The 128,311-nt window shown below is 40.3% G+C and overlaps 2 protein-coding genes across 9 annotated transcripts; both read left to right on the forward strand.

Moving 5' to 3' along the window:
* Nucleotides 1-1,897: 1,897 nt before the first annotated feature.
* On the forward strand, nt 1,898-50,647 carry HGFAC (HGF activator). 4 transcript variants are annotated; one of them, XM_066996526.1, is made up of 16 exons: nt 1,898-2,724; nt 3,326-3,434; nt 3,555-4,043; nt 5,054-5,185; nt 11,448-11,544; nt 17,414-17,487; nt 22,931-23,044; nt 24,091-24,222; nt 25,600-25,710; nt 37,121-37,295; nt 39,628-39,713; nt 40,651-40,891; nt 43,450-43,589; nt 45,742-45,882; nt 46,937-47,085; nt 48,983-50,647. In XM_066996526.1, the coding sequence occupies exons 3-16, from the start codon at nt 4,034-4,036 to the stop codon at nt 49,151-49,153; spliced, it is 1,773 nt and encodes a 590-aa protein (XP_066852627.1). In that variant the 5' UTR covers nt 1,898-2,724; nt 3,326-3,434; nt 3,555-4,033; the 3' UTR covers nt 49,154-50,647. The 4 variants fall into 4 exon arrangements, with proteins under 4 accessions (XP_066852627.1, XP_066852626.1, XP_013034465.1 ...); XM_013179011.3 differs by lacking the exons at nt 1,898-2,724; nt 3,326-3,434; nt 3,555-4,043; nt 5,054-5,185 and adding exons at nt 7,770-8,122; nt 9,579-9,633; XM_066996525.1 differs by lacking the exons at nt 1,898-2,724; nt 3,326-3,434; nt 3,555-4,043 and having other exon boundaries at nt 4,909-5,185.
* A 2,079-nt stretch (nt 50,648-52,726) lies between these two features.
* DOK7 (docking protein 7) lies at nt 52,727-118,531 on the forward strand. Of its 5 annotated transcripts, none has more exons than XM_048045916.2 (12): nt 52,731-53,010; nt 53,145-53,190; nt 55,771-56,016; nt 59,942-60,142; nt 68,829-68,948; nt 76,442-76,549; nt 79,113-79,987; nt 103,009-103,051; nt 110,184-110,249; nt 111,374-111,445; nt 115,717-115,869; nt 117,300-118,531. In XM_048045916.2, exons 1-12 carry the CDS (start codon nt 52,957-52,959, stop codon nt 117,434-117,436), a joined length of 2,121 nt encoding a protein of 706 aa, XP_047901873.1. In that variant the 5' UTR covers nt 52,731-52,956; the 3' UTR covers nt 117,437-118,531. The 5 variants fall into 5 exon arrangements, with proteins under 5 accessions (XP_047901887.1, XP_066852624.1, XP_047901873.1 ...); XM_048045920.2 differs by having other exon boundaries at nt 52,735-53,010; nt 55,786-56,016; XM_048045930.2 differs by lacking the exon at nt 76,442-76,549 and having other exon boundaries at nt 52,727-53,010.
* The last annotated feature ends 9,780 nt before the right edge of the window (nt 118,532-128,311 follow it).

Genomic DNA, 128,311 nt, shown 5'->3' on the forward strand with positions numbered 1-128,311 from the left:
ACCCCAATCTCCTCCTTGTATGCTTGTCCCTGCCTTTTTTGGGGGAGTGCAGAAAAAGGGTCCTTTAGGCTTTTTCAGGGACAGAATCCCTATTGCTTTGGTCACAAAACAAACAGCGAGAGTGGCCAGTAGGAGATGATGAGGGGGAAACATGAAAACAAAGAAAGTTAATGTACCTTCAGGGCTTTCTGCAATGTGAAGCCCTGGGGCATCTTCTGCCTCTGCTGACCTCTTGAGGGCTGGTGGACCTCAACAGGATTTTCTACCACCAGTGTAGATGGGTTTGAACCCACAGGCATTTGGCCTCAGCCACTCCCTCTGGCAATGAGCAACTATGCTGCAGTCTCCAAAAGAAGGAGTCTGGGGACAGGTGATGGCAGAGGGAGGTCATACAGTGGAAGGAGAGGCCATGAGTAGGGGGGCTTTTAGTGGTCAGTGAGAGGGGAGCCCTGGCTGAGGGGCAACCATGTCCCTCCCCACCTTTCCATTATGTTACTAGCTCTCCGAAATGCACTGGGATCTATGGCACTGAGAGACACGGGTCGTGTTTCCATGTAGGTACAAGAGCTCAGGTGGGGAGAAAGGCGATGTGAGGAGGAGGCAGGAAGAGAAAAGGAGAAAAGGGGCATTCATGACAGATGGGGAAAGAGATGGCAATTTGTCACTGAAATCATCATTAGAAATACCTTCTGAGGACATCCCCTTAGAGGTTTGCCACAAGATTTGTAATGTAAAAACCCCAGGGAAAACCCAGGCAAACACTATGCTAAATTAGCAGGTTGAAAATACAGATTAATAAATCCAAAGCGAGCATCCTTATGGTGACACTGCAGTATCCATGCTGGCCCTAGGCAGCTGCCACAGTGACACTGAATGATGGGTGTGCTCCCTGTGCGTGGCTTTAGCAGAGGACACCTCGTTGCGTGGCCTTGCCTGGTCACTGTACTCAAAAGGCACAGTCAGAGGCTCTCCAAAGGATGTTGCCTGGCACTCCAATCCTTGCAACGCTTGGCGCGTGAGCTACCTGCAAAGCACAAAGTGAATGCTTAATAAGGCGTCTGGTTTCCATACATATATATATGGAAAAAATATGGAAAATATATACGGATGTATGTGTGTAGGTTTCCATACAGGCTATTATTAGGGCTGCAATCAGAATAAGTAAAGTGCTCTTGTTGACCTCTGCTCCCCATCCTGCCATAGGCAATAACCCTGATGCTGAGGCAAGCTGCAGAGCTTGCCTCCTTCCTGTGGGGCTGTCCCTTCACCCCTCAGTGCTCTCTCCAGCCTCGAGAGTGAAGATTTCAGCTGCCTTCAGCTGCAGAAGTGGAGCCACCTTCCCTCACACATGCCTGACTTATAGACCATTTTAAAGTACGCCATGGGGGCGTCTAATATGCTAATGAAGAAAGTGGGTGGAAGAGCAGGAATTTGAGCACAGCTAAAAATGTACATGCCTAACAATTGCAAATCAGCCTGTGCTGAAGTTACCTAAATGGGTTGGCATCAGTGGAAGGTGGGTGCCTCTACACCTCTTCTTGTCAGTTTGCTGTGAGTACATGGCTAAAAAAAAATCATACGCCTCTCTATATGGACCTGCTGTTTCAGCCAGGGTTATCAGTAAAGGTTTATATCAAAAAGTCCCTACTTTCCACTCTTACTCAAACAGTAGGAGGAACAGTGTCTTCATGCAAACACATCCCAGACTGGTTGCAGGCATAGTATTTCAGATATGCTGTGGCATCTGGCTGCATTAACAGATCCAAGTATCATCTTGAAATGGACTTCTAAAATATTGGTTAGTTTTTGCAACTGGATTCACGTCTGAGTTGTGTCAATGAAGGTTCTGCATATTGTGGCTTGTAGTAAAGTCTTAAATCACTCACAGATTTGTGTGATTAAGTGTATAAAATTCCAGCCTGGTTTCCTTTTTGAAGCTCAAGCTCAGCTACTTTTATATGACTTGATTTTTCAGATCAGAACTAATGTTTTTTGGATGTATGAAAGAAACATTCATAAGTACAGCTGCAAGTAAAGGCAGGGCTCTCGTAATACATAGCTGCAGTTGCAGTGGCTGAAATGTGATTTCACAGAGTAGAAAGCTTGAGGCCATTACAAAATCAGTAAACAGAAAGGCGGCCAGTTGAAAAGAGAAAAATCACAAGCAGGATATTGTCTGATACCACATCCTACCAATGCAAAGCCAGGTGTTCCAAAGGGAAAAATAGTGAAACAGAAGGTGGTGCTCACAGGATTGCGTTTACATACTGCTTAGTAGCACCCAGGGGTGCTCGCTGCCGCTGGGAAGGCTGTGGCCTGCTGGGTGCTACGTGAGGGTTGTATGCCTGCTCCTGATGTGAGCAGGCGATGAGCTGGCCAAGTTGGGCTGGGGAAGGGAGACAAGCACAGCAACCATGTGGCTGGGGAGGGACTGCACTGCTGGTGGAAAGCAAGACCAAAGAGGTGATTTCTGAGGGATACCAATGAGATAAAGGGCTGGAAGGGGCAGGTAAGCAGCAGGATGTGGGGCTTGGTGAAGTGTGACATTTAACAAAAACACGCCAAGGATGGTGAGATGCAAGGCAGAGGACCACAGGGAGATAATCCCAGAGTCCAGGGACAGATGTGTCTCCGTGGGGAGTCATGACGGCAGCACAAAGGTCTGCAGAGCCTCCAAAGGAGAGACTCAAGCCCTGCACAAGGCGACGGTGAGAGGAAGACCAGGTAACACATGTACAGAAGATGTTTGCTCTACCTGCTGGGTGCTGGGGAGGTGGTGGAGGCTGCTGGGGAGGTCACAGTCTGGAATGGGAGATCCACAGCCAGTGTGTTGGGGTGGGGAATGAGGGTGGTGAGGGACTGACATGAAAAATAAACACGATAGATCTGAGAACAGATTCAGTCCCTGGAGAGAAAAGGGAAAACGGTGCAGAGAACCCCAGAGCTGTGAGCTCATGGGTGAGGGAAGCCAGGAGAGGCGCTGGAGGAGCGTGGGAGGTGAGAGGGCTGAGGAGGAGTAAACATTTGGGTGAAGGCGTATCTTTCAATCCCAGCAGGATCTGCTACAGTGCAGCAGCTCCAAATCCGTGTTTGCTGGATCCCAGATGCCCAAAAAACAGACTTTTGCAGCTTCACTTTTACCAGCTTTGCTGCTGCTTGTAGAGGGGGGGATAGTTTGGGAAGGGATTGGTTTGCTCTCTTACAGTGTGCCTGAGGTTATGAATGGCTGCAAATATTAACAGCAAAGCCTGCTGCAGGAGAGGATGAAACAGGAAAAGCCAAAATCATGTAGATTCAACATTCCCCCTTCCTTCCCCTCCCACAGATTCCTGAAGCTCCCAGGGAGAGGAGAGGAGACGTGACACCTAGGGGTGTTTGTGGTTGCAGTTTGCCCATGTGGAAAGCGGTGCCTTTCAGGTGCTATGCTGTTTAAGGTCCGTATGAATAGCTCATCAGTCTGGGGCACTTTCCAGCTTGGTTTGAGCCAAAGCTTTTTTTTTTTTTTTTTTTTTTTTTTTTTTTCTGAAGTAAGCAAACAAACAAAATGATTTCAGCTTTCTTGCATTGCACGTGGCCTCAGCGAAGGAGAGCAATGGCTTTTCTCTGGGCTCCACTCCAGAACAGAGAAGAGGAGGTGGAGGCTCACTTCTTGCCCAGCAGTGAAGACCCTGGTTTTGGATGTCAGCGATCAGGTTGAGGTTACTCTGTTTCTTGAGACAGCTTTGACCTGTGTCCCCTGCACCAGGATTCCCATCTTGTCTTACTTTAAAATCTTTAGAAAATCACTAGCCTTGGAACCTAGGAGCATTAACCTCTGTTTTGGTGATTAGGATAGTCATTAAGAAGGACAGCCACATTTTGGTAAATACTCCCAAAAGCAGGTGATGGGAATGATCTCAAGCCACAGAGATAAAGGTAATCCTGTCCAGCAGTGACAGCAAGGTTGTAAAAACAGAGCACACCGATGAACCTTCAGCCGTGGGACATTCCTCCCCCAGTCAGCTCAGTACCTGATACACAGGTGTGAATGTAAATGGATGCAGGTATGTTTGAACTTGTCTTCTCCATTTACGTCTAGCGAACTCCTTGATGAAAAAAATTGCAATTTTATTATTTAATGCTGGTGCCTGACTCAATTTAGTTTTTGTTAGTATCGAGTGATTAAGGACGGTTGTTAACATTGCTTCATTATTACTAAGTAGTTCAGAGTCTGGGCTCAGTCTGGGCTTTTACTAATTATTGCTAAATGTGAAGAAATAAAAGCCATTGCGATGTGGGAAGTGAGGAAAAGACAAATGTATGAGGCAGCATAATCAGTATGTGATATACCCCCTGCAGCAAGCATTTCTGTCTCTTTCTGCTCATTTATTGTGTGTTTATTTGCCTTTTCATTTTCCCATGATGATGTTAATATAAAGGGAAAATGACTGCCGAAACTGAGGGATTTTAGCCTTTGATACAGAAGAATTACAGCCTGCAAACATGATAAAGACTTCCCAGTCTTTCTTTGAAACCTTTCATTGACTTCAGCAGTAGCAGAAGCTGGCTCTAAATGCATTTGGATTATGTGTGCTCCACAGGAAATGTTCAATATTATGTGCAGTGAATTTAAGAATCAGGACATGCCTTTCTTTAAAAGGAAAATGGAATTTTCTTAGAAAACAAGAACCAGACTCTAGCTGCAGTTTCACTGGTGGAACGAGCTGCAATACAGGCCCCATGCTTTGAAGCTGCCAAATAACATTGCTCCAACACCAGGTCTTTCCTCTATTTCCTATTTTCAGATTTCCTCTATTTGTAACATAATTTATTCCTCTATTTATAACATAAATATTCCTCTATAACATAAACACTGATGATATATATATATATATATATATATATATTCTCAGTGTTTTATGGAGCCTCAACTGAAACAGGTACTAAAAGAATTCTGAAATTTAACATTAGGGACTTTATCCTGAGAGTGGCAGGGACTGTTTCCACATCACTGCTTCTCTTGTTGATGTTATGATATCTTCTCTGTCCACACACAACTGTTTTCTCCCTTTAGGGAAAGTTTCCTGCAGTATGCTGGAAATGATGAGTCACAGACGAAGCGGTTTGAGAAGGCAGAGGAGAGCAGCTCGGCGGGCTGGTCTGCCTGACCCGTGGGTCGTCGTGTGGTGCTCTGCCTCCGTCTCTGGTTAGTCGAGTCCCGAGGTCACGCTGCAATTCCTGTAAACTGCCTGAGCACCCGGGATTGCGGCACCGATGTACATGAGTAAATAAAATAGGCTGCACTTGCTGGAGAGTCCTAAGTTCTGTGCTGCTGATTTTGTACCCATTTCTGTTATTTTCATGCTGGAAGCCCTGTGCAGCTGGATTCTCTAAAGGAGAGAGTTAAAGAGTTAGGCATGAACGTGTGCTGGGAAGGGCTGTCCTCCCTCCTTGGTGCCTTTGGGGTCCTTCCCAGCTCGCCCAGCACTGTGTAAAGGATTATGGATGTTAACACATCTGAACTCTCTTTCCCCAGATCTGTTCCCAAAGTGTGTTCCCTGTATGCATGCTTCTTGGGCTGCTCATGACCGAAAACTTCAGGTGGAAAGACACAAATATCTGCAGCCTCCAATGTTCTTCATTCTCATGAAGTCTCAAGTTCCCAATGCCCTCTGAGGTTTCTAAGAATTCAATACCAAAATTGAATCTCCAGTTTTCTGAGTAGCTCCTTGCCAATTAAATATTTCTTCCTCTTAAAAAGTGCTTTTTACAGATTCTAGAAAAAGCCTGACAAAGGCAGGCAGACTTTCTCCTGGATATAAATAAGCCATAGGGTCACTAATCACTTAACATTATTTAAAAAAAAAAATCTCAAATTTTGCTTTATCTCTGTAGCAGTAAGATCTGCTCAGACACCTCTCTGCTGAACCAATGCAGGCAGTGTTCCTGTAGTAGTTAGGGCTTTTTGGTGGTTCATATCTGTCTGAACCCTGAAATCACTGTTGGGTGATTCAGAGCTCAGAGGTGATTCCCATTACGTGGTGGTGCTCCTTGGGCGGCTCCTGGAAGCAGCCATGGCAACTGCTTGCTTTGATGTCTTCTTTTGCCTTCTGCCTGCAACATCCCTGGTGTTGCTTCTTTCTTTCCCTTGTATTAAGGAACCAGTTTCAGCCAAAGGCTTAGAGTTGTGACTCCCCAGAAAGACGTTCTACAACTCTTGGTTGTAGTTCAGTGCCAAGAGACAGCAACCAGGAGCAGACACACTGAAGGGGGACAAATCATTTCTTTTTCTACTTTCTTCCTTTTAGATATATGAAAAAGCTTTCCTACAACCTGTCTTGGTCACCACTGAAATGTTTTTAGTTCCAGAAGTGGATGGTTTTTATTCTGGAAATGGGTGGAAGGAGATTTTTAGTGTTAAAGAAGCATCTTCCTCCTTCTCTTGCTGTCCAGTCCTCACTCTCTTCTCTTTCTACAGAGCTTTTGGGGACTTTGGATGGAACACCAACCAATGGCTCCCCTCTACCCCCTTCGCCCCCTCCACAATTTAGGAGCCTAGATGCTAAGAGATGTCTGCGAGTCATTGGATAGGAATTACTAGACTGAAATCTAATGACCTAAGTCAAGAATGAGGGTAGGAAGTGGAAACCTGTGTTCCAGCTTTGCTAGGTGTCTACAGACAGACCAGAGTGTCTCTACCTCTTATTTCCTATTTGTAAAAAGAAGAAAAATTAGACAGATATGTTCTGTGAGTCCATTCTGAAGCTTTTTTAAATTTCAAATCTTCAGCCAACAAACAGTGCATAATGGCATAATCTTTTTCTGCTTGTTTGCTCTTTGCCGGATTTTGAAGGAGACAGTCTCAAATTTATGTGGTTCCTGCTGTTTGAAGCCTTACTGACAGTAGGAAAGTTTTGTCTATAATTCTATATCTGCATAATTGTACTAACAAGAGCTATTACTGTGATGACAGACACAGCAGCATGATAGCACATCCAGTGGAAATTCCCTCCAACATGATAAACCGTCATAGAAAAATCGTGCCTCTCAGTCCCAGGGCCTTAATGCCATTGTCGTGTTGGGGTAAAACAAAAAATCATGCCCCTTCCATAGCTGAGCTGGTGAAACTTCAAAGGGCAGAAGAAAACTTAAGCAAGGGCTATGTTATTCCTTCTGCTGCTGTGGCTCTGTGGATTTAGGGTGTGAAGAGGTGCGGTCCCTGATTGACAGCAGATGGCTGGCAAGAGCCTGGAGCACAGGCACAGTTATACCAGCCAAACCTGTGGATTTTGGTTGTGGGGCAAGGTGGGGCTGGAACAGCCTCTGCTGGTGAAATCTCAGTTTTAGCAATACTCTGCATCCCCATTAGAAGAGCTTCTGTGCAGCTATTGTGGCCGAGCACTTGCTGGACAGATGGTTTTGCTCAGGTGGCTGCAGAAGGGAGATTTTTGGTACACCGACTGTTTTGTCAGTGCTGTGTGTTCTCTCCCCTTTTAGTTTTCCCAGTCTGTTGCTCTGCAGGGCTGTTGTTGTAAGTCACAGCTGGGCAGGTAACCATCTGTTAATGAGTAATTCCTCTGTCTGATACTGGCATTGATCTGTTCCATATTTTGCAATGCAATGTCATTTCCTGAGTGGGCTTGTTGGGAGCTCCCTGTTATTGCTATACCATGCTTTTAATTAGCTCGTGAAGGGAAGATGAGAAGTGACTGGGTGCTAAATGATTTCTGTTACAGGCAACATTGGATCAGCTGTTCTGGAGGTGCCTTTAGCCACTTAATGAGCCCAGGGGAGGGAAGGGAGGACACTGCTGTCTATCAGAGAGGGACAGGCACTTTGTAACCTCTTTGCTCCCTGTGGTTTAGGCAGAGTATCTCACTCCATGGCATTCCCATCTACCCACAAAGACATTAATGATTAACGATAAGAGCTCTGCTTACTTAGAAAACTAAAATACCCTAAAGTCAAGTAAATCACAGTGCCTTGCGAAAGCTCCTTGCTGATTCACCCTCCTGCTCCAGCCCAGCCCTGGAAGCTTCCTTCTGCCAGGCAAAACCTTCGTGAGAGGAGAGCGAAGATGAAAGCCTGTGCTGCTTTCGCTCTTGTCTTGGCCCTGGCTCTGAGTGGTGACTGTTTGAGGATGGTAAGTGTGATTCCTCTGCTTTGGAGTGGCTGATCTCCTACGTGCTGCCTGGCAGGATGATGTTGCCCAGGGGCTGAATGAGTGATGCCGCTGGCCAGACGGAAGGGAAGAGTGCTTCGAGTGAAACACAAAACGGGTTTGTTAGATCAGGGCTCGCAGCAATGCTGACTAACCAGGGGCCTGTAGGATAGCTCGTCCCTATACATTTAAAGCAATTGTTCATGTGCATGCTTGCTAGGGGGAAGAGCGAGGGGGAGCAGGGACTACCAAAGTTGTAATACTTTGAAAATGCATCTCAGAAGTGTGTTGATGGAAGCAGCTACCTGCAATAGCATGGAAAGAGAGTGCTACCCCACCAGGCTTTGCTGCTGGCTGGTAACAACCTGATGGCAACCATCTCCTCCTATTACTGTTTTTGTGACGTACCCATCAGTGTTTTAAACATGTTTTGTGTCCTCTTTGGGGGATGTCTGCAGGGCAGCTGTGGCACTGCATGGCCGTGCCAGGTTGGCTTTGCCAGTTTGCTTGAACCCCGCTGTGGCCTGGCATCCACCATGGCCTAGTTGCTCAGCTGATAGCCCTCATCCACACTTGTGTGTGTCACGGTTAGTCTTTTATCACCACAAGTATTTCCATAGACATTGTAGGTCGGAGCAGAGAGGGACATTCACGGTGCCTAGGACAAAGATCAGCCTTTGCTGAAGCCACCAGGGACTTCCCAGTGCAGACAGAATTAGTGCAGAGGGCAAGTGCAAAAATTGTTTCTTCCCCAGGACTGTTCAAGCCTACCTATATATCTTAGCAACAGCTTGGCTTTACTGCTTACTTACTACATTTTCTGCACAGCTCTATGTTCGTGATGTGCTGCTTCCTTGACTGCTTTCATTATATTTTTATCTTTCTATGGTTCAACTGTCAGCACCTTTGATGGCAGCAGCATTTTAGGTCTATTACCCTTCTTATTATTTCCTGTGGCTTCAAATCAGCTCAGCCTAGTGTTCTTTGCTTGCTGATTGGCGAACCCAGATAAAGCAGAGGTTGCTTTTTTAGCTAATGTCCCGGGGGATACAGCTAAACGGAAGGAAAAGTCAGAATTTTGACTTTTCAAAAAAAAAAAAAAAAATTATTTGTAGCTGTGAGCTGGCCCCAAAATGCATATATGTGTTCTGCAGGGAAACAGGGCATGTGTCTCTTGGCAGTAGAAAGATAAAATGGAGCAGGGCTTCAGCCTTCTGTGTTTTCCTGGCTTAACAGAGACCTTTCACTAGCCAGTGTTCACCTATCCTGGTTCATCAGGTTGTGCCCCAGCTAAAATCAGGTGCAAATAATGAGATCTTTGCAGAAGAACTGAGAGAAACACAGTTTGAGGGCACCTTGGAAAGCATGTTTATCTGTACAGGATGGTTCCCAGAGTGAATTTCTCTCTCCAATCCACATTCTCTTTTTCTCTTTGTAGCACTACAAATCTGGGGCAGGAAGAGGCTCAAAACATGAGTTCGCTCACCCACAAGGTACTAAGTCAAATCCAATAGGTTTCCTGACAGTAAGAATGATCTGTCTGTCTGCATCCATGCTGTGCAAGCCGGTAGTAAGCCTGTCTTTGTTTCAACATGAATAAGGATTATGGAATGGTTATGATAATATTAATGTCTGCATAGAGGTGAATTTGGGATTAGCTCAGGCATCTCAGATAATTTCCCTTCAGGTGGGGATTAATGCGAAGGTGCTGATGGGATTTTCATTTTTTTGAGCTGGTGTGACTTATGTTTTCTCACAACACGGTCAGGCTGTAGATGTGCAACTCCCTTTATTTTAATCAGAGCTGTGTCTGCCCTGCACTTTAAAGTACATGAGCTCTTTGTATGTATGGGTTCAATTTCTGCCACAGTCCTTGATCTCTGTGTGAGAGGAGGGTTTGAGTACCATGCAATTTGCTGCACTGCCTTTATTTAGATGTCACCTTAAAAATCAGATGTCCTGGCTGTGTGCAGGCATTGCAGACTTCCAGTTTTAAAGCTTTTATTGCCCTGTGCTTTTGCCATTATGGATTATATGAATTGGACCATTAGTGGTGCCTTTATAGCTTAGAACAGTCTTTAGCAACCTATGGGATGAAATATGTCTTCTGGATGGATGTGTTTTCACAACTGTCCTTGCTACATGTAACGGGAACTATCAGGCAGCTAAGGTAAATATCTGAACATTTACCCAATTCGTTCAGATAATGAAAACCAAGTTTCAAAAAGTGATAGCAAAGGGTCTTGTGGAAGCTATTTTGCAGTGGCAATGCAGAAGTGTTGGGGTGACTGTAATTCCAGTTGGCCAGAAAGGGCTAGGACCACAAGGCTGGGTTACTTTATTCCATAGTGCTAACAACTGGCCTCAGCAGCTCTTTGAGATGATATGTCAGGGCTTGAAAGGGTTAACAGATACTGCAAGAGTGTGCAGGAGCTCCAGCCGTGACTGCAGGGTAAGCTCAGGACGTGGAGCGATTGCACGTCGTCACCAAGAAATGGAAACATGCCGTGCTGCAGGCTTGGTTGTACGCCCCATTTCTCACCTACAACAGCGGTTGGCTTCCCATTCATGCTCCTGGTTCTCAGAATGGATTGCTTTTAGTTTAATGGTTAAATAAGCTCTGACAGTTTTCCATTGTCTTTTATTATCTTCAGTCTCTTTCATTCTCAACACTCATCTTGAAGGATTTTTTTTCTGTTAGACTCCCACCACCCATCCTTACAAAACTATCGCTGACTTGGCAAACGTAAAACTTGCCCTTTTCAGACACCAGTCCCACTGATTTATCTCCATTTATCCCAAAGGGATACAGAATTATCCATCACCCCCTAACCTTTCCCCACAACCTTTAAAACCTTCTTTCCCCTGGCTGTTTCTATTTCAGTTTGTACTGCCTGGTGCCTTAATTGTTTTAAACAGATGTTACAAAGTGAAAGGTAGCCTGAAAGGATACTACTTCAGAAATCAATTTAATGTGCTATTACAATACTCCGTAATTAGAAATGAAAATTGCGATTAATGAATATAATTGGCATTTGCTGTACCAGAAATTGTAATGTATTTTGAGCTTGAAATGATCTGCGATCTTTACCACACAGCCCATTGCTCTCTGTTGACTTAGTCATTATGTAGGATTTTTGGCCTCTTCTTATGCACTGGAAGTTGCAAAGACACAGAATCCAAAGCGCAGCTGAAAAACCTAAAGTCACCTATCTTTACAATTTCATATAATAACATACAATATGTATATATACACCTGTGGGCTGGTGTTCAAGTGCATGACGAGGTTTTTATTCTTGTATTGCAGTGTTTACAGAGGATGGAAATTTATGCAAATTTCCTTTCCGGTATGGCGGAAGGCTTTACCACTCTTGTTTATCAAATATATTTTCCCGAAAGAAATGGTAAGTTAACATTGTTCACAAATGAAGACAATGTTCAAATGAAAGTGTCATGCTTTTAGTATTTTAATCTTGTTTTTGTAATAATTAACATGGGGTCGTTCTTGTGCCCACTGAGGGCAATGCTGTTCCTCTGCTGATACTCATGGTCCTTGGATCAATATTTGTGCACAAAGGGGGGGGTGAACCCAGTTTTGGGGTCCCCAGGGCCACATAAATTTCAGCAATTGCAGAAATGTTATTTTCCTTGGCCTTCAGATTGGAATTGTAATTATATCAGTGGGGAGAGCTGGTACAGAACAAGCCAGCATGAGGAACTACCAGGTAGCAACCCTCTGCTGAAGGCAAAGGGAGAGATATGACCACCTGTAAGAAGTGACACTCTGTTAAGGAATTGGTTGATTTTTGTGGGCTGTACTTGTAGTGCAGCAGGGACAAGCTGATTTTTGAAGCTGATTTTTGAGGGAAGTTGGCTTTTTCCCCATATCTCTAATTTCTATTCTGATTGGCACCAGGCTCCTTTTGCATGGTGCATTATTCCTGAGTAGACATTTATTCTACTAGTATGTTTAAGACCAGGTCTCCTAATTTTGAGCAAAGGTTGTACTTTCACACGTGGAAGTTGTTAGTATTCGTTATTCATGTAGTGTTAAGGGCAGTCAGGTGGGAACCCTACTGCAACAAGCACTGAATAAACAAGACTAACTTGCAGACAAACCTGTCTAATGAGTGTATTAACAGAGACCAAAGGCAACAAAGCAGAGAGTATATGGGCACCACTAACGTAAGAAAATATGCACAGATGACCTATGTGAAAGGCACATACATACACATTTTCAGGATGAAGATGCTTTGCAGAGCGTGTATTGCTGGCCCATGTGGGACAGAACTTGCAGGTTTTATGTTGCACTAATTTTTTTTTAGGATCTTTATTGTCTTTCTGATGGCACATCTGTTTCAAGTGCAAGGGCTGGTGTAATACAAACAACACAACATGTGTTGCAAATGGACACAGAGCTTCAGGTTAGGAGAGCATATCTGATTGTCCTCAGCATCCAAAGATACAATCCAGACAAGAAACACCTCAAGGATTCAAGAACGTCATCACTAAAGGAAGGGAACTGGAATAATTATCTAGTGTGAAACCTGTCCTTGGTGGACTGCAGCCACAATGAGCTTGACCTTTGGACCCACTTAATCTCACACAATGTTTAAGATGAGTCTTGTTAATACGTGACACTCTGTGTATTTGTTTTTAGCCAGTTAGGCTACAGAAATGGAAAACCTGTGAATGTATGGGATCCAAGGTTAAAGCATACTTTAGAGCTGACCTTGGACACTTTGCAGTTGTACTTCCTATTTTTTTAAAAGCCATTTACAAGCGGGTAGATGAGGAGGGCAGCTGGAGCTGTTTGGTTTTGACAGGCCATTTAACCCCATGGCTGACCTTCTGGCTAGTGTTTACTCTTCTTTCATAAGATAAAAGCAACGCAGCGTGTGACTTTGGGCACACAGATGCCAGGAACAGAGCCCTGAGGAACAGTTGGGAAATGTGCTCTGTGCATGTTTGTGTGCGTTGGCACCAGCCCACGCAGGGCTGATGGTGAAGGACTGGTCCCAGGGGACAGACAGGCGAGGGCAAGGCTCAGCTCCTTCCTGCTCCTGTCTGCCCATGAGCTGCAAGCAAGGATGGAGATGGTGGGAGGCTGGGAGCCACCTGCCTCTTGGGAATGAGACCAGACTGGGAGAAATTGCTCCTTTTTAGATATTTTGCTTAGTCTGCAAGGGTTCTCTGTAATAATTGGCTTTCTGTGCTTGATCAAGCCCAAGAGAGTGCTAGAGTATGCACTTAATGAGTACATGTTCATACTCCTCAGGTCAAACCTTAAGGCATGACTCAAGGCCAGACTTTATGCCATGAGCCAAAGCCTGCTTCCATTGGCTTTAGTTTTGTTACGTGCATTCTTACACTACCTATGGCACAGGTATCGTGTGCTAACCCATCATATTAGGTTTAATAAAAAGACAGTCCTGCTTCAGAAAGCATTTAAGATCAGTGTCTATCTCAACACAATGCAGAATATCTCACTTATGAAAGCTGAGATGTTGATTAAAAGGACTGAACGTGGTAAGAAGATCAGACATGACCTTGATGATTTCTAGCATTAAACATTTCAAAATAAGTCGGAGTTCTGACTGCAGAAACCTCTCCCTACTTAACTCTGAGTGCAACAAACAATGTTGTATCTTTATAAATATTTATCGAAAACACAGGAAAGGAGACAAAATAATTGCAGTATTCAAATAACAAACTTCCTTTAACAGCATCCTGTATTGCATTCCCCTTTAATTATAATCTGTTTTCACAGATAAATTCCTATTTAGCATTCTCTTACCAGGTACTAAAGATGTCATGTAAATTTGCCTTTTGTGTTAGAGGAAAAAAAAACTAGCTGGAACTGGTGGTGAAGCTCATTCCCACCTCCAGAAACAAAGCAGTGTAGGGATGGACAAAATGGGGGTGAAAGTCCCAGGGACATTTGTGAGAGCAAATGCAGTGGCTGGTCTGAACTGTGACTGAGCCAACCCTGAGGCTGCAGGGCTGCTGCCAGCACCCTGTCCCTTCCGCCAGTGGTGGGATGAGCTCCCCTGAGATCCTGCTCAAGCCCTCTAAAGGGGGCTTTTTGGCCAGCTGGCAGAAGGCAAAAGGTAGTGAATTTCAAGCTGGAAAGTTTATGGCAGTTGATGAAAGGAGAAGGACATCCTGGGTGAGCCAGGAGACACCAGGCATCAGGCTTTTGTTTCTGCTGGTGCTGGTGGTGGTTGCTTTGGTGGTTCTTGGCAAAGTCAGGCCACCTCTCATGGCCAGGGCAATGCCTAAGGAGGCCAGAGGGAACCTCCATGCCTCAAACATGGTGATAGCACCAGGCATGACCACGGAGCTCTTTCCTTGCACCTATCTGGCTCTAGCTCAGTGCTTTGTATGGTCTCCAAAAGGTTTTATTATTAAGGCTCCCAAAATGCTCCCAATGGGTAAAATAGCCCTTCTTCCATTTGTTCTACCTGTCAGTTAGGCCACATCTGTGATCCACCATTTTGTCTGCCCATTCCTGATTGCATTCCCATGTTGTTTATCGCACATAGGTTAAAGTGTTGGTTTAATCAACCCCTAGCAGTGTTGTGCTACTACTGATTCTGGTGTAGTTCAATATCTGTGTATTTAAGTTTTCACTTTTTCATTGACAATTTTATGTGACAGGCTGATGTAAAGACATTTATTATCCCATAAATTTTGAGAGTGGGCATAAGTAAAACCAGCACAAAGAAATAATAAGCTGATATTGGCTGGTCTGCCTGCTGGAGGCAACAGCCTGTGAAAAACCAAAATGTTATCACATTTTTGGAAAGCCTCCCAGTGAATAACAGATATTAAAAAGGGAAAGGAGGGAGAATAGTGAGGTAGCTTTGAGGATGTGCCTAGCTCCCAAACAGTAAGAGAAACACGGTATAATATGTAAAGCTTATACAAATGTGCAAGAAGCCTGGCACTGAGGAGGCAGCCCGGCTGCCCAGGGCAGGATCAATGTCTTCGTAGTCATTGTGAGGTGATAGGGAATGAGGGACAGGTTATGAAGAGCTTTAGGTGGGAGGATCAGTGGGTTGCAGGAAGCCAGTGGAAGAAGCAATGGCAGGACCTCTTACGACAAAAAACCTTTAGGAAGAAAAAAATGGAGTTCTCTATTTGCTTCTAACTTGGCACCTACTGGACAGAGTCCAGAGAGTATTACTTTTTGTATAATTTTTCCCCCTAATGACAGGAATTTGCTCAAATTCATTATGACAAATACTCAGTTCTACTTTTAGATGTATACAGAACCTTTTTCATTTGCCTCCCCCATGCTGCTAGTGTAACACCACTCTGCTAAATCAATAATTATGTCAGTCAGAAAACTCTCCTTCCCCGTCATTACTGGCACAAATGAAATGTTAAGTCTGAGGCCATTTTGCCAACAGTAACACAAGTAGCACACTGCTGAGAAGCACTTAACTCGCTGTGATCTTCATGTGCTGTAGACCATCCTTTAAAAGAGTACGATGATCCACTTGCCACCAAAAGAGCACAGGGAAATTTCCATTAACTCCCAGCAGAATTGCATGGACCTTAATGCCTGTGAGAAAGCAGTATCTTTAAGAACGTGTTATTTTGCATTAGAATACTAAGCACCTTTCTTTTTATGTACCTTATATGATTAAGGTCAACTAACTTAACATACATGGCCTATTCAGTCGCTCTATAGGAACCAAAGCATTTTAAATACCACATAGCATCTAGTAGAAGCGAGGTAGGGCAGTTAAAAAAGCAGATGTGCTCTACAATAAAATTTTGACCTAGCTTGTGGGGTCCTAGGGTGGAAAGATAATTTAATACCACAACTGTTCAATGTATGATGAAAATACAAATAATAAAGCCAGATTATTTGACATGTTAAATAAAGCAAACTTCTATTTCTTCCAATGCCCTGTAGCTACACATTTCCCTATGTGGTGACAGACGGTACAACTAATATTTATTACAGAACCATAGAACCATTTGATCGTTTAGATTGGAAAAGACCTTCAAGTTCATTAAGTCCAACCATTAACCTGACCTACCGAGCCCTATCACTAAACCATGTCCCTAAACTGTGTCCCTTACTGCCATGTCCAGTTAAGAAAGATATTTTGGTGGATGGAATATTGGGATAGGATGTGGACCTCTGGGGTTCAGCCTCGGTTCAGTCACGCACTCCCTGCATGACCTTGGGGAAACCTGTAAGTCTACCTCTGCAAGAGGGGAATATGAACTTAATGCTCGTGGGAGTGCTATGAGTCTTGGAGGCAACAGACAGATAAGGGCAAGAAGAGTGCACAGACTATGTGACCATCAAAGTCTGGATGGATGGTGCCTTGGTAGGGTTCTCACAGGCAGTGTGGGGTGCAGGATTCAACGTGCTGCTCTGCAGAAAGCAGAGGGTTTATCCGTGCCTTTGGAAACCACCCATACGTCAGTTATTTCCTCATTTTGTCAGGCAAGCTAAAAATTAGAAATACTTTAAAGGAACTGAGTGCAAAATATCTTTGCTGCTGCAAGCCAAGAGAAAGTCCCTCTGCGGACAGTCTCCTGCCTCCACAGTTTATTAAAGGTAACTGGCAGGCATCAGAAATGGGTTGGGTCCTGTTTGGCTAGTTCTGTAATGAATAAAGGAGACACAATTTATTGGCTTTGGTTTTGGTTTTTATTTCTGTCTTTTGTTTTCTAATCTTAGAAATGGAAAGCAGATTCTTTTTTTTTCCTTTTCTGGAGGATTCATTGGGGATCTCAGGTTCTGCTTCCACATCTCAGTCTGTATTTAGTTTGAGACAGATGGGGCAGAGCATCTTTAACAACAACAACAAAAAGGCATATATTTTCCTCTGGTGTTGAGAGAGTTTGAATGAAACAGATGCTGACTAGGAAAAAAGTATGAATTTACTTATCGCCAAAGAGCAAAGGCCATGTAGTTTCAATGTAAAAATGTATTCTCGGTCTTTCTGGACTGAGAGCAAAAAGAAGGTGCCTGGCTATAATGAAGCAATGTTTTGAGGGGCACAGTGGTCTGTAGTAGCCCTAAGCCTGTGAACCCTCATAAGCATCTTCTTCTCTGCAAGATCTTTATTTAAAGCCAAAATTCCCAATATTCTGTGCACAGATTGCTCCAACAACAGCCAGGGTGAAACAACTTCCCATGCTTGCCCTTCATTCTCTGTGATTGTGAGGGGTCCTCTTGCTTCATCTGGTGCAACATCCACGCTGTTTGAAGCTGCTCTAAGCTGCATCTCTAATTCTTTCCAGGTGTTCAACAACACATAACTACGACCGCGACAGGAAGTGGGGGTACTGTAAGTTGTTGTCCAAAGAGCAGCCAGGTAAGGCAAGCTATTGCCTAGTCACACCATGTACCTGCATCCTACTTTTCCACCTGCAGTAAGAGGGGACAGTGCCTTCTGTGAAGCTTTTATTTGGTGTACACAGAACAAGCCTTCACACTAACCATTTCTGGGGTCTCTCTGTGACTCTGCATAACCATAACTGTGAATTCATAGCCATTGAATATTCATAACCATGAGGCTGTGAATATCACAGAGTCTTTAATTCACTGTTGACTAACCCGAAGCCATGGAGAGAAATTATGGCAGAGCCAATATGGAAATCTGAGCTCCTGCTGAGCACAGAGGTGATCATCTTCTCCCTCATGCTTTGGAGGTGCCTTTTAGTTTCCCCCTCATCTAATCAGCTACATTTTCTGTCTCTTTGAGCATTAATTTTTAGAAGGTACAGAAACATTTCACGCTGTGTACAACACACAGCCATGACTTTACAGCTGTCCTGCCTCAAGATCTCAGAGTAAGGAGTAGGCCTTCAAAACCAGGCTTCCTTGGGTTATGGGCTGCTTCAGAGAATACAAGAGGACGGATGCTTCATTGCAGGAGAACTGAGGGAGAAGGAAAGGGTTATTTAGCCAAGCAGTGCTACCTCTTCATGTGGATCACCCCACTCAAGTGCTATGATTACCTCATTGTGAAAGTCTGCCTAAAACGAGAAGCCAAGATCTGTGGTAAACTCTCCTTTCTATCTAAGTCACTCCTAATTGACACAGTGGGTGAAATCACCACGTCCCAAGCATTCCTGTGAGGAACGTGCATCCATGTCCTCAGCGTTACCTCAATGGCTGGCCCCTGCATGGCTGTCTCCCCAACTTCATGCTTCCAAGCTGGCTGCTTGGGGATCTCATTTGGCAGCATCTAACATCCATTTTGAAGCATCTAACTCACTCACTTTGTAGGAACATACACATCTAGTTCTCAATTTATACAGTGACAGAGCAGTGTTGAAAAATCAGGTGTAGCACTGATCAGACTTGATGCCCCGTGTCTGTTTTTGGATCTGTGTTTAAATGTTGATCATGTTCCTCTGTTCTCCTTGATACTGCTTTCAGATGTGACCTGTCTTGTTTAGTCTGTGGAATCTGGCTGGACAACCTTGCATGTTCCCTTCTCACTTTCAAACAAAGGACATTTTCTGCCATCCCCTTGCAGGGATTTCTCCATCCTGTCAGGAGACTCATTGTCAAACATATTACAATCTACCAGAGCACTTGAAAAGCCAATGCTGGCTGAATCATCCTGAGAGTCTCAAATTAAGCAGTACGCAGCATCATCATTTAAAACTTAACAACTTTAAATTATTTTCCAGCCTGGCTTTAAAACAGATCAACAGTAGATCAGAGACAAATGGCCTAACCCAAAACAAGCAGCAGTGCATGTGCCTTTGTAATGCAAGTGTGCCAGACATGAACACAGACTTTATAGACAGTTCATGCTTGCAAGAGTCAGGTCATGAAGGCTCCACTTCCTTATTCACGGGTGCCTTCCCAGAGTGTGAAGTGTTGGAAGCAGTAACTCATGACTATTTTAATCCTCCAGTGAAACCATGTCACAGTGGTGTCTGGCTGATGGAAGGAGGCTGTTTCAGTGACTGAGGAAGCAGCTCTCCAAGTCCTGTGCTTTGCATTTCCATGTTAGTGAGCGTCCCGGCAGGCACAACTCAGGTCCAGCCCCACCAGTGATTCTTCGGCACCTGAAAACTGCCCCTGGGCCCTACCTAAAGTGAATATAATAGGAGGGTTCCTGCCCCTCTCTTGTCTCTCCCCAGCCTTACAGTGTTTATTTCCACCCTCCATTTCTTCTCAGGACTTATCTTTCAGCCCTTTTCCATTTCTCTCTGCAGTCTTGGGGGTAGAGTTTCTGTTGTGCTGTTTCTTCACTGCTGTGAATGGGTCCCAGACCACCCTGGCATCACTTGCTCCTCCTATGCAGAAAAACACAGGGCTTATAGGACATGCATCCTTTTGGGACCCAAGATAGTCCATTTGGCCAGGGTGGGGCATCCATCCCCAGTGGAGGATGGATTTGCTGGGGAGCCCTCCATCTTCCCCCTTTCCCCACTGCTCCTCCAGGGGTTCCTTGTGCCACCTCTGTCCCTCTCCCTGCCCATCACTGTGGTCCTGGCAGCCCCATGAGCAGCTGTCTCCAAAGTGAGCAAACCTTTTGGGACTCTCCATCTCATTTTCTGCTGTTACTCTCTGTAGGGTGGTTTGCAAAAAGAAAGGCACCTCACCAGCCTGCCTCTTGATGAGGGCTGTCAGCGTACTACAACTCCAGTAAGGGCTTGCCTTGGTTACTGGTTCTTCTCCAGAAAACAAGAGTTATATGTGTGAGAGAGAAAAGGAAAAGAAAGAGAGGGATGGGATTGTTGCTGGCTGTTACAAAGAAAATACTTTATTCCTAGAAGCATTAAGGATTTTGTAAAATTAAATATAAAAGTATTGAGATGTTTATTTATTAGCATAGTTCTATTTTATTTATGTATGTATGTATTTATTTCTTTAATATATTTTTTTAAGCAGCGTGCACTGTATTTGGACTTGGAAAAGGTTTAACAGATCATCAGCCATAGGTTAAAGAGTAAAGGTTTATGTTGAGGTCTAAAGGGAGAAGTGGCAAAATGGCTGAAGGGAATTTCAAGCAAAGGGAGGGAAGTTCACTTGCTGGGGAAAATAACTGGGAAGAGGGCAGGAGTCAAACTGAATAATGCTGATCTTCTAAACATGGAAAGTATACTATTTTATTGTGAAAAGAATCCCATTAATCTAACCTAATCGCACTTTTGGGGGAGTCTCAGCTGCTTTATAGGCACACGAAAAGCAGTAAAAAGTGAAATTCTGGGGGGAGAAAATGTCCTTGGCTGAGACACTGGTGAGAAGTGTGCAAACTGGGATGGAAAGGATCAAAGGCTGAAGCATGGACTCTCTCCAGGCCCAGAATGCCCTGTGTACGTGGGGAGTCTACTTGAACCCATTGAAGCTGCTTACAAGTTAGTGTTAAGCAAGCATTTGAGGCATCGATCCAGAAAAATACTTCTGCCAACTTCCAGAGAAAGTTTTACCAACAAGCCTTTAGCTGCAGGGTGAAGTTAAGCTTGGGTATAAAGGCTCTGCTGGAGGGAGATGTTAGCACTGCGCAGTACAGAGCCAGAGCTCACAGAAACAACACCTGGAGCGCTTGTTCAAAACCCCCTGAAATTAGCAGGAGCTTTATCGCTGCCTTTGGGAGATATTTGTTCAGGTTTCTGGAGGATCTGCCTTTCCTGCCCCGGAAATCCTTTGGAGAGCTTGTGTAGTATCCGCCCGAGGTGAGCACCTTCATGGACATGGGCCAGGCTGTGCATGCATAGCTCATATATATATATATATATATATATGTACAAGTATATAGGCATAAAGGCACAATGCCCCTATGTATGGGACCTCCAGATCCTGGGCAGTCTGTTAATATTACTGCTCTGCCCAGGCTGCTGAATGTCTGGAAATCTTGGACGAATGGCCAAAACCCTGATTTGGAAAAAAATGTCAGACAGCCAGACACCAAGTTCTTTTTTAAGAGATGTTTGGACTGATATGGAAAGAAGAATTAGAGAACTAGTGCTGTGTGGGCTGCGCAGGCAGGAGGAAGAGGCACCACTGCAGGGGGGGCTGTGAGGAAGAGCAGCCCCTGGGAAAAGTGGGTGGCAGAAACAGAAAGTTTTTGTGGGCAGATACGGTTAGAAAGGCAAGACAAGGCTGCTGCTCATTCAGCAGAGCCTCAGAGTGGTGAAGCTGAAGTCAAGGTGACTGCTAGCAAACACAAAAGTGTTTTTCCCATGAGAGTGGGGCGGTAATTCTCGGTGGCTTTAGACGTTGGCTGAACAAGCAGGGACTTGGTGCTCCCTGGTTACTGGTGGGCAGGATTCCTTACAGAGAGGTGTGACTTGTCTGTGTGTTTAGGAGCACCTCTCAGAGGTAGAAGTTGATCCTAGGCTCCAGGACAGGAGGGGAGGGATGCGGAATAGCCTGGGGAAGTCTGGCAGTGTGTGGGTGTGATACAGTGAAGGACTCAGACTGGAAAGGAAAGGAAGGGATGGAAATGCTCTTTGCAAGTTTAATGAGGGTACTGGGCACTGCTGCACCAGAAGATGGCCTGGAGACCAAGTCATGATCTGGAGTTGACGGGTATAGAAAATACAGAATTTGCCTTTGAGGAAACATTACATCATTACAAATTTCATAACTATCAAGCAGCATGAACAAGAGAATCATCACTGCCTCTACTTGCTTTCCCTTGATGTTATCCTGGAGTGAAACTACCAGTGAATACACCCAAGGCTGGTATTTACACCAATTACACCACTCTGTCCTGAAGTAAATATTTTGGTAAGTGCAGGGGAACCTTCACATTTACACTGCCATAGCCAAATTCAGGATCTGCCTTTCGTGCTTCACCTCAGCTCTGTATGCGTGTGCCTGTGTCTTCATACATTACCTCCCATGCTTAGGATCACACTCTAGCCGAAGGAGCACTCGGATTGAGTATCTCTACAGCTGTTCTTGTAGTGTTGGACTAGCTTTAACAAAAAGAATTGAAATGCAAACAAGCTGTTGGGCCAGTGCTTCCACAGGTGTAAAATGTGATGTTGGTTGACTTCAGGGGAGATACAGACGTGGATACTGTATGGAATCAGGAACTCCAGGTGGCCAGCAAGACTCACAACTTTTGCTTTGATGGAAGTAGAGCTTCCATCGCAGGGCTAAGAGTCGTCCTGGTGCACCCCCTCCTCTCCCAACCTATTTTCCCATGATTTAGAAAATTCCCATACAAACAGATACACAACTCCGGTCCAATTCAATTTCATTTGGCCTGATATATTTGGATGTGCCCTTGTTTTGCTTCAAAAGTTTTTTCCTTCGTTCCGGCTGTCCTTTCATTTCAGACATAATCCAAAAATCCATAGCAAATTCCTCCGTCGAGGTTCGTCCTTCATGTCATTTGAAAGAGAAGATGCATAATCCCGGTTATTTCTGTTGAAATTTGAAGCATGCAGGGCGGTAATCCGGGCAGAGGCAGAGCTGCAGCCTTCCCTCCCCAGAGCAAAGGCACAGCTCCATCTTGTGGGCATTCAGCCCATCTTCTTCCTCACCATACAGCTTCACGCGTGCCTGAACCCACCACCTTGGGGCAAGTTACTCTGGTGGAGAAGGTTCAGCACAGCGGTTTGCTCTCCTTTTTAAAAAAGCTGGGTAAGTATAGCTGCTCTGGAGCTTAAAACAAGAACAATGTGAATTGTTTGGATAAACACCGTCTTAGATTCATAGGTGGTATTAAAACCACTGTGCATCAAACCAGAATGGTTAAGGTAACCAAGCCGACGCCTAACACAACAAAGCACGGCTTATCTGGCAGTCATTAACAGCAGCTTCTTATGTGGCCTGCCTAGATTACTGCGCAAACAGCCCTTGCCAAAATGGAGGGACCTGTTTTCTCGCTCACGGCCATAGGATGTACCACTGTGCCTGTTCCGAGGAATTCACGGGAAGGGACTGCCAGATGAGTAAGTATCTTCTTACACGAGTGTTACAACATGAAATACGAGCAGTAAGTAGAGCTCATTAAAGTTTGCCTAATGAAAAGGTAGTGCTGTTGTGATGGGAGAGACCACTGCAGCATGGATGTTTGTGTAGGCGGATTTCCAAATGGTTATGACAGACAATCCATTAGTGACAGGACAGCTGAAAATAGCTTGATTATACAGTTATAAATCCAAGCATGCTCTGAGCCAGTGAGATATTAAGTTATGGGAAACACAAAGAGCCTCTTCCCCTCCCTTTGCTGTTTTTAAGATTTAAATATCACTTACATGTTTGGAGAACACTAATAATACCATCCAGTAGGTAGGGCAGGGAGACATGAAAAAGCAGCAGCATTTCAGGTGACGCCTTACCCCGATGCATATGCAGACATGGGGCCATTTCAGCTTCTCCTGTGATGTCAGCCTTACACCTGTGCAGCTCCTCCACCTTCAGGGGAGTCATTCCCAAAGGTGGAGGAGAGCCAAGGTGAAGAACTTTGCTTGGGTTATTTCTCCAGTTTTGTGGTGGTGTCACTCCCAATTTACTGCACGTCAAGAGAGGAATTTGGCTTTTACAAGGGCTTTCAGTTACACTTGCTGTTGTTTAATAAAGGCTTTTTCCTGCAGCTCTAGACTGTCTCCCAACATAAACAAGGATGCCCTTTTCAGTGTTGGTGCTCCAGTGTCTCCAGCACAGTCCATCGCCTGTGATTGACACCATAAAGTGTGACAGACACAGTGATACACCTCTGATTTTATTTTTTTGTATTTGCTGACTGAACTTTTGGGAGGGCTAAAGGGATGCTTTCACATTCATAGAGCTTTAGGAGAAAGCCACCTCTGCCTTGATGTCCTTGGAGCTGTGGCTTAGTGCAGCCACACCTTGGAGGCTGGCTTCTTTGAGAAGCACCAGCTGTCAACAAACATACATCAATTCAACAGGAAAAAAGGCAGAAAGGGTATGTGGTGCCGCCTCCTGCAAGAAATAACCTCAGAAAGCCTGTGATATTTTTTAAACTGTGTTTTAGGGAAATGTTTTGACAACAGTCTCTATGAGTACTTTGATGTGGGCATGACCTGGTCAAGAGTCCAACAAGGAGCTGTGGAGCAGTGCATGTGTGTGGACGGCCAGATCGAGTGCCAGAGTATCAAACACGAACGTAAGCACACTATTTTGTATTGCAGCTCTTGACCTGCATGGTGTGGGGATAAATGATGGTAAGGTTATCAAAGCCTGAGTGGTGTTACCACAGCCAGGCTGCTATTGCAGCTCACGTGCCCTCCCCAAGAGTGTTGCATCCTTCCATGTGTGAGCAATAATGCTGACCCAGGGAGTCACTTTAGTGTGTCCATCTTTATTAAATGAATTAAGCTGAATTTTAGTGACAAGCCTTAGTGTTGTCCTTGATGGGGATTCAATCCTGAACTGCGGTGCATAGGAATATGCAACAGATGATACCGTAGAAGTGCTGAAATTTCTGACTTTTCTCTCTTCCAAAGCTGTAACATGCCTGAGAGGCACACCCTCCTCTACTCTTTCCCTGCGCACCTGCAATTACTTGAAGTTGCTGTTTCCTCTGAGATTTCTTCCCAAGCCTATCCCAGTGTGTTAACTACCTGCCTCCAGGATCCCATTGCCCTGCATTGACCCCAGAGTCCCCATGACTTTAGGCTCAACATACCCATTCCCAGCCAGGGTGATGCTTAAGTTGTGAAGCCTCCACCTTGTTTTGGGCTGTCAGGTGCCAGACAGAGTTGGCCAACTAGCTGCAGGGCATGTGCTCCAGGTTGTCACCTATCTGGTGAAGCCATCATGGCACCTCCCTTTTGAAAGGATAGATGGTGGGAAGCAAAGCAGTATGCCTCATCTCTGTGTGTGCTCCAGTATGGCTATTGTGTTATTCGGTCCGGCTGACTGTATCCACCCCCCTAGACTCCCAAATAACTTAGAGTACCGAGTAAGCTTCACAGAAGCCCTTTGAAGTAAGTAGGTGCTTTTATTCCCACCTTACAGAAGTGGAAATTGAAGTATGGAGAGAGTTGGTGGCTTTTTAGGACACTGGGAGTTCTTGGGAGAGCTCGTAAATTCGATAGGACTTCATATTTCCTTGTTGGACACACTAAATATTTGGCTGAGCTTCCTGCTAGATACTTTATGACAAATTTCATCACAGCTCAGTGGCAAACTTGGAATTGGCAGAACCCTCTGTACAGAACAAAATGCTAATGCCAGCATCATCACCACTGGTAATAACAGTCACCACCCCCTTTTATCTATTATTCATTAATAATATTTTTCAATAGCTATGCTGACATTATCCAATAAAAGTGAAAGCAATGAGACAGACCTCAGTGGGCAGAAATCAGCGTAGTTTCCTTTTCTTCAATTCATATCAGGTGTAGGTCTGAGATGAGTAAAAAGGAAAACCTTCCCCAAAATATATATACAGGAAGAAGATGTACTAAATTAAGTTAAAATGGACTGATTCTCTTGAATAGCTTGTATCTTTGATTTGATCTTTGTCTTCTGCTTGTAGATTGTGTTCATGATCCTTGCATGAATGGTGGAGAATGTAAAATGATTACCTTCAGTAGGGAAATCGTATGTGATTGCAAAAGAAATTTTGTAGGAAAGTACTGCAATATTGGTAAGTATAAGAACGTACTGGCGGGCAGGGAGGTTGGAATTTTCATGTGCATGTAAGCCTAGGGATTTTTTTATCTCTTTGTTGTATTTTACCTTTGCAGACATTTCTTGTAATAACAGAACAGTCATGTAGAACTTCACAAACAATTTTTTAATGTATTCCTCCAGTGTAAAACATGACACACTCTTCTTCACTGAAACACTGCTTCTAAAAATATTTGTTCATGTCCTTAACTTTATGGAAAATTAAACACAGAAGTTTTAATCTAATTACTCATGTCCATAAAACTAAGTGCACGTGCCCATTTTGTAGGGTCAGGGTCACAGAGCTGTTATCCAATACAAATGCTTCCCTGCAGCTTCAGGCATCTTGCGCTGTCCCCTCATGAAATAAGGAGTTGTGCTCTGACAAAAGCTAGCAGCTGGCTATATTTGGTAGCACGAGGCTGTTGTGAGATGTAGACAGAGATAAATGTACACCCTTTGTTTGGGTTATTTTGTACTTCAAATTAATATCACATTTAGCTCTGTACAGCTTACCTAAAAAATCCTTACTTGTACTGGTGGGTCAGGGCAGAGAAATCTGCTCTTTGGTGTCTGTGTGCTAGCTCTATGTTGCTTCTTATTTGATGCTGCATCGTTTTTGGTATAACTTCCCTGCAGAAGATTTAACATTTCTCACTGCAAGGGTTACATCTCTTTGTAAAGCTCACCTGAACACTAAATCTTAATTTGTATCAGTGGCTACTTTTTAAATACCAAAGATGTTAGGCATAATTTGTAATAGACCTGCAGTCATACCAGCCTGTGATCCCACCGACTCATTGGCTGTGGCTTTCTCAGTACATAAACCCCAAGACTTTGGACTAGATTTCATCAGAATCTAAGACAAGTCTCCTGGCAGCTACAGTGGGCACCTAGTTAGTCTGACTGAGTGCTTGAGTTAAAAAACAAACAAAAAATGAGAGCACTAATATATAAGTTGGTATCTGGTATTCTTCTCTGTTATTCTGGTGGTTAACAAATGGTGCAGCCATCTATTCAAACTGGAAAAAATCCTCTTGGGAGACCGGCAGTACAGCTAGAATAACAAATAACAGGAAAGAATTGGCAAATAGAATGGTTTATGAACTGGTCCTGAACCTTCATTCACCAGATACCTGATTAATCATGTAAAACAAGTTTGTGACTCTTGGAAGTAGCTCATTGTAGCTCTGTTTTTATCCTTCTGTTGCCCCAGTGAGATTTTTCCTGGGCTTTGCTGCTGCATAGATTTGGATGGCAGGACTGCATGTATACGGTAACATAATGTATAGGGCAAAAATGTATAGGGCAACCTAACATCCTGGGGAGGACTGCACACTGCTTCACATGAAATCACTTTCCAAATTCCTATTTAGTTATCAACTTCCCATGGCCAGAGCTGCAATGCTGTGCATAAACATCCACCCAGCATGGCTGGGATTGGGAATGTCAGGATGGCAGTGTTGTAGCTGTAACACTGGTTTCTGTCAGACTAGCTCAGAACTAGAAATAAGCAGGTGCTCTTTGATTACTTGAAAATAATAAAAGCAAACATTTGGTTTGCTAAACAAATGGCTTTAGATGCTTACAATCCATCTGCATTCAGCTGCCTAACACCCCCCCACAAAACGGGTACTGAAGGATTGTGTTTGTGTGTCAAGGGCTTACAAAGAAGTATAAAAATGAAAAAAAAAAAAAAAAGCCTCTTTGCCAGGATTTAGTCATTCTAAATAAAATAAATGCAAATAAATTAGTGCTGGAGTCTACTGACCTGATAGTGCCACCACACAAGGGTAATGTGTTCTAAAGGGTTCTTTTTTAGTCTTGTAGTTTCCTTTGTCTCACAGGACTGAGTTGGGAGGTTACACTTTAATCTCAGTAGCCTCTGGTTATAATGCTTGATTCAGAGAAAGCTCCAGTGTCTCTAAAATTTACTTTATTCTAAATTGTTCATTTGTAGAGGCAACTTTAAACCCAAGTTGTGATGCAAAGATGCCTTAAAGAAAGAAAGAAAGAAAACCAAAACAAAACTATTTAATGAACAATAAATACCCCCAAATGTTATTGGACTGTGATGTGACTGAGGTCTCTGTGATGTCTTCTGCCCTTGACTTCAACAAAAAATAACCAATCTTCATATATTTCTAATAGAAAATCAGCTAATTTATCTTAGCATCGTATGCACAAATATAAATAAATGCAGTGCTATCCTGGGTGAGATCACAAGTGTAAGTATGGTTGTGCCTTGAGCACTGGCAATGTAGAGGATAATTAAGGAGTAATGTTAGTAGCAGGAAATTACTGAGAAATACTTCCGGTCTGAGGAATTTCTCAGCAGACCACTGGACATTCATATTTAATAGGCCTTTACTTGTTTTCCACTGAATTCGTCTAAACTTTATAGAACTTTATGCTTTCACCTTTCAGAGCGTGCCATGACAAGAAGTTCCAGAATTCAAATAGATGTGAAGAGAAACAGTATTTTCTATTGTTAGCTTAAAACCTACTCCCTGATAATTTCATTTCCCCCCACTTTGTACTGTGAGTAACAGAATAATTGTAACTTCTGTGATTTTGAAGGTACCTATTTATCTATCTGTTGATGGTCTCTTTTTCAGACTATGGGGTCTTGATCACAGCTTAAAATCATTTTTGACAATTTTTTATCATTTTCTTGCAAACAATCATATTGCCAAGCTATTCTCATAATGGCCATGCAGTTCCTGGCAAATTGTGAGATGGATTAAAAAAAAAAATAGGTGGTGACAAATATAACATAGGACATGTCTATAACAAAGGGGATCTATATACAAAAGACAGTTTCTAATATAGATTTCTATTTTTTGTAATAATACTTTATTTTCTAACCCTTAAAGAAGAAACTATCATTATTAAAGAAAGACCTGACATTTAAAAAATGTTCTAACACAGTTTCTGCATAAGATTTTGGGAAAGGAAAATAGATTACATCACCAAAAAGTCCCTCCCCAAACAGATGCTGCTTAAAATTATGCAAGTATCCTCTTTTAATTAAGCTTAATTCATAATAATTGCACTTAAATATGCCCTTGTAAATTAAAAAAAAAAAAAAGAAAAAAAGAAAGGATTTTGTATTAACAGTATTTTGTATTAAGAGACTTTGGAGACTTAGCTCTTGATGAGGGAGCTCTGAATCTAAGCTTTAAGAGAAAATACACAATTAATTATCCAATCATGAGTAGCAATGGTCATCTTACTGTACAGAGAAAGTCAGAAAGGGTTCAGAGTCAGCACTTTGGCAGTGATAAATGTGAGAAAGAAATGAAAATTAAGAGGCATGTAAGGGTGATATTTTATCTGTGGCCCAAGCTGGCATAGAGAGTAGGGGAGAAAGGAGGGAATTGTGAAGATGCTGCGGGAGATGTTTAACTTGAGAAATGTTTAACTTAATTGGAGGCAATAACTCATGACAAACAGTTATGAAGATGTAATTGTAAAATTACTTTGATATTTCAAGTTTCTTTGAACCAAGAGAAGCCATGGTAGAAATGTTCCCTGAACACAGAGGGACACACAGCTAAAGAATGAGGAGCAACTTGGACAGAGGACAGATTAATCATTTATACTTGGCATTTATGCAGGTATTAAAGGGACTTGGAGGGTGAAGGAAAGAGACAGATTTTTTTTTAATTTATTTGTTTTTAAGAAATTGGTGCCTTTAGGCTTCTGTGGTCGAAAAAGCACCATTGTATTCATAGTGCAGGCCTTAGTTGACGTGCAAGTAGAAACTGGTGCATATTTTGCTCCCTTTCTGCAACAGAAACAGTTCTGTCTGACTGTGGAGTGCTTGCTTTAGTATTGTTTTGGGGTTTGGGTTGGTAGTTAGTTTCCTGGTCTCCTTGGAATTTTTAAATGTATTCTCAATTTATCGGTGAATGTTAGTGTTTTATCTTTATACTCTATTTGCCAAGCCTTTTCCTGAAACGCTTCCACAAAAAGTCATCTGCACATGACTTTGTTTTGCTGACACTGAGCAGAGAAAGAGCTTGCAGTCATACGTGGATAATTGAGGTGGGTTTCATACTACAAACGTCAATGGTTTGTTAGCTTTTAACTAGATTTTTGGGGGTGCATAATTTATTCATTAGGTGGTACAATGTTTTTGATGGCTGCTTTTTTTTGTTGTTGTTGTTGTATTAGGATTTAGCAATAATTCAGGGTCTGTTCTTGTGGAATTATTTACAAAATTTAGGTAGCTGTGTATTAAAAAATCGGAAATGGTGTTTGCTGATAGTTTGGTCATGATAAAGTGTGGGGTTATTGAAAGTATTTCTGAAAACCCCTTATGTTTTCCAGTGGTGTTTTTTTTTTTTTTTTTTTTTTTCCCTGTAGGCTATTGGTAATGGAATTAGAGGGACAACATAGCTTTAAAGAAAGTATGAGTTGGAATGCTAATTGTGGAAGGTTTATGGTTATATAAGGAGATGTGTTGGTTTATGTCAGAAGTAGGTTGAAGGATTTTAGAAAAGTAAAATGACAGAATAGATGAATATATAATTATATACAAGAAAAACTCTTGGCCACATCTTTGAGTAACTGGGGGTGTTTGAGTTAATAAAAGAAGTTAAAAAAAAAAAGACAGCAAACCCACCCTCTTAGTGGCTGTTTTACTGAAATAGTGTGTTTGCAGTTTTCTGCTAAAAAAGGTACTTTCGTAAAGGAAATTTAGCTCTGGAGGGTGGAGGGAAAGTTTTAAATCTTTCCTTCTGAAGAAGATAGCGAGAAGATAATGAAAACTTTTTATGTTTACCAAGGGCATTCTATAATCTACCGGAATGCTTTCAGATTAGTGTTTAATTTTTTTATTTTCTATGATCCCGAGAGATAAAAAGAGGGTAAAGTATAATAACAAGGTCAGTTGGCTGATGAGGATAAGTGAGTATTCAACCAATTGGTCACCCGCTGAGGCCTGCTATTAACAGTTAAAGAGGCTTCACAGATGGGGCTGGGATGCTGTGTGTTGTTTGCATGCATGGAGCAGTGCGATTAGTAATAAAACTAGGATGGAGAAGAATAATATGCCTCCATGGTTGTGGGTGAATGGATGGAATAGAAGATAAAAAAAGCATCATTATGGTTTGATACGGTTTGGAGAAGTTACTAGATGGTTTGCAAGCATAAAGTTTATGTGTTCCCTAGGAGGTTGTACAAGGTTAGGGCAAGGTTTATAAAGGCAAGGATAACGAAGAGGAAGCCTAGGGTACTGTTGCAGAAGGTACTGGTAGAGTAAAGGTGGTTTGGATTTTTATCAGGTTTTGAATTATTTCCAAAAAGGTTGCTGGAGCCACTTTCATGGGGAAAAACTAGGTCTAGTAAGCTAAGATCTGAAATGGTAAATGGTAGGAGGAATTGGAAGATGAAGTACATGAGCATGTCATTGTCAGCTGAGAACTCACCTCTGATTCACTGCACTAAGACACGTAGCAGATGGTGGACAGGAGACTAGTGACAACTGTGGCTTCACAAAGCAATATTTATAAGGTACTGTTTATGGAGATGATGAATGTGAGCAGAGACAGAGGGGCTACTCTGATATGTCTGGTTTCTTTGCAGAGTTAAGAATTATAATAAAGATCTTGGCTTTTATAGAGGAAAATGCAAGTGAAGAAGGGAGCACCATTTGCATGGAGGTTGTGAATCAGTCATTTACAGTGGGCATAGCAAATCTGTGCTACAGAGGAGAAAGCTAATGAGCTATGCTATCAGTGGTATAGGGTATCGCAAAGATTAACTTTACGAAGATCAAGTGATAAGGCAAATACCAAGGACTAGGCAAAAATTTCTGAGGAGACAGGAGTAGGTTGGAGATCAACAGAGAACTTTATTTTTTACAAATAAATGTATTTTTCAGATGTTGGTGGGCATTGAAATTTCTACGGTACCTTCTGTGTGCCTGCATTGGTGCCTTTTTAGTTGATTAGTCTTGTCATAATCCTAGTATAAGATAATATGATCAATATTAGCAGCTGATAATAGGAAGCAGCTGCTTAGTCCTTACTCTTATGATAGGTGGTTAAGGGGAAGATGCAGGAAGATGCAGAATTGTGGTAGAGCTCAGAAGCTTTCAGCTCACCCCTTGGATTCCTGCAGGGATCTCCACTGCAGTGTTTGCCTCTTCTATTGCCTGCTTTCTCCCACCGGGCCACTCTGGGTGCTTCAGGTGCTTCAGAGACCCCCCTCTTATTGCTTGCTCTCTAAGGAGCAACTGCTCATCTACTGGCCATTATTAAGTGCCAGAGAGTCTTTTTCTGTCCAGACCATATAGATTTCTGAATTTAAACCTTTATATAGAAAGACTCAACTTCCTCAGAAGGTAGATTTATACATTAGGTTTTATAAAAATAAAATAAAAAACCTTCAGTTTTATCTCAGTTGATCTAAGTATTTGCAAGTGCAAGATTACAAAAATAAGCTGAAAGACAAGTATGTTAAACAATAAGTCCAGCTGCAGCAAATGGCGTGTACAATCCTTAAGTTAGGGTGAAACTTAAAAAGATCTTTTGTGCTATATAAATCACTCTGTTTTTCCAGTCCTCGATCCATTCTTGTTTCACATGGTAAGTTTCTATTAAATTTAATTCATTACAAAGGGATGCCAATTTTTCTACATTGCTGCATCATTTTTGGCTCAGAGAGATTGTTTTTGTGTTTCATAATCAGGCTGTGGTTTCAGTGGGTATTTTTTTCAGTGTTAGGTGCTGTCAGACTGGAGGTTTTATTGCTATTCAACAAACTGGAAAGCAGCACATAATATGAATCAATAATTTGTTATAAATTTGTTATAAGCATTGTTTTTTGTTGTATTAAATCATAAGCCCAAATAGAAATATTGAGGTGTAGGTAAATATTATAAATATATGATAGAATTACATGGAAATATGAATTCCCTTATACTTCTGTTGTGTTTTATATTCATTAATTTGCAAACTCTGAAAGTGACAGTAGTTGTTGTTATTCTTACTTTTGGAGACAGGGATTAGTGCATAGCAAAATGAAGCAGACTGCTTGAAGCCAGGGACAGCCTAGTCCTGGGGCTGCTGCCCCTGTGCATTAGACTTCATATTCTCTTCATGATAGTGTGGAAAAGATGGCAACTGCTTTCTGTGCCCACCTGGCACCTTCTTAGTTATTTACAGAGATTTTCAATGGAACAAGGAGGGAGAGTTTGTTCTGAAGAAGAACCAGACTTTCTTTTGGGAGGGTGACGAAGAACAGTGCCAGGTTAATACAGGTCCTTCATAGCTCTCAGCATGGTGTTTGCTTCACTTCACCCAGCCAAGTCTGCCTTGTGGCTCTCAAAACACCCGAGAGTTCTTCAGTTTTTATACAATGAAGTGAAATGCCTGTATGAGCAATCTGTACAAATGCTGGAGACTCTTTTATGTCACACATTCATTTAACCTGGGAACTCACAGCTACCCAGGAAAGGAGACTGAGGAACCTCTAGGTGGATCAAGAAAAGACAAGCCCTTCTGCAGGCATCCAATGAATCTGAGCTCATATTGAAATGAAACTTGACTGTAAAGGACTCCTTGGGAAGCAACAATGCTGAGGCAGTATAAGCAATAAATTTATGCTGAGGCATAAAACTTCATCGTTCATTGCTATTCATCTTCGTTGTTAATAGATGAAACATGACATTTAAATATAAATTGATAGATGCACTGCAAAGTTTTCAGACAGGTATGAATGCCCTGTCTTGCAAACAATTTGCTGTCTAGTGAGTGCCAAACCGCTCACTCTGCCCAGCACAGGGGTAGTAGAGCATGCATTTGGCTCTGGGGCTTCCTGAGACACTTAAACAGTAGTGGGCATATGCTCCAGGAAAGCTCCGGATGGATGATGTTCTAATTCTACCAAGGTTTTGCTTTTCTATGATTTCTAAAGATCTCTTCTGTCTGGATAATTGATATTTAAGACACCGGAAAAGACATCTTGTAAGGGCAAGTTAAAGCAGAGAGGGGACTTTTGTCCTCTTACCTCTCTCCCTTCCTGCCACGAGCTCACATAGAATGAAACTCATCTAACATTATCTTTGATAAAAGCATTATAGGTTGCTCATGGATAGAATAAAGCATTACTGAATGAAATGGTTACTTAAAGCTATCCTGCCCCAGGTTCAGGACCACCATAGGAAAAAAAAATTACTAACAGAATGAAACAACATAGGTATATCTGAAAGAAAAATACAGTCAAAGGTCAAAAACGTTAAGAAAATTGTTGATGAGATATTTGGGAAAAAATCTGAAAGTTATATTGTTTTCAACAGAAAGGCTTCCAAAAGAAACTCTCAAAAATATTCAGGTGTGTAACTACAGAACCTGATACAAGGTCTGGTGACAAAAAGGTCTTGTTAAATGTTCTCAGGAAGTTATCAGTTAGAACTGGTTGGATAACTGCTATTTTTGGTTGCTTTTAATTTTAGGACCCGAAACTTCTTTTTACTGGAAAATTAAAAAGCAATGAATTGGTGTGACATGCTGATGAAACATGCCACAATAACACAATAAGAATGTTTTATGTGAGTTGTTTAAACCTCTTGGATTTTCAAAATATAACAGGAAATTATTTTAAAATTTTAATGATTTTTTTTTTTCCTGAAAAGAAACAGTGATGATAGTGGTATGGGTCTGCAGAGTAAATTGGATCTAGGTTTTCATCAAACTGAAGTTTCATCTGAAACTTCAGGCCTCTTCTACTCTAAGGCTGATTGGCAGTACTTCAGGGAAGTGAATGAACAAGAAAAATACGTATATTATGCTCTCCATTACTTTCTTCCACATAGGAAAATAAATACATTTCAGAGTTATGGGAAGTTGCAGAAGCTATAAAGCATTCAGAAGGAACAACTCCCAGTCAGAGCAATCCATTAAGAACTGCTGAAAGCAGACCACCTACACACCATTTCTGACAGAGGCAAAAGGAGATTTTTCAGTTCTAGTTCTAAAAAGACTATTAGAAGCCAAAGATCTATAAGACTACATTCATTCCAGAATACATTTCTGAGAACTGTTTTTCCTGAATTATAGGTATAAAATGTACTAAACTTTGTGAATACTTCCTAGTGGCCTTAGATACATAATGAGCTGTGATGGGGGTGCTGTGGTGGTAATGCAAGCCAGTAATGCAAGGAAACAACAACTCCGTTAACCCAGATGCTTCTCCACAAGATGTGAGATTAAGTTACTTTACTCCTGTGCCAAAAATACCCTTTAGAAAACCAAAACCAAAGAAAAAGTGTCTGAGAGATATTACTGTGCCTCTCAACAAGTGCAATATGTAATCCAAACTTCTTAGAGGAGGAAACATGAGGGATGATTTAGAAAGGGGCCAAATTCTTCCAGTTATAACTTTCTGGCAGCTTTAGCAATGACTGGCAGACATGCAGAAACATAGATGCATTGGATTTTAAGCCTGACAAGGTTGAGCACAACTTGTAAACACCATCTGCAAGATGTCCAAACCATTGGTTTTGGAGAATATGGCCCCAGTTCTGCACTGAAGCAGAATCTCGTTTCATCCTCATAAAAGCAAGCAACTCTAAATCGTTTCTGAATGTAATAAATACACCACAAATAAAAACAGCACCTGGCATTTCCTTGGATAAATGAAAGAATTTTGCATGCAGCATGATGGTGGTATTTTCGTGACACTGTTTCAAGCAAACAAAGCAGCTTAACTTGCAACTTGCCCAGAAAATAAATGGCAGGTTGCCAAGAAATGGGTACTATTGCTAACAGTACAAATGGAAGACAAAATCTTTCCTGTGAGCTCTGAGATTATGGCTGTTAAAATATTCGTTTGATTGAATGTAATATTCCCCTGTTATTGAAATAAAGGGAGCTTGATTTAAGGGGTGGGTGGGAGGAGGAAACGTAGGCTCGCCATCTCAGGTGCTTTTGTTAGGTAGGCCAAGCTAGAAAGACGATTTTGCCAACTATTTCTATGCTGACTCATGTACATTCTTCCACCAAACTTCTTGACGTCCAGCTCCCATATTTATGCCATATGCTTGCTTGTGGTTTTGAGGTCTGTTGCTACACTGAAAACTTGTAAGGATAATTGACATCAGCAGTTTGCTGCGGCAATTCACTGTTTCGGTGCTGGTTGCATGCCCCGGTTTGCATGTCACCTTATTCGGTCAAAATAAACAGATCTTTGGCAGTAGTTGTTCACACTGTGCAGTGTGATTGATCATCCTCATAATGTGTTTTTCAACACTCAGGCAGTATCGTGATGCTTATATATTTCAGCATGTTTATAATTTTGCAAGAAGTTTCCACTAGCCTTGCAGATGTCAAGGATAAGTCATACTGGCATGGCTGGGATAAGAAACCCTGTCAGGCTTGGTCACAATTAATACTCTTTGTATATTGGATGGTTTTGCATTTCCTTTGGGATACTCTGAGCCATGTTTTGAAGTGTAGACTTTCTGCTCAGTGTAGCTATTTGTATACAAATACATCCCCATATGCTTTTCAGCCATAATGCTGGTACGTGCTGTTGGTAGATCTTGGCAGCTCAGTACACGGGTCATGGAATAAGTATGTGTCAGACCTATCTGAAGAAATAACTCATGTGCAGGTGACAAAGAAATGGGGTTAGAATATGAAAATTCAACCTGCTGGTTTCGTTTTTGTAAAATTGATTTTTCCAATATGTATCTACCTAAAAATATGTATAATATATATGGGTTTGGTACATATATGTATGGGTATGTATGAGGCCAAAAAGGAAGTATTTTACAAAACAAGACTTTTAAGCACTTTCTGGCAGGGCAGGATTGTTTTCACTAATTTACAACACTGATGTCTCTCTCTGAACTGGTTGACTTAAGCTCCCTTTATTTTTAATGAAGATTCAGTCAACATAGTCAAGGGCATATATCAAGACTCATCACATCTCAGAAAAGTCACCTCAAACAAGCTAGATCAGTTTGGTGCTAGAAATGCTTGTTTCTCTTAATTGAAACGGGAATCTCCAGTGATGAGCTCAGCCGTGTCTAAAATTAGACAGGATGAATCCCAGCCATATTGCTGACTTCACTGCAGATTGCTGACTAAAATCCTCCGTACACAGCAAAAATTTTAGGTCTAATTCTCTGCCTGTTTAATAGTTATTTGTGCACACATAAAACGAGGCTAACTCACTACTCTTATTACACGGAAGTTTTAAATGCTTTTTAAAAATAAGAGTAAAAATCCTAATTTGATATAACAAATTCCTGGGAAAGATGAAAGGCACTACAGGGTTGGGCCCACTGGTTCTCCTCTAGGACCTCAGATGTGAAATAAGTGTTTAACAGGTAATTAGAACCAAATCCTGACCAGTCTCCTATGCTTTGCCAGCTCCTTTCCAAGTGTGCTATCGTGGCAATGGCACAGGGTACAGAGGCATCAACAACATGACTGTTTCTGGACACAGCTGCTTGCCCTGGAATTCAGACTTACTCTACCAAGAGCTTCATATCAACGGTGTTGAGGAAGCAGTACAGCTAGGCTTGGGGCCCTTCTCTTACTGCAGGTGAGGAACGTTCTCATTTGCCCTGTATTTCTAAACCATAAGGTGGATGTATTGTGGGAGCATGTTTGGAAGGGAGAAAGGGCAGGAATATCAAAGCAGATGGCACCTTGTCTTGGACTGACTTAGCAGGCTGAAACAAGAGATGTAAGCCTGCAGAAGGCAAGATCTGGTAGATAGGCTAGATCAAAACTTGGATCTGTCAAGAGAAGCTTAGACACAATCTAATGTTGGAAAATCCTGGTTCTTTTTCTCCTGGGATTTTTTTTGTTTTCAAATGAGACTTTTTTTTTTTTTATGAGACTATTATTCAAACGATAGTGCAAAAATTTTGAGATTGTTCATAAATGATTATCCAAAAGGAGATAAAAACGCACTGTTCAAACTGAAATGGTTAACCTTTATTTCAAATATTTAAATTGTGAAATATTTAATATAAAGGAAAACATTTTTAAGAGTGAAAAGTTATTTAAAAATGAAAAAAATCAAAGCTGCTGTACTTCAATAATGCTGAAATGGGATGTCAAAATTCTTTCTTATATTTCTTCCAAAATGAAATTACTGCAAAGTAAAATTTTGGCATTTCAATTTTGATTGAACCATATGTACAATAAACTACATTTCTGCTCAAGTTTTCTGTTCATTTATAATGAAAATATTTGTAGTATATAGGCTTTCTCCTCAGTCATGTTATGTTCCCCTGTCTCTGATTTCTTCATGAGATCAATGGCTATCCATAAATAAAATAAATGTTTCAGTTTAGACACAATCCTGGAGCTGAGCAAAAGGAAGAAACACCAAACTTTAGATGCATAGCCATAAATTGCTGGTTGATTTCTAGGATTTTGTTTTTCTTTTAATTAATTTTTTGAATGGAAGTTAGACAAGTATTTCAGGAAGATTGGAATGCACTGCACTTCCTGATTTGTTTGGTGATAAAAAGCATGTATGCACGCTCAAAGTATCTCTTCTTCTCTATCTAAAACAAATTAATAACCAGTTCCTAAACCCTCCCTTAATCCAAATTGGCTTGCTTTCCAAGGCTTGATCCTGATTCAAGTTCTTAAGTATGAGATTTATGGTGTCCTAGCACATCATGGCAATTTATTCAGCATTTATTTTGTGCTTTGATAAATCTCGATCCCTTCAAATTTACATCATTTAAGCACAATATTCACTTGCAGGTTTGAAATGCAAAGAATAAAATGGTGTAGGAGCTGATGTGTTCATGTTCTGTAGAGCTGAGAAAAAAGCTTTTCACTTTTTTTTGTCAGCTTGTTATAATTTCTTGGGATATCTCTGCTGCACTATATAATCCTGCAGATATCTTCTTCTTCAAATAGTCTAATTTAGAAACATTGTTGGCGGAAGATGACTCAACCTGTGTTGCTTCTTCAGTTCTGAAAATTTGAAAGTGCTTTAATCTTTTTTTGAATAGCAGTCAGGTTAAAAAGAAAAAAATATTGAAGAACCTTAAAATAATACATAATGCTTTTGATAAATCCAACTGAAATTAGAATTATGATTTATCCAGAGCCCTGAATTATCTTGTCTATTTTTCTTGGCCTACTAAAGATCTTTCTGGGTCTTCAAAGTTTCACTACATTCTTGGAGGAGTAAACTGGGCAAATTTCTGGTTACTTAAGTAACATTGATCATTGATAAAGACAATTATATGGTACTATGGAGAAATCCTAGTGGAATCTACCCCAAATCTGTTTAACATCAGAATAAAAAAGGACTAAATTGACTGTGATATCTCTCTCCCCCCCCTCCCCCTTTCTTTCTGAGGAGCATAGTATTTTCTCGAGGTAGTCTTTCATTTCCTCAGACTCTCTCCAGGGAATGTGAACTTGAGCATCTCAAATTCGTTTTTGCTAGCTATTCTTGTTATGGATTTTCTATGAATCTACCTGTGGTGGAATTTCCTTGCTTAAAAAATTCATCTAAAAAAAGGAATCTCTCCCATGGGACTTAGTCCTGAAAATAGCTGCGCTGGTATCTGTTGAAGCACTTCAGTGTGGGCTGTATTTAAACCAAGTGAACATGCTCATGCATCTGAATACTTGTAGGCAAATTCTACAGATGTTTAGTCATGTGGCTGTATTTTAGTTCCTAAAGAGCTTTATTTTTTACTAGCTTTAAGCATAAAGAACCCTACTGAAAGGCTACTAACCCATTTAAGAGTTAGCAGGTGCTTCAGCACTTTGTTAGATGGCTCAAACCCAAGAGTCCTATCCTCTGCATGGTGCAAGAGGAAAATGCAGAAAATGTCCAGGCAGCTTGGAACAACACTGGTTAATGCTTGCAATTTGTTCTCCCCCTAATTAATTAGAAATCCAGATGAAGATGAGAAGCCATGGTGTTACATCATGAAGGACAACAGTTTGTCTTGGGAGTATTGTAGAATTCCATCCTGTGGTATGTAGAAGTTCTCTTAAAATCCATGTTATGAATTAATGAAGAAAGAGTTATTGATACTAGAACAAGCTTTCATTATATAATTTTGAATGTCCTACTGTTCCAAGGAGTATAGAATATTTTACTGTTTGCAGTAAATCCAATGAAAACAACAAGTTTATTTTGCATTTTTTGGAGTCGTGATACAATCTGTGATTTTTGCCCTACAATAGTGTATATAAGCAGTGTCACACTACTGCTTTCCTCTGCAATCATCCTGATATGAACAGAATTTCTGCTAGAACATGCAAGACATCAGAAATAAATGATGCTTTGTTGCAAATGTGAAGCAGGCTCAGAGAGGTGAACGAGCCTCTGAGCAAATAGAGGACTGGATCTTGAAGACATATGACACAGTATTTAATTCTGAAAACTAAAAATTCTGTTTCTCCTCTAAATTAAACAGTTGTTAATATTAAAGCTATATTAAATTCTTGCTAATGTTCAAGCTGACCTTTAGAACAGAGATTTAATCTGAAGTCAATTTACAAAATGGTTCTTTTATTCTCCATTTATGGTTCCAATACATTTGATTGATGACATTAATACAAGCATACTAGTCCTTGCTGTTAGAATGGCAGTGGCAAAGCTCCAGAATCTGAACACGATGATGCGATGTATTATGCATTGTGTTGGGCCTCTTCCATCACTAAAGGTTATATCTGTACTGGTAAATGAAACAGCGTCCAGGAATTTTTCAAGGCACAGTTAATTTACACTAGTACATGTGTAGCCAGACCATTGGGAATAGGCATAGCATTCAGTCTTGCAGCTTTCCTGAGGAACTGAATGAGATTCATTTGTATGTGAACATTTAATGATAATTAAACTCCTTTAAAAGTTCTAGTCCTTAGAAATCACAAGATTTAGTCTGATGCCATTTCCCTTTATATCTTAGAAAGCAGGGAAAGGAGGCCACCAGTTCCAGACCAGATTGATACTTTTGCAGTTGCCAGAAGACCATGTGGAAGAAGACACAAAAAAAGAAGTTTTGTAAGACCTAGGATTATTGGGGGATCTTCATCTTTGCCTGGATCTCATCCCTGGACAGCAGCAATATATATTGGAGGGAGCTTCTGTGGTGGAACCCTTATTCAGACATGCTGGGTTGTGTCAGCAGCACACTGCTTTGCTAACAGGTAAACTCACACCCCATTAGTGTGACAGTGTGACAGTAGGTCTTCTCCTCCTCATTGTCACTGTGTGCTTGTGTATCATGACAAACTTGCATTGAAACAGATGAGAAAGAAAATGAGATTACAAAAGGCAAATATTTCACAGGGATTTGCTGGTAATTTGAGTGCAGTCCATAAACTAACAAATAGCATGGAGTCCTTTTGTCCCACAGGCCCATATCTGGTTCCCTACAGAGTCTCAAAGATGCTAAATGACCTGACTTAAGTAACAAGGTAGCCCTGAGTGTAAGGACAGGAGGACAAGGAATGGAGCTTGCACATGCAGTTATTTGCAGGGGGATAGGAGTAATTTCTCTTCTCAGTTACCTTTTTGCAAGTTTATGCCTGCTTTGAGGTGTAAGAGAGATGACTACGCTCATTATTGTGTTTTGTTCAAAAAGGCTGAAACAGCCAAGTAATGATTTATTAAAGGCAATAAATTACTGTTTGACACAAATAGAGTAGGCTGAGCTTTACAAAAATCCAAAGGGAAGAACTGAACTGCTGTTAAATTTTTGAAGCATATTTCCTTGAGGGGTGAATTGGTTGTGTTTTTTTTTTTTTTTTTCCCCTCCAGCTGCAGGGCACCGGGGAAAATATTGACTATAGGATGGTCTTACTTTATTCTAAATATTTAATTTTCCACAAATGCTGAACACTTTTCCTGATTTTGGTTTGATCACATTGATGGTAAAAATATTACATCATTTCATACCCATTGTTCCTTTGCATAGTAAAGAAGCCAAGAGAAACAGAAAACCTCGTGCCAGAATACATGCACTGATAGCTTGTAGAGCTAATAATACCATTGTGAATGCTGTACTGAAGCATTTGGAGCTCGATCCACAACGCATTTGTTTTTCAAATGTTGTGAAATAGCTACTAACTTTGGCAGCTATTCAGGACATTTCCACCCACTTCCAGCTGGTGGTTTGGTACATACAGATTTTCCATAATTGCTGCATTGTAATTTGCACTCTTCCGTATGTTTAGTACCTCTAAGTTAGCCACAATTTCAACTGTTTTCCACTAGGCGACAATAGATACTTATGCAGCTAGCTAGCTTTTTTATTTTTTCCCTTTTCTGTACCCTCTCACTTTTTATTTCTTTTCCTGAATAAATCACCTGTAAGTCACAGTGGAACCATTTAGTGCTTTTAAAATCTTTTCTAAATACTGTCCTGGGAAGCAAACTTCCACTCTGTTTTACATGCCCCAGATCTGATTTTCAAAGGGATTGGTTTACTACTGCAAGAACACTGAGAAAATCCTGGCCTTACATACTGGCTGAAGCATTTTTTTTTTTATCATTTTCTTGTCTTCCAGATGAAAAAAAAAAAAACACAAAAACAAACACACAACTAAACAAACCCCAAACTTTGAGCTTCATTAACCATACTCATAGTAATTATTGCAGGGTAGCTGCCTGCTCTCTGCACTGCAATTAGTCAGAATCTCTCTCCCCTAGCTGTTGATGAATGCTTTGTGCTCAGTACTGGAGAAGGATCTGCAGTGCTTTTATACTGGATCTGTGCATGATAGATATTTTCCACTTCTGCACTGGATAACAAAAAATCTGAGTTCCCCATGTTGAAGACACCAGCTTAATTCATTGTAGACTCATGCATGTGCAAATTAAACTGCTTTTAAAGCATGAGTGAAATTTGAGTTCAATTGCTTTCAAAGCTAGAGAATTTATTGTCTTTCCAAACACTTCTTGATTTTTCACAGTTTTCCCATTCTTCACAACTTTTGTACTGGTTCTTATTAGTTCTCTGGCATAGGACACTGGACATGAGAAGACTGTGGTAAACAATCAGTAAGACAGTGTGAATTACAAAACTTATATTCTCTGAGTGTGTTTTTTCCCATTAGATCACTCTGCTTTTGGACCTTCCTCCATCAGATTGCTTTTGATTCTAGATGACAGATTAAACATGGATCAATCTAATCTCAGAACAGAAGTGGTGATAGTTATTAGGTGGAAGCTGCGCAGATGCTCCTGAATTGTCAGTTTGCCAACACCTCTAAAATCTTGATCTATACCTATATAATATTTTTAAGAGTTTAATTACCCAGAGAAATGAGATATCCACCTCTGACTTGTTCTTTGGTCCTCAGTTATTTTGGTACTCATTGGTAAAGTCTGGTCAAGGTTGACCCAGTTAAGTTCATATAACTAGAAGTGGTTGCAGACCCTGAAGATGCTTGTGGCCAGACAACAGTTGGGCAGCAGTGCATGTGGCTTGTCTTTTCCTTCTGTCAAAGAGCAACAGCCTTTAATGAGGTTAATTAGGACCCACAGAGCACGGGACTCCCTGTGACATTAGTCATCTTTTTCCTGGCCCACAGTAGGTAAGAAGCCTGGGTGACAGACAGATCAAGGCATAATGAGAGGGTAAATAACGGGCATGGTGGGGATCTCAGTTTATTAACAGTTCATGGCTCACACAGCCATTGGAAATGGGTTTTTATTTGTCCTTCTAATCACAGAATTGCTTGTTCTCTCTTTTGTACTACAGTCCTCTAAAATCCACTATTACAGTAGTTCTGGGTCAGCATATATTTAATACAACAACTGATGTAACACAAACATTTGAAATAGAGAAATACGTCTTGCATCCTCAGTATTCTGTGTTCAGCCCTACTGAACATGATATTGGTGAGTATTTTTGTTCTTACAGTTTTATTTCCTGTTTAGCTGACTTAGTTTCAGCCTTAGCTGATCTGTTGAAAGCTGCCTTCATAGTGGAAGGATCACAGATGTTAGGAGAGGCTTCTGAGAACAGAGGGTTCTTAGTTCTACCAGAGTTATAACAGCAACTGAAAGCTAGACAAATTCAGATGAGAAATAAATTGCAAATTTTCAATAATTATGATAATTACCCTTTGGAGCAATTTACCTAGATGTGTGGCAGATTCATCATCACTTCAAGTCTTCATGCGATTAGGCATTTTTTTCAACCAAACCCGAAACTGTGGGCTTGAAGCAGGAATTACTTGGTAAAATTTTATTGTCTGTATTGTATAGAGCATCTGACTAGATGAATATAATAGCCCCATCTGCTCCAAAAAATCTGTTACTAAGAATCATTTTTTACACTAAGGAGATAGATTTAAATATCAGCTGTCTTATCAGTCAAAAGTTAAATGCCCTTCTGACTGACCTTATAATATTAGCCAGAATGACAATAGAGGAGAAACTTGCTTCTTATTTTCTGATCTGCTGTTACGGAAGCTGGCATGTCTCCCTGTGGTATCAAGCTGTGTGAGCACTTTGTCTATGAAACTATTTAATCGTCTGGCAGCAGGGATATCTTAGGTCAGGAATGTACTGGCTTTTTTGCTCCCAGATGATGAACATTTTTCACTATGTAGCAAAAACCATTCAGGTCCTACATTGGTGGGAACTCTGTCAGAGCATACCAAGAAATGAACTTGATTTGGGGTATTGCTCTGCTCTGAAATATCCTGGTATAAATCACAGTTTGTACTTTGGGATCTCCTGACTTTTTAGATTGCTCTGAAATTTGGCATGACTTACACGCACAGTGTCCAAATTTAGGGTTGGCTGAAGATGGAGTTCCTAAGACATGCCCCACTGCAAGCAAACAAACAAGCAGGCAGAAACTGGGGGCAAAGATGCGTGGGCACGTTCTGCCCTGTCAGTGATTTTTTTTTTTCCTGATGCAGCAGAAGATTTATTTGGTGCTGAAACTGCTTTTCAGAAGGAAACAAGCAGAAGTGTTTTTTGGGAAGTATGGGGGAATCAGAAACAGGCAGAGTTGGTGGGGGAGAGGAGGCAGGTGAGGAAGAGCAAGCTGCTGAGCGTTGGAGTGGTTTGTGTGGGCTCCTCAACCTGTGAGATACTGCTTACACATTCCACCAAAGCCAGAAATGTAGTCAGAAGAGAAATAAGATTATTCAGCGGGATCTCTTGCTTTCCACACAGCTGTGCTCAGAAAACCTGCAGGTTCTGAAAGTCATGATAGGAAGTTTAAATAGGTGTAGCCACAGGACCTCAGCTCTGTCCTCTGAGTGGTGTGCCCAAACCCAGCACTCTGCCCATGTTATACCAACACAACATCCCCTCGCTTTTCCTACAGCTAAGCACGGGAGGTTCACTACAGGGGAAGTGAAGTTTCTGATTATTTTGACATCCCTGTTCACTACCGAGTTCACGATGCTGCACAGCTCCACATTTACACTGTTTTCAGCCTCGTGAGGGGAGAGTAAAGGTTGTGTAGGCTGTGTAACTCTTGATAGCTTTCAGAAGCTTGGTTTTGAAATAGCTTAATTTTCTTTTCCTTGATTTTCGAGAACTTGAATTTTGCTGAACTCAGTGATAACAAGGAACATGAAATACAGAAATACACTGGCTCTTGCAGTAATTAATTATTTAAATCAAATTGGAATGAGGCAGGTGGCCAGACTTGCAGAAGCAGCGAGCACTTGCACATCCCACTTATTTCAGCTGAAAATTGTGGATATGTCACTGTTATTTAACTTCAGGGTGGGAGGAGATACATGTATTTTCTATCTTCCCCCTTCTCTACAAAGGCAGTGGAGCAAAATCTGCTCAGTGAGTGCAGCATAAAATAAATATTCCCACAAGGGGAGTAGCTGAATATTTCAGCCTTCAATTTAGTGTGAAATCAGGTGCTGTTGAGATGAGTCTGTCTGTCTTTGATTGAAATATCTTAATTAAGAGAGGCTTAGGGGATAATTAAAGTTGTATCTGAGACCCATTGCTGCCAATCCCATTAAAGAATGGGAACAGTCACTTTATTCCTGATGTATTTTCTGTTCTGCAGCTTTGATTAAGCTGAAGAAGAATGGCCAGCGTTGTGCTGTCAAGTCTCAGTTTGTTCAGCCCATCTGCCTGCCGGAAAGTGACACCGTTTTCCCCGAACAGTTCAAATGTCAGATTTCTGGATGGGGACACAGGCACGAGAGTGAGTAAAATGACAGAGTTGGTACCTGTGGAAAACCCTGATGATAACTAAATATAATGCTCAAGGATATGTTACACGGCTGACAGTTTTGTAAAATATTTTCCAAGGGACTTCTGGTGGGATTCATTTTACCTGCCTTTAGACATTTGCAGCGTTTACATCTGAGATAGTCATTCTGAACTTCCTTTGTAGTCCCTGGAATTTGGAACTTGGTTCCCATGACCAAACATTTGTATCTATTTAGGATGAGAAAAGTTGTTCTCTAGTTAGGTCTCCATGGACCATGAGGGAACCTGGAGCAATGAGCTTAGCTGTAGGGGCCAGCAACTGTCAAGTGAATCCTGCTTCTGGTTTCTCAAGGTAGATATCAAAGACTGCAAAGCAAACACATTCAACTTACTAGTCTGTGATGGAGGAGGTCTTTGCCTTCACCAGGCAGAAAACTTTGGAAACATCTACTAGAGAGGGCCAGAGGGACTTTAGGCTAAGAAATGCTTACGTATAATTTAAAAAAGGTGAGCAAAAGGAAATACTGCTTCTCTCCCATCCTTCGAGATAAGGAATTTCAGAATCATAAATCTTGGCCATGCTGCCTTGATGCGGAGATAGCAGAGACCTATGCAGATAGATGAGAAGGATGAGGGAGCTGGCTGCCTCGTTTTGGTAAAAGACAGAATGAGCAAATGTCATCCTGATCTAACTCTGCAAGTTAATGGCAAAAAGAGGTAATGGAGCCTTGGAAAATTTATGATTTAATATCACACCTGGAAAGAGGAGTGCTGGGGAAATGTTCCCATGTCTCTAAGAAATGAGAGAACCCAAAGTGGGTTAACGTCTGGACTTGAAATACTGCTGTTTTAAAGGGCAGGGAACCTGACTGTAGAAGCAGAAAGTGATCTGATCACTAGAATAATTATTATATTTAAACAGGTTCACAACTGAGATGTGCTAAATGTGTTTATACGTTGTATCTTGCATTGTGTTTCCATGTTATGCTCTTCACATTTTATAAAAAATACTTTTTTTTTTTTCCCTGTTTGGGATTTTTTTAAAGATATTTCTGGTTACTCGGATGTCCTGCAAGAAACACTGATTCCAATTATTTCTGAGGAGAAGTGCAAGAGCCCTGAAATATATGGAACAGAAATAAGTGAAAATATGTTCTGTGCTGGCTACTTTGACAGCAAATCTGATGCTTGTCAGGTAATGTTGTGAGTCATCTCCAAGCGAAGAATATAAATGTATATTATTGGAAGAAATGTTGCAGTGTTACAGTGCTTGCTTTTGACATTACAGTGTTCCTAAAGGAAGGTTCCTAAAAAAAAAAAAAAAAAAAAGGTTCCTAAAGAAAAGATATTTATGTGACTGCACTGTTTGCTCCCACATTAATTTTTTAACCCATTCAATGTCAAGTTCTACAGAGGGGGAAAAATACTTTTAGGGTATTACATTCCTCCTACCTTCATAAAAGCTAGTGGTTATACACAGGAGAGGAGGTGCTTCAGCTCCTGGCTAAGGGATGGCACTGTGTTGGCAGGTATGCTGGCAGGTATGCACTGGCAAGCCAAATCCCCAACCCTCTTGCTTGAATGAGACAAGGATACTTGGGTAGGAGGTGGGAGCAGTGGTGGAGTTTGGAGGAGATATGCCCTGAGGTTATTATAGTGGAAGGGTTTTAATGGTGTAGGATATCCGTCCAATGGAAACTGTTTCATGACTTCAATCCTTCACGGAAGGATCTCAGATTCACACTAATTCGTGTTCTTTTTGAGTTATGACACACTGTGGCTCTGAATAAGGTTTCAGAATTGTTGTGGTGAGAGATGAGAGTTTTTTTAAGCATGAAATCATTATTAGTGAATCAACAAATCATTTTCTCCCTGTTAGCCAACTTGTAATGTGGTCTAAGGAAAAACAGTGCAGACCTCTTAATGTCACAACAAATGTAGCTGACCTCTGAGTTTTCTTAACATACGCTCATGAAATTATCTATAAACCATCTGTAATGTATAAAAATATTTAAAGACCAAGAAATGTCAAGTAGACAATGTGTTCTGCTACTTTCTTGGAAACTTTATATTTTTTTAATCAGTGCACAGGTACTGAAATTGCAATCAGTGAGATAAGTTGTGGAGACACATGCAAGTTTCTGAGAATAAATTAATTTCAGATAGAGAATTTCATTTGATGTCCCTGATTTCTCAAAGAAATCTCCTAATAGGAAGGCAATACAATTTTCCTACCTACTTTGGTCTCAAAAGCATTCCTGTTTAGAAAGCAAATCTCAAGGATTTTCTTTTTAAACAGGAAAAAAATGATTTATCCTTAGTCCCAAATATCTGAGATGTGGCTCCTTACACCAGTCATGCATTTTTGTTTCATTCCAAACATTTCTGTTTCTGTAGGAAGCCACTCTCAGGAACAATAATAATAAAAGCCCCCCCCTTCCCTGAATATTTGCAAGGTTTTAAATAAGTAGAAGTGTTCCCAATTCATGCTTGCTGTAGTGTGTCATCAAATACTAGTTTGACCTTATTTTCAGTTTATGGCTTTAATGACAAGGTAATGCTCAGTAGCATTAAATTCAATAGATACAAAACTGGGTGTACACCACAAAATTATAGCATTGTGCAGTCATGTGGAAAAATGTGTATGTGTGCAACGATCTCTGATGGCTGCAATAAACTGTCTTGAGAAACTCTCCAGACCTTCTATGGCCTATGTAATCTGTGCGGAGCCTATAGTGCAATGTAGTGTAAAGCTTAAAGACTTGCTTACTCCTACTGAAAGGGACCCCAATTATTCATGCTCTTCAGTAGATGTCTGAATCCAGAAGAATTTCAGAAAACCTTTCAAACAAAATCTGATATTTTGATATTTCTTTTTAATGTGAAATTTAAAAAAAAGCCATTATATTAGAGGTATGATTTAAAAAAAAATAGTTTTCTACAACGAAACTTCAGCAGATAAGTGCTTCCATATTCATTTTTAAAATCTAAACCTCACATGCAAACGTTTTCAGTTTGGAACTTTCCCAAAATAATCTTTTTTCCAACTCTTTTCTGTCAAATTATTTAATCTTTTGTTACTTTTAACACAGGGAGATTCTGGCGGACCTTTGGCCTGTGAGAAAAATGAAATCTCTTACCTTTATGGAGTTATCAGCTGGGGAGATGGCTGTGGCAGAGTCAACAAACCTGGAGTATATACACGAGTGACAAACTACGTAAACTGGATTAATGAGAAAATATCCCCCCGAAAAACTAGTTGAACATTTTAAATGTGATAACATTTCAAGCATGGTCCTGGAGTCTTTTGGTTTCATTAAAGTAGCATAAATATTTTATTATAAGCTATATGAAAACTGTCCTGGTAATTCTTAGAAATTTCAAACAGACCACCTAAAACAGACCTAATCCCTCTGATACCAGCAACTTTGAGCTGCAATTTTAGGGTCGTGGATAGCTCACCATATAAGACTGTCTTTATTCGGCTCAATAAAACAAACATGTCAAGACATGTACCAAAATCTACAACTGTTTATCTGCTTGGTGGATTACACGGAAAGAGTTATTTGAAAGTTTCTGGTGGAGCTGTCATCCTCCCAACCAATCTGTAACAATGTTGTCTCTGTATTCTCAGATGATTTAACAAAATAAAAAGGAGGAGCACCAAAAAAGAAATTCCCTTTCCTTCAGAAGTGATTTCCTGAAGTGCAGGTTGAGAGGCACTAGCAGAGCAATATAGGTGAAGCTGCTCCTCAGCTAACTACAGCAAACCAGCTCTGGGCAGAAAACAGAGGATTTAGATTTTGATTCAACAAAATATGTAAGCACATGTCTATGTTCTGCTGACATAGACATTAGGAACATGCTTCAGAGCTCTGCTGAGTCTGGTGTGCAATTTTCTAGCAAAGTTTAATGCAACACCTGCTGAAAGCACAAGTTTTTTGCTGAAAAATGCGTAAAGTCAGTGCACCTGATTGCCTACCAACGCATTAGGGCCTTTTGCAGACTATCGGCTGCTCCTCACCCTGAGGATAGCAGTGGAAATACTTCCCCTTGGGTGATAAATGACTAAACATTTCTTAAATTTGACAATGTTTTGGAGATGTCTTAGTTTTTGTACTAACAAGTTATTTAACTGGTCAGATAATTCAGGAGAGTTCTGTTAGCAGATTTTTAAACTGGATGGCTGGGGGAGCTGCTTGGTATTTTCCTTGGGAGGTTGGTGATAATCATAAAGCCCACGTGCTGCTGACATGGTCTACGGAATTATTATAAGAACAATTAAATTATTACAATATACAAGTGTTTAGGGACTGTATAGCCAGCTGTGTTGGCAAAAAGGCAGAAAATGATTGAGCATAAAGAAGTCTAATCTCATAAAGAAGAATAGAAAATTACAACTTTCTTAATACAGAGATCTTTATCCATGTCAGATATATACATTTGGAAGTAATGATGTAAATGCTTTTCTTCTTTGATAGCAAACATTTTTGAATTCTCTTAAGTGTTTCAAACAAAGCTATTCTTTAAGATATAGAAATGTAAAGTGGTGTTTGGATACTCAGATGTGTGTTTTATTTTATAATACTGGTGGTGTCTTCATGGGTTTATTAGTGAATGATTTCTGCAGTTAAAACAAACTTAGAAAGGAAAAATAACCAAAATCTGATTTCAGGTAAGTACAGAGATATAACATTGCTAATCTGGATAAATGATATAAACTATTAAATAAAAACGTTTACCCTCTGTTTCTTAGACTTAGTCTGCTGTGTATATAGTTACAATTAAATCTTTGAATCACTGTGTAGGTTGTTCAACAGGTTGAGAGCTGGTAGAAAAAAGAAATAACACTTCTCTGTGCCAGAAGGCATCTGAAAAGCTCTGCATAAGAATCATTTCCAGCTGGTGGTGCTCCCAGTTTATGTAAGTGTCACACAAAATTTCCAGTAGACAGATGTAAGAGTGAAGAAACTTGAGTCACAAAGCTTAGGTAAGATTTTCAGCTATAAATACTGCGAATGCTAAGATCAAAGTCTTTAGTTCTTGATTCCAAAACAATCTGAACACTATTGTTGTCTGGGTTTGCCTTCCTGGCCATTTGCAGTATGAGTCTGGCTTGCTTAACACTGTGAAATGAATGTGACTGTTTAACAAGACTAACTGTACCTGCTGATGAAAGACAAGTACTAAATGAGCACGAAGGAACTATTTACTCTTCTTTGGAAGTGATTCATTTGGAACAGGTTTCAACACAAAGCTTATGCCATTCTGCACATCCATATCTGTTCTGTGACTTCACTTTCATGTTGAAATTAATATCCATCCACACTGAGCATGCTTTCAAACTGCTGGATTTGTGTTATACATATTCTCTGTCTTCTCTTGCTGTAAAGATGGTGGCTATTTGTCAGGAAAGGTGTTAGACTCGTGTTTCTGGCAATTTGTATAGAGCTTTTTAATTCTTCTGTTTTCAAAATGCATAGTTATTACCACTATGTAGCAACAGTAATATAAAAAATATATATTTTTAAAAAATACGTTGAATGTTGATAAGTGGAACTCTGTTTTCTGCCCTCAAAGGTCTAAATGACAAATCTTCAATTGTCATACTTCGAATTCACTAAAATCGAATTTTTGGTTTTCAAAATAGCCTGCTTTTTTGTTGTCACTGCATAATCTGGTGGAAATAAATTTCCTGATTTGGGGTTCTGCTGTATGGCGACTAGCCCTGCATTAAATCCACAATCCCTGACTAGAGGTGGTGAGCACCAGCCTGAGTGGCAAGCAAATGCTTAGGTTTACCAAGAGCTCCATGCCTGACCTGTCACACCCCTGAGGACATCGGTCACATTCCTATGGGGTCTCCAGCGCCTTCTGCCTCCTGCCTTTGTGTTGAGCATTTCCCCATGGAAACCCTCCCCTACTTTCTCCCCCTGTATGTAAGTGCTTGTCACATAGGTTAAAATGAAATATGGCTAAAATTTACTAGAGGAAGTTTTTCTGATATTTTTTTCCCCTAACGTTTAGTTTGAAATTGAATTGGAATGCAAAACCAGTTGAACGAACACATCCCTAATTCATTATGAAACACGCTTAAAGATGGTTTTATTAAATTATATGTTATTCCATGCAAACTGACCGATTCAAAGAGAAGAAATAAATGCAAACATCTAAAAACCCCTTCTATTATGCTATTGAAAGAAAAATGTGCTGTGGTGCCATTTAAAAAATAGCTGAAGGACTAATTACCATCAAATAAGATGCAGTAGGAGTATTTTTAGAATAATGGACTCTAATTAGTCCATCGCTCGTTGAAATAAATCTAAGGACATCATTAGCACATCTTATTCTATTAATTGTAGCAGCTCTGGGCTTGGTATAAGTGGGCTGTTATCTCGTGACAGTTGCATTGCAAAGGAAAAAAAAAAAAAAAGAGTATTTTTATCCGGGGTGGTTGGCTGTATGTCTTCTGGGAGCCAAGGGGAGTGGTAATTGCACTTTTTGGAAGCAGAATTGGGGCGCTATAGGGATGCTGCGAGACCGGGGATGTTTCAGCGCCGGGCCCCGCTCCGTTGTACAGGGGGCCGGCCAAAGTCCGGTCCGGGTTTTCCAGCGGACCCTCGGCCGTGTGGGGCTGGCCGCGCGGTCAGCTGCAAAGCCCGGAGCGGATCGCCGGCCTGGGGGGCGGCGGCTTGGGGTCGCGGCTGGAGGGGATCGGCGGGGGCGGACGGAGCGGGGGTGCCGCGCTGCGACGCTGAAACCTTGGAGAAAAAATAAAATAAAATAAATAATAATAATTAAAAAAAAAACAAACACCACAAGCGCACAGCACAATAAAATAGTTGGATAAAGCACCGGCGGGGAGCTCCCCGGGACCCCCTTTCCCCTCAGCCCGCTGGGGCGGGGGGCGCCGGGGAGGGCCGGGCGTCGCTGGCCGCTCGCCCGCCCGCCGCGCTCCGTGTGCCCGTGCGGGGACCTCCCGAAGCTATTTTGAAAGTGACCCCTCGGCCGGAGCGCGGGGAGGGAGCAGCCAGCCGGGCGCAGCTGTCCGGAATCATGACTGAAGATGACGGATTCCGCGGTGGTGGAGGGTCACGTCAAGTTGAGAGATGGAAAAAAGGTTCCCCGCTCGCGGCGCCCCTTCGGGACGGGGGGCCCCGACCGACGCCCCGCGCGTCCCGCCGGCGGGGGAGCGAGCCCGCTCTCCCCTCCTCCGGCCCTGCCTAACCCTGTCCTTTTCGCCTCTCGTTGCAGTGGAAGAGTAGGTGGCTGGTGCTGCGCAAGCCCTCCCCGGTGGCAGGTAAGAGCCGGGCGGCGTAGGGGGGGCCCCGGGGTGCCGCTGCCCTCCCTCCCTCCTCCGCCCGCCGACGGGTGGGGGGGCTTAGTGTGGGGTCTGCGGGGCTCCCCTCGAGCCCTGTCGGCTGCGGGAGACCACCGCGGCCCTCCGCTGTTGCTCTTTTTCCTTTTTTTGGGGACACACACACACGCACGAATTACGGGCTCAGCTGGCAGCCAGCCAGGCGGCCAGAAATAGCCCGACGGGTACCGAAATAAGAAAGCCCCCGGGAGGAGGCTTCGCTTTTCACCCCCGTGTTCCCCCTCCGCTCGCTCCCTCGGGCCGGCGCCTTCCCTCCTGCGAAAGCCGGCCCCGAGAGGCTGCGGCGGCCGGGGGCCCCCCTCAGGCGGCGGCGGGTGGCGGGAGAGCGTCTTCTCCCTCAGCGCAGTTCCCTCAGGGAACTCAGGGCTCGCAGTCCCTCCCTCCGGGCTCCCTCGGGCTCGCAGTCCCCCCTCAGAGCCCTCAACCCCTATTCAGGGGTCGCAGTCCCCCCCTCAGAGCCCGCAGCCCCCTCAGGGCTCGGCGGCGGGATGATCCCGGCGCCCTGGGTGTGAGGCCGGGAGACGTCCTGCAAGAAAACGTCCGTTTTTCCTCAGACTACCCCAAAACCGCGCTCCGATCCGGGCGTTTCGGGGCAGGTGCTGAATACAAACAATTGAAAAAGGTGGCCTGTCAAAGCGTAGTTGTGTGGTTTTGGTTTAAAGCGCGTGTTACTTCTTCAGGGTGACTGGTCGCTGTAAAAGGCTGGCGTGGTGAGCTCTGTAGTTATTTTCGATCTGTGTTTTGACATAAAGCATCATTTCGGTTTAAAAATAAACTGACATCTCGGATTAAAAACTTCGCTTCCACGTTTTTGAAGGGAATAATTGAAAATGCTATTCAGAGTTGACGTTTGCCTGTTGGAGAGGGAAAAGTAAGTTTCAGGTTTTCCTGTCTCTTTCTGATTGGGAAAGCGTTTGGCCTCCAAAGTATTCATTTCTAGGGCTAATTGCTGCCTGCACTCAGAAAATGGGGACCTGCATTGCTTCAGTTTGGATTGTGGAGCCTTTTCTAGGCTGTTGCTGATATAGCGGATGTTTCTTTACTAACTGAAGCTCTTCAGACCTGCCTCCCTGGTGCGTGGGTAGTTACAGATAGATGTTAGTATTTTAGAGACTTACATCTTGGCTGCATCTGTTAAACTTCTATCCATGAACGGGCATCTGTAGAGCCCGTTAGTATCGAGTTAGTATCGAGACATGTAAGTATGGGTCTGGATTCCTAACATCAGCATGAAAGGGGAAGATGAGGGGGCTTCTTTGAAAACTTACTGACAACATACCTTATTCCTCAAAAATACTGTTCTAGCAAAATCAGTCAGGTCTACCAGAAAACATCCTGTGCTTTGCTTTACTCGGTCTGTAAACCACAGTAGCTCTTTCTTCAGACACACAACTGTATCACAGAATGCGTAAATACCGTGGTTGCAGCTGTTTATGCTAACAGGTGCAAGAAAACAATTGGAAGTGTGCGCAGAGCTCCGCTTCGGTTAGCAGACGCTTCAGTCTTTCAGTCATTTTTCAACTCTTTGGAGATTTGCCAGGCTTTTGCCCAGCTGAGCGGCACAGGGCACCTTGCCAGGGCTCAGAGCACCACACCCCAACATTCATAAAATGGTGCACAGGGGCTTCCTCCTTCGTGGTATGCAGGTCAGCAGCAGCTGTGGATGCTGCAGCTTGGATATTTACTGTTAATTTCGGCTATTATTGAGTGCTGTGTGATAGGAAGGGGACTTGGGGGAAGATGAATGCTCTTGTTATCACCTGCAGAAGGTTGAAGAGGGCTCTCCAATTTTTCTTGTCTTTAGGGTTTGCTTGTGGAATGTGCTTTTCCTAGGGCACCCTCATGCTTGAATTACTTTCTTCCATTGCCTAGTTGCTATGTAATAAACACCTCTAGGAAGGGGTTAAAAACAAATGGTGACACGTGAATATTAAAAAAAAATAAAAATAAAGGTGTGGCATATAATGATTATTTAGCAATGACTACTGTGTAACATTTAACTAGGAAACCTGAGCTGACACAGTCTCTGGCAGTGCAGCCTGCTCACCATTTAGTAGTTGAGTAATCTGTGAACTACTGTAAGAATTTCATTTGTGGTTCAGTATGTTCTAATGGAAATATAGCTGACAATAGCCTCTCAGTCCTTAGCATTTGTAACGTGAACAGCTATCATACTGTAACTCCCAATGTTCAGAATTAATGAGTGGGTCCCATCCAGACTTGGGAAAAACCACCGGCTTCTTGTAAAATAAAAAACATCTGGGAAGACTTTTTACTTATTTTCCTTTTTCTGAGCCTGTAGGTTACTGTTGAAACATGCCTTCAGTGTCTGCTCCCTGAAAACAAGGACTGCGAACTACCTGGGTGCAGGGTGGGAGAAGGAAACTGAGTTCTTGCGTTGACTTGATCAGACTGACCTTGTAGTTGTCTAAAGCACTTTTGTGTTGAAGCAGAGTACTAAGAAATGTGTTGTGTTCTGTTCTGCCTCATCATCTCTGACAGTTTTGCTTCTTTTAGACTGTTTGCTCATGCTGGTGTACAAGGATAAATCTGAGCGAGCGAAAGGGCATAAGGAGAGGAGCAGCGTGACCTTAGAAGACATCTGTGGCTTGGATCCTGGGCTCTCCTATGAGGGCTTGAATCACACGCTTGCAATCATCTGCCTTTCTCAAGTTGTGATGCTGGGATTTGAGAACAAGGAAACAATGTATGCGTGGGATGTACGAATCCGCTACAGTCTGGGGGAAGGTAACCTTTGTCTTTTCATACTCCCCCTCTTCCTCCCTCCCTCCCACCCCCTCCACCCAGGAAAAAAAATCAAATAAAAACATAGACAAAATGCAAATAAAAAAGTATAGTTAAGGAGAAGACTTGCTCATCTGAGTGAAGAGACTGTGCTTCCCGTTAAATCGTAAACCCTTCCGACAGGTTGTGATACAGTAGTGCCCAGTCCCATTGTTTAACTGAGAGAGCATTCAACTTAGTTTTTGACTTTGGTACTGAAAGTGTGTAGCTTTGAAGCAAAGTGATCAGAGCTCTACTTCTGGTAACATAATTTACTTTGGGATTTTGATGACAGGATTCAGAGGGGGGTCCGAATTAAGAGAAAGAGAGTCCTGATTAGAATTTGGCTAGTTCAGTCCCAGTTTCCTGAGCTGCCTGCTAGCCTACCTAGAGGTGTTGCCTCTGATCCTGTATTTTGCTGCTAGCGTCTCCTTACAGGAAGAGACATCTCTCAATAAAGAATGTTGTTGGGCATGGTCTTTACAGGTATCTTCATTCTTATACATCCTATTATTTTTTCTTAGTTAGCAGCCTTAAAATATACAGTGATGAAGAAAGAGTGATAACATTGGTAATCCATAGTAGCTGTCTTATATTTTTTTAAGTCATAACTAGGAAAGGAGGGTAGGTGTGTGGGAGAGATGCTCATTAGCTGTCATCATCATTTGTTACATATGCTTTGCCATCTGTTGTAGTTACAGACTTGTTGTTTTGCAGAGATGATCAGGGAATTTTACGCTAATAAAATATAGAGTATCAGAGACATGGATGCTTGGAACTGTCAGATATGAAGCCTTGCACCAGAAAAGTTAGAGGGAGTCCCTGAACAATACAGGCAGATGTAGCTGCAGCAGTGGGGACACTGACAACGTAGCTGTGTTGTGTACTGGTTCTACTTCTTTACAAGTTTTGGGGTCTCTGTACAGCATAGGCTAGTCCTAAAGCATGGAGGGGAATTTGGATTTGGCAAAGTTGGTCTAGTTTTCATGAACTTGCTCTGGTGCAGTACTGGGATAGAGAGAGTATTTGATCTCAAGCTGGGTGTGAGAATTATGGTTGTGATAGGATGAAATGCAGAAGAAGTGAGGATTTTTTTTTTAATGCTCTGAATGAGGGGACGAATAGAGCCTATGGGGTGAAGGTATTGTTTCACATGTAGCCCTGGAGTAGAGACAGATGGGGGCAGTGTGTGAGTGGAGGTGAAGACGAAGGGAACAAGTATGATTGGTTGAATTGACAATAATTTGTAGAATGTTAATTGCAAAAAAGCTTAGGGGAAGGAGGAAAGACCAGGGTATGGAAAACTTGTTCAGGGTTCCATCTCCTGTGCTGCGTCAGGTAGGTGAAAGAAGTCAAACAGAACAGAATCTAGCTTGAGTAGAGAGAAAGAGAAAAGTGTAGAGACTACAAAGAGAAGATGGCAACTGTTTGATCTCTTTTTTTTTTTCTTAAAGACTTTTCCTTAAAGACTAGTAGGGATGCCTTTATGTGCTTTGGAAGTAAAGTGGCTGGATGCTGAAAATAGACTGTGGACAGATGACCTCGGAGTCTGGGAAGCAAGAGAGGGCGAAAAAAATGAAGAGCTGATGCTGTTCTTGAATGAGGACCACAGAATGGAAGGAGTGTTCATTGAAATTCCCATTGTTTTCTCTGTTTTTCCCAGGTCAGGTGGATATGATTCGTAGGACAGCTCAAGGGAATATATGAACCAGCATTAGAGAAAGCAGGGGAATTAGGTGAGAGAGGCGTAAGCCATGTGTGAGAAGAGTGCTTATGTCCACAGCTCATTCTGAGAAAGTTAGCATACTGTGAGCCACTGAATAACTGTGAAGAGAAAAAAAATAGCTAAAGGAAATGAAAACCTTAGTATTACCTTCTGCTCATAGGCGTATTGAGCTAGGTATCTTGTGGTTGATTTATTTATTTATTTATTTATTTATACCCCAGAGCAGGAGTAGTACATGTCTGAGAAGGATTTTTGAAAAAATTGGAATTTACCAAGAAAGCAGCATATGGAAAAAGCTTCATGTCCAGACTTGGTTTTCCCTCTACTTTGTTTTTGCTCAGATTTGAGTATGTTGTTTCCTAACAGTGCTCTAGAATCTGAGTTCTGAGTTAACAGCTCTTTGTTTTTGGCAGCTATGGTACCTTGTAACTGATTGTGTTGAATCATGGTCTGTTCTTTTATGAGGCAGAAACGATGCTGATGCTTCTGCTCTTATGCTTTAATTGCTGGTGAAGTACCTCTGAAGTTAACCGTGCAGTGGTGTCCAAATTGTATTAAAAATTACATATTGAACATCAGTCGTCAAGGTGGTTTGCTGTCTCTTTCATATTTTATGTTTAGATAGGTTGTGTAACATAATTGTGAGCCCAAAAGGGGACATTGTGTGACTACTGATTTGCTCCTTAGCAGTATCACCACTGGCAAAGTTGTAAGGAGAGCTGTGGTTAGTTAGATCTCTCTCTGGCTCCTTACACATTTCACTCAAATGACTTTGTGGCTAATTCTGCTGGAGCCTTAGGGAACTTAGAAAATGTATGTCATGGATGAGGAGCTGACCTACAGCTAAGATGGTAACTAAGAATATAGCAACTATTTAGATGAGAAGCAAGGCTCAGACCTGGCTGAAATTCATGATACTTGAAGGAACATAGTCAAGAGGCAGGGAAGAAATCAGACTGCCTGGAAATTACCCTCTAGATGTCATAGCAATGAAGCTGTTTGTGTGATCTTTGATGAATAACCACAGTCCAAATCTTTGTGATTCCTGACAAATGCTCTACTGAAAATCTGGCTGGAAATGTAACAGTCCCAATCCTTCTCTATGTCAAGACTGACTTTGTGTGTGTGTGTGTCTGACCACATGGTGAAAGAAACTGGAGGAGTAGCGGAGGTCAAAGCAATTGTTTGAGAATTGGGTGCTTGCTGACTGAAATTGTTCCCTTTGAATCTCCACTGTGAGATCTGAGCCTCTGAAGTGCTCCCAATAGCTTACTATTCAAAATGCAACAACTCTGGAGAAGATGGGAGACCAGCCTAGAACAGCTGCTGCTGTAGGTAAGGACCCTTGCAGTGTAGGGGACACAGGAGCTGGGATTTGAACTTGAGGTTTATAAACTCGAATGAGATAGGTGTCTTCCCTTTTCCCCTACTCTGCTGGAGTTTAGATAGTGAAGCATGGAGAGTTAACTGACTTGTAAGAGTGTACATTACTTATGAATCACTTCATTTCCTAATAATTCGAAATGTCTGGGCATCTACTATCACCAACTTGCAAAAGATTCACAAAGGTGGGAAAATGTAACTTTCCCCATTTTACTGCCTGCTAGGGAAAGCAAAGTGCAGAAAGGATTAAAGCAGATTGTTAAAGGTTGCAAATGAATCAGTGACAGAGCTCTGGTTAGAACTTGCTGCTTCTTTGAGCCTTGACTTTTGGGCTCTTCGGGCGCTGTGCTATGTGTCTGTGTGCACACAAGTTGGAAGGACTAGGCACAGGCTATTTTTTTGGAGGAGGAGACAGAAAGAAACTGCTGTACTGATGGAAGAGGTATGACTGAAGCATGGACTGGATAACTAATTTGAGGTAGGGATTATTCTGTTAGACTTTAGATAAATTAATACAGCATTAAGTTGTAGCATTACAGCTTAATCTTTTGTAGTATTAAGCCAATATATGTTTTCTTCTTAGACTAAATTGACATAACATAGAATAATGAGCTTATAGTTACACACGTGGGGTTGTTCAGGCTCTACCCAGAATCCCTGTGCTAGAGCCTGGTGGTGTGTGCAGGGGTCAGTCTACAGCTTAACAGAATGATTTGTTACATAAATCACACTACCTTACTTACATTTTCTGTAGTAATTTTTTTCTTCCTTATTTGATAGTTCATAGATTTCAAGTTTTTGTAGCACCTGGCACTAAACTCGAGAGTGGGCCTGCTACCCTGCACTTCTGCAATGACATCCTGGTCCTTGCCAAAGACCTTCCTCCTAGCGTCATGGGGCAATGGAAACTCTCAGACCTGCGCCGATACGGAGCTGTCCCAAATGGATTCATCTTTGAAGGGGGTACCAGGTGCGGCTTCTGTAAGTACAAACGGAACCTGTCTTCTAAACGTTGTTTGAAACCATTTTGTGGAAATGCAAATGCTCATTTTGTCAATGTAGAGTTTATGGAACCAGCTGTGTAGCTTTGTCGTACAGTCAGCCTCATGTCAGAGGTTCCATTCCAGTAAGTAAGTAGGTTTCTGCTGGCCTCAACGCTGGCGTTCAGTAAAAACGTGACCATGTGGAGTTGTGGCTGAACATTGCTGTGTGGCTCTCCAGAAGATGTTCAGTCAGTTGTTGCTGGTGGACTCAGAGCAAGAATAAAGTAGTGAAATTTTAAGACCTGTGTCATCCAAGAGATAAGGCAAAATGGTTTAATGTTGAGATTATTAAATTATAATTGATCCTGTTGCCTGCAGAGGGAAAGTGATGCTGAAGCTTTGAGGTTACCTGCAGAATCAAGGCACTTGTGTAAATGCTAATATCTAAATCCAGTAAGGAACTCATTCCAAAAAGTTAGAAACTTCTGCTTGTTAGTAGCTTTGCAACTCTATGGGACCATAGGATTCATGGGGTCAAAACGAAAGCAAGCAAGCTGAAGCTAATTTCTGTTGCCTAGTAGCTAAAGTACTCCTTTGGATTGAGAGAAATCTCTTTAGTGTTTTATTTGGGAATTTTCTGGTAAAATGCAAAAAACTATGCAAGAGCTGAAAAGAAAAGGTGATTAATGCAGCAGATATATCATATACATCAGTTGGAAATGTCGGATTTTAACTTCCAAGGCAGAATTTGAAGCTATGCTGTACTGATGATCTTTGAGTGGAAATGGATGTGCATATTGCCAAATTGGATGTGAAGTTGTGTGACTTTTGCATAATACAATGTGAAAATAACTGATTTCTTCAATTACTAAAATAAAAAAACCAACAAACATAAAGTTTTCAAGTTGATTTTCTAGCAAAATTTGTGTAGGAAAGGGGAATAGTTTTGTCTGTTTTACAGTAGTGAGAGTTATTTGCTTTGTCTGTTGAAAAACACAGAGCTGAGTTACAGGGGTGGTTGGCATGGACTGAACAGTCGTATCCTGATTTCTGATTTAGGACACTTGCTTGCAATGCAGAAGACCCTACTTTAAATCTTTCCCTGCCTAATATAGTGGTTGGGGTTGGAGAGGGGTTTCCAGTGGCTGAAGGAATGGGTTGTAGGTACAGCTGGTAAGGAAACAAATCTGTTTTTTATTAAGGTTATTGTGTTTCAGTTAAAAGGTGTGGGAACAGGAACATGAGTGTCTTGTTCCCCAGTGGCATGGTTCAGACTGTCAGCTAGATGACTGGTTATAATGGGTAAGGGGAAGTCAGCACAGTCACCTTTTCCTCTCCTGTGATTCTGCAGATTCAAGTTTAGCTTGTGTCAACTGCAATTAGTGTACATCTGCCAACACCTGCAGTTTGGTTTGAACAGGCTTTCTTCCATGCAGAATAAAGCATTTGCATCTCTGTATGCAAGTGCCATTTTATCAGAACTCCGGCTCGCATTTAAATGTGTGCACTTCTGTGCAGACATAATTAGGGTCTGCTTTTTGAATTCTTAACTGAAAATAGAAAATCTTAAACTAAGCATTCAGAGTGCTTATGGGAAGAACTTTCCAAAACAGTGTTGTCTTTTTTTTTTTTTTTTTTTAACACTGCTGTACTTTTTAGAGTAGTAGTTTTTGAACTAATGAAATCTAAGATCATTCAACTGTGGAAAACTTATATTTAAAAAGTATAGGCAGCTGAAAAAAATGCTAAGCAATCTTTAAGTAAGATTGGCAATGGATTGATAACTTTTATAATCTGTGTAATCTATATAATTTGTCCAATGAGAGAATATAAAACTTAACTACAGGGGTAATTGGTAGTCCTGAGGCTCTCTTGGGAAGCAGAGCATCTGTAATTTTTAGTGAGTAGAAGGTAGAGCAGTACCTTCTGTGATATGTAAATTCTGTTTTTCCCTTAAATCCTAAAGCAGGTGCCTCAGAGAAAGAAGACAGTAATTTCTTACTAATAAGGGCTTCAATTAATGGCTTAATTTTTGGAGTACATAAATGATGGCAAATGGAGTGCCTGTGGATCCCACACATGTTTTATGCAGACTTTCATTAGAACATGGAAGAAGACAAAATAATGTTGAGGGCTATCCAGAAGTAGAAACGACTAGCAGAAAACAATGATGGATGTTGGGACTTAGGTTCTCCTTTAAAAAAACAACTGAACAAAACCCCCACAATTGGCTTTTTCTCTTTCGTGCTTTTTCCAGACGGACTGTTCAGCACTGACTGGCAAAGAACTTGCCACACATTCCTGAAGAGTCCCTTTGTAGATATACTGCAGTTTTGAGAGGACATTGTGATAGGGTATAGAGAATAGACGTTTAGCTCCCCTTAATGTGTGTGGTTTTTATTATAACGTTGATGAATGGATACAACTTCAGTTCTGGCTGTCATTCTTGAAAGGATTAAAGTAAGGGGTATTTGCAGATCAAAATGGCATGTGCTGACTTATTTATCACCTATCCTGTGTGGCAGTATCTTTCTTTAGTGTCTGCCTGAACCAAATTTGGGAAACGTGTGGTTCGCTACTTGCACACTTATTTGTGCTGGTTACGTTGCAACCAGCCAGGAAATTGCTGCTGTGGTGTTTGCTGGTAGAGTCAGACCACCTCAGCTTGTAACAGGGCTGCAAGGATGTGCACGGGGTGAGGCTGGGTTTATGAATGCTGTGCTGTCAGGAGCTGTGGATGAGTAAGGAAGTGTCTCTAGTACAAGACCTTGTGCCCTGCCAAGATTCCCTGAGGATGTGGGTACCACTGATACTCCTTTGGTAGCCTGTGTGGCCTTATGAGCGCTGCAGACCAACAAAGGAGGTGGTCTGCAGGAGGTGAGTAACAGGAAATTAGACGCCTGAGCCACTCTCCTGCCTGCTGGACTCTTGTCTTGCAGGTATCTCTACAACAGCTTTCTAGAAGGTCCTGTAGAGCCTTGCTCTGTGAAGTATAATACATGCTCCTTGGTTGTACAGCTTACCAAAATAGTGTTTGTTTTTTATTTGCTGTTGGTGGGTTGCCTGTGTCCAGAAATCTGAGTATAGTATCTCCACAGCAACTGTTTTGAGGACACCTCAGTCCTAGTTTCCAGTGCTGTATTGCTGAATATTCAGCTTAAAGAAAGAAGGTACATTTTGGTAGGACTGACCTCAGTCCTAAATTACTGGTTTAAAAAAAACAAACACAAAAAAACAAACAAACAAACAAAACAAACAAAAACCCTTTTTTTCCTTTGATTTTTTTATAATGAAACAGAGTGGGTCTGTGTTATTGACTATGTACTGTTATGTACTGTTATGATCTGTATTTTTTATTGGAATGGAATATATTAGATTACTAGTATATCACCCTGTAATTCTAAGCGTTACTCGTGATGTTGTTAAAGACGTGTATTTCTCCAAATAAAGTTAGAGCAGTAAGTAATATGAACCATGTTTGTGATACCAAAAATGGTCAGTAGCCTGTATGTGAATATAGATGACCTTCAGTTTGTATTTCATTTTCATTATAGTGTTTAGGGAATATCTGTTTCAGTTTTCTTATTGGGTTAGGTAGCAAATGCAAGCACATATTACAACATTACTAACATACAGGAACTTTCATTTACTTTACTTAAGTTGAACATTTTAGTCTCTTTCATGTCCTTTGTCACCAGGTCCACCACCCCATTCAGCAGTAGGCTGAAGCCTGACCTAGTTTTCCTTTTTCTGCTAATACACTTGTAGACACCCTTCTTGTTGCTCAGTCAGCTGAAATCAGTCAGCTCTCCTGGATCCATCTTCTCTCCAGGACTGCGTACCTTGGGATTCTTCCAAGTAGATTCAGGGTCAATGAACAGGCTAAATTCTGCTCCTGCAGAGTGATACTGGGAGGTGGGAGTGAAGATGTTCTGGGTCCCTAGGTAAGCGTTAAAATAATAATAACCAAACAAACAAACCTGGAATTTTTTTTTTTTTTTTCTGGGTTGCCTTACTGGAGAGGACACTGAAACATCTCTAGAACAGTTGAAGTGGTGGTGGTTGTGTTGCTCTGCGTGTCTCTTCTGGTTGTCATACTACTACGGAGTGGGAAACCTCGGTTCTTGGCCTCCTTCAGGGCTTCAAATCTTTGGTTTCTTCCTGCTGAGGAGCAGCTGGTGCCTGCAGAAAGAAGGGTCTAGGTTCAGTACGGGGCCTGGAAGCTGTCTCACTGGGATCAGAAGAGAATAGTGCAGTATGCCTCTGTAGCCTTGCAACTGGGAGCACAGCTACGGGGACAGAACCCATATTCTGGTCACTGCTCCTAAGCTTAAATGCTTAGCTCCCAAACTTAAAGCTTGGTTGTGTAAGAAAGCCCCAAAGTAATAGGATATATAAATAGCTCTCCAATTACATTATTGAGTTAAATTGTGGCATATCTTCTGTAAGTAGTTCTGGATTTGATGCAGTTGCTGTGCTCCAAGAATTTCAGCTGATTTGGGCTTATTGATTGCGGCTGTATCTTATTTCCGCATTGCAGAAAACCTAAATGGTTTGCTTCATAGGCCAGGATGCCAGCTGTGTAAAGAATTTCTGGTATGAAATGTGGATGGATGATACAAATGTGAAGCTATTGGTGATGGATTTGCTCCAGGAGCTTGAAGCACTGAACTACCTACGTTATGCTGAAGTTTTTCCCCCCAGCTTCCCTCTCCCCTTGAAGCTTACCCTAATTTCTGGGTGCTGCTTTTAAACAATGGAATAATCTGTGTTTTTTTTTTTTTTTTTCCTTTTTACACTACTGTAAATTGGGAGTATGCCCCAGAAATATGAGTCAAATTGGTACAGATGAAAAAAGGAACAAATAAGATACCTTATCTTTCAAGGGAAACTTTTCTGGTTTCAGGAAGATATTCTGCATTTCTTGATATACCCTTAATTAAAGTGGTGTTTGAAGTTGTGGTGAGGCATACTCAAATAAAGAATCTAATTTCTGAGTGGCTGCTGACTGTTTCTGAAGGTCCAATGCTGTTTTGAACACCGGGGTTGTCATGACTCTCTAATCCTTTAGAAAGAATCAAAGTGTGCATTAGGCTAGAATGTGGTCTTGAGTCTTGTAGAGCCATTTATGTCCATGGTCTTCTAAATTCTTTTTAAAAACTTTCCGGCCTAATTTTTTGTTCGTCTATCCAAGATTGTTGTACTGGCATTGCCCTTTAGCATCATATTCTCTTTCTCTCTCTCTGATGTTTACCTTCTAGGACATTTATAGAGCCTTCATTTATGCTCCGTGTCTCTTTTGCTAGGCTAAGCAAGCCCAGCTGTCTTATCTTCCCTGTAAGATAAAGCAGCTTATCAGTAGCTCTCCAGTGTACCTGTTTTTTAGTATGAATTAATCTTTGGCTGCAGGCCACCAGAATTATGAAGTATTTTGAAAAGGGTCCTACTATATTTTTGAGCACCATAATAATGTTTCTTTTTTTGTTTTGAAGTGTCTGTCTCAATACCTGGCATAGCTGAGAACCTTTGGTTGCCAGGGCCAGATGTTTTTGCATCTTGTCCTCTGCCTGTGCATGGGCAAAGGGACAAAGAGCATATTAATTGTGGTACAAAATAGCATGCTGTGGTTGGAAAGTTTACTTATTGAATTCAAGCAACTTCTTTCACTAAGTCTCTTACCCGAGGGAGGAAGGGGGGGGACAGGGAGAGAGTGCTCTTCAGTCTAGCAAACAGCTGCATGGTATTACAGTGATGCATACCACATATTCCTCAGCTTCCAAATGCTTGTGAACCAAATCTGTTCCAGCACATGACTGAGATGTGTAATTTCTAGTAGTGAATTTCTCAACTTTCTCAAGAAAGCGGAGAACAAATGTAATTGCTGGCGTTTATGTATGTTTTCAGAGCATAACTTCTTTGAACCTTACCTAGTCATTCATCTCACCTGATGTATTTTGCAAGGACTGATAAGCTTCTTCCATCCTTCTAGTTCTGTCTAAAAAACAAAACAAAACAAAAACAAAAAAAACCCATGTCTTATGCAAGTTGATCAGCAATTATGGTGACCAAGCGAATAACAGAATCTACAAAGAAATGATGGATATGTGCATATATTGGATTTGAACCCATGGACACGTGTCCATACACTGTTTGCATGAGTTACATACAGGCATTCATGTTTGTTTTTGGAATTTCCAAATGTGTATTAGTTCTCCACAGAAATTATCCCTTCAGTTAAGTAGCCCATTCATACGGAAGTAAATTTCTTCACACATTTACTTTTTTTGTTTAAAGTTACAGGCTTGTAGAGCTTCTCAGGAGTTTAAGAAGGACTCTTCTTAACAATAGTGATAAAAGAACAAGCAGTCCAGATGTAATCTTTATGTACAGAAACACTGGAGCTATCTTATTTTCCTGAATGGTAACATGGTTGTGTAGGATTCTGCTGGGATATTAGGCGACATAGTCCATCACCGTGCTTTAGATATGAACGTCCTCTGTTATTTTGTCTCTGTATCCCGGTTGCTTTTTGTGTGTGGGATGAGAAGGTCATGTTCAGCAAAGCCTTGTGCCACTCTGCTTCCTCAAGAAAGGCATGTCATTTGGCATCAGCGTGATTCATGGGGGAAGAGTCGTACCCTTTAAGATGAGGCAAACTGATTTCTACTCAGTGGGGGAATGAGGAAGGAGCTCAGATCAAGAGCCGAATTTCAAGTTTCTGAATGCATACTTTGCACCCAACTCTTTCTAACACAGAGTTCTCTGACTCTTTGTCATCTCTTGGAGAGGGGGAAATGAGACAAAACTGTGTGAGTCACCACCTGAAACTTTCATACCTGTCAGACTGCATGGGTAGTGTTGTAATCTCCTAGATGGTTTTTGATACTGAAGCCATTGCGTGTGTATGTGCTGTGAGAAAGTGCAGGACAAATACCCTTTAAAAACAACAATAAATAACAGTATCAAAAAAATGTAAAGTAGGATTTTCTCTGGTTTATGTTTCATGAGCTAATGTGTGTGTCAGTCTTAATTCAGTTGCTTAAACATAGCTTTGTGTTTTAATATTTGTCTAACTTGAGTCTCAAGTAATGTTTCAGACCTTATACTCTGGAAATGTTGGCGAGCCAATTCTCTAGTATGTCTGAATGAGTACCAGCAAATGAATTCTAATTCCAGTTGAGTTTATAGCAGTTTGCCAAATGAAATAAACTGGACCAGGAGCAGGATTTCTTTCTTTGATTAGAAAAGTGTTGATCAGTAAGATCTGAAGAGGAATGTATCTGATGGTGTGATATAGCAAATTAGAAGATGCTGCCAGCACCGTAGTCTTGAACAGATTTAAGCAGAGCAGGCAGAGACTTAGATGTGGTAAAAACTAGGAATGACACTATTGTGGACCAGAAATTGCTTTCTCCTGGAGTGGACAGTTTACTCCTTGCTGGCTATATCTAATTTCCTAAAATATTTTGTGGTCTACTTTTTATTATCACCTTTATTTGAATCCAATAGCTCTTTGTCAAGCAATCAAAAGCATATCCATTGCTCAAGTGAAATGTGGATATCCTGTTGGATAGGACTGGGCATAGGTGTGGGAAGTGGTGGGGGTGGAAGTGTTCTGGTCAAGACCAGTGCTGCTGCTTAAAGTAAAATTGACAAAGATATCCATGCAACTCAGAAGAGGCTAGAGAAATATATAGAAGTCAAATTTATGCCCAGATTAAGGGCCCAAGCTCCTATGAGAGTAATGTGTAAAATTCTTTGCAGGACTAAGATATGATTTCTGTTTGTCTAGTGTGCTTGGTTCTGGTGAACTGGCAGCACTTTTTAAAAGTCTACTTTCTAATTTCACTGATTACTGGGGTGGAGGGTATTTTGCCTAATGTTTTCAGATCATCAAGAAGGCCAGCTACACTTCTTTTCTGATGCGAGTACGGTTTGGGCTGAAGGTTCTCAAACAAAATGTTCTGTGGAGCATTTTTAGTCTTGTGTCTTGTCCATGTAGCTATATATCATGCAGCTCAGAACTTGTTTGTTTATTTAGTGATTCTCATTCTAATTTTGCTTGGGGCTATTCTTAATGAATGGAAAGCAAAATATCAGAATAGAGTGAAGGGTAAAGATCTGATGACAACCTGTGGAGTCGTGTTACGTTCTGTTAATAATAGGCACATAGGACTTAGTCTAGGTTGTTTTAACAAGTAGAAAAATATATAATATAACACAGCAATATAACAAAATCCCGATCAATATAGGATATAAAACACTGTTCTTTGATAAAATTGGGTAAAAGTAGAATTAACCTGGCTCATTTTGCTTTGACACTTTCAGTATCCCTGACACTTGCATAGCTAAGATTGGATCTACAAAATTCTGGGGGTAACTGAGAGTAAAAGACCCAGACAGCTGTAGAGCATATGGTTTGTGTTTTGTCATTGCTCTAACTGTCTGCGTTGCAGAAAATCAGCTTAAATGATTAGTTAGCTGTTGAATTTATGTGTATTTTCATGACATACTGTGTATGCTGACCCATTTTTGGTTTTCTGTTTGCAGAATGTCTTGTGGATTTCTTTTCATGGCTTGCACTTTATATGGTTTTGATTGCTATGTTATAAATAGCTTCAGCTAAATATATTTCTGATGTATCCAGGTGAAAAAACACGTATTTATGTTGTGTTTTCTTGCAGGGGCCGGTGTTTTTTTCCTTTCTTGTGCTGAAGGGGAGCAGATCAGCTTTCTGTTCGACTGTATCGTCCGTGGCATCTCCCCGACGAAAGGCCCTTTTGGTTTGCGTCCAGTCCTACCAGGTTAATATAGGAACTACAGCGTGACCGAGCAAAGTAGGAACTTGCCATGTCTAGCACTTACTGCTCTGATTGTAAGAACAGCTTGCAGACACTAAGGGTGCAGAAAGTGCAAAGTGGTTTTCATTCTGAAATGTCACAGTACAGATGTATCAGTTGAATGTACCCAGTTTCACCCTGTTGCTCTGGATCATTCAGATTTCTGTTGATATTGCTATCTTTAGCCTTCTCTTTTTTAAAGATACTAAAATATAGCAATTTGAGTTGAGAAGATTCCTAACCTTTGGTCTTAAACTTGCACAGTGCAACTTGGATCCATGTCAGAATTACTATTTTGATAGTTTAATGAACTGAATCCTGGAAAACTAACTTCTGGGGTATTTTGAGTTCATCGCAAACACTTAGAAAAGTCTTGCCAACCTTAAACTTTGTCAGGTCTCCATATCAGTTTCAGTTTTGCAGTTTTTTTTCTTTTTTCTGATGTGCAAGGATTAAATTCCTTTTCTAATTTCATGGTAAATGCTGCACGTACTGTAATGGTCGGAGAGGAAATTAGAATCACAGTAAGCCCTGTTGCCTTTTGACTTCAGCAGATGAAAAAAATACAATGTTGAGTTGGAATGACCCTGTCAAACAGGGCAAGTGTGTGGAAATAAGATTGCAGAAAAATGTATTGGCAATGTGATATTGTGGAAATAGGCTGAAAGAATGGTGAAGGACAAGGCAGGATGTGTAGGAAATATTTAAAGTTTCTGTTTAAGTGTTAGACGTTTAATAGGTGTTTTACAACGTTTTATCACTGTTGTAAGATAATCAATTTCAGGAAGGAAATATGATGGAAGATGTTAGGTCTGGATATGAAACTTGTGAAAATAAACTGCAAAAAGTTAGTTAAGGTAAACAAAGTAGCCACAAGGCTCATTTTCTCTTCTTCCCATTATTGTAACACCAAGGTAAATTAAACAACCAAGTGGCATAGTAGGCAATGAGACCTCATTCTCCTTATATGACGATGTGTTTACATTGAACTAAGAGGAGCGTTTAAAAAACAAACCACCACCACCAGAAAAACAATCAACCCACCTCACTCCCCCTAAAACAGTGCTGATACTTAAAGCTTTGCCACTGAATGCGTATCTTCTGTATTTCTAAAACTTTCCCCAAATATTTCATTTAACAAAAATGGATATCCAGAAAAAATATGCTTACAATGACTTTTTCATTTAAATTTATTGTTACTATTTTTTTAATGATGGCACATTCTTTGAAAAATGTTTTTTTAGGGACATGTAGAAGTAAATTTGCTTTTGCATTAGTTATCAATTCAGTTATCGTTTGTGCATTGTTATACATAGCTACATACCACATTCCTTTCCCTCCTTCAAGCGTTCTGATCTCAGTGAGTACATCCAATGGATGTGGAAAGTCCTGAGGATGGGTTGGTGATTTCTGCAAGGGAAGACCTCTTTTCTGGGGTCTGTTTCGTTTGTCTTCTCGGCTTGATGGACCTGCCACTGAGATGTAGTCAGCCATTGGATTTCCATTTGTTTCCCTGGTCAAGACCAGTGCTCTGTAGGGAACTGTGCTCATGTTCTTGCATACTCCTCTGTGGCCCCTTTCCAAGCTACTTTGGTCCATCTAACTTTTATTTTCTTGTATCTCTAACCTTGTCTCTTCCACTTTTTTGTTACCCACGTTATACCTTCTCCTTTGTAGAAACTTTTTATTTTTCACGTTCTCCTCCATTTATTGTCCCATTTAGAAGCTTACACAGACCTGTTTAAGGCACATACACATATACAATACTAGTGATTCATCCATAAACTAACCTCACTTATCAAGTATGCTGCTGCACAAAACCTGCTGTATTTCTTGAAAAGGTCAAGTTTCTACCAGCTGCATACTGTATCTGGTAAGAGTACTGGAATGCACGCAACCTTTTGAAAGGGATATGGTAAATAAATTAGTCATCTGTACACCTCAGATAACTAGATAGAATCCCCAGTTTGGGGATTTTTACAAAAAACATCTATTCAATGTTATTCATATTTACTGCAGTACAGAGTGCTACAAACCCTTGACAGTGCTTTGTATATGCAATATTCTGTTTTTGTGTAATTTAATTTGCTTAGAAGCTTTCATAGGAAGCAGCCTTTTCTCCATGGTTTGCCATTTGAATTTGGTTTCTTTGGACTGTACCTCTCCAACTTAAACATGAAATACGCTTGAATAACTATTAGGGATTCCCAAGAAAGGAAAACACACAAACCCAATCTTATGGAGAAAAAACACGGTGAAAAAAAAGTCATGTTAACAGTATTCTTGGGCTCCAGTGCACGCATAACAAATATAGTCAGCATTTGTTTAGTCTGCCATTTGAAAAGGGTAATGAATGACACCAGTGGCTCCTTACGTACAAACACCTCATTTAACTATATAGTTAAATGGAGCACTGAAGTATATAAATATATACATGTACACTGCATGTGCAAAGGAAATTTGATCAAGTACTATATTCACATCTTCATTTCGGGATTGTAGTTTTAAAAAATACACCCTATTTCTTTAAAAGCTTGGTATTCTTATATAGATGCATTTGATTACTGTGTGTATTTATGTCATCTATAAAATATAAGTGAAAATACTGTAGAGTGGAACTCATAAACTTGACTGACCCTATAGCAGGTAGCAAAATCTGGTCTGACCTCTCATAACTGACCCTGCTTTGAGCAGCAGGTTGGACTGGAGAACTCCTGTTATCCCTCCCAACCTGAATTGCTCTGTGATTTTCTTTTTGAAATGGATAGCAAATGAATGTGAATATTATAATGATAAAAATAATTCCATTATGTGCACTTACGAAATAAAATAGAAAATGAAAAGAACGTTAGCTCTTTTACAGTTTACCACTGTATAGTGCTTATTTTGGGAGCCCATCAATTTAGAAGCTGCGTACCAAAATGCAGTTGATTTGTTAAAGGCTGCATAACCAGGTCTCACATTTTAAGACATGACATTGAGCGGGTATCCAAAGGTAGTGTATGTATCTGTAGATGTTTTTAGGCAGTGTAATATTTTAATAAAGGACTTAATTGAGTGACAGGAGGTCTTTGGATGGCTTATTTTTCCCCAGCTGCTAGCTGATATAATTGCTGTAATTGGCTACATGCACAGTCTTTTTTTTTTTTTTTTTTTTCCCCTTGAGAGGATATTTAGTAAACCAGGCCAGAGAATTTTTTGTTCTTGTCTTGACAGAAATCTAGGTATTGACAAAGTACTGAATCAGTGATGGCATGGTTTGTAATCTATACTGAATTTACATGCATGTTATCTGAGAACTGTTTGCTTATCAGGTGTGTGGTGAATTCCTTCTTTTCACTAACAAGATTCATCTTGAATTCCAAAGGTGAACATAGCAAAGGGCCAACAATCTATTGGTAATATCCTTCGTTGCTGCATGGGGCAGATCTGTACCCTGTAAACCTGGCTAAGGCTCAGGGACAGCCTAGTCTTGCAGGCTGGAGAGACTCCAAGTGTAATGTCGATAGTCTTGATGCTCTCTTTTAATTTTGGAAGCTTTTTCAGGCTGCTTTGTGACTGACTGGAGAATGTGCAGTGCTGCTTGCTGAGGATCTATCTGATGCTCTTTCATTTTGTCGAAGCTTGATACACCTTTGACCATTGCAAGACAGCTCTGTGGCTGCCTTCTGCACTATCTGTACCAAGTGGATCCTCCTCAAACTTTTAGGACATCTTTGCATTCCTCCAGACATCTTACAGGGTGTGGAGATGTTAGCATGAAGGTGAGGGGCCAGGCCTGATTTGCAAATGTGACTGCAGTTACAAAGGAAGAAAGGACAGATGTTCAGCCTAATTTATCTAACTTTGTTTAGCAAAGTAATTAACCAGTTGCATTTTAAGGATGCATATAATCAAAAATATCTTAGGTAGCTGCTGACTTAACATGATATGATGCATTCTTCCTGACAGGTGCTTACCAAACAACCTTGGAGCTTTGAATTACAATGACAATTTATTTGTGTATTACCAAAGTATTCAAAATCTCCCACGATGAGCAGCTGATGTGGCTCTAATGAATAACCACCAACGTAATATAAAAATAAAGTCTCCATCAGAGACATTTTTAGTCCAGCCAAATTTGATGTAATCCTTTCCTCTTTGCCCCAAAGCAGGGTTTACGAAAATTTCAGTGACTGCCTCAAACAGATTTTTCTTTATAGCAAGGAAACCATTTCTGGTTGGGAAATGATAAAGCGCTTTCTTATTGAAGGACCTGAGTGAATCTAACTGCTTAAATTCCATGGGAGTAAATCACACTATAGGATGCATTTGTCTAGAGTTTGGGAAATGAAGGTACCAAATTGCCCTGAGTCGCTGGAACTACTGTAGGATGTTGTGTGGGCAGAAGCTGCCTGAACTTCCTTGGACAGCTGCCTCAGTACCGGTCATGCTGCTGCTGTCCTCCTGAGTTAGTAATATGGCAAATTATTCCATGGTTACTTAGAAGCTTTGAGGTACAACTGTTGAGGAAAAAAAACTTTCTACTTTTTTTTTTTCTTTTCTTCTTAACCTTAATTTATAGGTTGATACAACAGGAGAGCATAGGTTATTCTGGGTGGCTGCCAGCGACTTCAGACCTTATCTTTTAGTAAAACCTCCTGATGACTGATTGGTAGTCTATAATAAAAAATTCTGGTATAAGAATGCACTCCTGGGAAATGGTATTTTGTGTGTTTTCTATAGAAGTCTTGCTTATTAGCAGAGAACTTCATGGTTAAATGTGAAACAAAGACTGCAGTAAAACTGACAAACTAATGTTAATAACATCTGCCTAAGAGTTTAGGTCTACGTACACATGGTAGGCTTTTGAGTTGTTTCTCTAGGTGTCTTCTAGTTCCTGCTGAAAAAGGCTTCTTGTAATCCTTTTTCCCCAAGACTGGGCAATGAGAGGTCAGAGCACATAACTATGAACCCAGTTTTCAGATAGCAGTTTCTATCTCACGAGCGATGTGGCAAGGAGGGTCTTATACACAGGGGATCTGTGTCTGTAGGTGTGTATTAGCTGATTAGGAAGTTGGTTTCAAGAAGCAATTGAGCATCTGAAATGTGGAACTTAATGATTTACTTCTAATTCCCTTCTACCTCCCCATCTTGTATTTTATTCAAGGCCATTTTTGCAGGAGCAATTTCTTGGCCAGTTTGTGATTTTTATTTTTTTTTTTTAATTTTAGTTCGAATGCCTTTTCCTTCTGCAAGAGGGATAACAGTTATTAAAAAGCTTATAGCTGTGTATGTGCTCTAGTAACATTCTGAAAATCAGTATGCATCAAGCAGTCAAATTTATGAGGAAAGGGGAAAGATCTTTCCTACTGATAGTTCTTTGTTGTTGCAAGGATTGCTGTCTGTTGCATCCTGGTTTGACTAATTTGCGGGTCTGTTACGCTAACTTTCCATTCCAAGTGCTCGTGAAACCTTTTTGAACCTTTTTAGACATGAGAGCATTTAGCTACATACAGTAGAGTAACTGGAGCCGAGGACATCTGAAAACAGATTCAAGCAGCAGCCTGTGACGCATTTTGCCACCGAGGAGATCCTTGCATAGACCTGTCTGAGTTGCACCATAGGTGCTGGTGGCCAAATCTCGGATCTGCCTTTGGCAGAGATCCATATGGAAGCACTGGGGGTTTCATTTGAGTAAGCAGTGACTCGAGCAGGTTTGAACTAGTCGGTACTTAATGTGAGTTGTATTGCAGGGGAAATAGGAATGGAGACCTAACAAAATAATAATTAAAAAATCCATATCAAACAGTCCTCTTTTCTGTTCTGAAAGGTAGGTTTGGAAGGTGCCAGACACTGACATCAAGTGCTGTTTCAGCTTGGAGACACAGGGGTTGCAGACTCTGTCACAGGCTATCACAGGCCTTGTTGTCCTGTCCCTGTTAGAACATCTTTGATTTCCAACATATGCTGTTATAGCAGGACTGTGTGTATGCCTGGCTTGTTCTGCTAATCTTATCCAGATAGCTAAATACGGAAAACCCCTCTATGTGGAGAAGAAAGTTCAGCATTGTCACTTTTGCTACTGTGATGCAGTCCCATCTGTCCAGGACAGGTCAGAAAGTGTGAATAAGGCCAGGGAAGAGAAAGAATTAGTGATATAGGGACTTGTATGTAGCTTCAGCTCATCTGGAAAAGCCACTTCCCCTGACTATGAGCTTGCTTTGACTTCTATGTTGACGACATCAAACCCAAGTCTTTAGAAATGGAAGGACCTGGGCTGAAAAGGAAACCGTCCTTTCATCATTTCAACTTTTTTTTTTCTTTTACTAACTCAACCATAGCAATGTGTAGCCATTTTCTTCCTTTTCCCCTTCTTATTAAATGATTCAGTGATTAAATGTTTTTGTGGTGTGCTGTTATTTCAAAGTTGATCAAATATACAAGAGCCACAGCTGTGAGGAAGCTAATCTGCTTTATCTGTCATTAATTCCTTTCCCTGGATAATTGAGGGCTTCTGAAACTTCTGATGATGAGCAAGTTAGCAGACCATATCCTTTGCAACTGCTGAACATGACACAATTGTTAGTGCTGTTTGAAGAAATCTGCAAGATTTCTCTTGGGATGATGGTTATGATTACTTTTGACATCTGGTTTTGTTGCTATGCCTAGTTGCAAACCAAGTGGTTTAGAGGAAACTGGTCTGTTTTTCTGATGAAAGTTCTCCCACATTCTGTGTAACTTCTGGTTTTTCTGTTGGAACGGAAAGAGTGTTCTGCAGCGAAGCAATTTTAGCTGGAATGGCAAATTCACTAAAACGCATGGAGAAAGTCCCTGTAGCATATTTTAGTATTGTTTTTTATCATTCTGTTTTACCTTGTATTGAACAGGAACACACTCACCACACTGCTTCTCCTCTGACTTCTGAACTCAGTGATGTTCTGAACATCTAACTTTAAAGCAATGTCTTTGCAAATACGTGATCTGCATCAGTTGTAAGGGTATCAAATAGTTTAAGCACTATGATTCTAGCTTTATTAAGTAGATTTATAAATTTGTAGGATGACAAATTCTGTTCTATCTTGATGATAAAATACCTGGTGAGTTTGGTGAAACCAGGACACGTTTTATATGTTGTGTATTAGCTTTTAACTCCTATAGACCTGCTGGATGCTAATTATTATGTAGCTATTTCCTCCAGTACAGTTCTCTTCTGGGTTCTGTCCTTGGTGGCAAATCTTACTGACATTGGGTATAATCTCCAAAAGTCTTTGACATTTAAAATTATGACTGGTTATGTAGCATTTCTTCAGGATGTGTTTGAAGGCAGATTGTCCCATATATTTTCCAATCAGCATTTTCCATCTCCTGTAACACAAGAATAGAGTGTCTAACATAAGAATGCTTTTTAAATTTTTCTTTATATATTTTCCTGTGTCGTCATCTTTTTATTTATTTATTGTATGTTCCTTTTAAAGATCCAAGTACAAATCCAGCCTATTCAGAAGAAAGATTGGCTCATGAAGCTTTGCAATTAGAGAAGCGCTTGAGCTTGCTGTCCCATACAAGTCGCCAGGGCAGTGGAGGTGAGAAGTGTCTTTAATTAAATAAAGATAGATGGTGTTCCCTTCCTTTCTGGGCTTTAGGAATGACCATGTGTATATAATTATAAGATGGTGAGCTTAAAAGAAAAATAATAGAGCGATGGTCAAGATGTTTCATTTGAGCTGCTGTTGCAGAGTGAGCTTTGGATCAAACAGTATTAATACAAGAGAATCTTTTAGTATGCTGAATCCTGCTGAAACTCTTCATGTGTAACTTCAAATGAACTGCCTGTGACAAGTTTGGTATCTGATTAAGTACTTGACTCATGTCAGCCTGTGAGATGAACTGACTTGTGTAGTTCATGCAGCAGGCTTACAGCAGATATTTGTAGTAAATCTGAAGACTCCTGCGCTTTAGTTCTGTGTTATTTTTCTGGTGGTATCTGTGCATGTCCTTTCTGGAGTTATTTATTTATCAAAGAAGAATTGGTGTCTAACACTAGATTTGTTAAAAGAGCCTGTGACCCGAACTACCATTTGAATTGCTTAATAACAAAAGTTAGATTCTCAAAACATCTGCTTTGCTCTTGACTCTAAAGTCTACAAGCCTAAAAATGGCTGGTGAAGGACCTCAAGAGCTTAGTTATTTGCTTCTATATCTGTCTATGGCTACTTTAGTCTTGATTTTTAGTCACTGCTGAATAAAGTGGTTTGTGACTGAATACCACTAACGCTTCTTTGAATATATCTACTAGATTGATATACAACAAATGAAACTGGATAGTGAAGCATGCATGTTTTTTTCAACCCAGTCACTCTGGTTAGGTAACATGTGGCCAAACTTCATGTACATCCTCTGCTTGAGATTTACTTGAATTTTTGCCACCATTTTCCTAATAATGTTATAATCCTCAGAGAATGAGGAATCAAAGTAAGCTTTTTCATATACTGTTCTTCGAGTTTTGCACTGGAAAATTAAGCATTTGTGTTTGTGGGAAATTATAATAACAAGATCATGGGAGGGCATTTGCCTGAATCTGTACATCTAGGTTCTGCCACTGCCTTGGAGCTCTGTGTTGTAGTTTCTGCAAGTCTGTGGGAGAGCTTCCCTTCCAAAGTTCTAAAGTACCTAAAACATTAGACTAGGAGAAGTGATTTCAAATAAAATATATATATATTTTTTTCAATTAAGAATGTATTTTTTTTTTGTCAGAAGATTAACTGTTTTATTTAGCAGGTATTTTTCTTCAGGTACTGGGCATATTGCTGAGAACTACACCAAAGTTTTTTTGTAATTCATGCCTTCTGTCTAGGTGGCAGCATAATTTCATCTCAGGAGTTACACTTGTGTAGGGGTCACAAGCTATTGTCAAGCAATGGGCACTGTGGGAAAAGAAAGATTAGATTTCATGGAATAAATGTTATTATTTTGTGATAGTATTAGCAAGTATTAGATAGTATTAACAAGAATTACTCCATGCAGAGTATGAAAATTATTCTAAACACTTCCCCCTAAACTAAGAATAGAAACAGTTTAGCAGCACCTGAAGCTCACGCTGTGTTTTGTGGTGGACCCCTCACATATCATCCCCATCTGGTAACTTTTTGCCCAAGATTTAAAATTAATTAATTAAAATTAGTACCTACAAAGTGATCCTGATGTCTGCTTGTGTTGTATGTGTCTTAATAAAATAGGTTTTATTAAGAATGAAGAAAATAACTTTGTGGAGTTGCTGCAGGAGAGGGGTGGTGTTTTGTGTATGTTTGAAAATGTCCTCGTGCCCTTTTATGCCAATGTTTTTTTTTTTTTTCTTCCATCTTCTGTCTTGGATAGCTGTAGATAGCTGTAATTGTGTTCTTGCAAGTATCGTTGAGCAAAAAAAAATCTTGCAATGTATGCATAAATTAATCACGGGAGATCTTTTACTATGTAGATTTGTAAGCCTTGTCATAATGGCAGTATTGTCATTTTTGTTTGTGGCTGTGATATATTATTGCCTTTTAGTATGGATGTTACAGAGAAGTACAGTGTAGGAGACATCAGTGGACAGGACAGTCTTAAGTTTGATTTTATTCTTGCTGTCTCTAACATTCACTTTGTCATTCAGAGAAGATTTAAGTGGAGGGAAAAGAAAAGTACAAGTAACCATTTGGTTGATTCAGATAAAATAGAAATACTGAAATCTCTTATATACTTTTGGGGTACAGTGACTAGTTTTTTTTTTCAAAACATCCTCTGCTATTCTGAGAATATGGGCCTTTGCGACTATTGCCTGTGCGGTAAGAGGAGTGTTTAAAATAAAGCCAATTAACTGTACAGGAGTAAAATATGTTTGAAAAGGGGAGAACTGGGTGCATCAACTCTAAAAATTTAGCCCCGAATGCAGTGTATTCCACAACGTGCTAGGGTTACGGTGAGCTAACATACTATTGCATTTTATTTTTCCAGTGGGGATAGGAATTATTTCAGGAATTCTGGCGTTCTGACAGAACTTTCCCTTACAAAGCAGACAGAATTTTAGGGTCTTTTCTGTACATACTCATTCTGCTTTCAGTCCCTCCATTGTATTTTAAACATGGGTTGATCTGTTTTCTTCTTTTCTAGGAGACGATAGGAGTCTTTCAAGCTCGTCTTCAGATACCAGCCACTCGGATGTTAGTGTGGGGAGCAGATTGACAATTTGGCCTGAACAGTCTTCAGCCAGCACCTCGCAAGAGAGTCATGGACTGGCAGCTGCAAAGGGCATTCATTTTGGGGAAGAAAAGACCCTTCCAGAAGGGGCACGTGGCATCACAAAACCACCTCCAAAGCCCCTCCGATCCAGACAGCTACAGGAAATAGGTCGTCAGAGTTCTTCAGACAGCGGAATCGCTACTGGTAGTCACTCCTCTTACTCTGGAAGCTTCTCTTCCTACGCTGGGAGCTTGGACATTTGCCACGGTGATGAGTTTGGATCGTTGCTAAGCCTGCCATTGAACTTTCCTTCAGATCAGAATTTATGTACTTGTCCTCACAGTGAGCCCCAGAGAGGTGCGGGATCAGAGTATCAGATTCCCAGCTCTCTCAGACATATTTATGACACACCCAGGAGTTTGTTACAGGCAGCTGCTAAAGATGTGCAACCGAAGAGTGCAGATTCCACGCTACCCAAGGACCAGACCCTGCCACCTCATGGTGCTAGTGACCCGAAACTGCTACTACCACGCCTAGAAGCACAGAGGGCGCCTGAGCACAGCCAGGACCGAGGGAGGCCTTCATCCTTACTCCCAGAAAGCACCAAGGACTCAAGTGATGAGACACATGTGGATTTTGTTTCGAGGTGGTCAGATACAAAGCCACAAGGACAGGTGTCAGACTCCAAAAGTAGTGAGTTGGCACCACCTAGTGGAGTCTCAGCTGACCCCTATGACACTTGTAGCCCCCACCTTGGGATGACAAGAGCTCTTTTTTCCGCTTGTCCAATCTGTGGTGGACTGAAGGTAAATACCTAACACTGAGCAGATGCTAACAAGCCTTACTTAATAATAGAGCATGATTAATTTAAAATGGCTTAACTTGCAAGTCATAAATATTATTATTTCCTTTATAATTGTAATAGGTATTTACTTTTGTGTCGTTTATGCTCGAGTTGAGAGGCTTAGTACACAAGTTCCTCAAAATCTGTGCCTGATCAAGAAAACACTGAGTAATATAGGCCATCAATCATTGCTTTTAAATTGGCCAGTTTTGTCTTTGAGAGTATGTGAGTGGCTTGTGGTGACAGAGATGGAAGCTTTACAGGCACATGAGAGGGCTGAATTTGTCATATAATAACAATAATTTAGTATGGAGGTCATTGATATGTCTTGCTGCTGGCACTTCAAAAGAAGAACGAAGGGAGGCCAAATAGCATGTGCTGCTCTTTAGGGTGGCCATAGTGCATATTTTTATGTTGTTAATATTTCTCTTTATTAATGCAGTTTGTGAGCAAGTCTTGCACAAGAAGAAGCCAGATTAGTGAAGCTTCTTACTGGGGAAAGAGAAGATAGCACAGTTAGCGCGGCACTCCATAACAGATCACTGAATCCAGTATGGTATTTATAACTGGCCTCTGACAGATACTTTGAGGAGGTATACAGAAGCAGTATACTTGCAGGGAAAGTTATTTTTGATCAGCAGTCACAGAAAAACTTAAAACCTGAAGCATGGAGATTCATGTACCTTCCTAAACACATTTTTATCTCTATCACTATCTGTTACTATGACTTTGTTCCCAAAAGTTTTCTGAACCGTTAAATTCTTGACTTTTTATGGCAGTAAGCTTTATACATTGCATGAAGAAAATATTTCTGTTTTTTATCCATTCTGGAGAATACTTTTTTTCTTTTCTGATAAACAAGAAGAAGGTAAAGCTGTGTTGGTGAGCTCTTGAAATGCTGGTAAAGTCAGAGGGAGTGCTCAAATTAGGAGTGTGTGAAGTAAGGATTCAGCAAGGGAGACCTCTGTATGAGGAATTAAGTACTGCTGTTGAAGTGTGTACTTCTTAGTTCAGCATGTGGGATTACGTAAATCACTGCTGTGAGAAGGACTTGAATGTCGAGTAAGTTAAGAAAGAAATTGAAAGATTTTAAACTTTAGGGGCTGTTTTCTTCTCATGTGATGTTTCATGTATTTGCATCATTGGCTGCCTTCGCATCTGAGAACTAGATCATCCTTTGTGCCTGAGGTGCTTGTGTGGTTCTGTAACAGCAGTGCGTGAGCACCTTGGACATTTCTTTGTGGTGTACTTGTGGCATTTGGGAGGAAGGGAAATGCTGGTGTAGGAGGCGGAGGTTGTGTCTGTGCTGCTTTTTAGGATCAGTGTTCTTCTGAGGCCATCCAAGCCAGCCATCTGCAAGCCCTCTAGCCTAATTTTGAAAGCTTGGCTTGATGCAGGGGCCTGAGACTCAGCCTTCCACTTCTGCTCTTTCTGCAGTGCGGGCAGTGAGGTGCTCCCTGGTGGTCAGCCTCCAGCTTGGCTTTGTTGGGGTGCAGCAAGGAAAGAACCAGTTGGGCTGGGGTTAGCTCATATGGTCTAAATCTTTATGGGTGCTCGGAATTGTCAGTTTAGAGATGATCTTACCGATGCTTTCCCTGGACATCTGTGGCAGACAGGCAGTTGAAAGTAAGCATTCTGTTATACGGCTTCAGTGCTATTCAAGACTAAATTGTGCCACTCCTTCTTTAACTGCCTGGTCACCCCCGTGACATACAAACCCACATCTTTTATTTGTGTGTGTGTATATATATATGTTTAAATGTGTGTATATGTATTAAAAGATATATATTATTGTGAAGGGCTGTCAGGTTTCACAGTGACTCTGCTAGCCCTACTAATATCAGTTGGCAAGAATCTCAGGAATAATCAGTAAGCAAATTTAGTGACAGAGAAACGCTGGTGCAACACTTCTACTAACTCTTGTTTTAGCATCATATGCACATTTTTTTTCCCTTACCCAGTTGAAAGTATTTGGGAAAGAATTTATATTAAATTGAATGATTGACGAATTTATTTTTACTTTGGAAAGAAAAAAATAACCTTTTGATACATTGTCAAGTTATTTTTAGCAGTATTTAATAGGTACTGTGTTTGGCTTTTCTTATGGCAAATGCATTGAAAGCAGAAATCCATTGCTGTAACTAAAAAACAATTCTTATTTCTCATGCTCTGAACGGCATTTAATTGAGATACGGTTAGGGCCAAAAGGAGTTGATTTATGAATTAATGAAGACATCAGGTTTTCACATTTATTCGAGCTGATGTTCAAAAGGCTTTAGTGTGCCAGTGTTTGGAGTGCCTTTGCAATTTCAACTTAAGCTGTTAATTAAATTGTGTTGATGATTTTTTAAATGCCTCCTATTCCAAGTGAGTGGGTGGCCTGAACAGAGGAAAGCCTACAGCAGTAATGATGCATGGAAGCGTTTATTTTCTGCCCTGTATGTAAACCTTGGCAAATGGAAGTTAGATTTGGGGATGTTGTCTTTGTGTTGGAGTTCAGCATGTGAAGAGCTGGAGACAGGGTGCAGGATGAAGACGTGCACATGTGGAAGGGCTGGTGGCGTTCGGGATGGGGATTGACTAGGTTAAGAGCCACCTGCTCCCCTAATGACAAGGTTGATGAGGAACACAGGGAGAACATACCCTGGGAGTGTGCTGGGGTTTAAACAAAACAGGGGAAGGAAGCCTTTCTGTTTGACTCTGGATGAAGAATAGAACCAGCATGAATAAAACCACTAAATATTGCTTCTTTAATTTCTATATTGTATTTCACATTAGACATTGGGGATTAATAAGCAAGCATGCAGGGTGATTTGCTTTCTATTTTATGTTATTGTAGTGTGCACAAGATGTTCCTCATTATAAACTTCTCAAGGTGTGCCTTTGCTATGTAATTTTTGCCTAGGTGATTTCAGTGCCATAGATTAATGCAGAGATGAATTCTGTGTGTATTGTAAGAATATTTTAAGTTCAGAATGTTGAATTGTTGTGGAATTTCTAAGTAAGGTGTAGAGATTTATTATTAGACTTAATTTTCAGCTACTTAGCTGATACTAATTTGAGGAATGGCATTATACTGTAAGTTTGTTGCTCTGTAACTTCATTTGATGCTGTAGTTTGAGAAACTGTCAACTTTTTTTATAGGGTGTCTTTTTTTACACCACCACTGTTTGTAAATTTTCTGAAAAATAAAATTCTTTTCCAACTGGTTTTGTCCTTTTCCATCTGACAAGTATTGCTTATATTTTTGCTTCGCTTTTTGTCCCCTGACCTTCATCATCTTGCAATTTGAATTAACATGGAATGACTCTGGCTTTCTCTTCTTACTGCTTAGTGTTGTACTCAAATCACTGTTGGCAGCTCAGAATGTGTCTATCAACAGGAATTACTTTTATGTATTTCTGGTTCACCTAAACTCATACCTGTGTTAGGAGTTCTTACGTATGTAGAAACATAGGCTCGACTGCAGCTTTGGTAGTTAACTTGCCACGATAGAGGATAAAAGAAAGCATCAGTTTGTATGTGTCTGTTGTCATCAGTCCTGTACTGGCACTCAGCCACCTATTTTAGTTGATCATTTAAAAATACCAAAGCCTCCTTGGAGACAATGGTCCCGGATTAGGAGCAGATCCACCAAAGCCCTCTGTGGGGGCCCTACGTAGTATTTATGTAGTTCCTGCTGCCACAGTAACTGTGTGCATCAGACTTTGAATTGCCCAGCATATCTGTACCAAGCTGAAACACAGGGATGCTGCGGTCACCATGCACAAAAGAGCTTAGGGACTCTGTCAGAGAGCAGGACCACAGCTCTGAGTGGCTGAGAACCTCTCCCTCCACAACACAGGGAGACCTGGCACCTGCCTTGGGGGGCTGTGGGGCATTGCTTACGTTTGGAGTTGCTTTGATTAGCTGATAGGAAATTCACCTCTGTTAGTCTGTGCTGTAGAAACTGCTTTATTTTGCACTATAGCTATTATGAGAGGGCATGTGCATGTCTGTGCTATGATCTTGGAGTAGGCATTTCATGCAAGGTCCCTGCAGAGCTTCTTAAACAAATGCAACCTTCTGTGAGTGCAGAGTCGTAGGTAGGTGTAGAGCTGCTGTGCATATTTCTGTTTCCATCGTGCTCTGCAGACCAGGGAGATGAAGCCTAGAGAAGCCCAGGCCTGCTTTGTGGTCTTGCTTGACCTCACTTACCAAGGTCACGAGCAGCCTGTAACTGGGCTGGGAATATGGCCTCTGTCTTCCAAATCCTGTACACAGCCCCAAACGTGGATTTTGCTGGTGCATCTTCCTTCACTGTAGACACTACTTCTGGAAGGGGTAGAAGAGAAGGCCTGTAAGGTGTAAGCTCCTGTAGTGGGACTTGGGATACAGCAGCTGCAGCCTACACTGTCACATTGATGTAACAGCAAATACTTTCTTTTTTTTTGGCTTTTAATTTTTTTAAATTTTTAGCTTTAAATTTTTGCTTTTCTAAAGCAGTATTAAAATAAAGGAACCACAGTAGATCATTATATATAACTTTATTGTAGCTACTTCCTCCTGCTGGAGCCATTACCTTCTTTCCCCACGAGATTCAAACATTTTATGTTTATCTTGTAATGTGTTTATTTCCTTATTTTTCTCTTAAAGCATAGCAACACGATTATTAGTAGCTACACGCCTTTTACTTGTCTTTTCAAAGGTTTTATTATTATTGCTATTTTCTATATTATTGACGTGTGATGCTGTAATATCTTATGCTTCCTCCCACCTTCCAAAAAGCTCCAGGCTGTCTAAATCCTCAGTTGAGAAGGATGCATTTGTCATCTTCTGTGGTGCTGTTCCTACTTGTCTTTCCATTTTAATCTCGGAGCTCTGGGCAGTTAGGCATCACACTCACGGTCAAAACTATAAAAGGAACAGTTCACACCTCAGAAGAATCTGGAAGTCAGTGGAAGTAGATATCGTGATCTCAGTAATGATGTGTTTGTGAGGTCTCTTATGCTTTGGTGACCCCTAATTACGGGTACTATTGGCTTTTGGTATGAATTAGAGAACTTGCATTTGTGCTTCTTTTAAGATTTAATTCCACTTGTTTTTCTTTAAGTCCTGACTGTGACACTTAAATGTGCAGTGAGGTGCATCTGCCGTAACTTGGGTCACCACTTTATGAAGTAACTGTATGCACTGAACAATGATTTGACAATTATTTCTACTACAGTTATTGTAAAAGGCTCAGAAACTTTTACAGTAAAGTATTGTTATTTTCTGGAATTTTCACAGATTTAAACAAATCTTTAAAAACACTGATTTCTTTTAAAACACATTTTTTTTTGAAATAGAAGAAATCCATGATCATTGCTGCCCTTGACAATGAAGTGCAGTCATTTTTGGAACTGGTTTTCTGTCCTGACAAACGCATACAAGCACCACGCAAACCAAAGATTGGAGGAAAAATATGTTCTCCAGTTCAAACTGACAGAGGAAAGAGCATAAAATATGTGAGGGGAGTGTCAGGCTCAGAGCTTTTGTTTTGTTTTCCCTTTTCTGGTTTTGGCCAGGACCCCAGGTATGCCATGGAGTTAACAGCCTTCATCTTACCAAAGTGCTGTTGGGTCTGCTTATGCACTGTTTTAAGATGTTCCTTATTTGCAGTTCATAGGGGAAGGATGATGATTATTTTTTTCTTGCACAAAATAATGGCAATAGAACAATACTAAACACTTATTGGCAACAGTCTTCACCCCCAAATAACGCAGAGACCAAGCTTCCTTTTTACTTTGTTCTTGCTGGTAAAGGCTTATATAGATGACCTTTAGAAAATGATTTTTTTAGAATAGAAATTTCTATTTTAGAATAGAGATTTTCATGTAGATGGCTTTGCTTAAGAAGGTCACTTAATGGGTACAACGCTGGATTTGAGATATTACGGTGAAATAGATATATGCACCCTACAACAATTGTGCAGATTGCTTTTGCCACTTACCTCTTATTTAACAAATTGTACTGGAGATACTCTGCATCTCATCTATCACAAAAGAATCTCCAGCATTGTGCTAGGAGTAAAGATTGAAATCTGAATTCAGAATAGCAGGAATTAAGCTCTTAGCACTTCTTGGGATCAGGCACTAAAGTGAAACAGACACACTGTGGTCTGCAGTGGGAAAGGAGGTACCTGCCAGAGAAGCACTGGTAAGTGAAATGGTATTAATAATCTCGAGAGAAGAGAGCATCTTTCCTACATGCTTAGAATGTAGACAACGTAGCTCAGCAGAACTCATTCTTCTGTACCAAACAGAAATGTTGCTGGATTGCTTTTCTGTCAGAGAGCCAACGAAGATACTGATAAACCACAGTATTGACTGTTCATACCCATCAGAATGAACAAATGGGCAAATCTACCTCCTCCCCTAAATACAGTCGAGCTGGATAACAGCTTTTATTATTACTACAGCTGATGACTACTTCTTCCTCTGTTGGGAGCAATAGCTTATCTGAAGAGAGAGAGAAAGAAATGTTTTGAAGGAGGAGGAATCTGACAACAAAAGCTGGAAAAAATTACTCCTTTTGGAATGTAGGATTTGCAGGGTTTTTGTTTTTGATCCAGTTGTAGAGAGACTCAGCAGATTGCTGGGAATGTGGCCAAAATGGAAAAGTGGAAGATTTTTTTCCCTCTTTTTGTTTCTCTCTCTCGCTTTCTTTTTCTTTCTCATATACATCCATTTATTTCTGGAAAAAGTCTAGAGAATCCTCTAAAATGTTAGCAGACAACATTTTCCATCTTCATTTTCTACAAGGTGAAAGTAGAATTCACCTGGGGAGGCAGATACCACAAAAAGACGGGGAGAGGGTGGATTAAGTTGCACCATACTCAGAGGGAAGTGAGTAGCTCCAGTGTCAGCCCCAGACTGATTCCTAGTGGTTCCTTTGATTCCTAAGTGGTTCATTTCCTCCTGTAACGTCGTAAAAAATTTACTTAAAAAAAAAATCTCAATTACTGACTTGCATTTTTGTAAATTGATTGTAATTTTTATCAATGTTATATTTTTAAGATCATGGATTGAAGAAGGCTAAGCAGAAAATACTCTGCTTTGATTAAAAGTTACTGATACTAAAGTAATTGCATGGGACAGAGAAGGAATGGGTGAGTGTCAGCTGGATAGCAATCATTCAGATGGGATGTCTGGAGGTTTGACAGCAGCTCACTGCCAGTAGACAGGAGGAGTGAAAATAGATGCTCAGTACTTGTAGGGCCTTTCCTACCAACTCCTTCTCACAGAGCCACTTAAAACTGCGAGTATGGAAATTAAAAGGATGAAATGTGTTCCCCCAAAATTACACAAACTGCTTACATTCTTCCATGATTCATGACAACGCATACGAGGGGAATTAGTTTGGGGAATTCAAGATGCCCGATACACTAAATACTTCATGATACCTGTGGAAATACTGTCAAGTGGGCTGATGATATCTGATAGCAGAAATACAGGCTGGGCAGAGAATGGACTGAGAGCAGCCCTGAGGTGAAGGACCTGGGGGTGTTGGTTGATGAGAAGCTCAACACGAGCCATCAATGTGCACTTGCAGTCCAGAAAGCCAACTGTGTCCTGGGCTGCATCAAAAGCAGCATGGCCAGCAGGGTGAGGGAGGGGATTGTCCCCCTCTGCTCTGCTCTTGTGAGACCCCACCTGGAGCCCTGTGTTCAGCTCTGGGGTCCCCAGCACAAGAAGGACTTGGATGCATTAGAACAAGTCCAGAGGAGGGCCACAAGGGGGATCAAGAGGCTGGAGCACCTCTTGTATAAAGACAGGCCGAGGAAGTTGGGGTTGCTAGGCCTGGAGATGAGAAGGCCCTGGGGAAACCTTACAGCGGCGTTCCAGTACCTAAAAGGGGGCTGCAGGAAAGCTGGGGAGGGACTCTTTGTCAGGGGGTGCAGTGATAGGTCAAGGGGGGTGGCTTTAAACTAAAATAGGGGAGATTTACATTAGATGTTAGGAGGAAATTCTTCACTCAGAGGGTGGTGAGGCGCTGGAACAGGTTGCCCAGAGAAGCTGTGGTTGCCCTGTCCCTGGCAGTGCTCAAGACCACGTTGGATGGGGCTTTGGGCAGCCTGGTCTGGTGGGAGGTGTCCTTGCCCATGGCAGGGGGGTGGGAACTAGATGATCTTTAAGGTCCCTTCCAACCCAGATCATTCTATGATATAGATTTGTAGTGGTCAGATTAGATCCATAAGCTATCTGTCGTGTAGAGGTTGTGATATAAGTAAATTCTTACTGTTTCTAATAGAAATGTTCAACCCTATACCAAGTCATACTACTTGGCTCATAAAGAGCAAATAATGTTTTCTAATATTGGCTTAGCAAAGTTTAATAACATGGTAACAACATATGGGCAATGTGATTTTTGCATTGGTTAGCAAAATGATAGCAGTTGTGCCAACAAACCTACTGAAGATGACATTATTACGTGCTACACAAAAAAATCGACTACCGCCACCACCACCAAAAAAATGCACTGAAATGAATTTGAAGAATGAATCACTGGAGTATATATGATCATAACAGAAGGAACACTTTCCTTAGGTAGAACAGACAGAAAAGGTGGGTAAGCCATTCTAGTATAGGAAGAAAACCAATACGTACCCCAACAGTTTTCAAAAAGGACTGTTTTAAAGTTGCCTTGCAATTTCATGTATTGCTTTATTATCATAGTTACAAATATTTCTGCTGAAAGGCTAGGGGATGTGCCTACAGGAGAAAAGAAAGGCAGTTCTTCAAAATTCCACATAGCAGAGACTGGACAGCTGGGGTCTATTGTTCCAGACCTCAGGAAATACAGAAGGAAACCATCCTAAAGTTTGGTGTTTTTGCCCTGCCTGGCTTAATGTTTGATATGTTTTACAAACTTGGTAGCTATGCTGTAAAGCCAGTGGTCTAAGGCAGACTCCTGGTAGGATTTTGTGATGGTGAAGTGCAGATGACAGTGTTTTGAGTTTTCTCTCACTTTTAACAGGAGGGAAATCCCAGGGTGTGCAAGAGAGAGAAGAAATTTGAGATTTGGACTGATCCAGAAATTTTGCATTATGGTCTTATTACTATGGCTCTGACCACCTTCAGTCTGTGAATCTGTATCTGGATAATATTTGCTTACCAAGGCTATTGTCAGGATTGATCAGAGGGTGTTTCTACAGTGCTTTGAATATGGACAATTCTATCTGAGTGCTAAATCTATTATTAAATCTGATGTTTTCCAGGCTGCAGTGAGAGAGCCAGAAAGTTGTTTGCCTTTCACGTGAACTGTGAACAGAGAAGGAACTCATTAATAAGAGTTACTAAAGAAGAAAATCAACCTGCCAAGATGGAGCAGCTGCTCTACATTTTTTTTTTTGACATGCTGGAAAGTCTATCACTAATTTTAATAACTTCAAGAAATAGTTCAGAGCCATTTTCTAGTAAATGAGAAAGATCAGAGTAGTGGCACCGAATATATTATCTCCACAGAAAAGTTTTGTGTGACATAGAACTTGAAGAATGGGGTCTTTCAAGAACTGCAGCATTACTGGGAAGAAGTTATTAATGCAGGAACCTTTGCACTCTCAGTGGATTTAGAATCCTCAGGGACATGGCTGTTGAAAATCAGTTCTTTATAAACATGGGATTAATTAGAGGGTTGAGGTATTATTTTAGCATTTAGAAAGGTCTAAGATATCAAGAACATGCTTGAGAACAGGACTAAAGTTCAAGCAAAGTTGCAACAACAGAGGAAGAAAAGAAAAACATAAAAGCTGGCAACATCCTTATCCAATAAAGAATTTCTGTGTTCTGGAGAAATGTGTCTTTTCAGAATCTAGAGACGCCTGCCCTTAAATGACTATAATGACTATGGAGAGGCATATTGCATCTTTTTTTTTTTAAATTATTATTATATTTTTTTTTCTTTGAGGTCAAAAGCAGTTTTGCCTGACTAGGGAATAGGTAAAACTCCAATGTGTGAGAGCCACAGGGAACTTGTGGAGCAGTTCAAGGTGTCTGCAGCTGAGTATTTCAGCTAGTCAGCTTGACCCATCTTAAGCACGTAGATACTGACTGTTGAGTTTCTTTGGTGCTGGTTAAACTCAGATCTAAGCCAGAACTAAGGTGACACAACAAAACCTTAAAGTTACTGCAACTGAGCAAATCCTTTTACAGTGTAAAAAAATACTATTTACCCCACTTTTTACTAGTTGCACACAACCTTTCTGTACCGTTCTCAAATGATGTTATGGAGGGATGGACTTCCCAGTGTTCTGGCCATCCTTGCTAGGGTAATAACATCTTAAGTGTTGAAGGATCCCTTGAAAATCTTGAACTTGCTTCAGGGAGTAATCCCACCCACAGGCATAGGACAGAAGTGTAGGAAAAATGTTACGCTGAGCAACTACTGTTCCTTTTCCATCCCATCTGCTTCAGCTCCAGTGAAGTTTGGTGCATCAGTGTCTGCCACAGCACACATTTTTTGTGCATGTAAAAGTTAGGCTGAGCTTGCTGGGGTAGGTTGGGGCTGTTAAGATCAAAACAAGTGGCGGTTAATGTGATCCATGTGATAAATGACAGCCAGGATGGGGTAAGTGAATGCCAGAGTGTTATGTACAGATTCTAGGCTGCAGTAAAGCCTCTCTGTTGCTCTGCATTTATACCTCCCTTTGCTTTAGTTTTTATGTGCTTCCATGCTGCATTTCCTAAACCAGGACAGATGAAAGAAAGTGGTCCATGAGACTTTGTCTGATGCAGCACATTCCCACACAAGTCCAAAGGGTGGATGGAAAAGGGGCTTTGAAAGGGACTTTGTGCTCCTAAGTCTTGTCACATGAGGATATTGCGCTATTCGCAGCATAAACTGCAGCAGCCAGCTGTCAGTCAACTGAAATGACTGTTTCAACAGCTGGGAATCAGTGGGACATGAGCTTTGGCCGTGTTCCCTCTCCCCTAGCCACATCCTTTGTAGTAGTTTGGATTCTGTGGAATCCTCTGCTAATTCAATGCTGATTGGAAGCAATTTTGAATGCACAAGAAATTCAAGACCGGAAAATATTAAGGAAATATAAACCTTTTCAAGAGCTGGTTTATTGCAAGGACAGAGAAATGTTAAGTGGGCTATATCAGGGCTCGTAACTGTATACCTGAGTCCTCTGCAGCACTGGCAAAACTTTTCCAGATGAAGTTTGCAAATTCAACTCGTTCCTTGAGACTGAAAGTTAAGCAGAACACATGTGCTATGGAGATAACTGCTATAGAAAGCTTTGGAAAGCTACAGAAATAATTATACCTAATAATTTATAGCAGTGCTTTCCGATGTAGGAAAAGCCTGTGAGCAGCCCCCATGCATAGTTAAGTATCTGTATCCTTTGAAGCTGTGCAGTTTAATTATAGTTTCATTACCTTTGACAAACCATAATTTCAGTGATGGCTGGGCTTGTCTTAATCTTACTATTTTGAGCTTTCTCTCCCTTGTTTGTCCTTTTAGTTCCATCCATTTCTTTCTAGTGTTGATCACTGATTATCTTGTTAATCATTTTTCTGGCAGAAGTTGACTAACCTTAGCTATAAATGTGGGATTGCAATTGAAAAAGAAGGAAAATGAATGCAAAGATGGTATGCAAGGCTTTAATCTTTATTCTTCATAGGTTCATAATTAAGCCCACTCTAGTTCTCTCTTTGTGTGGAGCAGGATGCACAGGTTATAGCAAGGATTCTTTTCTTCATGTCTTTATGTGGAATGGGCTGGGAGGAAGGAATCAAATAGCTAGTCTAATGCAACTTGGCATGGTTCCTTTGCCTACAGAACAGGCCCAAGTGTATTTTTAGTGCAAGTACAAGCTAAGCTCTCACTGTCGAACACTTTGAGGGAAGTGGAAGAAGCAGCAGAGCTTTCTTAGGGCAGTCCCTAGGTGAACATTTCAAAATGGTAATTACAGCTTAAAATAAACTTTCTCCATCTGTAAGAATCAGTAGACATAGGTTTAATTTGTCATAAATGTTTGAGATTTTACTTTGCTAGCCGTTGAGATATTTCCATATTTCAGCCCTTCTTCGTTTATTGTTTTTCACTGTAGCTGCGGTGGTGTACTTGAATCCATGAGTTCCCTTTATTTTCTTCAAGGACAGATGACTTGGTTTTACAGTCTTGTTGCAAGCAGAAAGCTGTGTAAAAGGAAAACCTTCTGCACTTTTGTATAATATGTGGAATTAATTTTCTGCTAATCGGGAACTTTTTAACAAGCATAGTTGTGGTGAGTTAGAATGCTTCTCAGTGCCATTGCATAAGAACTCCTTTGAAACATGTAAAATGTCTCTTACACATTTTGGCTGAAGTCATCCCCCTTCCTCATCAGAGAAGGGATGGTTCTGGGTCAAGAATTGAATGAATTATTAGAGCTTTTGTTTTATACATCTCTTCCTGTGTAAATTTGCCATAAGGCACCCTTTCCTAATTGAGGAGGCAAGAATATCTGAATCCCTTTGTGTGTGCATGTTAATGCCTGTCCTTTGCATTTATGTTCAGTTGCTGCAAGCTTCCTGCTAAGCAGTGCTTTCGTATTGACTTTTAAAATCTTGAAATGGGATAGCGTTCCTGCTGCAGCAGAGCTCAGTTATTTCTGGGATGTGCTATTGTAAGAAAATGTAGAAAAACACTTTCCATTTGTCAAGCTGTCCACATTTCACAGGTGTTTCTGCGCTACTGATATCCACAGTGGTGGAACTGTCAATCTTGTGAACTTCAAAATACGAAAGAGATGGATCGTGTGAGGTGCTGCATCCTGTCTGTGTATGCCCTGCCTCTTCCGTGTCTTTTACATACAGAGCAAGAAGAATGGGGTTAGGAGACAAACTGCTTATTATCTGAGCAGTAAAATCTGCTTTTACTTGGACCTACTTGGGCCCCATCTGGGGCTTATTTTCAGTGGTACAGTAGTTTTGTCTGAGTCTCTACCCTGAGCGGATTTCATTTGGTACAGAATGAGTGGAATTTAACACATCTGTTGTACAAGGAAGCTCAGACCAGCAAATGTGGGGAAATTGAGTGTATTTTAAATATAAAATGTTCTTGCAGTAGTGTAATGCTACCCCCTGTTGGAAATTAGAATATATGGAATTTAAACTGGAATACAGGGAAGTGTTTGACTTCGTGTGTATGACTTTCTGTCTATTATACTTGATAGGACTTTAGAAGTGCCAGTCTCTATTATATACATATATATATATGTACATAACATATATAAATATATATGATTTTTTTTTTGCATAAATAGAAGATTCCCCCCAAGCCCCGTCATCAGAACTGAATCCATTTTGAAATAATCTTTTCATGTTAACATAGGTGTTTTTCTTTCTTTTTTTTTTGTAAGATAGGTGTGATACCAATATGTAACCTCCTATAGCCATGTTGATTTCTGTTGTTCATAAACATCCATCCATTCATAAAGTCCTTACCACTTCTAAAAGAGAAACACATTCTGTCTTTCTGCATGGCTGAAGTTACTGTACACACTGTAATTCAGCTGTGTTACAAATAACAGCACTCATGTTCACCCGTGACAGTGTGAATGGTTAAAGCAATGCTGTGGGTACACTGCTGAGCCTTCAACAGTCAGAACAAATACATATTTGAACTCTTTTGCTCAAACATCACAGCTGGAGTTTCTGTATGTAGCTTAGGAGAGTAGCTTAACTAACAAGACGCTGGCTGAGCAAGGCTCTGAAAGGGGAAAAGGGAATGTAATGTTATTATGAAAACATCCCTAAAAAGTTGACAAAACTATCACAAGTTAGAAAAACTGCTGAGTGTCTTATGCTTAAATTAAAAATTGTTCTTTTTTATAAAATTCCAGAACAGGTCTTCTGCTACTCTGAATCACCACAGCTCAGCTGAGAAGTCAGGCAGAAGGCAACATACCTGATTTTTACTGCCTGGAAGAATTTGCTGTATTTATTTTGGCTTTAGGAATATATTATATGCTGAATTTAAGACTATATCAGGAGTATCCGCCCTGAATCTTAGATCTGAATGTCTCTTGAGAGGAATCTCATAGCTGGAGAAAAAAAGTTACCATTTCAGAGCTTGAATGTACTTGATGGTTTATTTTATTGGCAATTGTGTAAGGAGTCTTTCTTGTCCTGAATGGCAGAATGATTTTATGCAATGGTGAAAGATGAGGCAGTAAAGACTGATATTAATGCATTTTATTCTATATCTAGCATCAGCTCATAGGTGTATTTGTTCAGGGTTCTGTGCTCTGAAATGAGGTGATAAGTACTATGCCCCATTGTTGTGTTTGATGAATATACCTTATGACATTTGCATATGGTGTTTTTATTTCTTATGAAGAATTGTTTTTAGTTCCTGCTTTCTAACTCCTGCATCAATTCTTGGCATGTTTCTCACATACAGAGAACAAAAATTATTTTAGAGGCAATTTGCTGTCTCTTGCTTAGCCATTTCTTCTGGCTGGTTGAATTCTTCAGCCTGGCCATAGCTCCTGCTATGAAAGCCGTCCTCTGAGGTGAAAGGTGTCCTGATCATAATCCAATGTCTTTGTGGTGTGAGGTCTGTCATGAAGCTTAGATGAGATCCTATGTTCTGGAATACTCATAATCATTACTGTCTGCCTTCTGAATGGAGTGGCTTATATAGATCCATCTTGAGGATTTGCTACTGCAGTATCTCTCTCTGCAGCTTGTCACTGTACCGTACCCATCCTTGTAACAGCTCCCTGAGAGAAAGAAGTGCTTCTACCTGCATAGAAATCAGTGCTTCTGATTTTTCCCTGTGGTTAAGGACAGATGGATCAAATTCCCAGGGGAATTCAATCATCTGGAACCAACATAGCTTTATTATTATTATTATTATTATTATTATTATTATTAAGTGCTGTAAGAAAAATAAACCTTAAAAATAAACCTTATGAAATTAGTTCAAAAATATAAGACTAAAAATACCCTGAATCTCTGTTTGAGGGAGGTGGTGGAATGTCTTTGGTTACATCTCAAAAGCTGTTGTGCTTTGGGACATTTCTCTGTAACCACAAGCACAGAAAACTGATACCGGTGCTAGGGCCATTTCTGATGGTTTAGCGTTGTGTGCCTTCATACTCTGCTCAGGGTGAGCTTTATTGTTTTGTGTCAGCTATTCGTGCCCTTGACTTTTTTTGGTCTAGCCTAGAAATATGCAAGCTTGACTTGTGGTAGTGCCTGGAAACAGACACAAACTTCACTGATGTGTTTACACCAGCTATTTTATATGTACTAGTTGGGATTGCATAGCTGTCTCCTTTAGCATTCTGCCTAAACACTTTTGCATGTAATGTGTGATGTTAAAAGGAAGTTATTTAGGTTGAAAAGCTAAACCCTTTACTGTTAAGGAATTGACAGATTTACAGTTGCTCCTGCTGTCTTGATTTTACCAACACGTGTCTCTCTTAGGCAGTGAATGGGGCAGATGTCCCATGGAAAAGATGATATGTGACCATGTAATTAATTGCATTACAGTCCAGTTTGGCACAGGACTAGTGTGACTCTTTGGTATATACTAATCCTAGGTCCATTTTTGAATACCAAAACAAGAACAAACCATGTTACTTGTTGCTGTGTCAGCTTCCTCGTGCCAGTACCATATTGGTAGCAGGGCATGAAATTCGACCCTTCAGCATCGCAACCCAGACTCCTATCATCTGAATTTTGGGGCTATGGCCACCAGCCGGAAAAGGCTTTCATCTCCAGGTGGAAGCTGGGCAGCTGGGTCCAGGTACTGGCTTTTGTGGCAGCCATGGCAGAGGGCTCAGCCCAGGCTTTCTTACTGTCTTAAGCAAACAGAGGATAATAAAGGGAAGGATTGTTTTTGTTGTCCTGCTGGACTGTTGCATGCTGGTGACAGTACCTTCATGGGCCTCATGGCAGCCTGCAGCTCCCTCACGAGGGGAGCGGAGGGGCAGGCGCTGAGCTCTGCTCTCTGGGGACAGCGACAGGACCCGAGGGAACGGCATGGAGCTGGGACAGCGGAGGGTCAGGCTGGGTGTGAGGGAAAGGTTCTGCACCCAGAGGGTGGTCGGGCACTGGGACAGGCTCCCCAGGGCAGTGGTCACGACCCCAAGGTGCTGGAGTTCAAGAAGGATTTGGACAACGCTCGCAGACATGCGGTCTGAGTTTTGGGTGGTCCTGTGTGGAGCCTGGAGTTGGACTTGATGATCCTTGTGGGTCCCTTCCAACTTGGGATATTCTATGATCTTGTAGTGTGTCATTTTCAGAGCTGCAGTATGATGTCAGTGGTCGTATTCTGGCAAACGGCTCACGGCCCACAGCGAGAAGCAGAGGGCCCCTCTCAACAAAGGCCTGTGTCTGGCACAGTAGTTTGAAGTCACCACTGAAGTGTTCCTCTGTAAAAATATAAGAACAGCGCACAGATCTGGACTAGCACTAAACAGTACTTTTAATTCTTTCTCATCTCTTTTAGTTTAAACAACACCTCTAACCTGTGGGTTAGTTGGGCTGTGACTATTCTGCAGGTTTTAGGAGGCACATTTTAACGCGACACAGGGCACTGCTTGCCGGTGCCACTAAAATCATCAGCTTCATGCTTCAGAAAATAGCTGATGTTTAGGTTTGGCTGAGCAAACTGAGATGTTTCTGAACTGACTTCAGCAATCCTTCCGTAAGCCAGCAGTTGGCTTGCGACAGATGAAGCTGAGTAATCAGAAGTTTGCGGCTGAAATTGGAGCCCTGCACCTGAAGCATGCCATGGTCCGGAGTTTCTGTTTCATTTGGAGTTGTTACGAAAGACTGTAGAGTTTAATAATTTTGTATTGTCTGTTCAGAACCTGATCAACTGCTGGGCATTGTGAAACAGCCCAGCAAAGCAGATGACCTTTAAAGGTTGCTCCACGTGTCCATATTTATTGACCTTTCCTGGGAACTCTTTTTTTTTTCCCGTGGCAGCCTAGGCATTTCAGCTTTAAACTTTTCTTTTGGTTTGCTCCAAGAATAAGTCATAGCCTTTAATTCTCATGACAAAAGTACATTAGCTGTGAGTTTCATTAGGAACTGATTTATTTTTGCTGAAGTATTTGAGCTTTGCAGAACTTTGGACACGTTTGAGGCATTTTCTGTTCCATTTTCTAAAAGCAGTTTAGAATTTTGTATTTTTATGATGCTAATTTCAAAATCCTCACTCAGGATTTCCCACTGAATCCTTTGCTTCCTTTTTGAAGTTGCCCACAGCTCAAGATGCTATAGTCATAAACATAACTACAATCTGCTGCCTCCTTCTACATACAAATTATGTGAAGCAATCACAGGGATACCGATGAAGGGCCATCAGCTGTATACAGCAGGCATGAGAATGTTCATTGTTAGAGAAGTCTGCTTCGTTTTTCTCTTTTCAGTGACCATCCCATGGATTCTGAGTCATGATTTTGATGGTCTTCTATTGAATAACTGGATGTTTTGCATGGCATTGATAAAGCACAGTGGCTTCAAAAATAGGGGGAGGGAGAAGAGAAAAAAATCTAGATCATAATCTTCCTGAAAAGTAAGCAGCTGGACAGTGTTGCAATCCATCTTCTCCAATTATGAGTGTATTTTTGATATGTGCAGGATAAAAATCTGAGTGCAGATAATTGCTCCTATCACCGCTTCCTCTTTCCAAAAAAGAAGATGGAGTCTTCTCATTTATGTTGAGCCTTTCTTCCAGCCTGAGGATCCAGGCTGTGGCAAAGCTTCATAGATATGCATAAACAAATGCAAATGACACTTAAACCGTTGTACATCTAGCTCTTACTAGGTTCAGAATAACGGAGCTATAAAAAACTTAGATGAGCTGAAAGCAAAGCTTTAGTTCCAAAGATACACAAAGGGAATGACATAAGCTGTGGCTGATGAGGTGTGTCTGAAATGTTGACAGTAATCAGGCAAATGGCATTTCATTTCTCTTGCCAGTGATGATGGAGACCAGCTCAGCATTGCAAACTACAGAAGCTGATCTACTCTTTCTTGGAAGCATGGCTTCCTCCTTTTTTATCGGCCATGTTTAAAAATATGAAACAAAAATCTTTTGGCTTTTTGAGAATATATGTTTTATACCCTCAGAGCCAGTAGTAGGAGGAATTAGCCTTAAGAGTGATTTGTGTATGTAGAGAAATGTAGACGTGTTGCTCTTTAAATGGGACAGTATTTGTGTCTTTTTTTTTTGTTTAAATGAGGACTGATTTAGAAAAACATGTATTTCATGGAATTTAAAGTGAATCAAACTTTGAATAAAATCAAATGAAACAAAAAAAAACCAAAGAAAAAAAAAGGAGAGAGATATATCAAATATGCATAAGAAAAAATAATCCATTTTTGATTGTAAAAATAATTGTGATGGTTATTTGCACGCACACACACACACACACACACACAAATAAATGCCAAAGCTTAGATTCTGTTCAGCTCTTTAGGGCAACAGAGCTAATCTATGAGTAATGATCCAGCGTATCAAACTAGTGGTTCTCTTAACATCTATCATTGAACCCTACCCAAGTTATTTGGAAGCAGAACATCAAAAATGAATGTCATCTGACAGCAGCCAGATCACTACCAGAGTTAAAATAGCCCTGGACATGTAGTTCATGATGTGTGGTATACAAGTGGTACATATCCGTTTACTGTGGGTGTTGTAGTGGTGAGGTTGTTTGAACTAACAACCATGCATCACATATTTCAGCACTCAGCTCGTGGGTCACAGATAAAAGAATACACATTAGAATGATGTTTAACCTAAATTATTTTATAAGTAGCAGTAGATTTCCAGGATTTAGATACTCTCATCATTAGTTATTGTCTGAATATCATATCAGGCATAACAAAAGCATGTTATCTGAGTGAGGTCACTTACTCATTTTCTTCTTTGGCTTAATGGTAGTTTGAGTTCTGTATTATACTCTGCATTTGAAAACCATGCACTTACACCTGTACATTATGCTATAATAATTTATTTTTTTTTGTTTCCTACAGACCAAAGCATGTTTTGTCTTTGTTATGTAGAATGAAAAAAACTTTTAAGTCTCTAATCTCATTCTTTCTACTGGGTTGCCTCAGCAGCAGCCACTGTAAGTTAGTGGAGTTTCTCTCTTTTTAAGGATTGGGACAGTAGGCCTCATAGTTGCAGAAATAATAGAATAAATGCAGTGAAATGAAAATGAAAACAAGAACTTTATAGTCTGGAAAAATCACTTGATAACAAAAGATTGGTTTTATTTTTTGTTATTATCTTTGACTTTTTTTTTTTTAATCTAATCACATCTGATTCTTCTGTTTATTTGTTGTCTTCCATCTATTCACTATAAGTCCAACAATATTTTATCAGTGTCCCATATCTGATGAAATTTCACACATCTAACTTCTGCCAGCCCTTTTGCATCTTTTTGTCAGGTATGATCTAATCTTGTAACAATGAGTTTGAAGGTATATTTGTTTGATATTATTTGTCTAGTCTTCATCAGTTTTCTCATCTTACCCACCTAACCCATACATTCTTATGAAAAACTATTTAGAATTTATTTTGTAAGAGTGACTAGGAATCCCAGTCATGAAATAAGACTCCATTGTTGAACAAACTGTACATATGTTAACAAAGTGACATCTCTTTAATTTTTGGCTATTTCCACATGATATATGATGTGCAGAATAAATAGAAAATGATGGTTTGAATGCTGCACTCACATTCAGAGGTCTGAACTTCATGTTGATTTTTTTATTTTGTTTGGCATTGTGCTGCTTAATGTGAGTTAAAAATCAAAGTTTCTGCAGCTGAAACATTCAGCATTGCTAACTTTTCAATCCTGTTTCTTGCAGAAGTACTATACTTACTCAATGTTGAGAGGAGGGAAAAAGAGCAAAACTTAATTTGCAAGTAAATCAAGTAGTTACAATTTGGACTTACAGGGGGAAAAGAGATAGTTAGCGAGTAGGAGGCAGTGCTATTTTGCAAATAATAACTTTGCTATAAATTGAGGAGAAAACCAATTCTAGTAAAAATATTTGTTTCTTTACATCACTGTTGCTTTTAAGATCTGTAATGCTGAAAGAGTTCTCTCTGGAAGGCTCAAAGAATAAACAAAGACTCCAAGTACCTTCTTTCTTTAAAGAGCTCTCCATCTCCTTGCAGGTTTTCTGCTTTCTATCCTTTATTTCTATCCATGTTTTTACCATAGTTTATGATATTCTGATGTGCAATGCATTTATGGGAAAAGAGTTAAAAATATTTTCAGACTTGCTATCTAGTTTCATGCATCAAGCACAAGCCCTGAATGACAGCAAGGCTGTGCAGATAATGAGTCTAGAGGAAAAAGGGAGGAAGATAAAGACTTTTTCCCCCTCCCCAAACAATTTGTGATTGACTTTGTGAAATGATAAACATATGGTTCTCCCCTACCCCCAAGTTACAAAAATACTCCTTTGTTTGTCAAAGCAAAAAGTTGCAAGAAAGTTGTGAGATCCTTTCTCATTAGCAAGATTTGAATTTTATGCATTTCAGCACTGCAGCCTGCCACTTTCTATTTCATTAACTAAACTAGCAGGTATTTCCTTCAAGACAACGTAATCTGTTTTACATCCACAGACACAAAAAAAGTCAGTTTTTTTTGTATTCTATATTAATATACCCATAATAAATTATTGGAGACAGGAGAAATGTATTTTTGAAGTCTGATATAAAAAAAGAGACAAAAAATGTAGAAATTCTATTGTAACAGAAAAATATTATGTTACCTACATATACACGATATTACATTGGATTACAAAGTCTTCTGTATGTTACCTGAGCAGATAAGTATGCATACTCCCCTGCTGAAATCAGCATCTTCTGTGATCGCATACAGTAACTATAGGAACAAAAAACATCCCATATGGTTAAATTATTATTATTTTTTATTTTTTTTTTATATTTTTTTTCCAAAATACTGCAGGATGATTTTTTTGTTGTTGTTTCAGAAATGAAATCTGGGCTATGTTTCTGATCCCTCCGCCCCCTTTCCACTCTAAACAGTTGCTCACATTCAGTGTCTCTTATGTTAAAACATACTGCTAGCATAAAAGCTGCATAAACACTGAGGCTGGAGATTCCACGTCTGCAATAGGATCCGGCTGGTCTGTTGTCTGATGTGTGCTATGCTACTATTCCAGGCTGTTTTGTGTTGCGGGTATCAAAATGGCATTCAGAAAAATCCTTACACCCCCAATGGTCCAATGAAGCTCTTTTAATGTGTGTTTTATTGTGTGAAGCAGAATCACAGTAATCTTTTCTAATCTTTTTCCACTTCAGTGCAAGTTCCATCAAAGCCAAAGAGTCTTTCCACTTGCATTAAGTGAAGTTGGATAGAGTTGCTAACTCTGACAGTTTTTCTTGTATGTCACATTTATAGTTTCTGAAAAATGGAAGGCAGCTCAGAAAAAGAGTTTTTGAAGTAGTAAACAAAAGGAAGCCTTAAAGTGATTAATATACCATCAAGAAAATAATCTCTGATTCTTGAATCAGAAGCTACATCACCACTTGAAAGCATCCTGACACATAATTTCACAGAAAATATTGCTTCTGGGAATTTCTGTGCTTAGATTTTTATTTTTATTTTTTTCAGGTGGGATGAATCCTGTGAAATTCTTTTCCTTCCATCTCGCTGCTCAGTGGTGTCACCTTGTTCTGAATTAAGCAATGCATTATGTAATAAGCTTTACATCTTAATATGTTTGCTCTAAGAAGACCTTGTGCAGGAATTAGTATGGCTTGAACTTTTAGTACATAAATAAACTATTTTGTTTTCTATTGGGAGATTTTGGGAAAGTTAACACACTGCTTGTACAGAGGTAAAGATAAGTAGTACATATAAAGTCCTGATAGCTTCTCAAAAGCTACCAGTTCATTGGAAAGCACAGGAAACATATCAGAGGTCACAGGAAAGTCTGTGTGTTTAGATTGAGAGAACCGATGCCAGGTGTTAACATAAAACAAAATTTTACTGCTTTGGAATTAAGCAGTGTTATTGCTCAGCTCTAGGAAGCATATAGTGTTTCTCCACTTTGAAGTCCAAAAGATGCATTTATTAATCAAAAAGAATAGTTCGTGATGATGAATTATTGCTCTTGCCAATATCCCAGAAGTAAGAGAGATCTTGGCAGAGTGGTGATCCGCAGCATAGAGCGGGCTGGCTTCACAGCCTACCTTGATGTTTTAGTGCAGGAGCAGCCTTGATGCTGTCTGGAGATCAAAGTGCCATAGCATCCTCCAGATCATCTTTAAATGGCGTAGAGTAGCTGAGAAAAATCTGGCCTGCATATTTTGGTGCTTACTGTTGGGTGTGGATGGGCACTGGTACTCAGGCTGCCTGCTTTGATGTGCCTCAGCTGCCATTGTACCACCACGATACCAGTAATGTAAAGTAGCTGAGATGGCCCAAAGCTTTTCTAGAAAGACCTTGATGTCTCTGGTGGGATTTGTAGGCAGTCTGAAATTGATCTGAGCTGCAAAATAAAATGTGCTGGTTTTATACAGCTGGGACAAGCACACCCAACTTTGGTCTGCTCACAGCACCTACCACTTTAAGCAAATATAGACATGACCTTAATTAATCTGTTAATTCATTAATCTGTTACTCCAACTCAGTGCTAGCTGTGTCTGAATACCAAACTTTTTTGCTTTTTGTAGTTCGGTTCAGGACTGATTCAATTGTGCTAAGCCTCATTGAGCTTGCTGCAGCAGTTGCAAAGCAACCAAAGCAAAGTTAGTTTGCTTTTTACTCAGGTACATGAGGGCTTCACAAATTATTCCTGTTCTAAACACCTTCAGGTGTGAACACTTTTGCATGTGTTCTGGGTTTGAACAGCATGTGTTAAGCCTTTGCAACGGTGAAGTGTTTTCTCTGCCGTTCTTCCTATACTTCGTAAAATTTCTATTGCATGTAAAGATTTTCATTCTAAAATTTTCTGTTTTCTTTAGGGATCAGCAATATTACAGTCTGGAGTCTTACCAGCTATACCAGGTAGGAACCACTTAGTTATTTGTTTTGTTAAAAAATGATGCCCAAATGGTCCCAAACGGTGATCAGCAAAACAGCAGGCTTATGGAAGTAGAACTAAAGACTGTACTGAGAAGCATCCTGCTTGCGGTGGGTTTTGCTGCTGCTATTCCTGAGACTGACGTTTATGAAGTACATTGTAATCTGTAGTATCTTCTGTTGTAAAGATTAATGTATTTGATTGTTCCCATCATTTTATAGTGTAAAGAGGTTCAGACTTGTCAGTTTCTATAGAAAGTTATTTATTGCTTTTCCTGCTTACATTCTCAAAGTCAAGATGAAGTTGTTTTAGGCTATGCTAACATCAAAGGCAAGCTTGATTTATATGTTTTGTGTATATAACTAGTTTTCTAAATAACACAAAACCACAGGAATGGATGCTTACCAGAGGCAATATGGAGTGGCTTCTCTTATGCCCATGAAACTGCTGACTGACAGACAGTCAGTAAATTATATCATCATTTTGTAAGGCTTTAAGTATGCTTGGTTTTGTATACTGTTTCCATTTCATTCTTTGAGAGATCTGTGCAGGGAAGTTGTTTGGTTTCTTAAAGATCTTTGTATTCATTAACTATTTACTTGATAATTCAATAGATACACTAAATTTATCACGTACCCTACTTCCAGAAAACACTCCTTCGTGCTTGGGTTTCTTTATTAATTTAAAAACCTTGGCAAATACTTAAAAAAAAAAAAAGTAGCTGACTGATGCTTGTGTGAACAAATCCAGTAAGATTCTTAGGATCAGGAGGTGTCTTTGGAGAAGGTCGTAAGTAATTCTATTCCTTTGTTTGTCTTAGCAGGAGAAAATCCAGAAGCATGTAGCAGATCTTATTCCTAGTTATTCCACTCGAGTCAGTGGAATTACTCTTGATTTATAGAGGTCTAAGTAGAAGCACAAATTGGATCATTACATCTAATTTTATTTTTCCATCTAATACTCAGGTTTCTAGTCCCCTAATCAACCCAAGGAAACCAGAGCAATTCTTATGATGTGTGTGTAAACGTAGGGGAACTTGTGTCTATAGCTAGGTGTGGTGGGTACAATATTATTTCTACATTGAGGTCAGTGGCAAATTAAGTGTGCATGCAAACAAGATCTGCTGAGAACTTAATTTCAGGGTATTCATGCAGGTGAAGGAGTTAGATGTTTTGAAAAAACTTATCAAAAGCAAACTGGAAATGCAGATAGAAGGCAGCTTTTAAGATCAACAAAAAGGGAAGATGCAACACTGGAAAAAAATGGGTCACTTTTCATATCTGGTACACTAGGAAAAGAAACGAATATTTGTTGGAATGCATATAAAATGCTTTAGGTGGATACAGCAGCTGAAGTTTTTAGCCATCTTTGTGGGGTCTTCAGCTCTCAAATAGTCTCATGTGATTCTGTTACTCTGTATACCTGTAGAACGTTATTCTTCAATACTTTACAGTTTTTCAGAATAGAAGGAAAAAACATGGTTTCTCTCATTGTCTCATTTTATTATCCTCAAATGTTCTATTTGGAAGTATTGTTTTTATATATGTGAACATTTCAGGTGTAGTTAAACTTGGTGTTGCAAAGCTTTCAAAATAATACTGTAGCCTTTCAGTGTTTTGCGTAATTCTGGGCATGTACTTAATGGCCCTTGGTGCTGAGCCGTAATGCAAACAGTTATATTGGACTAAAGGAGCAGCATTAGAACTTTTCTGTCTCTCTCATGTTTTTTAATCCATTTTTTGTGGATAACATAGAAGCATACTAATTTGAGAAAACTACTTTTAAAATTGGCTTGCACACTACATGGCAAGTTACCTTTACTATCGTGTGTGCAATGTTATAGTGACCCAACACAGTTTTATTGTTTGCTAGTACCAGTATTCACAAGCATATTTTATTTCTATCACATAAAGGGTTGTATATTTTTTTTCATACTTTATTTTTTCATACAAATGCCAACACATCTCTTTTAGTGCTACAGGTGTCCACATGAACTGTTCAGCAATTTTTGCTCTTGAGTGCCTCAGTTTTGTATCACCAAATGGAGTTACAGAATCAGGATAAATTGTTTAAACATTTTTCAGTATATTGTCTGTGAATGTGGGGAATGATATTCTTCTACTCTCAGTTACGTATGCTGGGCAATAGACTAAGCTACTTCAGAGAAATGTGTCTAGTTCTAATGGCAAGCTGGAGAGTGTTCATAAATAAGGCAACAATTCTGAATTTTATTACTAGATAAAAAAATCAGGTGAATCATTAAAGCCTGATTTAAATAATTCTGTTGCCTTTGTTATAAATAACTTCATAAAGATTGATTAGAAAGAGAGACTGAAATAGATTTCCTGCATTTGTAGGAGTAAAGTGTTCCCATTGTTATCATAACTTTATAATAGAAATCCAGATAAGAGATGCTTTGGAGTTGTATGATGTGGATATGCCTGCTCTTAAGTATAATAGGCTATATTTATGGTCATTATGAACATTAAAATACCTTGACAGGAGATGAGAATTTGATTCAGATTTCCTGATTTCTGAGAACGCTGGATTGTGGAGACACCTAGATTAAGTACAGTTTGGTCTAAGCTCTTGAGAGGTTATACAGAGTTTCTCATGACTGCTTAAGATATTTTGTAGCCTGATCTAGTGGATGCAATGTCAGAGATATGTATGTAGGTCATTTTCTCAGGTTCTCCATATGTATTTTGAATTAAGGGATCATGAATGAAGTGCACATTCAGTGTTCAGAGCTGGAATCAAAGGACAGCACTTTTCTTCACAGGACGGTGAGCTAAAGAGCTCGTTGTTTTCTTGGTTGTCCTTCTGGTGCTATAAATCACTGTGATGTGTTTTATAGGGAGTAGGAAAAACAGGGCTCAAGTGCTTGTCTAGTTCAAATCTCTGTCCCAAGGCTAGGAGACGCTTCTGAGCATGTGTCTGCTAGGTGTTTGTTTAGCATGTTCTGCAATGAGAACTCTTAATCCATCTAAATTGTCTGAAGTCCTTTACTGTTCTTACATTTAGAATGTATTTCTGAATAGTTGAGGTGTTTCTTGCTGTAACTGAGGTCTGTCAGTTAATCCTTGTGCTCTTTTCTAGTTCATAGTAACAACTTAGATGGGAACATTAATCCCTTACTTCTGTTATCTTCATGCTCTCATTTAAAATATTTGAATTTTACTCAGCTGAGTAGAAGTCAGCCACAGATCTTCTGTTTTATCAATTATGTTTAAACCACTAGGTTATTCTGTGGAAGAGAAAAAAAGGGCCACTATTTCTGTCCTTCGATGCCAACCTTTCCAAGTCAACTGAGCAGTCTGATTCCCAAGCCTCCTATTTAGAGAAGCAAAATTGAGAATGGGAATGGGGTTGCAGATGTGCTTAGGGATCCTCTGCGATTACTGGAGAAGGCATTTCATGCAGGCTCTATGCATTATTTTTCAGAAACTTTAACCCCTTCCCATTAACATCAGGGAGTCTGAATGTTCAGGGATTCCCAGGAGCTAGACCCAACCTCAGGCATTTCAACACCCACATTAAACATCTGAAGTGAAAGCTCTGGTCTCCCTGTTCTGTGCTGCAGGCTGTGGTATTACAAAAATCAATAGCTGAGTGGGACAATAAGTCAAAAAATGTCCTCTCTTGGAAGCTGTGTACTTGAATATTGTACAGTTTTGTGACTCTTAAATTTATTTTTTATTTTTATTTTTTGGCTGTGCAGTTCCATTTTTTCCACATATTGTAAACAAGCAAATTCATCAGCATTGCGACAGATGCTCTTGCTATCTGTCAGCCTCTTTGCTGTAATACCTACACAATGCTTGACTGAAGATGTTCTGAGAGGCTGAATTAAGGAATAAACATAAAACAATGCTGTGGATTGGAATTCAGCTGAAAAGTCAGGGTGCTGATTATGAACACAGCATCTCTATTACATTATTCTTAGGTAGATAGGGAGTCAAGGTAGGGAGATAAGAAAAAAGAATAGAATTAAGTATATAATGGGTGATGGATGCTGAAAATGAACTTGTCTGTCTGACAGCTTAGCTTTTATGATGGAAAAACAGGCTTTCTCCCAGGCATTTTTAATACTTTTATTGCAAACATACTCAGCTTGATGCTTCTATTCCAAGCTTAGGAGTTTCAAGGAATTAATTGAGAGTGGTGAGAAAGAAGAATTTGGCTCATACTGAGTTGGTTATTGTTGCTTAGTTTGGAAATAATTCATAATTCACAAAAATTGTATAGGATAAATGTTATATGTTCTTCAGCTGTAGGAAAATAATATCCGCAATGATACATTTATTGAGCCAGTAAAGGGCTGTGTGCTGAACAGTGTCCACCATACATTGCACGGCTAAGCATTACAAGAGCCATAAGAGCCATTTTCATGGCCGTTTCTCGTGATATGTGTGCTGTATGTTGTGCTTATTTTTTGAAGAGTGGACATAAAGAAATGAATATGCAGTTTGAAAAACTTTCAAATAGTGGTTGTCTTCACTGAGCTACACTGGATTTTTAAGTCTAATCATAGATAGGAATGCAAAATATTCTGGAAGGAGGCAACTTATTTTCACTTTTTTACATTTTGAATACCATTGTCTCTTTATACATTGAAGGAAGTAGAATACAAATAACTTTCTTGATGAACTATTCAGTTGTAACAAAGACGTGAGCGAGTCAGCCACAGAATTGGATGGCATAGGAAACTGCAGAAATCTATTCTTAACAGTCCCTTGTAAGATGAAAACAGCGATGGAAGGGATTTTCTGTCTCCTACTGGATGCTTCATATGTTCAGAAGGGTATCTTGCTAGCGTTTCCTTTCCTGCAAGTGTTATCCTAGGATTCACAAATGAGAAACAAGCCAGTATATGTGGTAGCTGTAAAGAAGAAGGAAGAAAATAGGTCAAACTCTGTTGACGTCTGTTTAGACAGTGCAGTTCAAAGCTTCACAAGAATTCCATGAGAGATTTGACTGTGTAAATATTTGTTAGTTGCCAGATTTGAAAATGAGGAAAATGCAACAGGTCAAATCCTGAAACATTAACATGACTGTTTTAAAGCAGCTTCAAATCGGAAAATTTCAACTTGACCATAAATGGACTGGAACATTTTATGGTTGTAAATTTCCTTTCCTGTTGTGTGTGCTCTTTACAAATCCTAAAAATGTTGCTTAAAAATCCATATTTCCTGTAGAATGATTTCCATTGAATTGCATAAAGTTTTTGAGGGAAAAAAATACCAGTTTTGTGATGAAGCTGCAATTAGCATAAAGCTGTAGTCTTCTTCTCAAAGTGAGATGAGACTTTCAGCTGCATGAAGTATATTCAGATATACTTAATAATGCAGGGACAGAATGTTCTGAGGTGAGAAAAAGGAAAATCAGTCACAGTGAAAATACAAGTAAATCAGCTAGTCCAGGATGTCATACTTTTCTGTCCTATTTTTGCATTTATTTGTATCAGCAGCCTTGTTAAAAACAAAAGTTCAAACAATATTTTTAGTGCTTAAGCTCTCTTCAGGATACGTAAAGATTCTACAATCTGATCTCATTTGTTAAAATACAAAATCATTTTTTCAGGATGGCATGCTTGAAAATTCTTGTAACCTTGGATTACCCTAGACATGCCTTTGAGTACAAAGCAAAAAATGCAAAACCAAAGGTTTTAGTTCAGTCTTGTGCTTTTGAAATATGTTCACTATTTTTTAACCTATCATCCTCATTAAGTGAAATTATGTGTACTTTATTTAGATTTATTTTATAATAGTGTGGGAATAATTTCATAAGCATGAAAATGATTAGAATTAGAAAATAAATGAATGTATACTTTATATAATAAATGAATGTATACTATATAAAAAAATAAATGAATATATACTTTATGCAGGGAAAAAATAAGGAATTACCATTTTCTTTTGGTTCCTAGGTCATGCAGATTTCTTAAGCACTTGAGATTGTATTTATCTTACATAATTTCTTCATGTTGCATATGAATTATGTTAATTTTTGGATGCTATTTTAAAAACAATTTGCAGAGAAGTGTCTAACCTGCTCAGAGACTATTCATCAGTTTTGAAGACAGTGTTAATTTTGTACCTGATCCCAAACACCCAGCAGCAAATGGCACAGCTGCCCTGTCACCAGTGGCAGGGTTACTCATAAGCACAGCCTCCTACCTCATTTCTGTTAAGTACTACTTACTTGCACAAGAAGTTCCCTTGAAATTATTCATGTCAGGAAGTAAATGCCACTCACCTTGATTAAGGTGCCCATTGTAAGAACAGCAGAGAGAAGAAATTCATGGCTGGATAACAATAATGCTAACTGAACAGGTAGGTATAATCCTGATTATTTTGCTGGTTGCCTGAAGAAGGGTTATGGGGATGCAGAGAAACATATACCACTTTGTATGTTTCCAAGCTGCTAGCTCATCTTCCCTCAAGCTTTCTTATCTAGAACTGTGTTTGGGACATTCATGCTGATCTGAATAGGGCAGAAGAAAGAAGACTGAGGCATCTGACATGCCCTTGGTAAAGCTTTCCTGGCTGCAGCACTCTAAAGCTAGATCCTTCACCTAGCCTTCAGCTTGCCCCGGTTCATGTATTCTTATATCACTGGACAGTAGACTACTGAAGTGGGATACAGTTCTTCCCATTAATTTTATTAGGTTTTGGATCCAGTCTGGTGAGATCTTAATGACAGCTTTAAATTTGTTACCAAAGCTATGTTATGGATTGCAAAGGCAACTCCTCAGTTTTTTACTGCCATTTTACTTCTCAGTTGAAGATGACCATCTCCATGAGTAAGGTACTGCTCTCTATGGAGGCCAGATACCTCAAAATTTTATAGAAGGCATCCTCTCTTTCTAAAAACTAACCAACCAACCAACTAAAAAAAGAATAGCAAATTTAGATTATAATGCCACAATCATCTCAGGATAAAGAATTTGCAAAAAAGGAAAAAAAAATGTTGCTTGAAGGATGAACAGAGACTTGTAATTTTTACTGGAATTTTTCTTGATGTTTCAGAAACACTAAGAATGATGATGCACAGCAGATATCTAATAATAGCAACAGGTATTTAGGTTTAATGTGAATATCTCTCTGAAAACAGGTGCTTCTTCTGTCATGGCAGCTTCTGGGTCTCTGAAACTACATAAAGGGCACAGTCTCCAAGCTGGTAGGTACAACTGGTTATGAGGTATGTGTGTGCATGTAAGTTTAAATTAATTTCAACTTAAAATATTTTAAACTTCAGAAAATGTAAAAAGTAATGTATGATTCCCTATTGTAACACTTACATATCTTTGGGTTTTTTGCTTTGCAGGTTTTTGTTAGAAAGGCATTGACAGATGGGATAAGTTTAGAAGAGGCAGTGACAGATGAGATAAGTGTCAGAGCATAGGCAGTAATTTTATTCACAGCAGTAAAATGTTGCCAGCACTTTAGCAAAGGGCACCCACCAAAAAAAAAAAAATCAACAAAAAAACAAAATAAACCCCCAAACCCAAAAAACATAACCCCAAAACAATATAACAACAAAAAACCCACCTCAGGCCATGAGATATTCTGTACCCTAGCAAAGAGATGCTGGGAAAAAAAACAAACACATTTAAAGATACTTCATGATAATGGAGGAAAAAACAACATTAGCAGGTAAAATTGTGAGCATTTGTCATTCAGATTTAATACCATTATGTTCATACTATGGGCATAGCTTTTCAGCTTGCCTTACTTGAACTGGGGTGGAGTCTGAGATCATGATGGAACATCGGCATCTTTTTTCAGCTTAGAGCTCTGGAAGCACCAGTGATGTTGTGCAACCTGGCTTCTTGCAAAGATGACGATGTGCGCTTGGAATGAGAAGTTATCTTTGGAAGGGCTAGTTTAGGCACTTTCTACAGAGCTTTGTCAGAAATCAAGAAGTTATCCATCATACTGGAGGTGGAATTTTAACAAGAGTCTTCCAGATGCTCCCAAGATCACCCACGCGCTTCTCCCTGATTCATGCATTCAAGACAGCTTCGCTCCCACGTTGATGTATAGCAAAACATGCTGTTGACTTTAGTGACCTTCAGTGTGAATACTTTTAAAAACGTATTGTTTATTTCTTTGTTGTTGCACTCCGTAGAAAATTCTGACATCACCATCACAGAAAAGTCAACGCTAGCCACTGTTCATCCTTTCTCAGATTTTTTCAGTATGACTATTTAGATTAGAAGGCTACAAGTCCAAACCGAAAATTGCATTTTCATTAAGCAAATTCCCACATTTGAAGCCATTGATGGTGTTCCTGTATTCTAGGTCCTAAAGGTGGTTATGAGATGCTGACACTTCCTTCAGAACCTGGCACTCCTACTAGCCCTGAGGAACCTGGTGAGTAAAGATCTTTGCAACCAGTTGCATCAGAGGACTACACTAACATCTCCTGTTTCTTTTTAATTTTTTTCTTTTATGTTGTGATCTCTTCTAAATGTTGATTTTTTTTTGAGGTGATGGCCTTTGAACATGTCAGTTTTACATGTATGTTCATACACACACACATGTGCACACAGTTATCTCAGGGTGTTGGTGTTCTTTCTGTGAACAACACTTTTTGAAAGAAAGGCTGAAACACCAGTTTCAAATATCATTCTCTTCTCTCCCCAATCATACCTATGTTTGCCTTTCCTTTCTTTTCACTCTTATCAATGCTACTCCAATTCCTGTTTTTATTCTTCTCCTGTTACTGATTTAAATCTTTCTTTTATTTCTACCTTTTCTCCCTTTCTCAGGAAAATCATCAGGTATGACATTCAGCTTCCTGAAGCCTTTCACCTATTTACCCCTACAGAGGAGTTTGCTAGTTTTCATGCTAGCTAGCTTTGAGGATACTTGACTTAAACTCCTGCTACATCACTTTAACAGTGTATAGAAAGACTTCAAAAATTATCTTTTCCTTAACGGCTATTGCGCTTTATTAGTCCTTATGATTGTCATTTGCTTATGACTTTAACTATTTGGGGTGCAGGTTTTCAGTGCTATGGATCTGCCAAATTCCTCTGAAATACTTTAGACAGAATCATTTAGCTATTTCTGATAATGATGTTTGGTGCAGACTTAAAGATTTCTCCTTTGTTGTTGTTCTTGTTTTTTAGTTTGCTTTTGTTTTCCTATTGTTTTTAACACTTGCTCACTTGCTTTGCAACAACAACTTTGTCTGATAGTCAGAAATTGGTTGGTTACTTCTTGGATGTTCCTATGGGTGTGTTTTGTTTTTTTTTTTAAAATGAAAATCTGTCAGAAAATTGGTCAGTTTTCAAGTCTTTAAAATTTTTGGAATGTACAGTAGACTCCTTTGATTTAAATAGCTTACGTCTAGAGAGATTACATTATCCTGGATCCTACTGTAACCTCTGACAACTCTTACTGTTACCCAACATTGTACGAGCTCTCTCTGCTGTTCATAATGCAGTCCAAGAAGAAGAAAAAGTTCCCTTTTATTAACAGCTGCTGCTGGTTGGATATAAGAAGTCATCCTCTTCTGTGCTCTAAAAGGACTTGACCACCTACTGCCTTTCCATTTATATCCCAACAAAGTTTGGATTGGATGAAAAGAAAAATAGTGATTTGGACAAATAAAGTTTTGATGTGAGTATTATGTGCGGACAAGGAACGGAACTTCAGGGAGAGGAAGAACCTGAAAGTGATACCGTTTTTCCTCTGCACTCCTCTGTCCCAGCTTAACAGCAGATTTTAAAGTGACCTCTCTCTAGTTCTTAGCACTCAGAAGCTGTCACTCCTGCAATCTAGGGAACACGCAGGAGTGATTTATGATGCCTTATTTGGTATTGGATTTTACATTTCCATTTGAGATGGACTTTACAGTTGTCATAATTTGATCAAGTTTCTTCCCTTCATAACAGCTGATGAACCATACAAAAGCATCTTATTACCTCTTCTTCAATTTAGTACTCCTTTCTTAAGTGATGACAGAGAGCTTGTGGCACTGAGTCTTCTGCTTGCTTATGACAACTATTTTTCCACCAGCTTACTCAGATATATGTAAATATATAGTTGTGGAATTATTTTGCTCTGGTTCTGAAGAAAGCTAGCTTTAATCATTGACCAAAATGTTTAGAAAAGCAAAACCAACCCACCTTCATCTTTCCCTTTCCATATACTGTTGTCGTAGGTAAACATGGAAGAAAGAAAATCAGAAATGTATTGCTTTAAGATGCAATAGCAATCAATGATCAGTAGTGATCATTGTATTTTAAAAATATATATTTAAAAAACTTTTTAAAAAAATAAAATGTAATGGATGATGGCATTTAGGTAGTAACAACAGTCAAATCCCATCTTCTCTGGAAACTCACTTGACAGAGGCATTTTAATGTTAAGTACTTACTGACCTCTGCAGGCTGTGAAGCATTCCTCCTGGAACTACCGAAGTAAGAGGCAGTGGCAGTAACTCACTTAGTAATTAGTTAAATTATGACTTCTTGGGACACTGAGGACTACATGTTTGCATCTTTATCGTGTGATTGTACTGTGTAAATATCATTGATATTTTCAGGGCTTTTGCTCAGCTACTTGCAAATTCTATGCCCCAGACTTCCTTCATTGACTACCTAACCTGATGCTGCTGGTCACAAACAAAACCCAGCAAGTAGAGAGTTCCTCTTGGTACAGGCAAGCTGCTCAGAGCCTTCATGCAAGATCTGGAGAACCTGAAGCAGGATTCTAGGCTGACAGAAACCTGAAGTTCAACAAAGGGAAGTGCAGTGACCTGCACCTGGAGACGAACAACCCCAGGCACCAATACTTGCTGAAGAAAAGGACCTGGGGGTCCTGGTGGACACCACATCGAACACGAGCCAGCAATGTGCCCTTGCCACGAAGGTGGCCAATTGTGTCCTGGTCTGCGTTAGGCAAAGCATGACCAGGTGGTTGAGGGAGGTGGTCCTTCCTCTACTCAGCATTGAGGGGGGATCTTATCAATGTATAAATACCTGAGGGGACGGTGCAAAGAGGATGGAACTATGTTATTTTCAGTGGTGCCCTGTGATGGGACAAGAGTCAATGGGCACAAAATGAAACAAAGGAGGTTCCCTCTGAACACCAGGAAATGTGTTTTTTACTGTGAGGATGCACTGGCACAAGTTACCCAGAAAGGTTGTGGAGCCTCCTCCTTGGAGATATTCAAAAGCTGTCTGAACATGGTCCAGGGCAAGCAGGTTTTGGTGGCCCTGCTTGAGCAGGGAGATCGGGCAAGATAACCTCCAGAGGTCCCTTCTAGCCTCAATCGTTCTGTGATTCTCAAAACAGGCTTTCCATTTTGGCCTATAAGGTGACTTGAGTTGGGTACAACTCTCACAAAACAAATGATGGGAGTGAGTGTGCATATGTGAGTCCTGGTGATAAGCATTTTTATGTAGCATGTAAACTTGCAGTTTGTCATCTCTGTGCTGACCTGAACTATAAATTCTAAGTTACCCATGCCTCGTGAGAATGTAGCAGCTATGGTACTGTAAGCTTCAGCATTGCCCTAGAAAGTGTTTAATGGTAAGAACTCCAACAGGCCTGGGCAGACAGGTGATTACTAGCTTTCTGAACAGTACAGTAAGGGTGGGACTCAAAGCCGTACCCAGGCACAGACAGAATACAACTTTGTGTTTGGGTCTCTACGCCCAAGTAATTCTCGGAAGTCTTCCTCTTGGTATTTCATCGAGATTGAAAAGCTCGATGTAGGTGCCTGATTTCAGGAAGGGTTTGAAGGCTGAAGTGCTTGGCTGGCCAGTGAATGGAACATTAACCTTTTATCTTTTCTCATAGTTTCACTTCTGACAAGATTAGAATAATTGGAAGTAGGGCTAGTAGGGGTCTTGAGAAGTCATCCAATAGATAATATAGTCTGCTTTAAGTCACAATCATTCTATAGAGAACTATTTCTTGGTAGGCATTAATCTATGTCTTTTTCAGAAATTTCCAGATGCAGAAATTCTTCAGCCTCTGTGGGATTACCTCTAGAGTTCTTGTGATCTTAAGTATTAAAGACATTTTTCCAACTGTCTGATTTACTTTTTTTTTTTTTTTCCTTACAGTTGAAATCTTTTATTACTTGGTCTGTGCCCACTTGGCATCATTCTTGTCAGGAAAGCCGTCTGCACAAGGTTGCCTTCCCCTTGTTTTAAGTAGTTCTTAAACAGTCCCTGTTTTTGTGACATACTTTCCGAACTTCTACTGATTTTGGTTGCTCTCTTGCAGATGCTATAATAGCCCATATCTTCCTAGAACAGATTGCTTCATGTAAGGCTTTATTAATCTGAGTTGGAGCTGAAAGCCTTGTGGAGTAATGTTGTATACCTTGCATCTGTTAGAAAATTTCTGCATAGTGTTTGTTTTCTGTCACAACCCAATGAGATCACTGGCAGTGGTCTGTGGTCTTCTTCATAGATCCTGACTTGATCAGTCTCTGACAATATTTTCTGTAGAAGCTTTCGTCTTCTCATGTCCCATTTAGGATTGACAAATATACTATTTGGTGAGCTGAGTTGTTACTGCTAAATGTTTTCTTTCAGAACATTTGACAGAACAGTGTGTTTTATGAAATCGATCATTGGTCATCGCAAACGATGTCTATAATAACATGTTATTTATTTCAGAAGGGGCAGTAGGTTATTCAGCTGATGTCCCTGCATCAGATCGACCCCACAGCGAGACAGCCACCTATGTTAATATTCCTGTCAGTCCGACTTCCAAAAAACAACTTCATTACATGGAACTGGAACTTCAAGAACCTACTACAAGCATAAGAGGTAAGGAAGTCTACAGTACTATTTAAACAGCAAAGGATGCAGTAATGCAGAATGTACATGGTATGGGGAATCTTAATTTCTCATCTACCCATAGCCTCTGGCTAACTGAGGAGCTGTACGCAGGTACATTTGTGAAGCACTTCTTGTAGTTGCTGACTCTTTTGGGAAAGATTTTGAACTAACAAGGTTCTATAAGATGTTGCATCCCTCTGACAGGTGCATTGTATATGCAATCCTAAAGTGAACATTTCTATGTCTGTAGAGTTTGACAGACAGTAATTTGCTTCGTGTTCTCAAGAGTTTCATTGCATGTATTAGGACTGCTCTTGTTTAATTTTCCTTGCTTGGCTTCAGAGACAGGGTTGTGGGTGTAGGTGTACAAGGCTTGCTTCTAAAGGTACTGAAGAAGACACTGCCTCTAGAGCCATGCAGCAAATGCTTAAGAACAGAAACATGGTGTTCTGTCTGCTTTCCATGTGAAAGTGCTGCAGAGAGGAAGCTAGCAGAAGCATTTGATACCCCTTCACCCCCTGATTCTTTGGTCTGGATATGGGTATTTTACTTCTAATGCTTCATTTGGAGAATTAGCACATAGGTGTACATTATAGCTACCACGTACGGTCATTTAGAGGTGTAAGGAGGAATTCCTTACAGACAGCTCCTAATCAGGATTTGGCATTAAATTCCTTAGTATTGATAGATTTTTCCATGTTTAATTTTCAGCTACTGACATTTTAATTTTAATACCTTTAATATCAGCATGTTTACAACTTTGAAATGCTAGCACTTTTTTTTTTTTTTTTTTAATATAGGTCTCTGTATAACACCCTGTTGAGATATGAGAGTGGTATTTTAATTTTATTTTAAAGACAGTAAACCAAGGCATTAAGAATGAAGAGATTTATTTCCATAAACTGACATGAACTTTCTTAAATGTCAAATGCTAACCCATGGTCAACTTGTGTAACTTTGAAGGTGCCTCAAATGATAATAACTATTTTTATCTTTCCTATCAAAGTTTTCCCAGCTTCTGGAGTTGTATGTCTGCACCCTTACAGAGCTGTTCTTCTCTTGAACAGACTGAGCAGCTTTTATCTACCTCATTGCCAATTATTGGACTAAATTGCCATTTTGTTCAATTTTGTCGTCTACTGGGAGGAGCAAGGGTGGAGATTAAAACTTGGAGCAGAAATACAAGCATTTCAGATTCTTATCTGATGAAAAGCAAATACCTGAAATATGTAGATAACAAAGCTTCTGAGATTTTTTTAGTTGTGGTTATCATCTTACTCCCTTTATAGGCTGCTGTAATGCCAGACCAAGATCCACATAGAAAATCTAAGGAAGAAGTCTCTCAATAGCTTAACCCTGGGTCACTTACCCTGGACTGTGTGGTATAGTCTATTATACCATTTTGTTTGGTGTTTCAGGGAGTGGATCATCCCGATATGCGCAGATTGACATCACGGCCACTGAGACAGCCCACAAAGTGGGAACACAGCACGCGCAGTGCAGGGAGGAACGCTTGCAGGAGCTGGAGCAAAAGAAGAAAGGGGCTCAGCAGTGACCTGTCTGGCAAAGAACTTTTTGCTCACCATAAGTTGGTACTAATTTAACTTCCAAAAGATTCACATTTATTGTTAAAAATACAAAAGCTGCCACTGCATATTGCATTTATACCAGATTCATTCCAACATATTGATTCCTAATTGGATAGCTGGTAGCTTGAGGGGTGTGTGCGTGTTCTTTCTTCCTTTCGTTCTTTCTTCCTTTCGTTCTTTTCTCCCTTCAGTCTTTTTAAAATTTGGTTGTAAATTCCAGATTTTTTTCCATATACAATAGATGTAAGTTACCTTTTTGTGTAAGTCTAAAGTCATGTAAGAACCTGGAACAGATTCCAGTGTTTATGAAATGGTGGCATTTTCTTTAAAGATAAAGAACTTGAATGTGTGCAGATAAGGGAATGTGAGTGTGTGTGTGGTATGTGTACACATATGTTTGCATGCGTGCATATGTATATATGTAAGCACACATTACAGATAAAATATATGTATATATCTGAGTGTATAAATTATGTAAAACCTTTATTAATATATTAATGAAATCGTACAAAAGCAAGAAAACTCAGTGCCTGATTTTTTGCAGGCACAGTTTTTTTCAATTTATATGCTCATTTATGGACATGCTTAAAAATATCTATAGGTAATTAGGTTTTATACCTCACCAAGAGTTCTGTTGCTTTGGCTAGAATTGCTCAGCTTTAAAAGCTGTGGTGTCAGGGGTGCATACAGACAAGGGTGCATACACACGGACAAGAAAACATACATGCAAATATAACATAATTTAATTATACCTATAAACCTTAGTAATTTGAAGGGATGTTTAGGGTCCTTCTGTTCTTAAAAGCTCTGTTTTAGACAACAGGGGCGTTGATTTCTTTGCTGCTGAGTACCTATATTTCTTATCAAGTTTTACTGAATCTGAACATACATGTGACTTATAAAATGAGGTTTCAGGCTTCTCATACAGCAAAGCTGAAAAACAAGTTATTCAAAAGAAACAGTCACTTTGAATGTGAGTTCTTTATTTATATCTCCAAAACTATGCCTAATGTACCAGCATCAAAATTGAATTGACGCTAAAACTTTGGTCAAATAGTTCTCTACTAGTCCCTAAATAGCAAAAAAAACAGTTCTGGGTAAGAGCATGATGTCTTCAGAGATGCTACAGAATTGACAGAAAAAAAAGTTCTCTTGTAATATAGGTTTATCCACAAGTCTTTGCCAACTTGCTTTTGTACAGTGAGATTGTATGATACAAAACTTGACTTAATTTCTTGTGTTGCTTTGTCTATGTAATTCTTGTTTTCTGTGTATTTGTCCCAAAACAAAATGTTATTTACATAAAACGTGAATATAAATATGGCGGTTACCCTACACTAAAAATTAGTGTACTTACAAAGAAAACAAAGTTTTGGCCTGTAATAATGTATCGTCTTTGGCTTCCAGAGGTTATCAAGAATGATGTCTTGGGTATTATTTTTTTGACTGCGCCTTCATAAGGTACAATATCACAGCCCAATTCTGTTTTTTAGATATTCATAATTCAGAATGGCTTTAAATTTATTTGAATGTAGTCTCAATAGTAATGTAAAATATCAGAAATCTCTCAAATAAAAAAATACGCATTTGAGAGTTGACTAATGCCATTGTCGTCTTTTCTGTGCTGAGATGTACTTTCCTTTTTATCAGCCTAGCTTATTTCTGAAAGAAAAAGGGAATATTTTTTATGAGACTCCCAGTTTAAGAGGTATTATTATTATTATTATTATTATTATTTGACAAATGGGCAGTGGTGATCTACTTTATAAGCACACATTTGGTACAACTGGAGTAGCCTGGACTTGAAGCTCCTTGGGAGCAGGTTACCAGGGCCCAGTGCTCACCAGGCTGCTGTTCCATTAAGAGCTCCCCACTGGAGGACTTGCAGGGACAAAACTCTTGTGATGTGCCTTGTGATGTGCCTATTTATACTTAATATTTAAAATGTGTGTTGCTTGCCTGATGCACTGAAATGCAGTGTTTTCCACTTTCAGTCTGTTTAGTCAGTGTTTCAGAGCTGTCTTCTGATATTGGAGTAAAAAGCTGGGGTTTCAGAAGGCCGGTGTTTAGATGTAAGTAGTGGATTTCCTTGTGCTGTACCATAGCCTCTGTGCCGGTGCAAAACTGTTTTCATGATGTAGTGAGTTGCTTTCTACCTCCTATAGTTGCAGGATGTGTGACAACAGGATGAAGCAAATGCCCTTGTCTAGTGTCTCCAAGTCATACATTGGCCTTGATCTGACATCTGCACGGAGCAGAGCTTTTCACCTGCACGGACTCAGCATTTAGCAACCCATCTGCAGGACTGTACTTGTAATGGTTACAGTATTGTGATATATAATGAAGCTGCAATATTTCTATTGTAAAAACATATCTACCAGGAAAATATATCAGCCAGGTTCTCTGCAAAGGCTGCCTTTCTGTAGAGTGCTTAAAACTGCTTGCACTGGGACTTTGCAGCACAGGCGGAGATCTGACGAGATGCTAAAGGTCATCGGATTGCTCCTGGCCTTACAGGAGGAGTCACAATGTTAAAATGTGTTTTTTTCAGGTTAAAGGGGGTGTGAATCAACACATTCACGTGGTTCTCTGTGTGTATGTATTTGTGTATGCCATAGTAATTTCAGCTAGGATTATCTAGATGGTTGGATATATTTACAGTCTTTGTTAATGTTAACATAATTATCCTATAAGGCTTTCCACAAATGGAGTAATTTGCTTTCCAGATTTCTACTTCTCTTTTTGTACTTACCTTGAATAAGTCAAATAGAAAAGATGACTTTCACTTGTTTTTTAAATTTGGTTCCTATTCTCATGCACTAAATTACATTGCAAAATGTTCAGGAGGCTGAAGCAGCAAGTAAAACCTTACTGTTGTGCCTGTTAAAAAATGGTTGCTTTTTATTTTTATAGTACCTTGCAGGCCTCTCTATCATGTTACAGGCTTGACATTTTAGTTGAGGAAATTACAATTTTCTCACTGGAATAACAAGAACTCACAGAAATGCAAAACCTTTATTTTCCTAAATAAATAAAATAATGTGCCTTCAGTTTCCAGGGGTGAACCGGGAAAAATGAAAGCCAAATTGCAATCCTACGAGTAGACTTGTGCTCACAATGTAGCTTCCATTGGTTAACACCAGTAATGCTGATAATGTCCAAATAGTTGGGGGTTTATTCACACATCTGGTGTAAGTGGTCTAAAATATAGTTTAATACGGTTTGTGATTGTTGTAGGATGATTCTAGTATCAGAACTCTTTGCACAAAAAAAAAAAAAAAAAAGAACAAAAAAACCTCCAATACTTTTGGTCATAAATGTGACTCGTAACTTCTGCTGGCACAAATGAAGGCTTTGCTCATTTTTAATTTAGCATTCTCCTCTTAGTGAGCTCTCCCCTTCTCTCCCCCTGCCCTTGCCAGGAGTATGGGAATCAACTACCAGAAGGACAAAACCACGTGATGCTGCTGGTGCTTCTGTAGGATGTTCTTGAAGTATATTAACGTGCCAGAAGTGCCAGCTTTGGGACAGTGCTCTGAGGGATGAGAAAGCAGGCTGTCAGCAAGCGAAGTGTCTGGGCATAACAGTTAGGTCTGGACCAGCCTATGCCATCGCCGAGCTCTCTCTGCCATGCATCTGTTTCGCACATCTGTGTGTAGTGTGCGCGTGTGCCTCTTTCGCTCTGGTCGTCTTTCTCTGTAGGTTACTGCCAAATGTAACTACTGCTCCAGTGTGTCTTTATGGTGCTGTTCGTAAGCCGTTATGGAACAGTTTTATATTTGGATGATGGAATTTCTCCAAGTTAAAAACGTGCTGCTGGGGTTTGGAGGCATTTTCTTGCTGAACGACGCAAGTAGTTGTCTGTGTTTTAACAGCGCTGCGGCACCTGCAGGGAAAATGCCAGTAGGTGCCTTTAGGTATCTAAATGTGCGTGAAAATCTGCCCCAAGAGTTGTTTTTAGCAAATAGCTTGGAAAAATTCCTCACTTTCTTCCCTGCTGTAGACTTAAACAAATTTTAATTATTGTAGCTTGGAAAACTATACTTGAATTTGAATTATGGATGATTACACTTTATAAAAATGGTGATACAACACGCACGCTCCTTTTCCAGTACCTTTTCCAGTTTGGCCAGGACAACATATACATTCTTTGCTAAAATGATCACGGGAAGAACACATGGGATTTTTTAGATTACTAGCTGCTCATTTCTGTGAAAATTCTGCATTTTTTTAGATGACAGTGTTACATTTTTGTGTCCCTGTTTACCTGGGAAGATCCTCAGCTATCATTCTGCCAGTTACACGAGCATTACTTTGCAGTCGAGATTGAAAACAAATGTTACTTTAACATCATGCAGCAATAAGACCAAACAAAACAGAGTAAGGATGGGAGACTTAAAATTTATTCAGTGGAATTTTGTAAGGACTAGCTATGTAAACATGTTTTTTCAGTGTGGGTGAGTAAAATTAAAGAAAAGTACTATTTTTTTTTTCCAGTTTGGATTTTTTCTGATGATTGCGGTTTCATGCTCTTCCGTGAAAGATGACGGGCTTCATGGTAGCCTCACTCAGATGCTTAGATCTGTGATGATCAAGTGGATACAGACTAGAATACAAATAATTCACATCCTGGATTATAATAAAATATGCAGTGGGCAGGTTTGGGAAAGTGCAGCTGCCAAGTGAACTTTGAGTTTGGTAAGGACTTCAGAGTGAGGGGAAGTTAACTTTAAAATTTACTTGCTTTTAAGCATTTGTCTGCATCAGAGCATCTAGAAATAATTCAAATTTATTATCCCACTGTGTACACCGAGGCGTATGTAACATCACCGTTTTACTGAAATAATAAGTGTCAGTTTATTTGAGAAATGTGTAGTGGGGGGGGTGGGATCAGAAAGCAGATTTAGCCTGACAGTAATTTATCTCTACATTACATTGTACTGTTGTGAAATCCCTAAAAAAAAAATTAAAAAAAAAAAAAATCCTAGCACTTGCTATTGTATAAGTTAAGTTTTACTTACCTGTGGGCTGAGCTAGCAATTTATGGGTAGTTCAACATACAGAAAATAGAGCAGATTGTGTGCTCAGAAGGGAACCTGGCCTTTGGATACCACAGTTTTATTATGTAAGGAGTTGCTCGGGTTCATCACAGATCAGTGTCTCTCCGCTGCTGCTGAAAGATGTGCCTTGTGGTGTGCCCTTGGCTGCTGGATGCACTTTGTCCTTTTACGACCGATACTTCGCAGTACTGGCCACAAATTCAGAAGCACGGCAAAAATTCCTGCTGGGAGTTTGGCAGAGAAGTAGGTAGGTGTCAGCAGAGAGCTGGAAAGCAAGTTTTTCTTTGCTAGTGATTGCAGAGAAAGGAGTAGTGTAGCGGCAGGAGCGTGTTCAAGTCTGTGAACCGTCACGTTTGGACGGGCGCTGGAGTCTGCCACTTGCATTACTGCTTCTCGTGGATGCAGCAAGGATGTGAAGTTTCTTGGATCAGGCTGAGGTTGCGGCTGTGTCCTCAAACAGATCTGCTGTGACATCTCTACCAGAGATGGAGTAGAAACCGTGGGATGGTTAAATGCCTGCGTCCGCTCTAAAACGCCAGACTGTCATGCTGCACGTGTGACAACGTGACCCCTTGTCCCTGCATCAGCCGTGTGAAGGGCTCAAATCTATACTGAATATACAGCTTGGTCCTTGGAGAAAATCATCTTCAGTGGCTGGTTTTTCTCCTTGGAGAGGCGTATGTGTAAAGCCTAGTCTGTATGTTGGGTGAGTGCTGGTGCAGAGCTGCCTGGCCTGACGCTGAGGTGTACCTGGTTCTGCGGTCAGCAATGTCAGTGCTGTTTACGATAGGTGGGGGATTTACTGGAGATGGAACAAGACAGAATTTGATGAGTTTGGACCCTCTCATGGCTGTCCATCTGGTTGGGGAACTGTCAAGGTGCAAGTTATGGTCTGCAGCCGTTCACACCTTCAGTCTGGTTCCCGTTCATGGGTCTGTCACTGGAACCCTGTCTGTACATTGCCAAGGTGCTTGCCCTGAGCAATGCAGGAGGAGCTGGAACCGGGTGGATAAAAAACACCTTGGTGGCCAAGCAGCAGGATTGTCGGCACAAAAAAGGCCTGCATTACCCGCGGCTCTCAGGCTGACAGTACAAAAAGGCCTGCGCTACCCCCTGCTCTCAGGCTGTCAGTATGAAAAGGCCCGAGCTCTCAGGCTCTACTGGAAAGCTGTAGGTGGTCAAAGCTGAACAGGATTCTTTATTTTCCTTGGTTTGAAGGAGCTAAAGAGAACTCGTTTTTAATCGCACTGTATTCTTGTAGCTAAATTCACTCACTCCTGTTCCTTCTGTAATCCTAGCTCTGTGTGGCAGAGCTGCTTTGATTTGAACTTCTGACTGCCCTATTTGGGTATATTGGCTATTTTTTTTTTTTTTAATTCCAAAAAATCCAGCATAGCTATTTCTACAGATGGCAATAAAATGAGAAGGCAAACAACTGCTAAGAACACCTCTGAAAAAAAAAAAAAATCACAAATGGAGACTTTGCTTTGCAGTTCTGCAAGGCTCATTTCTCCGCCGGGGAATGAGGGTCAGTTTGCACAAGACCTGAAGCAATCGGAACAAGGGATTAGAGACACACCAGCAAACCGTGGCTAATGCAAACATTGCCCAAGATGTATGCATCCTGTATAGATCACGGTTATTAGCTGTTTGAAGAAGGGCTTGGAAAAAGGCAACTTCAGTCTTCCAGGCTATATTTGCCTGTGTGGATGCTGTTCAGATTGTTGGCATTTTATTTATTTATTTATTTTTGTGTGTGTGAGAATCTGTGCCTGTTTGGTATGGACTAGGAACAAGGTATAATCTGAAAAATTCCTAACAAAAATCAGGTGAAACTTGCTGCATTTCCCACTGCCAGCAGCCTGCTGTTGAACTGAAACAAGCAGTAACTTGTGATTCCTAATCCAGTAACTCATGATTTCTCTTGCCATGGAAGTCTCTTCTTTCGGAGATGTCTGGTTTTGCACAGAGTTCGTTTCACTCCCCCTTTGGTTTCTTCAGAATGGAACAAATACTAGATCGGCAATGGCCCCACGAACTGGTGCGGATGAAGACTGTTTCACTAGTGGTCTACTGACCACTTGCACATCCAGCAAGGTAAGTGGGAGTCCCAGAGCATGGATCTCAACTGAGGTTGGAGAATGAACTCTTTCCCCATTGAAGGACATTTGGGTAATGGTTCTGATTCAGATGTCTTCCTGAACTAGAAACTAAGAATTTGAATTTGATGCTAGACACCCAGATCCGATGCCAAGCATTGCAAATTATTTGGTTTCATATGTGGGCTTCCAGTTCTCAGCATGTTTCCTAAAATAATGCGGTTCCCTTCCCTCTTTGGAGTAACTGGCCTGGAAAATTGTAACTGCAGAACATTATATATCAATTTGTTTTAGTAAGAGGTTTATTTCAAAGAAATTCAACACACATTTTGCCCTTTAAAAATCACCAGGTTTAAATTATGGTAGATCCATTCTTGACAGGCAATTTTTGAGACTATAAAAAATATTGTTAAAACAGATGTGTGTAGCTTTCTGGTAAGTTAACACATCAGTGAAGTAACAAACTATCTACATGTTATATTAACATACCCATCATTTTTATGTTCACAAGTTAACCATTAATATCTGTGTAGTCTTTTCTTTTTGATTTAGGAAAGCACTCTTGTTGTGTGGTGGGATAATAAAGGTGAGGATTTGGATATGTGAGTGCATTAGGGGGTATTGATAACATTTGAGTTACAATCATTGCTGTGCTAAATATGACTCAACTTGAAGTATTTCCTGAGGATGAAAGTTTATAAATTTATTTTGGCTCAACTGGATGGATTTTTTCTATTTTATGACTGTTGATACTAGCAAAAAATCTTTTTTTTCTGTAGATTAATGACCTGCTTCCTGACATGTGAATGGCCTGAAATTATATGTTAACTGTGTGTTGTATTTGAGAACATTGATTCTGCTATTTAGAGGCTTTTTGTTAGATAACACAGTGTCTACGGAAAATGCAGTCTTAGTCTTTCATAGCTCCCTGTTCTGTGTTACAGGGATAGATCTGTTTTTAAAGTAACACTCTATGTCTTGACATATTTCATGACTTTCTAATCTAATTAAACACTATGGAAAGAATAATTATATTTTAATATGCATTTAGAGCTGCCTATGTACTACAGGTAGATTTTTGTATGTGAAACAGCACCTTAAAAAAAACCACCACAAAAGCCAACACCAAAACAAAACCCAAACCCAAATATACCTCTGAAAGCAGTAGCAAATGATGACAGGGAAGGTCTGTGGACGATGAGTGTGTTGCGAACCAAGCATGAGAGCTGTGTGTTACCTCTGTGTAGGTTACTCCTGAGCTGAATGGTTTACAGCTGAGCTGCCAGTCTGGCTTCTGGGCACTGCAGCATGCTGGATCCCTGGGGCTGGGAGGTGTTGGCACCTCACCTGCAGCTTATGAAATGCAAATGGTCTCTAGGTGGTGAATTTAGAAACTCTTGCTATTGCCTGCTCTCTTAGGCATGAAAACCCCTTGGGAGGGGAGTGGGGGCTTCGTTACAGCATTACATTTGCTGTAGTGGATGTCCATTATTTGTCATGGTTGGATGATGTGATCTGAGCTTCTCTACCAGCACACAGGACATGGTGTTTGTTTTAAGAAAGGTTTGGTTATTTTTGTTGTATGCAATGCCTTGTGTATTTATTACCTGTTCACTTCCTACCTCCCAACCTGCTTAATAAATAAAATCTGTCCTATATGAAATCACTGACACATTTATTTAATTTGAGGTTCTTTTTCAGGGCAGAGTTTGACAGTCTGTATAAAGGACAAAACGTTCCAATCTTTTTTTTTCCTAATAAATACAGTTCTTTTCCTCCCTCTTCTGCTCCCACTTTTGTATTACAAATTGTTTCTCAGAGTGGTTTGAAAAACTGTAATTTGAATAATTACAAAAGAATCAGTTAAAATACCAATTAAGGAAAAGAAGCAGAAAGTTCAACCACTCAGGAAAAGCTGTTAGAGCTTTCCTATTCAGTCGTCTTTTCCAGGCAGTCTCACCTATGAACTCCTGCACCAAGCACAGAACTGTATACTTGAACTAGGCAGGATGTAGATCTAAATATTTCATTTATACCTTTTTTTTTTCTTGGCTTTGAATTTTTGTTACTTTTTACAGAAACATGAGTGGTGATTCAAACTATTTTTAAAACTTCTTACCATCTCAGACTACCCACTCTTGTTATTTTTACCACATGAAATGTTTTGATGGCTTAAAAACTGCAATAATTAACTGATGTACATATGTCGATACGTGGAAGGCACAGACTATAGAAAAAAGGGAAATCAGACTTTATAACTCACTAGCCTGTGCACTGTCTCCAGATCTCAAAAAGTACAGAAAGCATCAAAGAGCCTTGGCAGGAACGGAAACCATTCCTGATGGCTTCTTTGTGCTACTGCACAGCCTGACTCAGAGTATTTCAGGAGGAAGTTGGATTTGGGGGCTGCAACAACTGCAGCTTAGTATTTTTTCTCCTCCAGGTTTGTATGAGCAATCTTTGGGTCCAATGACTCATTTACAGCAGCATTCAGTAACTAAAGCGAGGCGACTGTACTAATCCCAATCTCCAACCTGTGCCATTAATGACCTGTGTCTTGTTCCTAATTTTAAATTACAGTGACATGTAAGTATATTGTCAGTCTCTTGTACTTTGAAGCACTTGCCAAGCGCTCGCTCTCTCTGCTGGAGCTTACCTGGCCTTTGAGCCTGATCACTGTGGTGGTACAGCCATCAGCTCTGTTTACAGGGAGTGCCTTCCCACCAGGGCAGCAGCTGCTAGCCTGATGAAGCAGCTGTGCACTCAGAGAGCCATCACCACTGCTGCTCTGACCCCGGCCGGTTACACGTTCTGTGAAGCCAGCACCTTCTACTATTCCAAAATTCTTCAGGAACTCTTCAGAAAGCATAGTCTATTTCAGGCACACCCCAAAGGTGAAGCCCATCTTTGTGCTATATGTTCTCATGCAGAGCATACAGCTTCTCTGCCCTCCTTCAGTGCAGGCTGAGATACTGAACATTGTATTTCCCCTCATGCGACAGGTTTCCACCAGCAGGAGCCTCTGAACACACTTCAGTAAAAGCTTTTTCCATTCACATACAACCCAGCTAGCATTTTATCACTTGATTCAAACACAAGCAGGTGTTAGGTCTGAACGTAGAACTTTTCAGATTTCGGTGCTTGCTTAGTTCCTTTCCTCTGCTGATGTACATAGTGCATGTGCTCAAATTATTCTATTATTAAGAACTTACTGACTCACTGCTACTATTAATACTAAGCCCGTGTTTCTACTGATGGGCTATAGTTCTCTGGAATATAAGTAACAGCTTACACTAAAACAAATGGTAAAGAAAAAAATATTGCTTACTGATGCAACATAAGACATTCAGGATCTCAAAGTAGGACTGCTACCACTGTTTCAGTTCAAGTCACTTGCACATTATAGAATAATCTTTATATGCAGAATCATCCTACTTTTAACCCACCATGGACCCAGGACTTATCTAAGTAACACACACACTGGTTGATTCTGATTGACCATCTTTTTGCTATTTCTCACAGAATAGGTATGGCAAGCAAGTCTTGAAGATAGTCTCCTCATGTGACATGCTACAGCTCCGCAATGTGTGTGTGACTGAGCTTCTCAACCAAGTAGCTGTAATGATTTACCTACACAGGACCTTTGCCTTAGCCTTGTTGCTGGCACAGCTTCACGTGAAAC

This window comes from Anser cygnoides, chromosome 4, assembly GCF_040182565.1.
Source record: "Anser cygnoides isolate HZ-2024a breed goose chromosome 4, Taihu_goose_T2T_genome, whole genome shotgun sequence".
Taxonomy (NCBI): domain Eukaryota; kingdom Metazoa; phylum Chordata; class Aves; order Anseriformes; family Anatidae; genus Anser; species Anser cygnoides.

Excerpts from the sequence above, each read along its gene's own strand:
- DOK7 (XM_048045916.2), top strand. The coding sequence starts at position 52,957 with ATGACGGATTCCGCGGTGGTGGAGGGTCACGTCAAGTTGAGAGATGGA. Across the intron at positions 79,988-103,008 it reads CAATCTGTGGTGGACTGAAG|GGATCAGCAATATTACAGTC; the intron begins GTAAATACCTAA and ends TGTTTTCTTTAG. Across the intron at positions 110,250-111,373 it reads AGGGCACAGTCTCCAAGCTG|GTCCTAAAGGTGGTTATGAG; the intron begins GTAGGTACAACT and ends CCTGTATTCTAG.
- HGFAC (XM_066996525.1), top strand. The coding sequence starts at position 5,011 with ATGATATCTTCTCTGTCCACACACAACTGTTTTCTCCCTTTAGGGAAA. Across the intron at positions 17,488-22,930 it reads GTTGTCCAAAGAGCAGCCAG|ATTACTGCGCAAACAGCCCT; the intron begins GTAAGGCAAGCT and ends TGGCCTGCCTAG. Across the intron at positions 24,223-25,599 it reads CCAGAGTATCAAACACGAAC|ATTGTGTTCATGATCCTTGC; the intron begins GTAAGCACACTA and ends TTCTGCTTGTAG.